Here is a 107,951-nt window from a genome sequence, read left to right as displayed (position 1 = left end):
TTGATCTACATATTTTATATATTTTTTACATTATTTACATTTGATCTTTTACATTGTATATAATGTCTATTGATTTTATTGTTTATTTTAATATTTGTGTACAGCGCTTTGTGATTGCCTGTCTGTGAAAAGCGCTTAATAAATAAAGTTTACTTACTTACTTACTATATGCGTGTGAAGGCAGATGAGCAAATACATTTGGCAATATAGTTCACATGGAAACACAGAATATTAGGTAAAACAGAGTTTGCACAATTCTAACAACCCTTAAAGTTAATATTTGGTGAGGTCATACCAAATATTAACTTTAAGGGTGTGTTTAAGGGTGTTTGTTCTTCAACAAATCCTGAACTCTCAAGTAAGCCGTCTTGTAATTTATTCAAGGAGTGGAGTGTTCGGGAATAGTTCTCCAGGGATCTTCAAGGACATTCAAAGCTCTTCTTTGGATGTTGGCTGCTTTTTGTTCTGTTTCTGTCAAGATGATCCCACACGGCTTCAATAATTGCAATACCAGTTTTAATGTTGAAGTCCAATCACTATCAGTCCATTGTGTTTTTTTCTATCCATGTATGCTTTTACTGCATTGGCTGTGTGCTTGGGCTTGAAAAATGATGCCAATCAGAAATTTACCAGATGGTATTGCATGGTTAATCTGATGTTCATAATTCCATCAAATTTGACAAGATTCCTCACACCACAGGCTGAAATGCAGAACCTTTGCCATGTTTTACAGATGGCTGTAGGCAGTCACTGTTGTAATTCTCTCCTGCATGACCTGTTCCACATATATTGACGAGAATCCAAAAAGCTCACATTTGGATTCATCACTCCATAAGACCTGTTGCCATTGATTTGTAGTCCAGGTTTTGTGTAATTTGGCATATACGGCCATTTCTCCCAGTTTCCCTTCCTTAGGAATAGCTTCTTGACAGCCACACTCTCACTGAGACCATTTCTGACGAGGCTTCAGAGAACAGCAGATGGATCAACTGAGGCACAGATGCGCCTTTTAGGACCTGTGTCAGGTGTTTGCTTGACTCATTCCATGTTTCTTAAGTGGATGACTTTCAGATACCATCCATGGTCTGTACATACATACATTATGGGAATCATCTTTTTGGTTCAAAAATGTGATTTTCTGCATGTCAAATAGTGTTGTCTTTGGCATTTTTCATAGATTGAACAAAAGAAATGAGAACAAAGTGGCCATAGAAACCATTTAAAATTGGTTCTTTGATAAGATGTAGACACAACACTGGTTAATCTCTTAAGTTAAGCGTCTTTTTATGTATGAGTAATTCATAGGCCAGTGTTAGGTTGCTTCACAAACAAACAAAGAGAACATTTCTCTGAAAATGCTCAGGTACAAGGCCTATAATGAAAACTGAACAAAAGAACACAAATGTCCAAAGCACGACTTTGATAGGTATCGAGAAAGTCTGGAACACTATTGCTCAAGTCTGCCTCTTTGGAAAGTGAAACTTTTCCACAGTATGCCTTGGGCTGATCAATTCATTTCATGAGTTCTGAAATGTTTTTCTAAAATTTCTGCAATACAGTGACATCAGACTCAGTGGAGCTCTTGAACACCGGAATAACAAACAACTTTTTTTCTGCTGAGTCTACATAGTGGTCAGACCACAGACTGCATATAAAATATGGATGTACCCATCTTGAGTTCACCCACCAGCTTGTGGACTCCTGCTTCAAAGCTTCAACTCTGGCAATTTTCCCCACTTCGCTATATTTGTAACACTGAGTAGCATGAGGACCTATCAGGTAAGCATAGCGTGGCAAGCTATTTTATTTGGAAAGGTGAAACTGTATTTCAGGAATTGCAGCTTTGGCATTTTGTTCTTATGGACAAAGATGATCAGAAATTAACAAGGGAATCAATACAGCCTTTCTCTACTGACTGTTAAGCAGCAAGACATCGACACGTTTTCCACTACTGCTGCTGTTTAATGATCACTTTGTTGTGTGTGAGGCGTGAATATGAGCCTGAATGTAAAGCATCCGTATGTCTCATCTTCATTCTGTCAACCTCTCATCAAACACTAACAGGCAGCAGTTCGTCGATTCAAGCGAGCCCATAAAGGCTTTCATGATTTTGTGACGCACATAATTTCCAAATCAGTTGAGATATTTCGATCAGGAGAAACAGATGGCGTGAAATGACCAGGATATGGCAGGCTTGAAACACCCTAGCACATCAGTGTATCACCATGGAAACCGTCACGCTCTTGCAGGTTCCTAATGTCCACAATTAGTTGAAAGGGACCACAAAGTGGGTTAGATTAGAGAGATGGGCAGATGTTCAGATATGAATTTAGCAGTGGCAGGAAGCTTTGACTGCACTCTGATTCATCTTAATCACAGTTATGAGTCTCGGCGATGATTACGCAGGTAGCGAAGATAAGCCTGGTGCTGGTGGCAAATGCATGCACAGAGACGAAAGCTGAAGAGATGGCAGTGCTCACTCTACCCGACTTCATGCATGTATTTTAGTGTTTTAACCTGAAACATTAGATTGAAGAGATAATACCATGTCTTTGTTAGTCTGTTGATTGTCCTTTTAAACACAATCAACAGTATAATGAATTAAAGGACTGTTTATCTAGTATTAAAATAAGCTTCGATTAACTAGATTGCAACTTACAATACTAACCTTGAAGAATCTTAGTAGCTCTTTTCCTTAATTTGGCGGTTTAGTGGTTATGTCAAAAGATCATCAGTTGTAACTCATATGCTGCAAAGGTGATTATAACCAGCATCAATGGACTGCAAACATATTCAGTGCATCACATTAGCTTTAGATAAGCATCTTGGAAAGAAGCTTTTTAAGTTTCATGAAGACTTTTCATGCCTTTTCATGCGAGGGTGGAAAGTCCCAGGTATTTAAACCTTAGTGGGGGTTTTGGTAAATACCTCGGACTCTCCACCATTTGGTTTCAGACCTGAAGAACCCTCTTGGATGAGAGGTGAAAAGTCTCCACAAACCTAAACATGTACAGCTTCTTTATTTCCAAGCTCCTTAGACTATAATGACCTGGATGACTATAGGAACCTATACAGACATTACATTTAAACTACTGCCCCGCTACTAACAATCTGTTAAACTTTATCAGAATTTTATATTTAGTCAAAGTTTGCTAACTAGCACTAGTATTGCATTGACAATCCAGAAGTACATCCAGTCTGTGGGCTACTTTTGCAATGATTCAGGGTGTTGATCATGGTGTAATGCTGTCGAGGAAATTTGTTTGAGATAATCTGATTTGTTTAAGATAATCTGATTTGTTTGAGATAATCTCAAATTATCTCAAACTGGTTTCTTGAACAGTGCACTCAAATGGTTTTCACTGTGAACAGATCTCAGTTTAGTAGAGCACCTTTCCAATGCGGTGGAATGGGAAATTTGCATCATGAATGTACAGCCAGTATTTTGCATCAGCTGTCAGATGTTATCATGTCAATATGGACTAAAGTTTATGAGGAGTGTTTCTAGCACCTTGGTGAAGACAAGTATTATGAACTTGGGAAGTTGCTGGTAAGTGTATAATAAAGTATTTCAGGTGTGAACCTCTACCAGGAATTTCAGTTTTCACCCCTGAGAAAATTAGCTATAGAGGCCACAACCATGTTTTGTAGTAGACTGCATAGAGAATTGTTTCTGATGCCATGTTAGCAGTTTTAACAGGAGGGAATCTGTGTTTTCAGCACTTCTGGGTTGGCTTTATTTATTTATCTATTTTTAGCCCCTGAGGCTGATGATTGGCTGTTAAGCAAGGTTCTCCTTTAAACTTATAATCTTAACTTTTTGTTTTCACACTGTGGCAGACTGGGTACTTTTTCTAGTCCCAGTTATTTACACAAATTCTACAGAACTTTTCAACTAGTGGTGATGCTGACATTGCAGCTGTGCAGAAAATAAACTAAATAAACAGTCATGCTTCTTCGGTCATGACGCAAATACCATCCCAGCTGGTTACTCGCATCCCTCACTCATTCCTCTCTGGTTCGCCACTACAAAGACTGTGGTGTTATGAACTGTTGCTGACTGACACACACCTGGAGGAACATGATAAGCACCTGAGTCAGGTTTCCAACAAAGAGCTGCTTACTGGCTGCGGAACTGTTGAGATGACTGTAAGGCAAGGCAAGGCAATTTCAACACTATAAAAGTAAAATAAAAGAAAGCATTTACAATAAAACAAGAATCAAGACAATAATTTCTATGAAAAAATTAAAACAAACAGGTAGCCATAATAGGATCAGTTACTCATAAGCAAGTCTAAATAAGTAAGTTTTAATTTTAGACTTAAAAGAGTTCAGTGTCTCTGCAGCTTTGCATTCTCCCGATAGTGTGTTCCAGATGTGAGGAGCATAGAAACTAAAAGCTGCTTCTCCATGTTTAGTTCTGGTTCTAGGGACGGTCAATAAACGAGAGCTGGAGGACCTGACTGATCTAGATGGTTTGTACCTTGATAGCAGATCCCTAATGTACTCTGGTGCTAACCCATTCAAAGATTTATAAACTAATAACAGCACTTTAAAGTCTATTCTCTGAGCTACAGGGAGCCAGTGTAATGACTTTAGAACTGGAGTAATGTGCTCTATTTTCTTGGTTCTAGTGAGAACACGAGCAGCAGCGCTCTGAATCAGCTGCAGTTGTCTAATTGATTTTTTTGGGTAAACCTGTGAAGATACTGTTACAGTAATCAAGAGATAAATGCATGGATGAGTTTTTCTAGGTCTCCTTGTGTCATCAGTCCTTTAATCCTAGAAATGTTCCTCAGGTGATAGAAGGCTGACTTTGTTATAACTTTTATGTGGCCCTGGAGGTTCAGGTCTGAGTCCATTAATACACCTAAATTTCTTTTTTTGGGTCCAAAGATAAGTACTTCAGTTTTGTTATTGTTCAGTTGAAGGAAATTATGAGACATCCAATTATTAATTTGCTCAATGCATTTATTAAGAGTTTGGATTGGTTCAACATCACCTGGTGACATTGAGATATAAAGTTGAGTATCGTCTGTATAATTGTGGTAGTTAATATTATTGGTGGTTATTGTCACGGCTGCAGGACCATGACAGTTATAATCTGGCTTAACGGGAGCATGTAAATGCTAAATAAGAGGGGCCCTAGGATGGAACCCTGGGGGACCCCGCATGTGATTTCTATATTTTGTGATGAAAATTGGCTAATTGACACATAGAAGTTCCTGTTCTTAAGGTAGGACTTGAACCAGTCGAGTGCTGTACCAGAGAGTCCGGCCCAGCTCTCTAGACGTTCCAGTAATATGATCAACGGTGTCAAACGTCCCGCTAAGGTCCAATAGTACCAATACTGTGAATTTCCCATGGTCAGTATTTATACGGATGTCATTAAACACTTTGACAAGGACTGTCTCGGTGCTGTGGTGCCTACGAAAACCAGACTGATGAATATCAAAGCGGTTGTTCATTGTGAGAAAGCTGTTTAACTGCTGGAAAACAGCTTTTTCAATAATTTTACCGATAAATGGAAGATTAGAGATTTTTCTTTTTCTTTAATATTGGTTTGATAACTGCTGTTTTTAAGGCTTTGGGAAAGACACCTGATAGGAGGAATGTGTTAACTATTTGGATCAGATCCTCCCTGATGGCTGGGAGGACCTTTTTAAGAAAACCTGTCGGTAATATATCCAAGCAGCAGGTGGCAGAGCTTAGATTCTCAATAATTTTATCGAGGCTTGATTGATTTATTGTTTGAAATTGAGTCATTTTCTCTGCATAAGTGCTAATTGGGCTTAACGTTCGTATTGGGGTTGAAACTAATGTGCCAATCGATCTTCTGATTTTCAAGATCTTTTCAATAAAGAAGCTGGCAAGTTCATTGCAGGCCCTGGTGGAGCTTAGTTCAGGGGCTATTGCCATTGGAGGAGTAGTTAATCTCTCCACTGTAGCAAATAATGTCCTAGCATTATTGTTGTTTCTATGAATAATCTCAGAAAAAAATGACTCCCTTGCATCCTTCAGGGCTAGTTGATACTTATTCAGCCTCTCTTTATATATCAGTGAACCTGCAGTCGAGTTTTCCGCCATTTTCTCTCAGCACGCCGGCACTCTCTTTTTTCATTACATACCAGTGGATCACTTCTCCACGGAGACTTCTTTTTACTAGAGACAGTTTTAACCTTGAATGGTGCAATCTTATCCATCATGTCTAAGATTTTGGATAGAAAATCATCTGTCAGTTTTTTTACTGAATGTGTGTTGGTGGATGTTGGTGATTTAAACAAGGTGGAAGTGTACATCAGTTTAAAATATTCAGCTGAGTTTTCTTTAAGGAATCGTTTTTTAACAGTGATCTTACTCTGATTAGGTATATTGGCTAAGATGTTGCTATCAAATGAAATGCAGAAATGATCAGGTAATGCAATATCTGTAACGGCAATGTTAGAGATATATAGATCTTTGCTAATACGTAGGTCCAGAGTGTGTCCTCGATTATGCGTTGGCTCACTAATGTGCTGGATTAGATCAAAGTTGTGGAGGACATCATTTAATGCTTTTGTTCCGCTATCTTGAGGCTTGTCAGTATGAATGTTAAAATCTCCCACAATTGCTATCTGGTCATAGTCTAGACCATAGGTGTCAAACTCTGGCCCTCGGGCCAAATTTGGCGAAGCCATACCAAATTATTATTAGAGCTGGCCTACTGGTATTACACAGCTAATATATATATTGTTTAGTATTAAGCTTTGCTTGTTCCATATTCAGTTTTTCAGCAAAACTCGTTTGAGTCCTTAAGAAAAGATTCATTCTTAAATCTGGAGGAAGATTTTTTTTTTTCAATAAATATTAATGTTTGCCCGCGACCTTGTTCCAGCTTTGAATTTTGGCCCACTGTGTATTTGAGTTTGACACCCCTGGTCTAGACATATTGCAGAGCAAAGGTCATTGAAATCATTAAAAAAGTTTGTATTAGATTTTGGTGGTCTATATATGTTTAGAAATAAAACTTTGTTTGGTTCATTTATTTCAGTAGCTAAATATTCAAAGGTGCTGAACTCACCTAGCGATACCTTTTTAAAGTTTAGTGATTGGTCAAAGATTACAGCAAGACCACCACCTCTTTTGTTTTTTTCTGGTCTCACTAATGAAGTGATAATCAGTTGGGCAAGTCTCTATTAATACAGCTTGTTCTCAATTTCCATCTAACCAAGTTTCTGAAAGAAAGAGAACATGTATATCATGTGAAATGATGTAATCATTGATTAGGAGAGACTTCCCTGATAGACATCTAATATTTAGTGCAGCTGCTTTAATATTTCTTTCAGTGATTGAGAGATTATTTTTGCACAGTATTATATTCAGATTCTGTACTGTTCGATTATAAGTACTTTTAGTGTGTAAGGATCTGTTGCCTATAATAAGTGGTATTTTGCTTTCAGTATATGAATGAGAGTGACCGGACACATTTTGGTGGGAATGATGCAATCTGGTAACGGCGTCCGGTCGGTATCAGATATCAGACTCGGTTAGGTGGAGTGGAGAACCATATTGTTTATAATTAGTAGGTGGGTGTGGTCCCACTTTTGGTGTCAGATGAATCCCTCTGTTTATTTGGGTTTGAAGGGGTTTGGGAAACGACTGAAATGGTGATATGATCACTGATGAGGATGAGGATGATGAAGGTGTACAGGCATCAGCTGGTGAGTTTCTGCACAGAGTTGAACCTGCATATTTGGCTGGAGTCGCTGTAATCTCTGCTGGAAGTGAAGTTGTTGGGGGCTGGCATAGTAACTCAGCTGTTTGAGCTATGCCAACTGATGTGTTTCTGCACAGCGTTGCTGAAAGTCGTCAGGTGCCGTTGTTTTTGGGTCGGCTGATACGTCTCTGGCAGGCTTATCACTGAAAGGTGCAAGTACGTCATGGTCTCTGTGTGATACAGCTGGTTGGCGTCCACTGTGTGTCTCAGCTGATACTGACGTCTTTATCTCAATTTGAGAACAGGGCGATGAGTTCACGTGAGACAACAAGTTCAGAAGATAAAGCCTCTGACCTTTCTTATTAATGTCTGTGAAGGTTCTCAGTCATCCAGGTCATCGTAGTCAAAGGAGCTTGCAAAGAAAGCCACCTCCACAGGACAAGACTCAGCAGTCCATCTGCATCTTAAGGATAAAGGACACAGCTGGGGGCCGGCGGAGCTCACGGGCGCGTCACTGCAACTCCCCCTGACTTCTGCTCCGCGGCTGATGGGCGAGCCCTCATCTGGGACTCTCCTCAGCTCTTACTGGAACAGTGGCGCGGCTGCCCCTCTGTTGGTCTTCCATGGTCTCTTGTGTTCTGAGGGCCTCTGGATGTCTGGAGTTTTGATCTCCTCCATACCCGCTTCACACCCTGGAGGACGGGGCTGTGGCCCCCCCACACTCCCTAGCAGATCATTACATGGAGAAACCTTTGGAATGCAAGCATGCTGATCCACACAGGTATGCACACATGGGTATTCACAGACGCAGACTAAAGCTTTCTTGGCTGCTGCCTCAAAGCACACTGTGCGCTGTCTATCTTGCGTGCTGCACAATATCGTTTATTATTTAGTAAATATTGATATCTATGACTAGCTAGTTTATTGTGATGGTGCTTTGTTTTCTCTATTATTATGTTACTCTTTGTTGTTTGCTGTCTCCTCTGTTTGTTTTTTTTGTTTGTTTGTTTTTTTTTTCTCCATACAGGTGACCCAGGAGTTCTTTTTTTTTTTCTCTCTCTCTTCCCCCCCCTTCTCACCGTCTCTTCTCCCCTTTGGTTTTCTTTCTTTCTCTCCCCCTCTTTCTCTCATTCATTCCCCCTGTCCTATTTATTAAAAAAAAAAAAAAAAATGACAAAGGATGAACTGAAGCTCTGCCATCACGTAATGTCGCATACTGCTGTTTCTGATGTCATTTAAAAAAAAAAAAAAAAAAAAAGGATAAAGGACACTCTTTCGAGGATGCCAATGTTCACATTTTGGACAGAGAGGACAGATGGTTTGAAAGAGGAGTGAAAGAAGCCATCTATGTCCACTGTGAGCGACCATCTTTGAACAGAGGTGGGGGTTTACGACACCAACTCTCTGCCATCTATAATCCAGTTTTGAGATCCCTTCCCAGACGCCTTAACGCCCACTCACATCCTGGGCCATCTGACCTCAGGAATTCGCATGATAAGGTGGGGCCAGGTTTCACAATGAACACACCCGAAACTCTGGCTGATTGGGACCCACACCCAGTTTCCCACCTTGGCTCAGGCGATTAGAGGATCCTCAGGGGGTCCTTTTGTCCCTCTGTGGGGGGTTACTCCCACTAGGTTTATATCTGGGACTCTCCACCATTTGACCTTAGAACTGAAGAAGCTTCTCGGATGAGAGGTGAAACGTCTTCAAGCAACTTAAAGAAGTCCAGACGCTTTTCTTTGCAAGCTCCTTTGACCCCTTTCTTATTAATGTTACGTTAATTTCTTGTAAACAGGCGCTTCCTTCCACAAAAAATCTTAAATTATTTAGATATCGAATTGACCTTTCAGCACAGACAGTTTTAACAAACCTGCTGGACGATTTCATCCTGCTATATTCTTCATCGTAGGGCGTTGCTGGAATCGGTCCAGATACGTGGAGTGGCACCTTGTGGTTGTCAAAGTTCTGAAGTAAATCCAAAAAGTCTTTCTTTAAAATTTCGGATTTTTTCAAAAGGATGTCAGCATCTCCAGCATGAACAACAACTGTCATTTGTGGACAATTAAAGACACTAGTATTGATGCATAGCTGTTCAATTCCTTTGATTGATCCGTCATGAATAATAGCAAGTGCTCTCGCTTATTGTTCTCTGTTCTCTTTGCCCATTTCGTGCGGCTTGTTTTATCTTTATTTACATTCCGGTGACCTCGCTCTGCAGCTGACAGTCTTTGCGGGCTGGACGGTGATGAGCTGAGAGGCGCAAATCTAGTTTTTAGAGGAATAATCGAAGTTGTTTCTTGTTGGAGTGTCTTTCGATGTTCCTTTATCTTCTTGGGAGTCTCCCATCTAAGTGGGGGCAAAAGGTCTGATGAATGGGGAGTTCCTCCCGAAAAAAACGTCCTCCGCTTGGAGGGGTCTAACTCTGTGTTGATGTTATTGATCCACCCGGTTGTTGCTTGCCGTAAGCCACCGGCAGAGTTTTATTGCTTTTGCTTTTGGCGTTCTCCTCAAGGCGTCGGATTTTCATTTCCATGTCGTGGATTCTTTGTAATAGTTCCTGAAAAGCCTCGTCCGAGCAGAGGGCCATCCTCTGATCCTTGATTCCGTGCGCGGCCTCCTCGCTGTCTCCCACGCGCACCCATGAACGCCACAGCTATTCGTCAGTAGCGCCAGCAGCAGGGCCGGTGTTCTGGGAATCCATCCTACCTGACAAACCAGCCTACCTGTTGTTTCTGCGCATGCGCACAACACGAAATTAAGTGGCGAACCATCCTACCTTTGTGAATGTGACCTACAACCATACTTTAAAAGCTAAATTTAGTGGAAAATTGTCCTACCTTTGTTAATCTGAGCTAGAAGCATACTTCAACAGCTAAAATTCAATGGGGAACCATCCTACCTTTGTGAATATGAGCCAGAAGCATACTTTAACGGCTAAAATTAAGTGGCAAATCATCCTACCTTTGTTAATAATAAATTTGTGCTGGAATTACTCTGTGACTGCAGAAATGTCCATAAACTCCTACTACTAGGACGTTTTGCCAAAGTAGGATGGTTGGTCAGAACACCGGCTCCACGGCCAAAAACGGAGACCGCAGGCAGCTGGACCGACCAGAACCGGGGGCCGTCCCGGTCCCGACAGGCGAAAGGACAAAGGGTCGTGGCACTCATAACCGGAGCGGCTAAACGACGGCGGTAAAATTGTTACCTTTTGTTGTTACCTCTTAGCCTCAGCCGGCCTCAGCAGATGACAGCCTGACAGCCTAAATCCTCCGTGGAGACTTATGGAAGCGTCACACAGTTCAGCCGATCTGTAGGAGCCATTTCAGCGCAGGGGTCTTAACATATTGCTCCGGGCCATAAACACACTTCCCACAACCGCCTCACATTCTCCGTGTTTTGCAGACTCTGAGTACACCAGTAAGTTCATGTGAGTCATCTGCCTCCAAATAGCCTGTTATTGAGCTTCACTTTGAACAGAACCGCACATGTGCAATGCGGCTATTACCTTTGGCTGAAAATTGTAAAGACATTTTGCATATCTGTGTTCATTCCCTGATGCATACGTAGGCATGTGTTTCTGATTCTTTGTGTATGTGTATTTGTCGTTGTTTGCAGGGAACATTTAACACCTTTTACACCACTTTATGTGTCCCTCCTCTATTTTACAAGAAGCCATCGCAGCACCCTTTCATTGTTAAGAGGATAGAGGAGCATAAACACCATCTACTACTGTGTTTACTTTCCAGTTAGTGTTACGGTTCACCGGCAGCTAGTTAGATTTCTTTGTGCTGTGATTTATTATTCATCGGCACATTTGGCCATGCAGCAATAATTGCAGCATGCAGCCGGAGCGCCTGCATCTGATGGGACACAAATGAATAAATAAATCTAGATGGTAGAGCCATTTGAACGTTTGACATTTACTGATGAGGCAATTAACAGAGCAGCACACAAAAGCACAACCTGCATTACACTAGCTCATCCCAGTGCTGCACAAGGGTGCCAAATACAAACTGTCTCTCTTTTTCTCACACACATACAACAGAAAATCATTCACACTTTGGCGAATATCTGTTAGACAGTTTCTCTGCTGAAGCCGAAGACCAATGAAGTGTTTAATCAAACAGTACAGAGTGGCAGCTCGTCAACAAAAGGCTACTCAAATGAGCTGCACTGTATCTAGCATATTTTGCCCTACCTTGTCTTACCGCTCAGTTGCACACACAAAGCTACAATTCACAAATATATTAAAGCCTCATCCATCTATTCACTTGCGCTTATCCTTTTCAGGGTCGCTGGATCCTATCCCAGCCCTCATAGGGTGAGAGGCAGGATCCACCCTGGACAGGTCACCAGTCTGTTGCAGGGCTAACATATAGACACAGACAACCATTCGCACTCACGGGCAATTTAGACTTTCCAATTGACTTAGCCACACTAACCTCATATCTTTGGACTGTGGGAAGAAAGTACCCACCCAAACACTGGGAGAACATGCAAACTCCACACAGAACGACTGATGGTGAAATTGAACTCAGGACCTTCTTGCTGTGAGGCAACAGTGCTAACCACCATGTTACCATAGTGCAATCTAAAAATATCAACAACAACAAGACTGCTCTCTCAAGAAGAGAGAGTCAGTGAGTGGCTTAAAACAATATATTGTGGAGGTAGGGGTGGATAGATGGGTCAAGAGAACGTCAGTATTTTGATCTCTTTTCTCTAAACTTTGTCATTTTGTCTTAAAGACCCACACCAATGATCTTTAGATGGGTTGATGCTAGTCCCCTTGAGTTCAGTTCAGTTCAGTTTAACTCAGTTTAGTTTTATTTATATAGCGCCAAATCACAACAACAGTCACCGCGAAGTGCTTTTTTATAAAGACCCTACAGTAATACAATATTGTAGGGTCAATACAATACCAAATAGTTAACAATATTAACACAGTCACACAAAGCTTTGCTAAACAAATGTTTCAGAGCTACTGAATTCACCTTGTTTAGTCAATTGTCATGAAATTTCTTGTGTTTCAATTTAAAATGTTCTGATCACAATAAAATAAATCCCTGACTTAAACACCTCAAAGTCAATTCACTCCTCTAATAAGCCTCTAAGACCAGTGTGAGAGGCCTTGTTTTGTCAGCTTCTATCTAGGGTATAAAAAAAGAGGTTGTAAAGGTTTGCTGCTGAAAATGTTTAGTTACGTTTTTCTAGGTTTGGTGTAAAATCACATTACTCAGTAGGATTAGTTATTAAAAACATAAGATGCTGTAGCTACAAAATAAGCTGCTCTTCAAAATAAATGCCCATTTGTAAATCATATTAGGGCATTTTTAGGAAATTGAGGCTATGCACACACATTATTCCATATGTCTAACTAATAAATGTTCTGGCTGATAAATAGTAGCTCAGCAGCGTAGTGGCTTACATGTTTGCCTAACAAGTGAAATGTTCACAGTTTGGTCCCAGGCCAAGATCCAATCTCTTTTGAGGTTGCATGAGGAACAATATGTAGTGTGAACGATCTGTAATCAAACATGTAGAGAACTGTACATGCTGAAGCAACCCTTTCTGAATAAGGGGGCAGGGGAAAGTATTTTTTTCTGGCAGATCATGTGGTTTAAAACAACATTTAACCACAGCACAGCCACCATATTACCTTGCTGTTCTCTCAGTTAGAGAGCCCACTATCAAAGAAATTTGCAGTTTTTCTGCTTTCATGTGACGCTGCAAGAGTCCTGAGATCCTCTGAAACTGGATCACTGTGTGGTGATGCATGGTTTGGTTTTAAACTAGATTCTGTGGAACTGTTATGCAATACACTCCATCTGTTTATTGTTCAGTGAAGTCATCTCACTGATGTCAGAAACAACACTAAAAACACATCTAGCACCAGATTTGTATTAATTTGGTTTAATTGCATTCATGTTGGGAGTGTGACAGTGGGTGTTTTGTGAGTAATGCTTCAGACTCTATTTTTGTTCATCAGTAGAGTCTGGGGAAGTAGTCATTGTTTAAAGCAAAAGCTCTTGCCAAAGAAGAAATAAAAGATTCCCTCAAAAGGATTACTGACTTTATTGTAAAACAACAGACTTTATATGCGTATTTATACACGTATAAACAAACATACAGGAAGAAATGTAATGATTTTGTCTTTGGTTCCTCCCCGGATACACCTAGCACTGAGTGAAATGGGAGAATCACTGTTTGAATTCAATTCAGTTCAATTCAGTTTCATCTATAAAGCGCAACAGTCAACTCAAGGTGGTTTATATCGTATCGTAGACCCTATGATAATTAGTGTTGGTCATGTTACTTGAAAAAAGTAATCAGTAACTAATTACTGATTACTTCCCCCCAAAAGTAATCCCATTACTTTACTGATGGCTTATTTTCAAAAGTAATTTGTTACTTACTTTTTAAAAAAAGGATTTACAACCTGAATAGGTTTTCAGCCCAATTCTATTTTTTCTGCCTAATCCATCATACAAAATGTAATCAAATGGAAAAGTCTCTTTTTGAAACTAGTTTTATTAGTTTTAATTTTTTAACTTTACGCATGAAACAAACATTAAATTATATGCAACATTCTCTGACTGGAAGAAATTTGTTTAACATTTAAACCTATTTTCTTCATATTCCAACACATAAAATAAATTAGGTTTTTTGTGTTTACACTCACTCTTTCAAATAAATGCAAGTAAAACACAGCAGAAAATAAATAAAATCAAAGACTCAGCGGTCCTGTTGCTCTATTTTCACCTGTATAGCAGGAGTGGGGCAGGCAGAGGTTTGCCCTGGTGCAGGTGTGTCGTAGCGGTCAGTGGAAGGATTCCCGTGGCAGCGTACTGTCGGTGCTTGCTTAGAAGTTTATGGGTTTTTTCGCTGTAAAAAGAAGTTTTCTTCCCACGCAGTGAAAAGTGGACACTAATGTTTTTATCACTTTTTACGGAATCAAATTCAAAGTAAGGTCAGTACTTCCACTCTTTAAACGCTGCACGGTCATACTCTCTGCCGCACTCCTTATATTATCCATTGTTGATCTGCACACAGCTGTTCCCACGAACGTTGCACTCGCTTACGTAATTGTCATGAGACACTCTCGCAAAAAAATCACCGTTTTAGTAACGCAGTAACGCAGCGTGCTTACGGGAAAGTAACGGTAATCTAATGACCTTTTTTGCAATACTAATCCCTTACTTTACTCGTTACTTGAAAAAAGGTAATCGGATTACAGTAACGCTCATCTCTGATGATAATACATACAGAGAAAATCCCAACAATCATATGACCCCCTATGAGGAAGCACTTTGGTGACAGTGGAAAGAAAAACTCCCTTTCAACAGGAAGAAACCTCCCCCTGAAGCAGCTGTGGTGAGAGGAGGAAGTTGGGACAAAGGACATGCTGTGTAAGAGAGCCAGAGATTAATAACAAGTGTGATTCAGTGCAGAGAGGTCTATTAACACATAGTGGTTGAGAAAGGTGACTGAAGAAGAAATACTCAATGCGTCACGGGTATCCCCCAGCAGCCCTACCTATTGCAGGGTGGATTCAGGGTCACATGATCCATTCCTAACTTAAAAAATCTTAAAAGTAGAGAGAGTGTCTAATCGAATCGAATTTGATGATCATATGGCCATAAACTCAATTATTGCTTTATTAGGTACATCTGTTCAATTTCTCTTTAACACAAATATCTAATTAGTCAATCATATGGCAGCCACATCCTACCCGAAGACAAAATCACACACTTCTTGGCCACATCAATAGGTATACCTGTTCATTTGCTGGTTACTGCAAATCACATGTGATCAGATCAATGCATTTAGGCATGTAGATATGGATTTTCTGAAATACAAGGTTCAAACATCAGAATTGGGGAAGAAAAATGTAATTTAGGTGACTTTGAATGTGGCATGGTTGTTGTGACAGATGGGCTGCTCTATGTATTTCAGAAACTACTGATCTGCTGGGATTTTCCCACACAACCAGCTTTCGGCTTTAACAGAGAATGGTGTGAAAAAGAGAAAATGTCCCGAAATGAGGAGGGCCAGAGATCAGAGGAGAATGGCCAGGTTGCTTCAAGGTGATAGGAAGACAAGTTGGCATGTTACAGCCAAGGTATACAGAAGAGCATCTCTGAGCACAAAGCCTGCTGATCCTTGAAAGAGAAAATCACACCTGGTGCCATTCCCATCAGGTGAAAACAGGAAACTCAGGCTACCATTCACACAGGATCACCAAAATCTTTACAACAATTCAGACTGGTGGGGGTGTATTGATGTGGGAGATATTTTCTTTGCATGTTGGGCCCCATAGTACTGTCTGTAGGATAGTTCCAGCTGAGCATTGTTTAAATGCCACAGCCTACATGAAGAAAAAACATACGCACTTGCCAGCCACATCATTAGGCATACCTCTTCAACTGCAGATTAATGCAAATCACAAGGCATCAAATCACATGGGAACAAATCAGTGCACTTAGGCACACGGATATGGCCAAGAAGGCCTGCTGAAGTTCAAACTGAGCATCAGACTGCAGCTGCAAACTAATGTGTGTGCCACTCCTGTGGGTTAAGAAACCAAGACTACAAGTTGTACTGGCTCACAAACGTTTGATAACAGAAGACTGGATAAATATTGCCTTGTCTCAAAAGTCTAGATTTCTGCTGTGACATTCTGATGATAAGGGTAGAATTTGGCATCATACGACCTCAAAGCATGGGCCCATCCTGCCTTTTATCAGTGGTTTAGGCTGGTGGTGGTGGTGGTAGGGGACAACTACTTCTTTTCTTGCCGCACTTTGGGCGCCATAGCACCAACTGACCCCACAGACACATTATTGCTGTTAACCATGCTCATCCTGTTGTGAGCACAGTCTACACATCTAATGATGTCAAACTGGTTTCTTGAACACGACATTGAGTTCTTTGTATTCATCTGGCTGACACAATCATTGGATCTCAATCCGGGGTTGAGAAAGTTGGGATATGGTGGAATGGGAGATTGGCATCATGGATGTGCAGCCGGTATTTTGTATCAACTCTGTGATGCTATCATGTCAATATAGACCAAAATCTCTGAGTAATGTTTCCAGCACCACAAAGAATTAAGCCTTCTTCAGGCAATGAACTTGCAACATAACAATGAAAAGAACTTCATATTTTCCAGTAACAGTCTGTTGTTGAAATTTTGAATTTCCAAGTCTCAGTATGAAGGGCTAACCTGACTGCATAGGTTTGGAATCACTGTATCAATATTAGCCTTATTGCCTTATTGCCATTTTTGCACACCATGACCCCTCATCCAACTCACAGTCAAAATCAAACTTAATTTTAATATCAGTTTCCTTCCTTTATCCCTTCTTTCCTTCCTTCTGGCCAGCAAGCCTTATCCGTGGCGCTCTAACAAAGGGAAGAAAAAAAAACCCAACTCGCTGGCCCCGCCCCCTTTAAAAACGCAAAAAAAAAAGAAGGGGGAAAAAAAAGGGCCAGCAACAATGTGATAGACAACACAGCCGCTCTGCTCTCTCAGCGTAGTAGTGGATATCTTCACAGTGACCAGAGAGCAGAGGCGAGCCAAAGCGAGCCGCATGCTCGCTGTGCAACAAGGGGGACGGGAGCAAAATGAACCACCGGAAAGCCGCAGCAGCAGCATCCACTGAGGACCCGTAACAGTATTTGGGTAAGGCTTTGTTTGCTCTCCCTAGGATTTCGATACAGTTCTGCATTTTCTGATTAAGAGCGCTTTGTGCACGAACGCGGAGCGGAACAAGGGGAGGATGTGTTCGCACGATGTTTGCTTAAAGCGCTGCAATACCGAGAATTTGAAATGGAAAAAAAAACCCTAAATAAAAAGAAAAAACATGCGGATGAGAATGTAGCCGACAGCGCTTTGTCTTCGTTACTTCTCCGGAGCAGCATAACCATCACAGGAAGCTCATTTTAACAGCGGCTCATTTTTTCTAACCATTTTTATTGGTTAGATTGTTAAGTAAAAACAGAGGCATTGTTGACACAGGCAGCAGAGTTCACCGTTTCTGACGCGATCCTGTTACCCGGCGCTGTTTAGTGTTTTTCTTTTTTTTCTGCTTCGCCCCACAATGGATTGATTTCATTCACATCTCACTGTGAAGCCAGTGCCCCACTCCGCTCTACAACTTGGGAAGAACATGCGGAGGTTTCTCGCTGCCTTAGCGCTCAGTTATTGATGCACATGCTGGAGCAGCTCCACACAAAACAGCAAACCAAGGCCAACTAAGGAGCTCCAGGTTAAATTAAATTAAAAACAGTTGTATAGTATTACATTAATAGCGCTTTGACGCAAACAGAAATCAGTGCCACTTTAGTTAAGGTGGAAATAACCTGCTTTGTATACCAAAAGTTACATTTGCTGCTTCCCTTCAGACTCAACTCAGTTCACTTCACTTCAGTTTTATTTATGTAGCACCAAAACACAACAACAGTTGCCTCAAGGTTCGTTATTGTAAGGTAAAGAGCTTACAATAAAACAAAAAGAATTCCCATTAATCAGACAACCACCTATGAGGAAGCGCTTGGGGAAAGTGGGGAGGAAGAACTCCCTCGTAACAGGAAGAAACTGCAGAACAGGCTCAGAGAGGGGGGAGACATCTGCCAAGACCTACTGGGGGTGATGGGAGGAAAAGAGGACAGAATACACACTGTTGAAGAGAGCCAGAGATGAATAATGACTAATGATTAAATGCAAGTGGTGTTTAAACACATTGTGACACAGTTGTAGCCGTTTGTTTTTAAAATTAGAAGCTAACCTATTCTACTTTACATTCACTCCCAGACTAACACCAGGTGATTGAAAGCAGTGAAAACAACAACAACAGGACCAACAACACACAGACACACACTGGTGTCAAGAGCAATTAAGCCTTTTATTTTTTGTGCATGCGGAGGGTTTGGAACGTGATGCCTTTTGAAGTAGTGCGAGTTGTCTTGATATCAGCAACAGGAAGTCTTATCACTGAGCTGTCGCCACTTTTAGCTGAATGTCACCGTAACACATTAAACCTGCCAAAGAAACGCACACAGCCTTCAAGAACCGCGGTGGAGTTTGGGAGTCGACTGAAACTCATTACAGTGAGAACACGTGCACAACCGCACTGTTCTCCGTAGTCCACCGGAATCAAAGGCACCGGCCTGTTCTTTTGTATTTTCTTTCTCTGTGCATCATAAACAGCTCAGGGAAGGAAATTCAAAGCTCCTCTCCAGGTTATAGTGACATTGCATCAGAAAAGTGTTATTACGTGTGCGCGTGTGTAGAGCTGCTGAATATTTATGTGCGCTGTGGTTTTCAAGGCTTCACGGAGTTTACAAGGACAAGGACAAAAGTTGAATTTAATGGTCACTGTTTAAACTGTAGAGGTAAAGTTATTTTTGTTAAGTTATTCATTTATATGTGATAAAATAAACCAGAGCAAAAACGCAGGATCGCTTTGTGTTCTACTTCTCAAACCATAGATGTTCCTACCCCCTCTCACAGTGCATTATAAATGTGCAAATGAATGCTTGATACACACAGATTTACACCCGCGCTGTGTGAAAGCGTTGTGACTGTCACACAACTTCTGTATTACTGCTATTACACACAACTAGCTAATCGCATCCACATGTTGGCTGGCACCTCTTTGTGTCTGCAGCTGGATGTTTATTGTCTCCAATGGGGCTCCCTCCCTCTGTGTGTGCAGACAAGGCAAAGGTGTTAAGGAGAGCTCCTTTCTTTGCACACACTAACACTAACACACCACATTTATTCCACCACAGCAAATACATCAAGCCATTTTTACACACAGAGTCTTTATTTCTTTATCAAACTGATAGATATTGACCAGCATGTAGTTCTTTGACACGCTGAGTGCAGCTCAAAGTCGTCATTGGAAAAATGTGTGTAAATATAAATCAGCAAGTCGCTGAAACTGCAGCATAGTAAGCATGTGGGTCAGTATCGTGTGTTCACGATTCTCACGATCTCTTTCCTTTTCAACCTTTCTGGTCATGTGACCCAAAGTTGCATTCTGCCATGAAGGTAGTAAACATGTAAAATGATAAGGGTGTAGAGGTTCTGTAAAACTAGTGAGAATTTACACTGCAAAGAAACACATTAGGTTGAAAGGAAGGTTTGGGAGGTTAATTACACACACGCGCGCACACTCACACACGCACACATGTAAAAGAGAGGGAGTGTTGTGTGTGTGTGTGTGTGTGTGCATTCATGAATATGACTCTAAAAATACTAGGAGGTGAAAAAAATGCTAACAGATGAAATGCATAATTGAAGTCGGCTATGACCCAGTAACAGTGTTGGAGTCAAAGACTGACTGTTCTTATTAGCATCAGATGAGAGGACGTCTGAGAGGGGAAGTGATTCATACCAGCTTTAGTCTGGATTAGGCTGTAAAGAGATAGATGTGCAGGAGTCGATCTGTTCACGAGCAGGGCCGTGAAGTGGATATTGCACCGCTGCAGCCTCGAAGGTGCTCGGAATAGTTGCATTGATTAAAGTATAAGATGGTACTGCTGATATTGAGGTTTTCAGAATGCTTTTTTTTTCCAAAACCAGTTCATATTGATTTCATTTTTTTATTGCATTAAACCTGCAGTAGCATGTTTTTCATCACCTGAGGGCTGTGCTATGAACAAAGTTCAACAGAGCCAGGCTTTCTTTGCGTTAGCCTGAGTTGGAGGTAATGGGCATCATGACAGTGTTTATCAGTTTTTTCTGTCAAGTTGGGCTTTCTGCCTCAAGCTCTGCACACTCACATAAAAATGGGCATTTTTGTAGGTAATGTGACACTTCCTCCACCAAAAAATGATCCCTGTGAGTGCCACCTAGTCTAGCCAGAGACGTTATCAGATGGTGATAATAAATAGTGATTAAAATTCTCCAAAGAACAGAAAAAGTATCTGAGTAAAATGCAACACAGTTGCAAATAAGACAAAATTAATGCTGCAGAAAATTAATAATCTGGTGATTTAATGCGCCGAGCGGTAAAATAAATATATTAATTCAAGTTATGCTGAGTGTACTTTCTGCGCTCAGGTTTTTTTCTAAGGTAACAGCTGCAGATTAGAAGCCCTGAAACTTTAAACCGGATTTATTGAACATTAAAGGTTTATTGGCAGATTAACTCAAATTAATGTTACTGAGTAAACAGGTGTTTCACATATAAAACATATTTTCCCAGCAGAGATTTTAAAAGATTAGCACTTTAAACGTGCTGTAAATGATAGATTTAAATCAGATTTTAGATTTTAAACCAAAACTCTAAATCTGTCCTCAGGTTATATGCTTAACATATAACCTGTTACCATGGGGATTTAGGGTACTTTAAGCTCAAAGAAGCTCACTAAGCCATTAATCTCGCTGAGCAGCACATGCCCCAAGTGAAAACAAGTAACCCAAACTTTTTAACTTGACATGCCAGCCTTTGTATGTATCTTTAATTTGCACTTGTGTTTCTATCTAGCTGTTAGATTTATCACAGTTTGTCAACAATGAAAGGAAGAAGTTAAGACTGTGCAACTAGTTGCACAGTCTTAAGTGTGTGAATGGGTGGATGACTGGATATGTAAAGCACTTTGGGGTCCTTAGGGACTAGTAAAGCGCTATATAAATACAGACCATTTACCATTACAACATGTAACTGTCAGAAAAGTTGATTTCGAAACTTGTTTGCTTTCACAGAATCTTTTAACGTGGACTCAAAAATTGCAGCACGTAAGAAATGTTAGGCTAATTTGTTTGTTTCATGTCTATGATAGAAAAAAACTATATGTCAGTGGAGTTTTAAAAAACCAAATATCAGTATCCGTCCTAAAAACAAAATCCGGCATTGATCAAGCTCTACTAGTGAATCTCTTGATGCATGCTTAATCATCCAGGTAAGTAAATGCTAAAAATTCTACATCCAGATGAACAGAATCAACGTGGTGAATGTTTCGATGCTTTCATCTGTGTGTGTACTAGATAGGGCTGCCACAAACGATTATTTTGATAGTCGACTAGTCACCGATTATTTTTGCGATTAGTCGACTAATCACATCATCATCCATTGGACATACAGCGTACAGCTTATTGCACCAGCAGCATCTGCTCTTATATAACTATCATTAGCTTACAGCTTTAAGTGTTTAAGTTAAGTGCTAATTAAAAATAAAGACAAGATGATAGTTTATTAAAGTTTAATGAAGTTTGCAGATTGTTTCGGTGAAGTTTAATAAACTCCTTGCTATCTAAAATATAACAGGACACCGGAGTAAATTCTGGAGCATCTCACACTTCTGATAATCAGCTGTCTGCTTGACGTTTATTCAGCTGTGTAAAAACTATAACTTTAATCTCAGCCAAACCGATTTACTCAGGAACAAATAAAATACTAAAAAAAAGCCAAACAATAACATTTTAAGCTAAGTGACGGCAGTGGGTTTGAAAACGATTTGCCGGGAGTCCGGTGTTCTCACGGCTCTAGTTAGCCTAGCCCCCGGCTAGCTATCGAGCTAGTGGGTAACAGACGTCTCCGAAAACGTCGGAGCGCTTTTGAAAATATGTGGTGTCTTGATAAACTGAGCAGATATTTGAGGTTTACACAGCTACATTCTCGCCTGAAAATATGTTAAACGTTTATTTTGTGACCCGGAAAGAATAATAAGAGTAATATAAAAACTAACTAGCTGCCGCCATTGTTGACAACAGAGCTGGGCTGCGCTATGAATTCTGGGACGGAGCTACTTCTTCTTCTTCGGGGTTTAACGGCAGCTGGCATCCTTGTACATGCAGTGCTGCCATCTTCTGTTTCAGTCCGTTATTACACTCTTAAATCCTGCTACTTATTCCTGCGTCTTTTGTGATCTTACAAAGCTTCAAACGACGCGTCGACTATTAAATCAGTCGTCGACGATTTTGATAGTCGACGTAATCGTGACTAGTCGACTAATCGTGGCAGCCCTAGTACTAGACTGTAAAAACAACTTTTGTAAGACTCATGTCACACAACGTGAGACAGGTCTCGGCTTCAGATTGTGTGATTAAAGAACATCATAAAGCTGATGAATATGAGGGCAGAGATAAATCATCTGCTTGCGTCATCTGGTTTGTGCTGCTCTTATCTGTGGAAATTACATAAAAGTACGCAAAACTTGTTTTGAAATATATATTTTTTCTTTTATGTTGCTTTCTGTTGCTTTTGCATGTGATGGTCCACTTATGGAGTCACCTCGAAGGGGAATCGGCATCATTTTTTGTTTTTTGTTTGGTTTTTTTGGATGTTGGTGGGAGCGTGAGTCACACAGTCAGAACCTGGTTATAAATTAGTGAAGGTGTGAATTTTGCCACAGGGCAGCTGTCTTTGATTGGTGCATTTGAGAGACGGCCACAGATTTTTGCCCTTTCCCAAAGGTGTCCAAAATGAAACAGTGTAAAGAGGCCTTTAGTCTCTGATTGTGTCCATCTGCTGTGCGGTGTTCAATAGGTTTTCGAAGGTGACTTTTGAAAGCTTTTTTTTCTTCTTTTTTGTGAGTAAAAGCAACCACAACAGTAATGTCACTGGCCGAAAGGCCCTGCAAAGCTGAGGGGAGCTGCAGAGTCAGGTAATAATTCTCCAAGCTTTGCTTTGAGTCGATACCCGAGCTCCTTTGTAATTGTTCCTAACATGCTTGCAATTTTACTGTCGGCGATGGCTAGAGGTAGGGTTTCAATTTTATCCGCACCAGACTGTAAATGTTGAGATACAGTGCAAAGGAGTGGAGGGACTTGACGGGCAGGCCACTCCGGGAAGGTGGAGGTGTAATTTCAGATGCCCACTAACCGACCAGACCAGCAGTTATCTGAGCTCAGGCTTCAAAAGCAAGAGAGCTGGAGTCATCAAGCCCAGCTGTGTCCCTCACTCCTGGCTGTAGTGCGTGAGGACTCGGAGGATGACCCCTCTGAACACAGCGGCATCTTTGGTAATTAGCTGTCTTCACAGGATTGTAAAATTCCTGAGGAGGCGTTATTCAAACTTAGCTCGTGTGCATCTCAATGTGCGATGCTGTAGTCCTTATGGTGTGTCTTCTTAAAAAGGGACACAGGATATTCAAGCAGCTTATTATGGCGTCACATTCTTATTTTTACTCTTAAGTCTCTAATCTCAGTTCGTGAGGGGAGGCAAGTGTCCGGAGTTCAGACAGATTATAAAAAGGTTAGCTTTCTGTAAATGGTTCTTGAGCTGTAGTTTAGTGGGGTTGGTCTCTGCACAGTTAAGTAAATAATATTTATTTAGAACTTTTTAAGCAAAGAATCTATTACAAAGTACTTTACAGGGAATTTAAAAATATATCGCACAAAAACAACATAATACGAAAGAACATCATCCAAATATCTGTCTAAAAAAAGTAGTTTTCAGCTGGTTTTTAAAAGAAAAACAGTGATCGTGGAGGCGCGGTGACGTGGAGAATGCTTACGGCCTTGCTCAGCATTCCTCTTCTCCGATTCTAAAATGCAGTGTTTCACGCTACCTGTCAACATTGATTGACAGATTGATTGACAGGCAGAAAGTCAACCAACAATACCACCTTTCAGTCCCAAAACACAGTTGCACACTGCGTGCACTGTGCGTAAGCATTCTCCGTGACACAGCGCGTCCACACGTCGCCCTTAAAACTGTCGCTCTCTTTGGTTGGAACTTCATCTCCCAACCACCCTATAGTTTGAACTTTACACCCAGTGAGATAATCCATCCACAATACGAGGTTAGTCATTAATATACTGATGCATGGGCTGGGCTGTAGTTACATCGTAAGGTTTTAAAAACTGATCCTTAAAATGATTAGCGGTAATAAAAACCGAAAGAGGCCGACAGTGATCAATGACTGTTTTTAGGGGCTTTTTGAGATTAAATAGAACAAGATACAAGGTTCAAGGTTCTTAATTTGTCACATGCATAGTTATACAAGTATAACACACAGTGAAATGTAGGCTGACACGCTCCTCGACATGTGCAAAAAAAAAAATGGGGGGGGGGGGGGTGTAGAGGAAGAACATATATATATATATATATATATATATATATATATATATATTAGGGGTGCAACGATACACAAAATTCACGGTTCGGTTCGGTTCGATACTTTGGTGTCACAGTTCGATATTTTTTCGATACAAAAAAAATGTTCATGCCTTTTTAATTTGTCATTTATTAAAATTATAAATATATATTTTAACTCAAAAGTACAGTTTTTAAATTTAACCCTAACCCTTGTGCGTGTTTTTTATTTTGACAGCAAATGCGCACCTGCGGACCACTTATGTGCAGCCCTGGTTATTTAGCTCGTCATATTGCAGCCACAGAAATTCTTTTGTCCATGAAACCATAAAGCTGCACTTTCTTTTTGCCTTAGTCTGATTTGTCATAACTTCTCCGTTTTGTGGTAAGCTTTTCTTTGGCTGTCACTTCTTCACCCTGACCTGTCTTATTTGGCTCAGCAGAACTAAAATATATATCCTGCTGCTTTTACACACGCACTCACATAAGCTCAGGGATTCTCTGTGCGATCAACCTCTCACATGTTTAAGCTGCGGGAGATTTCACTTGTCATGTTTGCATAGTAAGCTAACGATTAATAAGACGATGTCAGAGGAATTGGTGCACAAATTATCATCACTCACAGATCAGTGCTGTCGCTCTCTATACACAGTTCGCACGATTGCAAAGTGAAAGCAAAAAAACAAGCGCAAAATCAAACGCGATTTCAATATGTCACATATTGACAGTGGCTCACCGATGCCAATGACATAATTACCCAGCTACATTTCTGAAAGAATGCAAAAGCATTGACATATATTTTTCCTTCCTACAATAGCCCGACGGGCAGGGCAGAGATAGATTTTGGTAGCCCGACTGAAAAAATCGCTATCCCCAGGACGTCGGGCTAGCGATATTGCGAGCCCTGTATCTTATTGAGGAATCACTCATCTTTGGAAAAGAGAGTTTATTACAGAGAAATGGCTCTTTCCAAAATAAAAGCTATACTATCCGCTTCTTCTGGGCTATATTCTCAGCAGCATAAGGAGAATCATGTGCTAACAGCTGTCTAAATGACTCGGCTAAAGTTAGTAGCATGCTTGTTGTTTTTGTCTTTGCACTAGGATGATGTCGGTGTAAATGTGCAGTCATATTCGTTGTGTTCCCACTAGTGCTTTCAGGTTAATCTCGTTGAAATGACCTTAACGCCACAACACGGCAAATCTCCGTTAACGAGCTACCGCCGATCGCCCCGTGCATGGGGCTAGACGGCCAACACGTTAACGAGCTAACTGCGCTAACACACTAGTTCCCACCCATGTAATTGAGCATTGCATGGCACATCCAACATACTGTTTTACTTTAGTCCATGACTCGCTTACCTTCAGGGTCATACGTCTTCACATGAAAACCAAAATAATTCCAAACGCCAGATCTGAATGAGAGTGGGGGAGGTCCATGTTGCAAGGAGAGCTTAACTTCTGTCTTGCTAGCTTGCCCTGCTCTCTTCCTTCTGACTATGCTGTCTGTGTTGAGCGCTCAGTGGATCTGCGCTCGACAGTGCAGCCTAGGCGGAGTAGTCGAACGCAGATTCACTGAGCGCTCAACACAGACAGCATCGTCAGAAGGAAAGTTGATAAAATAAATTACAAATGTTGTATTGTTCGATACATATGCGTACCGAACCGAAAGCACTGTATCGAACGGTTCAATATCGATACAAATATTGTTGCACCCCTAATATATATATATACATTGTGCATGTGCAGTAGTAGCAGCAAGCAGCTGAATTCTGTACATTAATATGAATAGACATCTGACTATTTTACAGGATAGACAATATAAACATATTTAAAATTAAAGGAATTGAAATGTACATTGTGCCTTGGTTTAGTGTCTGGAAGAGTCCTGTCTCAGTCAATTATAGATGATGTGAGAGGACGTGTGTGTGTTTAGGGCCCGGATGGCTTGGGGATAGAAGCTCCTCTTGAGTCTCTCTGTCCTTGCCTGGATGATGCAGAACCTTCTACCAGATTGCAGAAGTTGGAACAGTTTGTTGCCAGGATGGGACGGGTCCTTCAGTATCTGCACTGCTCTAGTCCGGCATCTCCTGGTGTAGGTGTCCTGAAGCGGGGGGAGAGCAATCCTGCAGCAGCGTTCTGCTGTACGGACCACTCTCTGGAGAGCTTTTTAGTCCTTCACACAGCTGTTCCCAAACCACGATGTCATGTTCTGTGTGAGGATGCTCTCCACAGCGCCTGTATAGAAAATCCTGAGGATCTTTGGAGAGACCCTGAACTTCCTCAGTTGTCGTAGGTGATACAGGCGCTGCCTAGCCTTTTTGGTCTGGACCTGAATGTGGGCAGCCCATGTCAGGTCTGAGGAGATGTGGACACCAAGATACTTGAAGGACTGCACCCTCTCCACTGGAGCTCCATTGATGATAATGGGCCTGTAGTCTCTGTGCTGACCCCTTCTGAAGTCCACCACCAGCTCCTTGGTCTTGCTGACGTTCAGCTGGAGGTGATTGTCCTGGCACCATGATGCCAGATTCTTCACTTCATCCATGTAGGCCGTCTCATCGTTGTTGGAGATGGCACCCAACACCACTGTGTCGTCAGCAAACTTCACAATGGTGTTGGAGCCATGGGTGGCCACACAGTCTGAAGTATAGAGGGAGTAGAGCAGTGGCAAGAGGACACATCCCTGAGGTGCTCCTGTGTTGATGGTGATGCTGTTGGAGAAGCACCTGCCCACCCTCACCACCTGAGTTCTGCCAGTGAGGAAGTCCAACACCCATGCACACAGATGGCTGTTAAGTCCCAGATCCCTCAGCTTTGTGAACAGTCTGCAGGGCACTATTGTGTTAAACGTTGAACTGTAATCAACAAACAGCATTCGCACATAGTTACCCTGTTTCTTGTCCACATGGCTGAGAGTGGTGTGTAGGACGTGGGCGATGGCATCCTCTGTGGATCTGTTGGATCTGTAGGCGAACTGCAGCGGATCTGTGGTGTCTGGGATGGAGAAGGAGATGATGTTCTTCAGCAGCCTCTCAAACACCTTCATTACTACCGAGGTCAGTGCAACTGGCCGGTAATCGTTCAGGGATGAGGGTTTGCTGTTCTTGGGCACAGGGATGATGGTGGATCTTTTGAAGCATGTGGGGACCACAGACTTCGCCAGGGACTCGTTGAAGATGTAAGTGAACACACCTGCTAGCTGGTCAGCACAGCAGCGCAGCAGACGGCCGGTGATGCCGTCTGGCCCCGCCGCTTTCCTTGTGTTCACTCTCCTCAGTGCCGCTCGGACGTCATGCTCCGCGATGCTGGTCATCGGTCTCTCGCAAAGCATGTTAAAAACATAAAAGCCTTATTAAACGCAGGGTAGTTTGGGCCCGGAAGCAAGATTTGTCATGTCATCACTTAAAGACTGGATCCCTTTTCTGTGTGTGGACCAGAGAAATATCGATACTGGCAGCAGTTTTCTAAGCCTGTTTGTCTCGTTTCCTACTCACCGTCATCAGTAAGCGTGCGAGGTGACACGGTCTGGTACTACAAACATCGCCATGTACTTTCAGCCTACACAAGAAGGGCAACAGACAGCGAAAGAGGCTTTAAGTGGACTTTCTCTACTTTTTTTCCCCACGTCAAACGGCCGCCCGCTGTGGGCGTCAACACTCCCGGCTGTATTTATGGGCCATAATGTGAGGTGTGGAACTGCATTTCCTTCATAGGACCTTGCCGCTGGCAGACTGTATTCAAGCGAGTGCTATGCACCGTGAAAGCCTGTCATCAAGAAGCACTGCTCTGTGTGATTTATCAGAAGGGGATGTGGTTGGAAGGTCACAATGAGTCAACCCTTTCCAGCCATATAATTTCATCAGATTTGCCATTTTCTTCTGGTGAAGAGAACTTTGTAAACTAAGCACTAATTTCATTTCTCTTCCCCCCACTTTTTTGGAACCATGAATTGCCAAGTCCTCTAAGTATAGTGTCATTTTAGACTTTTTAAGTCTTCCACCTATTTAGACTCCAGTGGGGTGGGTGATGAATAATAATTTTCTCTTGACCGATGTCTGCTTTGAATAAGTCACAGGTTTGTTTTTTCCCATTGGCTGTGTCAGTAGCACTAGTCTCAAATAAAACACGTCCTCTCCTCTGGTAATTACAAGGTGCACAAACAGCTCTCCCAGAGTTCTGATAGAAAGGGGCTAATTGGCAGTGCAGTGACCTTGTCCACATATGTGTGTGTCCAGGTGTTGTCTCACTATTATGGTTTTTTCTCTCCTTTCTGCAGAGTGAAGACTCTGTTGTTTCCTCTGTGCTAAAAATCAGTTGTGGGTTTTCTGTAACAGATGGACTGTGACAGGTGTGCTTGTGTCTGTGTGTGTGTTTTGTGTGTGAGAGACTTCCGCTCCCCTGCACCTCTTAGCCATTATTAGGTGTAGCTGCTTCTTCGAAGCAAGATTAATGAGTTTCTGAGCATGCCTTTGCAAAAATAGACATTTTTGCTCAAGTGATGTAATCAGCGCTGTAGTTGAAGGAGGATAGAAGGGGACAGGACAGACCTAATCTCCCTCAGTGGGATCGGTCTTTAATGGAGTTGGTGCTTTTTGCTCTGACCTTGCTGGACCTGATATTACAGCAGCATGAAGCCATCTCTCATGAGTCTGATCCTGTTACCACCAAGTGGGAATCCAGATGAACGACGTCTCTTTCTCGGTATTTCCTATAATTGATGAGCCTGTCTGTAACTTCTTTGTTCTGTGGGTTGTGTCATTGTATCAACACAAAAACGGACGCGTTTTTACACGTAACTCATGATTACGTTTTCTTTTTACAGGAAAGTGGTGGTGCCAGGCATCACAGGAAAACAAAACGAGACACACTGTTGTTCTGGTTAAACCAGTAAGTCTATTAACTAGTCACATGGTGCTAACATTCACCCATAATTTAGATCTTGTCAGTGTTGTTTAGTAGGTGTGTGTTGCATCATTCACTTTGCTGTTTTGTTTTTATGGAAATTAATTGTAGTGTTTTGGTTCATCCCTAAGCCACAGTTTGGTTTGAAGGCCTAGATGTTACAGACAGATATTTGTTTGCGTTGAGACAGATGTGTACTTCAGGAGGTGAATGGAAATGTTGAACAGTCTGTGAACTAATGATACAAAAGTCTGGTGGGACATTATCGTGAGAGGCCCTTTTATGATCCAGTAGTTTTTGGAACTTGCCTCAACTGACCAATTATTTGAAGATTTGCATGTTTTTAGGAAATTAAGTCTAAAAGTATTTAGAAACTGTCTTTTTTTTTTTTTTTTTTTAACATGTGTTGACCAGTTTTGGGTCATAGTTTTTGAAAAGTTATTTGAGTTTTTTAAAATTAATTGTGTGCATTTAAAAAATAAAGACTACTAGGCGGGGGACTGTCTGTGCTGTTTCACTATCGTTGTTCTTGCATAAACTAGCCCTCTGTATACATAAAGGGCTGAGCAATGCAATTCAAGTAGTGCACCATAACTAATAAGTAAGGATTAATGACTCTGGTGTTTACTTTCTTAATGAATGGCTGACATTAAAGCAGTGATTCTCAATTGGGGTCTCTTGATTTTTCTCAGTCCAAAATCCAAAGCTGTTCACTTTTTAATTACTAGGAAGAAAAAGAAGACCAAAAACCAATCAGCATTTGAGAATCTGAATTTCATTTGCTGTTTTATTATCGGTTATTGTGCTGACTAAAAAATACCAAGAAGAAATGGACACAACTCGGAGTGAAAACAAAGAGGACTTGGACTCTAGTGTCAAAACAATACTCTTGCTGATACTCTTGCAGTTACTCTTGTAGTTACTCTTGTAGTTAGCCTTCTGTGTATCTGTTTACATATTTTTTCCACCCTTTTTGTTGTAGAGTCCTTATTTAGCTTCTGAGATTTAAATAATTTCATTGTTTGTGTAGCTGTTGGAAATGTTTTTTTAAAACCGTGCTTAGCTGCAGTCATGTGATTATTAGCGTATGTGACTGGCAGGCAGTTGATTGGCTGGAACTAGCTGTATTGTGCATGTGAAAGGTGTCATTTGTGCGGAGCCGGTTTCTCTAATGCCAGTACAAATTCACATTTCCACAAAAAGACTGACAGTCAAAACAAGATTACAATAACTACAAGCAAGCAACGAGGAATATTCAGTCAGTTCTCTGTATGTGTACAGTACAATATTAAAATGACCGACGTCAGAGCAAAGCCACGCAGATGTGATCACAGCCAGCCAAGCGGTGTCTGCGCTTACATCTGCATGCACAGCACCACAACTGAATGTAGGTCACAGATGAAGGCAGTGGTAGTGGTGGTGGGGGTGGGCATTGGAAGTGGAAGTGAAGGGAAGAGGAAGCCCTTCATTATGTCATTGTGTTGGAGTTTCAGTGACAGGACTAGAATAGGATGTACAGGGAGGTTTTAAGAATTAAAGTAATAATTCTTCTACATGTCCGCAAAAACAAAGATGCAATATGTCAGCAGGCCCGTCTTGTTCCTCTCTGACAGGGTCAGAAAACAACTACCTGCATTAGATAAATGACTTCTGCTCACTTGTTTTGCTCTTTTTTTGGAGGTTTTTTTCCCAGCACAAGAAAACATTTCAGCTTTGACATTATCCTGTCTCCACTTTCTCATTTATGTGGGCTTCAGTCTATTTGCTATTCTTATCAGCTGCTCTTTGAAGTTGGAAGATGTGATGAACTGTAGCAGGCCCTTTGGAGAGCTCAGATACTGCCAGTGTAATTACACAGGATGAAGTGTTCTGTACCACATGGTAATAACTCCATCGCCTCCTGAGGCTAAAAGTACGCTGGACTTTGCAGCAGGGCACTTATGAAGCGAGGAAGGAGAGACTCTCCTCATTTAATCTTTGCATGCGCTTCGTCTTTATGTTCAATTTCTCACTTCAGCTCACGTATTCAAGTGACCTCTGATGTCTTGCTTCTCATTTTCGGTGTCTCATTTGTTCCTTGTCAGATCCAGAACCACCCAAGTTTCCCCAGATTAGATGAGAAAGTGCAGCATGTACAGTACAGTGAAATGTTATGCACTGGACGGGCTAAGTTTGAATGATATCCATTAACTTTGGACGATTGGACAAATGCACCGCCCAACCCTGTTATTTAAAAAAAAGAAAAAGAAAAAAGAAGCCGTTCCAGTGATGGCCCCGGCTCTGGAAGTGTGTCTGTCTCAATGACACTTACAGCTTGAATCATGTCTGCAGACCAAAAACGTTGGACGCATTGATTCTGATTTCCAGAGTCTGTATTTGGTATGTTGCTAACATGGGTAATTTCCATCTCTGTCTCATATAGAGCAGTTTAATTGGTGAGATCAAAGGCTGTGTAGCTGTTTCATCACTTTTACACTTTATTCTTTTGCCTTTTGGAGTAATTTATTCAATCTCTTCTTCTGGAAAAGTTCTGCTCATGTGAAGGGGAGTGAAGCGTGAAATCTGAAATGCAGATTAGTTGGTGGAATTGCACCAAAACAACATTCTCCTTGACTTTGAACTAGGTGATGTGAATAAGCAATGAATAGGAAAGGGCTCTGTTCCAACAAGCTCTGACTTTAGCCATAAACATATCAGAGCAGATTAACTCAGAGATGTTCAACTCGAAGCTTTTAGTTCCGTGAAGGCTGATCAGAATAAGTTCAGTCTGCTCTGAGTGCGTTCACCCCGAGTTAAGTGTGTGCATGAGTAGAGGGGGAAAAAGCGATCATCAGCAGAGCTTCGGGATGCACCATGGCAACCGGTAAATAAAGAGCAAAGTTTCCATTTGAGTCCAGTTGACCGAGGAATATGAATGTGTGTCACCGTGGACCATGAGGTTGATCTCAAAGAACAGAACAGAGTCAGTTTAGTTAGCTTGAACCACGCTACCGGCATAATAAACACTGTTACATTTTTTAAAAGAGGATATCATTTTTTTGTAGTGTCTTTTTTATCTTTTGCTATGTGCTAACATGGCTAATTTCTTTTACCTAGTTTGAATTTTCAACAGGTAGAATCCACATCCTCTGTCATGTGACTGATTCAGGTGGTTTACATACATACATACATATTGCTGTCAAGCTTAAAGGTTAATATTTATTCCAAAGTGAAGAGATAAGTTGGGTTGAAATATTTCTTTTCTGTCAGAAGCTTATAAAAATGTGTTTTAAATAAATAACAAAGGTGTAGAAAATCCTAAATCTAATCAGTCAAAAGCTACTAGTCCTACAGAATAACACAAACAAAATGGAAAAGTTAATTCATTAGTCAGTTCCAAATAAATAATGTCCACAATAATACAAAATATAATCTCAAATTATATCAGTTCTTCTGTATAGACTTAAAGTGTTAAACAACAAAAACATGTACAGTGGCGCAAAAAAGTATTTAGTCAGCCACCGATTGTGCAAGTTCCCCCACCGAAAATGATGACAGAGGTCAGTAATTTGCACCAGAGGTACACTTCAACTGTGAGAGACAGAATGTGAAAAAAAAAAAATCCATGAATCCACATGGTAGGATTTGTAAAGATCCTTTGTTGGCAATAACAGAGGTCAAACGTTTACTATAGGTCTTTACCAGGTTTGCACACACAGTAGCTGGTATTTTGGCCCATTCCTCCATGCAGATCTTCTCGAGAGCAGTGATGTTTTGGGGCTGTCGCCGAGCAACACAGACTTTCAACTCCCGCCACAGATTTTCTATGGGGTTGAGGTCTGGAGACTGGCTAGGCCACTCCAGGACCTTCAAATGCTTCTTACGGAGCCACTCCTTTGTTGCCCGGGCGGTGTGTTTTGGATCATTGTCATGTTGGAAGACCCAGCCTCGTTTCATCTTCAAAGTTCTCACTGATGGAAGGAGGTTTTGGCTCAAAATCTCACGATACATGGCCCCATTCATTCTGTCCTTAACACGGATCAGTCGTCCTGTCCCCCTGGCAGAAAAACAGCCCCATAGCATGATGTTTCCACCCCCATGCTTCACAGTAGGTATGGTGTTCTTGGGATGCAACTCAGTATTCTTCTTCCTCCAAACACGACGAGTTGAGTTTATACCAAAAAGTTCTACTTTGGTTTCATCTGACCACATGACATTCTCCCAATCCTCTGCTGTATCATCCATGTGCTCTCTGGCAAACTTCAGACGGGCCTGGACATGCACTGGCTTCAGCAGCGGTACACGTCTGGCACTGCGGGATTTGATTCCCTGCCGTTGTAGTGTGTTACTGATGGTGACCTTTGTTACTTTGGTCCCAGCTCTCTGCAGGTCATTCACCAGGTCCCCCCGTGTGGTTCTGGGATCTTTGCTCACCGTTCTCATGATCATTTTGACCCCACGGGATGAGATCTTGCGTGGAGCCCCAGATCGAGGGAGATTATCAGTGGTCTTGTATGTCTTCCATTTTCTGATGATTGCTCCCACAGTTGATTTTTTCACACCAAGCTGCTTGCCTATTGTAGATTCACTCTTCCCAGTCTGGTGCAGGTCTACAATACTTTTCCCGGTGTCCTTCGAAAGCTCTTTGGTCTTGGCCATGGCGGAGTTTGGAGTCTGACTGTTTGAGGCTGTGGACAGGTGTCTTTTATACAGATGATGAGTTCAAACAGGTGCCATTCATACAGGTAACGAGTGGGGGACAGAAGAGCTTCTTACAGAAGACGTTACAGGTCTGTGAGAGCCAGAGATTTTCCTTGTTTGAGGTGACCAAATACTTATTTTCCACCCTGATTTACAAATAAATTCTTTACAAATCCTACCATGTGAATTCATGGATTTTTTTTTTCACATTCTGTCTCTCACAGTTGAAGTGTACCTCTGGTGCAAATTACTGACCTCTGTCATCATTTTAAGAGGGGGAACTTGCACAATCGGTGGCTGACTAAATACTTTTTTGCCCCACTGTATATGGAATTCAAGAAAAGAGGAAGATGAACAAAAAAGGAGAACATAAACAAAACCACTCAGTTCTTATTGTCTGCTTAAAAAACAAAACAAGAATCAGCCACTTAAAATCTGACATTTTGATGCAAAGTTCATTCAGTTTTTGTAAAATCCCTTGAATGAAAGCGGAAAGTCTGCACTTCAATCAAACTTAGATTGCTTGATTTGCGATCCACTATGGTGGTGTGCAAAAGGCAAAACTACAAGAATTGTGTCTTCGCCCCAAACATCGCAGCATCACCTGTATATAACAAACCCTTCTTTTCATCAGTGTTCATTGGGAGGTCTTGTTCTGAAGGCTTGTTAACATTTTCCATTGTCTTTTTGTCTCACTCACACTCCTAATAAACTTGTGTGTATAGGTACATTAGCACTAGAGGTGGGCAGATATGGGCAAATATTGATAGTATAATTACCAATGCTGGTATTTGCATTAGGTTGATACCAGCACATTAGCAATGCTTTGTTTCTGTCCGCTTCTGTGTGTAACCCACTGAATTGTGTTAAATAAATTTTATTTTCAATTTTATTAATTTTTTTCCTGTAACATGCACCGTGACAAATGTCTGAACCTTTTTGTGTTTGACTGTCACGATGTTTTATTTATAGCCTATTGCACATTTAAACAACAGAAGTTGACCCAAAGAGCTTTAGAGACGGGCACGTTTACACTCCAGGTCTCCAAAAACCCCAGTTTCAAAATGGAAAAGCCAAAAGGCGTGTTTGATCGTATTAAATCACTACTGTGAAAAGTAAAAGTGATTTATTGGTCATTAAAATGTATTCAGAATTTGCATATTGATGATGATTTACCTCATAAATCATGACACGCTGCTCTGCCCTATATAAGCTTTATGTGTATCTGTATATACAGAACAGACCCTGTATTTATTTCGTATCGACTCTATACCAAAATCTGCAGTATTGCACGTTCTAATTCAGCACGTGTTGCTGCTGCCAGCCCCTGCTTCTATGCTGTGTGCATTTACCTAATCTGACATGACTCTAACTCACCATGATATTTGGTTCGACGCTGTGCTTTTGTGTCGTCTCCCTTTTAGTTTTATTGACTTTATGTGACCATGTCTTTGTCTTTTTATTGCCAAGCCCCAACTGTAAATATAGTTAGGCATGTCAACATATTTGAAAATGTCCCACTGTCTCCAACTAGCTTTTAAAAACGTAGTTTAAACATTTAGTCATCTCAGGCTAATCTTTATTGGTATTACTCGCTTCATCTTCAGCTTCTCAAATGTCACAGCCAGCTTTTCTTCAGTGTGACTGACTGCAACGTGACAAATGATTGATTGTTGATGTGTTGTGTGTCTAAAGCTTTATGCAGATCAATTATATTTAAACAGCAATTGCAATCATGTCAAAGCAGTCATGTTACTAAAAAAATGAACTAATGTCTAACTGTAATTTCAGTGTTTGTAGAAACATAAACTCCTGGAACCTAATTCGCTCCACTTTGTATGATTGAAGAAGTTAAATTGAGTGAAAGAAGAACTGATTCAGATGCTGTCAGAAGAAACGAGTTGGAGAGAAACTCAGAGTTTGCAGCATGAATTAAAACCTGGCTTCTGAAACGGGGTCTGGGGCACCGGCAGGGTCTTCACCAGTCTCTGTTTCGCCTCACGCTGCTGCACATTACGCAGCTATTAAGGCTTTATTGTGGTTGAGCGTCGTAGTAGCTGGATGTGTCTAAAGATGTTTGTACCCGTTAGAATAGTCTAAGCTGAAGGCAGATTAAAACACCCTCCGTTCTTGCACGCCACTTCATGCAGCTCTCATCTGCCTCCAGAAAGACATTCGGTCACATCCCAATAGACACAAATTCCTGGGATAAGACAAGCTGCCATTTATTATGAATAAACTCTATTTATTTATAATAAATGGCAGTTCCAAATGCACAGTTTTTGAACTCTGGAAAATGAGTATATGGGGCAGACTTTGGAAGCTCCCATGCACGCTGACAGGCACTTCAGTGTTAGGGGCCAGTGCGTAGTTTCTCTGAACTAGCTCTTCAGATATGCTGTCCAACCAAGTCAGACATCAAATGCGTTCATAGCCATCCCCATCGGCCACACTCGGATTGGAATGCATCCCATCATCTTACACAAGCTTGTGAATGTGAAAAGGTCCACAGGAGAGGAGTACAATACCTCTCTGCTCGCTCACCTGTGGAGGGCCGGCCATTCACATGGTCAAGTGGGTGTGAATGTCAGATCTATTTTAAAAGATTATGGTTGGTGTTGGCATCAGATGTGGGGTGAGCAGCCTTGGGGCCAGCTAAAATAAATTTTGGATGGAGCATAAATCCAAAGCATGCTTGAGATCAAAATACAATGTGGGTGTGAAAACTTCTCCAAAAAACCCAAAATACACTCTTTAAGTTCAAGTTCATAAATAACTCTGGGTCCCAGCAGTGAGGGTGCATTCACCCATCCAGCAGCCCCTCCTGCTTCAGCCTATTTCTAACAGTCTCCCTCATGTAATACATCACTGGAAAATCTATTTCCCACACTATGTGGAGCACATACTGCATTTGCATTTATACTACACTATGCTCTCTTCCCATAATCCTGGGAGACTTGGCTTGGAAAATTCTAACCTGTTCATAAATGAATTCGAGTATCTACAATAGCTGACCACACGGTTCACTCTTCGATTTGTTGGTCCACAAATTCTTAGTGAACCTCATCTTGTTGCCTTTTCCTTTTTGTTTTTTTCTTTTTACCTCGCGGTGATGTATTAGTTTACAGCTACTAGAGGCAGTTCGAACCATTGCGAGGCAAATATTAAAGAAATTCAGCGTTATTTATTTTTTAAAAACTCTTTCACATGGAAAAGAACTCCGCTCTTGAGTGCTCAATATTTTATTAGGAACAAGTCCTTTGGTTCGTGTAGTAGTTCAGAAAATGTGCAGCCGTCTATTGTAATGCCGTGCGGAAAAATTGGGACCGAAAGAAAGCACTGCTTCAGAGCAAGCCTGCGATAATTACTCTGTGTGCTTTCGGTTCAACCGTATCTTTTATAGGACTCTTTTATTGCTTGTCTTTTGTTTTCTGATGATGTGTTAAACATCGAATATTAATCTTTGTCGGCCCACTCACTGAATAACTCTTAAATTCAGCGAGCCTCACAAACATGTTCCTATGATCCATCTTCAGAATTTCCATTTTTATTTTCTGTAAATGTTATGTGGCTCTTGCTTCATAAGCCAAAGCCAGAACCTCTTCAGAGACTTATGTTAACTTGCAGGAGAAATTTTTCAAGGCGTCCATGATAAAAGTATTCGTATCGTGGCTGCCCCTCACCAGTTCCTCAGCAGGGTGCTGTAAAGTGGATTCTCTGAGATGGTGTGCAGCTGGATCCCCCGAGGGCTCTTCTTACCTGGCAGCCAGATACTGGCTGGAGTTCAGCGTGCTGAGAATATTACAGCAGGGAGCTGCAAGGCATGCTCAAGGAATGTGGTTATGTAAAAGAAATGGAAAAGAAATGTAACTATAAATATATTCTCTATATTGTACTCTTTCTTGCCTCTCTTGTGGAGTCACATTGCAGTTTTATGGCTCGACTGTGGTTCAGTGTTGGTGCTATGCAGAGCTTTGCAGAGCTGTCTTTAACTACCCAGGTGACAGTTTTAATAATATGTATAACAACTGGACATGTCTGCTACTGTTGTTTATGCTTTGCCCCTGCCTTGGAAAAAATATGGTGCATGTGTAAGCAATGTGCTCCTGGCTTGTTGGAGGTATACATGCTACTATAGTCTCCCTGTAGGCAGAATTTCCATAATCATATCTAATTTGGCGAAGAGCTACACAAATCGACACCATCATCGGACCATATACAGACATTTAAACTGCTGTAGAGTCCCAGAGCAACTACATCATATTGATCTCAGCAGGTTTAAATGCAATTCATGCAGGAGGAAATGACGTTGGCCCCGCTGTTTGAAAAGTCATCCTGATTTTGTTTTTTTTAACTAAGTGAAGATAAAAGATTGGTGTATGAAAAGCAGCCCAGTGATTCTTATCAGAGTTTCCACCTACGTGCACGAGACCACAAACCAGGAACTCTTTGTCAAGGGAGACGTTAGGGGGCCTAACAGTGCTGCATTATGCTAATCACACAGTTGTAGCATAGTCGTTTTTTTTAAGGCAATCAGTGTGAATTAAAAAATAATAATTGTAAAACATAACCATGGGTGTGCGCAGCTTTTATAACACTATCAGCAAATTTCTGTCTCTTCAGGAACAATTACACCTATAACGCTTTGTCTGAACCACAACGTTAGTCATACAAGTGCCTTCTTGAACACTAATTTTCTCACAGTTCAGCTAATTTTAGGAGGGACTTCTTAAAAGTCTGTTAGTTTATGCAGGATTTGTGCACTTTGTTGCTTTTCAGTGTCATAGAGCATGTCATAAACTTTATAAACGTTATATAATAACGTGTAGTACAAATGAAACGTTAACCTTTTACATAATATCTTGAAGACAGCTGATATTAATGTTAAATGCCCAACTAAACACTATCACAACATAAGTGAATACTAAAAAAAATAACCTTCTTATCCTGATGTTATTATTTTATGGTATTTTGCCTCAAAAAACAAAACAAGGAAAGATGGCCCAAAGGTAACTATCTGGACACCCTGCTAAACGTCAGTTGCCATCTTCTTTTCCTTATCATAGATGATATACAGTTTATTTTGGTTTTGCAGTTTTTATATTGGTTGTTGAACCACTGTGTGCAGAGTAGTAGTTTTAATAAAAATGCTATATATATTTTTGTGATATTCTCTGTCAAGAAGACTAGAATGATAGACGTGGATGCTGGGCGTCTGAACGTGTACGGCATTCAGGAAAGCAGGTTCAGAATAAGTGACCTTTTGGAAAATAAAGCCTCACCTGGCATGCAAAGTAAAGAAGACTCTAGTGGAATACAGAATATTTAGAAAACGCCACATAAAATTTCAGAATAAGATCCAGGTCCTGGTCCTCATGTGTCCCCTATACCAGGATGCTCAGATGTACAAAAATGTGAGTTTGGATGGCAACGAAAAAGGCATTAAAAAAAAATCTATAACTAAGATTATAGAGCCAAGGTAGGTACAGCGACTTACTTCCATCATATTATTTTGATTTTAAAATGTTAAACAAAACATTGAAAAGATAAGAGAAGAAGATCGCACTGGTAATAAAGTGAAATATTCAGTTGTGATTTTTGTGAATAGTTGTCCATAGTTAGGTTATGAGTAAGAGAAGATGGAGTGTTTACTCTTGGTTGTTGTGGAAGTGTTGGGACTTGATACCAAAGTGTTGACATATGCATGTAATATCCTGTTGTTAGATGTCACAAATGTGAATGTTTCACGTGAATATGGCACTTACTTGTTCTTGTTCGGTCATTGTTTTTCACTCAAACTCTCTAACACAGGTAAATAATATTTTACTATAGCTATCAAGTCAACAGGCCAGTTTGACTGCAGTTATGTGATGGTGGTTACCTGCATTTACACTCACTGTTGCACATCTTAATCTGATAAGTAACTGAAGTTCAAGCTAATGGAAGATAAAGAGAGAAAGGATAAATGATTTTGTGAACTAAGGAGGAAGCAACACAAGGGCGTTCTCTGACTGCTTTAGGACAATCAATCACTCCTCCCAGAAAATTTAAACACGAACGCCTGGCAGAGGACCGGCAGACAAGCTACAAAAATACTTTTTTACTCCCTTATGAGGTACCTGCAAAAGCTGAGCACATCAGCTTTTGAGCTCATCTTTCATCCAGCCGTGCTTCAGAAAATCTCGGGGGGTACATGGGTAGAACAAAATAAAGTAAAAAAAATAAAAATAAGAAATGGTTGATTCGTTTTTGCGTTATTGCATTTAGAACTGTTTATAACTACAGGCGATATCTCTAACTGGGAAGCTGTGTATAACACTGAAACTGAAAATAGGATGTGATGATTTGCAAATGTCATAAACTCATTTTGTATTCGCAGTAGAGCAAAGCACACAAATCAAATATTTAAATCAAGAAAACGTAACATTTTAAGAAGGGCAAAAATGTCATTCTGAGAGTGATGGCAGCAACACATTTTTAAAAAGTCAGGACAGGGTCATGCTTACCTCTGTGTGTCATCCCCTCTTCTTTAAATAAGAGTCTGTAAATATCTGGGAAATAAGGAGACCAGCTTTTGACAGCTACATATAGGGTGGTGTGGACACGCAAGTTTTAAGAATGAGACAAAGTGGGATTTTAAAATTGGTAAAACAGGTTGTCCACTAAATATCTTGGCACACGTTCAAATCTCAGTGACCTTGACTTCGAGCTTAAGGTCAGAATAAGTTAGAACAAAGCATTGTAAGACTTTTAGACTGATGCTATGTGGTTCTCAGGCCAAATGTCCAGTAATTCTGAAGGTTCAGTGGACTTTCAGAGGAAATTAAAAACACATTGAGGAAAAGGCCATGGCTAAACAGAAACATCGCACATATCTGCAATAATATATAAACCACAGAATGCTAAATAACTAAAAACATATTTTAGCTCATTCAATGGCTGTTTGACAGCAACGTGACTCGGTTAACTTAAGTCAAACTGTAGCAACAGTGACAAGCCCTTTTCAGCATCCCTTGGGAGAACTCTTATCTGCTGTTGTCTGTGTTGCTTGAATGTTTGTTATTTTCATATTTGACTGTGTTAGATCTCTTAGAGACGTGCAGGTGTTTTCCCGTTTCTGAACATGTTTGCTTTGTCATTTGCATTCCATAACATTCAAGCAGCTAACCACTCTCCTCTTTCCTGCTGCACAAGCTTCAGCTGCTTCACTTTCATACACCCACTTTTGATTTCGGTCTTATTCTTTACAAGATCCGCGCTTTATATTCTGTTTGCCTCCTTTGTCCATCACAGCCTCCTGCCAAGTCATTTTGTCTTCTTTTGCTGTCTGGCAACGTCTCTCTTACATGTTTCCCGTTTTGTTGTTTCTTTGTGTATCCCTCAGAAGATAGCTCTCTACTCCGCCCCCGCCTCTCCATCTGTGCCACACACTTGTGTTGTTTCACAGTTACTGAAGCACACATCCTGATTGCTACCAGGTGAGGCAAACTACAAATGCACACACATGCTTGCATGACATGCGTTGGAGCACACACATACAGTCTGCAGTGGTTCAGTGGTGCATTTAGATGACATTTGCTTGGTGATAACATTGCCACTGGCTAGGTTTGTGTTTTGCACTTTGTCTTTGCTTTTTGTGTGTCGGGCATACTGCAGCTGTTGTTTTCAGGTGTTAAATGGCGCATTTTCCATTTAGGAACATTTGACCTCCAGTGTGGTAGACATGTCAAAACTCCTAGAAGGAAAATCCCACCTGACTGTGGTTTTAAATGTTCTCAGAGGAATCAGATGTGTGTTTCCACAGTGTATTTTCTTTCTCTCATGCCGTTTCTGCTCCCTCTAGCCTAGTTTCTCCCTGCTGCTTTCCTCCTGCTTGACTGGGGTCAGCAGATGAGCTTTGACCTCCTGTGTGGCCCCTGAGCGAACAGCTTGGAAGCTGCGTGAACGCATAGGGGCGGAAGGCCACAGGGGCACCCGAGATCAGTTGTGCTGTACTCTGCAGGACCCAGCAGCTGCAGAGACAGGAAGCTGTAATTAGGACTAGAAGAGGCTTAATACTCAGAGCCATTTTTTTCCCTTCCTGCCAGTCTTCCATTCTTGCTCTCTTTCTCTCTCTAGAGAGAGAAATGCTTCCACATTAGGAGACCAAAACTCGCAATTACATGTGATTGTAATCCTCTGATGTGAGGCAATTTAATGCTTCATTTATTCACCTTCATTGCTGTATATTTCATGCCTTAATCCATCAGTGAGCCCAACGTTTTGTACACCAGAGTATTATCAAAGCTGTAGGGGGGGGGGGGGGCGTGCAAAAAAGTGAAGTAAACAAAGGTGTTATGTTGTCAGATTTGCAAAGTAATGTAACAACGAATGCTTTTGAATATTATTGTTGAATATTATCACACAGGAAAAAACCCCCCAAAAAACCAACTACAAGTAAAAGAATTACACCGTGATGCCTTTGCCTTTGTAAATGGAGGAACAGTAACTGCGTGTAATACCTGCCAGTCAGATTAACAGTATTTCGTCTCTATCTGCCATTCTGCAATTCATCTCATGTAAACAACGTGGCGCACAGCGTGACGTGAAAAAGGCACATCCCTTTGACATTGCGTGAGGAACTCTGTATTCCTCGTCCACAGGAAAATCCAAAAAAGGAGGTTTAAAAAAATCACAGTTTTCGGTGATTCGAAACGCCGTTTACGTGTAGAGGAAACAGCAGCGTTTTCAAAAATACCCGTGTAGGTGCAGACATAGCGTAAAAGAGTTGGTAGTTTATTTTCTTACTATCTGTAATTTATTGCAGATTACTTGTATTTGCTTAATTGTTTACTAAATGTTTGAGGTGTGAAATAAACCACAACAGAGCAAAGTATGGGTGTGTGTGGTTGGAGGATGTGTTTGTGCGTGTGCCTGTGCGCGTGCACGCACGGGGGGCGAACATTTTTCTTGTAAAACAAAGGGGGCCCAGCAAAAAAGTTTTGAACCACTGACTTAAGGTGTGTGTGTGTGTGTGGACAGACAATTTGCACGCCACTATAGTTGTGAGGACCAACAGTCACTTATAGGGGCAAATTGCCCGACCCCACGAGTTTGAAGGCATTTTTGCGGCTCAAAATGTGATTGTAGTATCAGGGTTAGGATGAGGTTATGGTTACGTTTTAGGCTGAGAGTTAGATATTCATTTGTGATTGTTGGGGTAAGTGGCTAGGGAAAGCATTATATCAATTAGATGTCCTCACTAAGAAAAAAAAAAAGTGTGTGGGTGTGTCATAAAAAAACAAGACTATACCGCAATTTTTCTTTTTTTGAAAAGTAAAAAAGAAGGAAATTAATCAAAATTTAACTATCATTTTGAGTAAATAGTAGGATAATGGCAGATTCTTGATTATAGGAACCATTGTTTCATCAATGTTCAGGTACAAGAACTGGACTTAATAAGGAATGAAAAAATAGCCAATGCACAAAGACAAATTTCAAAGAAATTCAAAAACCCTGCTCAAGACCACTTTAGAAAAAATGCAAAAGTCACTCAGGACTTGTGCACAATAAGGTATTAATCTATTCCACTTCTAAAAATGTGTCAGTAAGTTGCTACATGTTTCTTTATGAATACACATAAAGAGTAAAAGCCATCATAATATGAAACAGATGCAAACTTCTTTAGAGGCAGAGTCATAAACTTTTAATGTCCTCATGCCTCCTTATGGGTTATATCATCTCATGAATCAATTAAATGTTCATTTAGCAGCAGGTAGCAGTGATGTAAAGCATTACTAATTGATCAGCCATTTGGTTCATCACTGTGTACATCTTGGGGAAAGTACTTTAAAGACAAAATCACGATATTCAACTGCCGTTCTGTGACACAGCAACAGAAAACCCCCACAACATTGCGGTTGCCGTTAAAGTCATTTTGAAAGCTACTATTTAAACAAAGCTTCCACGTGAAAGGCTTCCTTTGAAGCTTTTGTGTGGAGGCTTAAAGTTTCCTTCAAAACCTGTTGTTCAAACCTTCAAACCTCACGTTAACAAGCTTCCATGGGAAAACTTGGGTTGTTTTTGTTTATTAAATTGGGGAATTCATCCAATGATCCAAATTGTATTTCATCTTTGTCTGATGTTGCGTTTAAACACAGCCGGAGCAGCTTTAGTTTTAAAGTTGCGTCTGGAGCTTTCAGTCTTACATGAGGGAAGTTTGATTACAACTAATAAATGGGGCCAGTCTTTAAAAATTCTCTTTAGTTGCAAATGGAAAGCGGCCAAGTTCTTGTGCGCAGACAGTGGTTTCCTGTGTGAGCCGTATGGTTTCACGCTCACATCCCCTCATGCATGCATGTGCACGCTGCCTCAACTAATTAGTACCTCTCTTTTTCGCAGGGTCCTGTTATATCCTGGCAGACACATGGACAGGGAGAAATAAAACCGTCAGTTCAGGTGAGTATTTCAAACCTCTCGCTGCCTCTTTTGGGCTTCCTATCGGTTTTTAACTGTACTTCCTTTACAGGCCCTCCACCTGACCTCTGGGGTAAGTCCTAGCTGTGGGACTTGATGTTGGTGGGCCCACAGAGCTGGCGTGCATGTGAGAAAGAGGCAATGAAGTCCAGTATGAGGCACTGGCGGAGGCTGATGCTGGTGGGAATACTGGCCTGGGCTCTCTTCTTTCTCGCCCTCCTGTCATATTTCCTGGATGCTCGTGTGGATGAGCCCCTTACTTCTGCTGGTGCTTTACTCTCCCAGCACCCAGACACACGCCGTCTGACCTCCATACAGGCCTCCCATCAACAGCATGCCGTGGTAAAGCTGACTTTACCATTAACTACAACGTATCCCAGAGATAAACCGGAGCTGGAGCCTCTTGTCAAGTCCGGGACCCCAGAGACCAGCCTGGAGATGAGCCAGAACCCAAACAATCTTCCTTACGCTGTTTATGGCAGCCAGGAAGTAAGTCGCCAGGACTATCTTGACCCACAGAGCCTGGCAGCCTGGTCTTCCTTTGGTACAGAAAATGTGGGTTCTCACTCAGATCCTGTAGTCCAGAGTCGTGAGCGACAGTCACAGACTGCAGACTATCAGAACCACTTCAGCAACACTCAATACCAAGGTGGCAGGGAGGAAGGTGATGAAAAAGAAAATGAAGATCTGGGAAACAGAAGGAAGAACAGAGTACACAGTATGGCCGGCGATGACTTCTCTGATCTGGAGGAATTCTATTTCTCCAAATCCATCTCGCTAATAAAGCGGCTCTGGAAGGGTCGAGTGTCGGCAGGCATGCTGAGTCTTCGACTGCAGCGTGCCATGAAGGAATACGTCAACTCCAACAAACACCATGTTTCCTACAAGGGGAATCGCAAGCCCGCTCAGAGTGCCAAGGAGCTGCTTTGTGAATTGAAGAATCAGGCCCGGCTGAGGACAGTAGACGGGTTGGAGCAACCCTTCTCTTCACTTGGCTGGGCTCGTCTGGTGCCATCCCTTCCCCTGGAGCAGCTGTACAAAAAGGAGAACAGGAGAAGCTTCAAGACCTGTGCTGTGGTCACCTCTGCTGGGGCCATCCTTCGCTCACGATTAGGCAAAGAGATTGGTAAGCACCAAATAAGTCACTTTCTGGCATTTTCCAGAAAAAGTCTACTGCAAACGTGTATTCTGTTGAAACTTGTGCAATTACAGATACTTTTCCCCGAATGTCTTAAATACAGCACTATAATAATTATGTAATCTAAATAATTTCCATGAAATTCTTTATAACAAATTATGAGACAAAGTGGGGCCGGTGCTGCAATTAGAAGGCTTTGTGTGTCTCTGACAGTAAAGGCTAAAGTGGAATTCAATCCTATTCAACAGTAGTAAATTTCACAGAAATTAGTCTGTGAAGAAGTCTTAGTCTTAGTCTCAGTCTTGGTCTCAGTTGACTGCAGGTGAGTGCAGCTGACTGAAACTAGCATCAAGTCACAGGATGTAGAATTTCACTGAAGTGTTTTATGGAGAAACAGCAATACTCGGAATTAAGTAGGAACAATAACAGGTTGGACATGTTACTGCTGCCAAATAAAGGTGTCCCCTGTACCTAATAATAAATTACCATTAAATGATTCATTAGATTGTTTGATTGCTGCACAAAAGACTCGCCTGTTCTCTAAGTGTCCCACTCAGGAGTGGTAGTCTGAAGGTCAGCACATTTCCACTTTGTGCCTGCAGAGATTAGCATTTGCTCAGGTTTTTGTGTGGCTTTTGCTGATTAACTTGTCAAGCTGATTGTGCGCAGCGTTGAGTGCGTGCCTAGTAAGCTAGATATCTTTGCATTTGAATGTGTGCGTTCTTGGTTTAGAGACTTTTGGCAGCTCTCCGGTAAGTGGGGAGAGTGTGAATTCAGTGACAGATGGCTCCGCAGAAAAAACAGAACCCCCTCTGGTAACCAATCAGGCCTCTTCACATCACATATAGCTTCCTTGCATTTCTCTCTGAATTCAGCTGTTCAGGGCAAGCGCTAGAATTAATAAGAAGGTCTTCAGCTTTGTGGCTTGAATTTTTTTTTTTACATCTCTATAGACTGATACGGGTATACAGATGTCACTGCCACAGAACACGTTTTACAAGAAAGACAAGAAAGTACACCACACAGAGAAATGGGTACATGCGGGCAATGGAAACAGAACATCGATGCCACAAGCCTTCAGTCTTTAGCGCGCTACTCTGTTGTGTGCTACTTGGAAATCAGCAGCAACATCATTTCCTACAATTTGAAAAACATACAAGCCACCTCCCATTGTTAGTGCATGAACACGTGACTTGGTATACGAGAAACAGGTGACTGAGATGGGAATGAGTTTTCAGTTTCAGGCACCAAATCGAAATCTTTCTGTATCATCATCTCCCGTGTTTGATTTTGATGCCTGGCCAGTCATGTGTCCCATATGCATGTGCTCGCATACAAAAAATAATAATAATAAATTCTACCAGTGTTATACGGTACTTTAGTCACGAATTAAATAAAGAGCTGTTCTAAACAGTATCCTGAGTTGGTATGATTACACACAAACCTTCTTATAGAAAGCTGCTGTTGATGATTTCTGAGGTCACCCACATCTCAGTGTAAAAACAGCTGCAGGATACCCGTTCAGTGTGTAATCATCTACGTATTCAGTTAAGAGATGTTTAACTGATGTGCTGTAGTGTCTTGATAAATGGGACCGTTGTTATGAAGCTGATTATTTATTGAACAGCGTCACAGTGCTTTAAAAGAAACAGCATGTATTTGCTACATTAATTCTCAGGCTTAGCTTCAGCAGGAAATCAGATGGCATTGATCTCACTCTGTCTACTCATTCTCACCCTGTTGTACCCCCTGAAAGGCTTCTCTGTGCCAGAACCTGTATTTTGCAGGTATGAACAGTGAGTCATTCATTCATTCAGTTAACCTGTCCGGACTTGAATATGACGATCGCTCTAAATTTTGAGAATACCAGAGGCAGGTTGACTGACTTTTGGATTGTAATGTTCCTAAGTGTCTATACACCACTGAGGCCATGCTGTGAGAGTTTGTTGGTCAGGACTTGGTTCATAGTAAGTGTGGTGATGTGTGCCTGCCATCATGTGGTGAACACGGCAAACTGCATCCTCATTCCAAACACGGTATGGAGAAGATTCGTCTTTGGCAGGGTTATTCAGTTTGATGCAAACATGCTGCAGTAAAACACTCAATTCAGAGGTATGTTTTATTTATCAGTGTTTAGACACAACTCTAGTGTCATTTATGTTTCAAATTTACCATGCGAGATAAGTAAATATGCTTGAATATCGGTGCTCTCTAGAAACTGTCTCATTTTCCTTGCAACTCTTAAGTATGGATTGTCTTGATGCATGCTCTATTATCCAGGTGAATTATGAGAGAGAAATAAGAGTTATGAGAATTTGCATATTAAGGATCAAGGAACTGACTCCAGCCCGTTGTTCTTTCAGTGGGGCTGGTTTCAGTCATTATGCAAATGGACTTTTTAAAAGATTGGGGAAACCTGCAGTCAGCTGCAACAGAAGAAGTCACTCCCACTGAAAACGCTACGTCCAGATGAACAGAATCAACTTTTGGGGAAGTCTGGATTGGTACCGTCCAATGGCAGTATTAAATATGTTACTGAAATGCAAGGCGTTTTTCCTGAACTTGTTTTTCCAGAATAATACAGACAGTTTTTTAAACTTGAACCAAGTCATATATACCTGTCCCTGTTTGTGTAAGGGGGATATTGGCCATGATAGTAACAAGAGACAAAATAATAAGCAGTTATTCATGTAACTCCATTTTACTTTAGTGAATAGTTATGGCAAAAAACTTCTTTTTCTTCTACTACTACAGTACTACTAGTACTTTAATCTCAGAATTCTGACTTTTTTCTCAGAAGAAGAAGATTTTTTCTAAGAATTCTGAGTGAGTCAGGAGTGAGCAATGAATTTTTTCCAGGAACCCCATGAGAAACTGGGCCGCACCACTCAGTTAGACTCAGTTCTGCTCTCATTAATTTTATTATTATGTGCTACGCCTTTACTAAATAATCCTTTTTTTTTATCCTTTCTTTCTTCTGAAGGTGTTAAATAGGCGTTTGGCCTCCATCAAGACAGAGGCTGATCGCTGCTTGAAGGACTCTTCTTTAAAGCCATCCTTCAGCTTGAGCTCTGTAGAGAATGGACATGTTTACTGTGTTTTATTAGAGCCTTGTTTGCTGTTGTGAAGCTGCTCTGAGTTGTAAACCTGCTGGTGGCAGTGATGAAGGGGTATCAGATCACAAGCTGAGGGATCATCCATTTTGGTGTTAGTTCAATGCAGGAGGAGGACGCCTGAAACTGACAGATCGATCAGCAGACAGGCAGGAATTAATTTGTAATTGTTACAGCAGCCATCCATCAAGGTGAGGATTTCAAGTTGTTGAGGACCGTGAAGGACATGTGAACAAAAAAACCCAGTAAACTCCTTATGTGAGCCATGGCTCTTTGTTTACCTGAGCCAACCACCGGTTACATCCCCGAGCCTGTCGGATATTGTTGTCAACAATTAGTGCAAGTGTGATTTTCATCCCTGTAGTCAGTGTGTCGTCACTGACTTTGGTTGAGGTGCTTGGTTATTGAGATGTTTGCCTGTGTTTTCTCCTCTAAATAAATTTGGACTAAGTAGAAATTCTGAAAGATGATGGTAATTGCTTTAAGACCTTGAAAACATGAGCTGGTAACATTTGGAAGAGACATCTGATATTTGTTTGTACATCTTCAAAGCCTGGCTTCACCCTTTAAGTTTTTTTTTATATCGCTATGAAGAAGACTTTTTATGGAGGGAAATTGTCTGTATATTTCCATGATAACAGATGCAACTCAAGGCCAGTTTGTTACCTTGCTTTGAAAGACTCCATGGTTTCCCTTTCAGATGCTCATGATGCAGTTTTACGTTTCAATGCTGCACCTACAGAAGGCTACGAGAGAGACGTGGGAAACAAAACCACTATCCGCATCATCAACTCGCAGGTGAGTTAGGATGAGGCCTTAAATGACAGTGAATCCTTAAAAGAAACAGATTTAAAAAAAATACAGTCATTTATATTTTCAACTCACTATTTATGTAGCAAAGTAATGCCTTTAGAAGTGTATAAATGGTCAAGTGTTTCATCCAAATGACGATGAGTTCATTGTACTTAAATAATCTGAACTCAATGGTATGAACTGTCATTAGCAGATAGATTAGTTCTTTGGAAAAAAAACACCAACAGCTTCTTTAGTCTTTGTTTTGTGTAGTCTGTCTGGAGATGTTTAAACGTTTGCTTTGCCTGGCCAAAAAAACATATTTGTGTAATCATATTTACTGGACAGGCTTTATGTTGGTATCTGCCTCCTAGTCTAATTTATAGTAGGCACATAAAGAGGTTCTCTCTGTGTTTTTATTTGTATTTTGGCAAAATAGTGACCATGCATCTGAATGATTGTGCTTTACATTTGAAAGTAAGACTTACATTTCATGTGCTGTGTTACAGATTTTGGCAAATCCTAGGCATCGGTTCAATACGAGCTCTATCTACAAGAATATAACTCTGGTGGCCTGGGACCCCGCACCTTATGCTGTCAACTTACACAAGGTATATGTGTTTTCACTTTAGCAGTTTCAGCAGATCATTTTCACACTAAGGTCGCAGTGAACCGAGAGAAAAGGAGTATAGGAATATTAAAGCGGGTCGTCTTAGGAAAGTAAACACAGTTATTGTTGTGTATGTAGCCACAAACACATGTAGGAAAAGAAGCTTGTTGCCATGATGTCATCTCGTCTATCTCTGACTTCCACCTGCCCTTTAAAAGGTTTGGTTCATGTTAGCAAATGTGTCCAAAACAAGATTTTATTCCGAGGCTCCTTTCCCCTTATCCTCCTCTCCATGCTTCCCGTTAATTGTTATTCGGTGAATGGCCTGATTGTTTGAGGTTAAATTATATTTGCATGCAGCCTCTGCTTTCAGTGATTTCATTTATCTGGTGAATTACATGAAATTTCTTTTTTTCATCATCATTATTATTATTATTATTTATTTTTTTTAACGCTTTAATTAATTTTCTGAAGGACATCACCAAAACAAACAAGATCATTTATATTCCTGCATTAACCTTTAATCCTTTTAATCAGTGTTGTGCTGCTAGATTAGGTCCTTACGTCAGAATATATCAGATTAAGTAAAGATTTAAAAAATGGCTGATTTGTTAGTTTATTACTATCCATGCAAATAGAGTTCAAGCGTGCGTGCAGTGCATTGTTATATAGCTACAGTATTTGCCATACTGCTCACCCAACTGCTCACATAGCCAGTAGACAGCACGGTAAAGAACAGGATTACTGGATGTGGACTGATGGGGTTTTAATAAAGAACACGATGCTCCACTGACACTTGACCTTTGTCTCTACATCCGTGTTTTCAATTCTATCCTCGCTCATTGTCAGTAGTTAACCTTTGGAAATACTGGAAGGTGTTGTTGCTGTTGTCCAGTTTCTTGTAGCTTTTAGCACCTCGCAGTGTGTCTGTCATGTAGCTTTCCTTCTCGTATATAAGTTTGTTCAGTTTATTTTTACTTTGTATCCCATGACACTCGCCAAATGATTAAATGTGTTACATTTCTTAACTTTATTTAACTTAGATATAAGTAAACTGCTTGTTAATGCAAATATCTAACCAGCCAATCACATGGCAGCAGGTCAGTGCATTTATGCATGTAGACATGATCAACACGACCTACTTGAAGTTCAAACATAGTGTAAAAATGAAGAAGAAAGCTGGGGTTTTGAATATGTGGTTGTTGGTGGCAGATGGTCTGGTCTGACTATTTCAGAAATTGCTGAGCTACTGGGATTTCCGACACAACCAACAACCATCTCTAGGGTTTGCAGAGAATGGTCAGGAAAAGAGCAAATATCCAGTTTGGCAGTTCTCTGGGTGAAAATGCCTTCAAATAGAGACTGTTTATAATCAAGGTATGCAGAAGAACACACAACATGTCAAGCCTTGCCCAGATGGATTACATCTGGTTTTGTGAATGTTACAGTGAGTTCATTAGGGGTGCTAGTGGTGATATATATTTTCAGTGATATAGCAGGAAATTAACTAGGCATATAATTATTTTCTTTCTCCTTTCCCCCTTATTTTTCAACTAACCTGCAGTTCACAAGAGCATAATAAACCTGGACATTCTGTTTTTGGTGTGCCACCCCGATATTTTAGTGGCCCCCATATGGATGGCCACCCCTATGAAAAAAATCTGGAGGCTCCCCTGATAGTATACCAAAAAACAGCATGCATATATATATATATATATATATATATATATATATATATATATATATATATATATATATATATATATATATATATATATATATATATACACACACACATACATATTATAAGTGCAGTTACTAATTATTATCCAATGCATGGATGCAGTAACTTGCATTGTGTGTTATATAGTTTCTCAAAATATACATTCCCAGTAGTCGGGTCTTTATTTCAAAGCCCTTACAAAGATTTACATTAAAAGCCATTAATTCATAATATTCAGCTCTCATGAATTAGTGGAACAACTGTTATTTAATTTGGCTTTTAATGATAAACTACAAATTATGAACAATGATTTCATGCTCTCCTTTATTTCTGCGGTCAAACTGGAGATGGTACAACTGATGAAAATGGACATGCACACTCCCACGAATCCAATATGAGTACTTGGCACACCGATTACATCAGTTTTCTTATGATTTCATTTGTCCAACTGTGATGTATCCCTACAGTGCACTTGCTGTCTTCAATCACAGTATTGTTCTCTACACAGCTGTGCTGCACCGTTCGTCTAAGACACTTAACATTTTCTGGGATGTTTTGACAGCTTAAAATTTCAGTCAAACCACCTGATTGACTCCAGAGCCCTTCAATTTCCTGACCGGAAATAGTCTCTTACATAGTTTCAATGACTCTAAAGTTTTTAGCATAACAGCCACGCTACTATAAGACAGCAGCTCACTGACTTTTCTGTTGAGAGGCTGACTTGTTGGTGGGAAATTATCAGTATGCACTAGGCTTATATCTGCAAAAGGTCCTCACCTAAACCAGGATTTGTTCTGCACATGCACACACTTCCTGTCTGAGCATTTAGTGCAGCTACATCGATTTGTTCCTCCGCTATGATGTTATTTCAGGAAATTACATTTAATATGCTTTAGTTCTATTTTGTTAAATGCATACCCTGTAAGCCATACATTATTTATATCCCTGGGTAACAACACAAACCTCACATGAATAACACATAATCATCTAAACTGTGAAAGAAAGCATAAATACAATTCAAATGTATTCCAGAGCCACTCAACATGATACAGCATAAAACAGCAGTGACGGACGTTTATCTGTATGGGCGTTTTGTGTTTTTTTTGCAATGTTCGCAGTCTGAAGATACATTTGACTAAACTTCAGCATCCATTCAGAGGAGTTTTTGTCCAAACGTTAGAGACTGACAGATGTTTGCAAAGGGCTGCACTCTATCTTTAAACATCTTTTCCTTCTTATCTTTTGCTTAAGGGGGGCTTTTTTAGCCTTTGAGATAGGGTGGTGGAAAGAAGACAGGAAACACACAGCCATGAGTCGATTCAAACTCAGGCCTCTGCAATAGCCTTATGGCATTTGGGCCACCTGCTCAACCCAGTGAGCGATACTACTGTTGCTATTTTTGTATTGACTGCAGTCTTCATTGTTTTGAATAGTAGAAAATCCTCTAAATATCAGAAACATTTTTAATTATTGGAAAAAAAATCACGTTGTCTTATTCTTATCTGACTCATGATTTGAGATTAAATCTGTCTGCTGTGTTATCTCTCGTCAGTGGTACACTAGTCCGGACTACAACCTGTTCGGTCCATACATGGAGCACCGCAAGCTGCATCCTGACCAGCCCTTCTACATCCTTCACCCTAGCTATGTGTGGCAGCTCTGGGACGTGATTCAGGGCAACACAGAGGAGGACATCCAACCCAACCCCCCATCATCTGGCTTCATAGGTGAGTGCACACTCACGCATGTCTTGCATGCGTGCAGTGGTTGCACATGTGATGCACGTCTGTCCCTTCAGCTGCTTCTTTGTTCTTATCTTTGCAGATTGTTGCCCGCTCCTATAGCAGATATATATGCACACAAACACACGCACGCTTGTTTGCTGATGGTGTCACTGAATGCACAGTGACACCATCAGCAAGTGGCAGGATTATGCAAAATACCAACACACTCGAAACCAATATATTTAAACAGACAGGAATGAAGATATGCACTTCACCTTCCTGTCCTGTTGCACTGTGCATTCTTATACATGATGCTAGGAAAACGGGAAATTGGTTCGGTTTTCTTATTCTTGAAAAGCTGCACACATCCTGAACTTGCTAGGGAAAACTTTCCTGAAATTTCTTTAAGTAGTCTTCATTGAATTGTTGTCCAGGCTTCTTGAAAGATTTTCAAAGCTCTTTTTTGGATGTTGTATTTTTTTAGGCCTGCCAATTCTTGTTTTGTCCTCCACCTATCAAGTTTCCTCAAATATCTCAAGGAAACACCGCACACCATGCTGAGATATGGCTATTTTTCAGCTAAAAGCTCTTTGAGAATCACCTTAGTGGGAAACATACTATATTATGCTTGTCAAACTGGCATTTTCCAGATTCGTCTGAAAAGATTCTGCTAGAGAAAAAACCCCCACATTTTTTGAAACAGGAAAGCAACAAAGACTCCACAAGAACACGAAATCTAAGTAGCATTCACGCTAGTGAGCAGATATTTGGTGTACAAAGGGAAAAACTTGCAAAAGCATAAATAAAGCATCAGCTATAAAATATCTAAACAGCATATTAAAAAAAATAAGTCAATTCAAATTCAGCGGACTGCAGAGGGTTGCACATGAGCGCAGAGGAGAAACTGGTCACTCTTTAATCTAATTACACTTTTCTTTTAGCTTAATCCAGCAACTCTGCTGCATCACAACCCAGGAATCTGCGCTTTGGTTTGCCGTGCATCGGGCGACCCACGTTACAGCTGGTTTTCATTGTGACTGCACTTGATAATCTGTGAATCAGTCGCTGATTACACAGCTTAAATGGAAGGCAAAAGAGCTTTACACTGGAGAAACAAAACCCTGCTGAAGTGTTAGGCATGACTGCCTGTATTTAAAATGTCACAATGTTCCTTGGAGGACTCTGTTGTTTATATTTGTCATGTTACTTTAAATTAGACTGTTTTCCACTCAGCTGAGATTTTGACCTTCAGGGGAAAATGAAAAGCCGTCACCCATCTGTTGCTGTTACAGGATGTGTTTCCATTCTTTTTGGTTTTAGACATTGGCGTTTTGTCAAAAGTGATTAAGAAAAACGTATTATTTTCTGTTTTGTCCTCATTTGCACCTCTTTCATTTAGGAAATACAAGAAAAGGTTCCTTTTGCTTTTTATAATATTCACAATGTCACACCATCCTCCAACCTAATTTACGATGCATGATACGTTCCTTTTTCAGCAGCAGACATTTTTATTAAATCATTTGAATCCAGCAATAAAATACAATTAAACTGGTGACGATAATGTTATTTGTAATACCCAGCATTTCTGAACAGACTACTCTTAAAATTAATTTCATCTGAGTCACAATTACAAACACAATTTGACTTAACTAATAACACAGTGCTTTTCTTGTTTTTATTGAATACACTGAGCAGTCAGCTGCATCACAGACTGGAAAGAGTAAGCAAAGCTTTTGTTGTGGCTTATTTTTTTGCTTGCAGCCTCTTGAAGAAGCACCAACCTCAATCACACATTTTCTGAAGGTCCTGAATGGCACCGCACAAAAGTGAGGAGGAAAATGACTCATCAATATTTTCTGCAACTCTATGTCAGTGGGTTGAGGTCTGAGCACTCTGACCTCACTTATAACTCCCTTAATCTTGAGCAGGTCCTGGTCCATTATAGTTCTAGATCTACAAAAGCAGTAAAATACTGATATCTGCTTTATGTCTTGCAGTTGTCATTTAAGTAAGGCCAGCTAAATGTAATCAGTTTCCCTAAATTTGTGCATTGTGTTTCCCAGATATGCCCGTAATGTCCATCAGTCATCAGACTGGAATCCTTTTTCTGTGGCTGGCCATACTGGATAATCATTTTGAAACACTGGCCCTTTTATTCCGGAAAGAAGATGAAATCATACCTGCAAAAACTCCTGCAAAGAAACAACTTTGTAAGACCAACTAAATCATAACCAAAGAAAGCACAGCACAAACACAAAAACGAACACAATTCAAATAAACGCCTTCATGCAGAACAAAACTGAAGTACACGCATGATAAAGGTTCTGGGGGCTTAACCTTTCGAATTCTTCAACATTTAAAGCCAAAGCAGCAGGAGGGAAAGAGGAAAAGCAGAGTTAAATGATGCTTTAAATGATCCTTGCTGATCAAATCACAAGTCTGCGCAGTGACCTCCCCATTTACAGTGACACAGCGACTGAAAAGCAGCAAGGAACAGACGCTGTTTTACTGGGTTTTTTTTTAACTCTTTGTTTAAAATGTAAATTTAAAAAAAGATCCTGTAGTTCAAAAAATAAATTTGGCCTTTTTAAACTGTAGGATGAAAACTAAGAATATGTAATATACTGAAATATATATAATATATACTGAAATGAATGTAATGCATACACATCAGTTCGGAAACAGACTAAAACCTTGAACCCACCACAGTGACGGTGCCCTTTATTAAAAAATACATATTTTTAATAGACGCAAAAACGTAGAAATAAGTTTGAATGAAGTTCTTACCTTTTTTTTTTTGCATGTACTGAACAGGAGAAGGTGCGTGGTGGATGATAAAACTGATTGATACCAACATGTCTGGTTGCATCACACATGGGTGTACATGTATGTGTGCATTTGCATACTTTACATGCATTTCTGTGGTCGTTTAGCACTTTTGTGTTATGTATAGTAAAAGAAAAAAAGGTTTAAAAGGGCACATTTATGGTCTACAAATACAAGTTTACACATAACACGAAAAAGCACATCTACTTTCTGAAAGCTCTTGTCCACAGTCCACCGGAGTTCACATTCTGGGTTATTCGTGCTTCATTGTGATGGCGGTGATTCCTGTCTGATTAATGCTCATGTTCAGGGGGTGACCTCTGGAGGGTTTGTGTGCTTGGTGTCTGCGGTGCTGTAGCACTGGTTGAGAGCTTCGGTGGAGATCTGGGCGGTGCAGGCCACCGTGTTGCTGTAGACGCGCCGGTTAAGGTGGATTACCGTAGTCTTGGACGGCATCGAGGTGTCGCCTTTCTCCGATGACCAGCGATCGCAGTGAAACAGAATCAGGAAACACCTGTAAAACTGAGAGGGAGAGGAAAATAGTGGAATCACTGCACACTCACAAGCAGGTGAAGGTGTTTTACAAACAGTAAACTGAACTGAAGCATTTCTCACATATAGTAAAGAAAAAATTATTTGCATAGGGAAATGGTGCTGTCTGGATAAGTATGCAGGGTAGTGTATACAAAAGTTCACTTGGTGGCTGTAAATTTATTGGCCACAGTATTCTGTCAGGGGTGAAATCAAACATCGGACTTTTTTCTGCTTTGCACTCTGGGTCAGTTTCAGGTTAAAGAGCATTCAGCGTTTGCTCTCAGTCTGTTAGATATCTGTGTTCTCCATTGTTTTAAGGTCTTGAACAGTTCAAGACTGGAGTGCATATGCAAATGAAAATGGCCTAATGGTGTGTTCAGACTCACCAAAACTGTTGGTTTGCTTTTTGGAAACCGCAAATATTTTTTAGCCAACACCAGAAGCAAAACTGCAAATAGAAGAAGGCACTTTTAGCTGCTCTCTTATTTCCCAAAGAATCTCCATGGCGACTGGATCTGCATATTTTGATTTGGCAAAGATTTTATATCCTTTCATACTCTTCCTGACAACAACCGCCTTATTTATCCAGGCTGGGGACTGACAGCAGGAGTACACTAGTTGTAACCCCCTTTGGACTTTTTCTAAAACACTATACCAGAGAGCCACTAGAAGGAGAACTTCAGTATGATTGAGAACTCATTTATGATGTTGCCAAATTTTCTCCAAGCATTCTCCTTCTTTTTTTGCTGCACAAATATGCCTTTACATAAACTCTATGTGTAATCTAACTGTAAATAATTCCTTTAATGTTCCCAAATTGAAAACGAAGTGATGCTTGGGAAAAGAAAAGGATCTGTTGTCGTGGTAAAGCAGGTTACCTCCAGCACTTGGCGCTTCATTTCTTTGGAGGTCTATAGCACAGAACTTGTTAGGGTCTTATGACATCCTTAGGATCTTGTGGAAGTGACTCATCCATCCAAATTACAAATCTGTCATCAGTAACTCGTGTTTTTCAGCTTTGCCTTCATATTAGTGGAATACAGTTGTTAGGGGGAATATAGAATTCTAATAATGCCACAGACCACGGAGTCAAACTTAGCCCTCAGTCATGGTGGCAGCTCATCTGTTGGTACCTTACTGTTGGAGGTCTTGCTGCAGCTCTCCCCACTTCAGGTTTTGCACAATGGGGGAGTGGAGAGGTCTCAGAACATATCATCAGCCATACCAACAAATATAATTACTGTGGAAGGGATAATTATTCTCTCTGACTGAAGAGTCCTTGTTAAAATATATGTGTGAGGTCACTGTTTTTTGTTTTAGTTGCATTTCACAGAAAAATCCAGAACTTGCTGAAGCAGGCAAAGTCGAAGTCTTCATATATTATTCACAGTGTTATAGTTTTCTCCTCCCCTCTTTCAGCACAGTTGAGCTTCACATTTAGTCTCTTTGCACATTTTCAGATCTAATAGAAATTTGTCAAGTTTGTGCTAAATTCCTTTTCCGAAGACGTATCGAATGCCCGAAAGGCTCGCACACCTTTGATAATCAGATGTTTCCCACCAGGCCGTGTATTTATTATCGGCCCACGCTGATAGCGACCTTTACGAAAACTGAAAGGATTTACCTTATCTCCCGGCTTTAAGAGTTCCCGTTTTGTGAATGTCACGACGGGTTTGTAACGTCTCTACTTTGATCCCCGGAGCAGATAAAATAAAATGGATGTCATTAACTTCTCTTTGGCCATAAGTTTAGATTTTGGTTTTACCAGATTGCTTCCAGGTGTGAATGTGTGTTTTGACAGTGGTCCTGGGGGACTATTGCCTTGAAAAAAAAGAGAGAATAAAAGACAGGAACAGAAGGTTTTAGCGTTGTATTTTATAAGTATATGTGTTGTTTTTATGTTCTAATAATTTTGTAATGTTTGGACCTCAAATGTTTGGCTAAAAAGTTGAACTCTAATTTAGTTGGCAAGTGTTGTGTGAAAATATTTATTTTCTCCTGTATGCTGACATTGCAGGTATCCTCCTGATGATGGCGCTGTGCGAGCAGGTGCACGTGTACGAGTACATTCCCTCCATGAGGCAGACGGACCTGTGCCACTACCACGAGACCTACTATGACGCTGCGTGCACACTGGGTGCCTACCATCCTCTCCTCTATGAGAAAAGCCTGATCCAGCGAATCAACATGGGCCCCGTGAGTGACCTCGAGAGGAAAGGACGCGTCACTCTTCCAGGCTTCAGCACCGTGAACTGTGACATCTGATATATGAAGCCTGGCCTCATGAGCCCGGACGTCACACACACACTTCTGGCCTTTTCAGGCTGACCATGGGAGAGGTGCAATAATGCCCCTATGGACAAGGAGGTTGAAGCTTGCAAGTTTCAAATAAAACCCGTGAAGAGCATAAGCCATAGCCCTCCAGGGACGGATAAACATAGAGGTTTCTGAAAGACCTTGTCTTTATTACGATGGTATACTTGACCAGAGGCTGGAAATTAGAGTCTCCAGGGTGGAGCTGAAAAAAATAAAATATAATATCAAATTTCTCTCTGCTTTAGCTGAGCCACGTTAGCTGTGGAGCTGACTAGGGTAGCAACTGATCTTGTTTTAGGTAGGCAAGTGAGTTTTTAATAACTGGGTGTGTTTCCAGTGATGTAAAATCTGTGTTTCTCAGTACTATGGATGGTTTTCCACTTTAAGGAACTGTCACTCTTTATAACGGCGAATTGTATAATTATTTTTTATATATATATATATATATATATATATATACTGGTCCAAAGGGTTGTGAATAAACAAATCATCCATGTTGAATGTCATAGGTACACAAACTCGACACAAAAGTACATGCAGAAGAATGCAAACTAAAAGAAAGATGAGAGGAGCTGTCAAAGCTATCACGTTACTGTACATATTCCTGCAAAATCATCATAATGAGGGGTTGATTTCATACTACTGAGCTTATTACTGAATTATTGTTCTGTGCACGCTGACTGATAACCACCAGTTTGTCACGTTTTGTTTGGGGGGGGGGCATTTGTGTACTTAAATCAGAGTAAACGGGGCCAAAACAGAACAAACAGGTACTCAGAACAGCCGTGACCCTGTGCCTAGCAGTCAGCTGAACACTTTCCTCGGGTTGCCTTGTGACTGTTCAGACACATGCAGTACACACTCTAGCAGGACTGCAGTACCAATCAGTTCGATGTGTGGAGCAGTAGACTTTCCGAAGTGATGAACATCAGGGGATCCTCCGCTCTGCCTCAGCAATCACCAGCCCCTGTTTGTGACGGTCAGTTCACTCTCTATTGAATGTAATTTTAACACTGCGTGTTGTGGCCAAACCCTTGCTGGAGCTCATCTCTGTGGGGTTATTTCTTTATTGCGTAACAGCATGAAGTGCATTCCCTACAACTATAAATGTCTCATATTTTCTGAATCCTCTGGTATTAGTCTGTGCCTACCCGCAGCTCAGAGTAGAGACAATTATGAAAAAGGAATTTGGACCTGTACTAACCTCGGATTTACTTTGTCTCCAAGGTAGGGGGGATTTTATGTTTACAGAGTGCCGTGTCTTCAGCGAGCTCGAGGTATTCGGTCTGTGGGAATGAGAGCATCTTTTTTTCTTTGTAACAGATTGATCTTGTGCCATTCGTTGTGGTTTGTTGAAAGATATGAAAACACAATAGAAATGTTGCTTTAAATAGAATGATGTCGCTCTTCAGTAGAAACACTAGAGCATAGTATCATTTAGATAATAGCTGGTGTTAACAGGAGCTGGATAATATCTGGAATTTGTCAGTATTTACCAAAGGACATAAGCTTTTTTTAACCCCCTCCTGAAAAAAACATTTACAACTTAGACAGCTAAAGACATGAACATGGATCCTTATTTTAACCATGTTTAAGACCAGTTACTACCACTGGTGTTTTTTTTTAAAATTAAAGTATTTATGTACTGTAAATTTTGATATTATGCATTTATGTTTACCAGATTTAATAATCAGATGGCAATTCAGTAAATTACATGGATGACAAACGTACTGCTTCACATAAAGGGAAATCAAAAAATCAAGAATTTGCTCATTCTCACAAGAGCTTTTTCTTGCACTCGTGTAGCTGACTCAGTTGAAGTTTTATAAAAATATTTTGAAGTTTTGCTGTGGACACATTTCTTTTCCAAACCCCCATAAGTACTTGCTTTTTGTCCAGACAAGTCATTTGACTTTTCAATTAATTAAATTAGTAGCTGTAGCAGGTGTATGACAAATATTTGGATCATTTTGCAAAAATGTTATGTATTTTATTTTTTTCAAATCTCCCACTTTAATTTTGAGTTGATGCACAATATCCCCCTAATTTCTAGTTAACAATGTAACATAAAATCTTACGCCCACATACCTAACAACTACACGTGATTACTATATGGAGGATGTGATCTTTCTCTTAGAGCTCCGAAGCTGACAGAGTTGGTGAATATCAACCGAGCACAAATAAATGAGGCGCCAGTGATTGTTCTGTAGAAACAAGCAACATTTCTTTGTGCGATGCTACGAGTGTGTTCATCTGTGCCTGCTAGAAATCGAGTCTTAGTTGCTCCGCCCAGGTCGCCGTTTACACTCCGGAAGCACCGTTCACTGTTATCTTTGTGTTAGCATGTTTGCCTTTGCAGGTGCTTGTTGGGGTTTGATTCCGTGTTTGCAGCAGTGGATATCGGTCTCTAGCCTGGCCACAGTTTGCCCTTCACCATCACATCCATGTCCCTTTGTGCAATAATTTGGGAAATCTGCCCACACCTCTACACTCTGCCGTTTTTGTTCCCACACATGAGCACACGTGAAAAGGCATTTTTGTCGTTTTTGTTGGGTTTTTCCCCCTATTTGCTCAAAAAAATGAAGAACGTTTGTAATGTGATTAACAACTTGTTGTTTTATTTGTAATGTTATTACTGAATTAGCTCAGTAATGCCAAACATTACAGCAATAGTGACAAATGTAATGCGATTGCAGTAACGCATAACTTTGTACTCTGCAGTACACCCAATCTTGACTGTAACAGAGATTTTAATGTATAGAGGAGGTAGTTTAGATGCTTAATAAAGGACTTATGATTCATTTTAAACAATGCAGGTTTTTTCGCTCTGCTGTACGTCTTATAATTGCGATAAACGATAAAATGTGCTTGTGATTGTAGCACACTGAAGGTGTGAAAGCCCTGAACGTATTGTACGTGTGCATTGTAGTAACAGGTTACTTTCCAATGCACAGAGCATGCAATTCAGGAGCAGGGCTAGGTCTTAAACTGTCTGTGCTGTACTGTGATGCAAGTAGGCACCATTGTCTTTAATGTTGTGAAAGGCATTCGTGCTTGCAAGGTTTTCTTTTACTGAAGTGATGTTTTGCAGATTTTATTGCATGCTTGTGGATCACATTCATCTGCAGTGCGGCTATCAGCCGCTCCATGGAAGTGCTTGATCAGGTGCAATGCCTTCTGGCTACTTCATCTTTGCATCTTTAATATTGTGCCAAATCCCATCTTTAATTGTGTTCCAGTTTGGGTGGGTTATTCATGGGATGAGGACTCAGAGTAACAGTAGGACTTCTTAGGTGCTTCTTTCTGCAAAAGTCGAGCTTAACTGAATTTTGTATTCTTTTTAAGATGGGACATTGTAGTCAAACTTGACATTAACGTTCTTTGGTTGTGAAGTAGTGAGTTGAAAAATATGTTTGAAGACATGCGTGTAACATTTACCACTTCGAGCCTCTTTCTGTCTGCTCTTTACTCTCGAGGCCTATTTTTCATGTCGAGTTTTTAACAAGTGTTGTGGGGATTTCTGTACCACACTGCCTCTGAAGAATTGTTTAACATTTGTTCTTTCTATAACTACCTTTTTGCAGTATTCTTTAGATGAGGAAGAGGAAAGGAGTGAGTAATGAGAGTGATTGTTCTGTTTCCCTTTTAAGAGCCTTAGGGCATTGTTCTTGATTTTTTTTTTATTTCTCTTTGGTCAGTGAAATCTCTTGATATTACACTTGAATTGATATTTAAATCAAGCAGTTCTATGATTTCAGCTGTTGTTTGTCTTTTTCTACTGTGTAAATAAAGCTGTTGTACATGTTCAAATCTGTTTTTCAGAATTATAACTCTTGATTTTAGGTAAGACACGCACATGCACATAATAGCGACTTACCTGTTTGTTCATAAGTATATAGATGAGGGGGTTGATGACGGTACTGCTCTTGGCGAGCAGTGAGGGAACTACACTGGCCACGGGGCTAATGATGTTGGGTGGGCCAAATGTTGCCATCATTGCCACGACACCATAAGGCATCCAGCACAGCAGGTAGCAGGCTGCAGTGGTCAGCACCATGAACAGAATGTGGTACTCTCTCCTCCGGGCTGCAGTCTTTCGGATCTTACCCACCTGCGAATAACGGAACAGGAGAGAGAGGAAAAAAAATATTTCTGGAAAATTTTGATTTGAATTTCCTGAAGTGTGTCTTATATCTAAGAAACGTTAAAATTACTTCTTTTTCACTGCTCTCATGTAGTAATCACAAACAAAATGCAGCAGTAGCTCACCTGGCTCATGAGTCATCACAAATCTTACACTGAAAAAAAGTGACTGGCCATCTCTTGGGTTTATGTAAACATCTTGCGTGTATTTAACACAATTGCCTCATGCTCGGTATACCGAAAAAAGTAAATTGGGTGGTTGTTACATTAATAAAGTCTACCTTGTAATTTGAACACAAAAATTTCATGTTTCTATCTTGAACGTAATTAAATCGTGGATCTGTATGAAATTCAACAACTTAATTTGTTCTTGTTGAGATGACATGATACAATCTAGTAAGAGTGGTTAGTTGCTGGACTCATGAAATTCACAAGATCGCAGGAGATTTCAAACTGCAGGAAAATCACTGGAGTTATAAGAGGCAGACAACTACACACACACCCACGTGTATGCTTTTGCTATTTATTGTGGTTTAACCTGTCATGGACAAAAACATACAAAAAATTCTGCATCAAGCCTTAGAAATCATAGCTTTCCTAGTTTTGTTAGCCTTGGATTGGTGGCATGGTGATTAGTGCTGTTACCTCACAGCAAGAAGGTCCTGGGTTCAAATCCACAATCTGGGTATTCTCCCTCCCACAGTTAAAAGTCATGCAGTCATTAGAGTTTAGTTAGGTTAATTGGTGATTCTAAATTACCTGTGAATGTGAGTGCAAATGGTTGTTTGTCTCTATGTGATAGACTGGTGAATTATCCTGACATATTTTTAGATATATTGGCAAGTATTTGAAAATGTCTCTTTTATAATTATAGTTTTCTGGGTGCAACCATTTAATTTTCAATCCCATGAGAGCCCACTGATTAAAATTAATAGCAAGGGTGAGTACTCATATACCTCTTTTCCACCAACACAATGTCAGTACTGGTGTGGACCTAGTTCCTCCTTATTGAGTGGTGAGAACCATGCAAACTTTGACAGGTTTGACAACTGAGGATTATTTAGCTGTCTGCCAGTCGTTTTTTAGTGGAAATGCACAGAAGTCTAGATTGGGCACTGGCACAAGCACTGTGTAAGTGAAAAAGCCATATATCTCCTTATCACTCCAACGCTGCTGGTCGATTGTTAAAGGTGTAATGAAACATATTCTAATTTGAATTCGTGATTATGTGACTAGATTTATATGTGCTGAAATGTAGCTTCTCTTTGCAGGAAGTTAGCTAGAGCAAAGGGAGTGATGCACATGGTGTTTTTTTAACACTTGTGACTTGGACACATATTTCAGTAAGTAGTTCATTTATTATTTCTGTCTAGTTTTGAGTGTATTTTATAGTGTTTGGCAGTTTTCTGATGTTTTTATTTTTGTCTAATTTAACAAAGCTAATTTGAAGGTGCTATCCTTGGTAAGCTAGCCTGTTAACTGTTACTGAAAAAGTAGAGCACTCACAAGTTTTTATTAGTATCATTAACATTCTATTACAGTGTACATATAGTAATATGTGTTTTTTTTTTTCTGTATTCAGTTTTATTTTTGTGGTAATTCTTCATTAATAAACATTGTAAAGTTTCAAAGTAATCAAGGACTTATAGTTTTATTGAAATATCAAAGTGTTAGCTAGCTTTCTACCTCTGCCAGAAACCTGCTGTGAGGATTGCATACCAAACAGTTAACACAGTGAGGAAATTGTGTACTACTGAGCAGCAACTTTAGAAGAAACTATAGTTGGTATTGCCAAACTGCTTGGCCACCCCACTGTACACCATATGATGACTACTAGTTAGGAACATTTAGTATATGTTTGTGATTTTTTTCCTCTTATATAGAGAAACAGCTCTGGGGTCTGTCTAGTTTTACTGATCCAATGTTAACATCTGTCTTCTGGATGCGATTAGGAAATTATATCAACAAGGAGCTAGAGTGTCTTGTGCTTCCGCCTGATGCCCACCTGCTTTCCCCTCAGTATGTTTCAGCTTTTAACTGATTCCTTTGTCCAATATGTGTCATTTTAGCCTTGTGTTTTTTGCATGAAATCTTTAATATGCACAACAACACAAAAAAACAACATAGACTTTTCAACATCTTGAAACTTTGGCAGGACATAAGGACAATAAAAGCCTGGAGGAGTAAGTTTCATGACAGTACCCGACCTCCTTTTTTGATAACACTATTGATGAGTATTGATGTTTTTCCATAAAAAAAATCACATTTTAATTCATCTGACTACAGCTTCACTAAATGGGCTTTGTTTTTTGTTTGTTTGTTTTTTTCTTTGCATGGCAAAGCTTTCATTTGTGTTGAACTATGTTCAGTGACGATAGATTTCTGAAGTCTTCGTGAGCCTTCAAAAGAATTTAGAGATTCCAATTCCATTATCAATATCACTTATGGATTAGATTCCTTGTCAATTCTCAGTGAGTTCTCATTGGCTCCACTTTAAAACATTACTTTTGTGCAAATGAACTGCATGCTCTGTAGTCAAATATTTGTGCATGTTGGAGGTTTTTCAACATGCACTGATCACATCTTTGTTGTGATCAGTGTTGGGTCATTACTCCAAAAAAGTAATTTGTTACACATGTTACACAGAATATTTTTCATAAAGTAATGATGTATGTTTTACTTTTTAATGCAGTTAGTTACTGCTAGGAGAAAGTAATATGCTATAGTTAATAGTTATACTACTCATTGCATTACTTTTGTCTGTAAAATGACCTGAAAAAGAGTGTCTCATAATTACCATTTAACAATATAATCCTGAGATGGAGGCTGCAGCCTAACTGCTCCTCAGTTTGTTACCTGTTGAAGTTCACAGTCTGGTCACTGGACTGACACAGCTCACACAACTTTAATGTCACTCTGTGCTATTGGCTAGCTTAGCGTGCTGTCTGTGCTTGCCTGTCTTCAATGCGGTTTCCACTTTACCTTTGCGCTTTCATGCTTTGTTCAATAAAATATAAATAAAATGTCCATATCCACACTGCAGACTGCGGCACTGTTTCTACTCTGGCATACAAACTGAAATCAGCTGATCATACTACTGCTAGGGAGGAGAGTATGTCCAGTCATCAAACCTCACTCCAAGAGGAGCATTGGAGATTTGTCTCGAACACATAAACACTGGCTAACTGTGTTTTCTGAACTTGGGGAACTCATTTGATCAAGTCTCGTGGGAGTGCTCTGTGAGTATGGGGTATCAGACAATGCTGTGGGCCATCCAATCCCTGTTCATCTGTACTCTGAGCTTGGCTTGCACAGGTGGTTAGAAGTCAAAATTGCTGTCTGTGGGTGTTTGACTTTTTCATAGATTTTATCTGTATTTATGTACAGAATTTCCAGGTGCAGTCAAGGGACTTGGGGTGTCAGGTTGGTTTCAGGATCTCGTCTCTGCTTTTTGCAAATGATGTAGTTCTATTAGCTTTACTGAGTGGGGACCTACAGCTTGCGCTGGGCTACTTTGCAGTGTGAAGTGGCTGGAATGAGATCACTATTGATTTACCTGTAAGTCTACATCCCTACCTTCACCTATTACCACAAGCTGTAAGACAGAAACAAGTTTACATCTCTTAGCTTAGATGGATAGACAGAGGGGAGGTCTGGGCATCTCTTCTTAGACTGCTGTTCTCTTTACACAAACTCAGATAAGTGGCAGAAAATTAATGGATGGATATGTTACATGTCACAACTTTTTATGAGTATGTATTGTAAAACTAGATAATTTTATTTTTAAACCGTATGCATGGAGATCCCAGTGCATCACCTTATCAGCACCAACACAGAGTTGCCTGGTTTAGTTCAGCAATAAAGCATCAGCCAAACTGTATAAAGTTAGATGCACTCTTTGATTTAATGCAACCTGAACTTATTAGGCTGGAAACTGGTGTCCTGACAAAGGAAGGTCAGTGTGTAAAATGTTATGAACTTAACAGCTTATTTAAAGTTAAACAAAAGTAATGAAACTGAAATAAAACCAGTTTATCTCATATGATCCAAACATAGATAATTATACTTGGAGGGGATTTGAAAAAAAGCTGCTTATTGATACCAGGGGGTCAGTCTGAGTTCCTGAAGTGCTTTAAATCCACTATATTAAAGCAACCTAAAACAAACCCAAGAAGATGGTTGAGTAGCTTAGGCTTTGTCTGAGTCATAATGCTGTGATAATCCTCTGCTACCCTCCTGTTGCTCTCAGGAATAAATCTAAAGCAACGGGAGTGGAACATCTTTTATTTATTTACCCAAGACAAGTGAAGTCACTCACTTAAAAATAGAAAAAAAAATACCCATGAACCAATCACCAAAGAAACTGTGATTGGTTGACTGATTCCCCGCAAACCGTGTTACGTTTCTTTGCTTTTATTTTTATGTAAATGAGCAGAAGGCATGAATATATTGCAATTCATCAGTAAACTCATCATAAACATCTGTGTTCTATGAATATGACTGTGGTGGGAACGTATCTTCTAGCAGCACTGCTCTGTTCCATTAGCTGAGTGGAGTACGTAGCTTTAACTTTGATGGGATAGATATCGCCTTGATTTATAGACTGTCAACCAAATCTGACATGTACTGTTGATGTATTTAGCCAGAAACTTCTTCAATCAAACTTCATTGTAGCTTTGCAGAAAATCTCATTGATGTCAGATTATGTCATCTGTCAGATTTTATAACTTCTGTCTGAGAGATATCTCGGATGGATGTGGAACATGTCAGGATTTTAAATAGGACTGACAGAAAAACATTTACCTTTCCAATGTGATACCACATGAACAGAACAAATGGGAAAGGCTAAATGTTTTCAGGTGTATTCTAGATTTTCAGCAAGTTTCATGCAAATAGATCAGTGTGCAGTAAAAATCAGAAGACTTTTGTTTGCAGTGCTGCTCTATTTTAAATTTACTAGAAATTTATACTGTTCAGAAAAACTAAACAGTTTTGTTGACGGGTAAATACATCAGCTAGCTTTTATTTTTCTTTCTTTAAGTCAGCAAAAATAAAAGAATGGGCAGATCTGAATATTTGATGGTTGATTACAACAACTTTATTGACCTTACATGCATTTCACGCTGGGGACATTTATTTCTGAAAATAGCCCTGCTGGGACACGACAGATTAGATGACCCAGTGGGTCCTCGGAGAAAAGTTGATAACCCTACAAAGACTTATGATAATACAGTCAAAAGCTAAAAGTTCAAAATCTATCCAGTTGTCCAGTGCACAAAACCTACCCCTTCCTCTGTCTTACATGTTAGTTTTATCTTAGCAGAGATCTGTTCATATGAAGCTCTGAAGCTTTGTCACCTTTGTCAGTTATTAAAAAGCAAAAAAGCTCTTTTCGGCCATGTTTGACATCTGCAGTGTTTGGTGTTCAAAGGTGCAAAATCACTCTAAGCAACTTGTAGCTTTATTTTTGACACCTTATTCCTAAAAGAAAATACAGCATAGACATTCACATGTATGCAGTTAATGTGTGACTAAGTGTCAGTGTCTGACAGCTAGTGTGTGTACCTGTTTGACTGCCCAAAGCAATCTGCTGTAGCAGTAGATCATCACTATGACAGGCAGACCCAAGCAGAAAATGAAGAGGCAGATGATGTAGGCGTGCGATTGGGCACTGTTAGCAGTCCAGGACACAGAACAGCTTGTTCCTGCCCCCTCTATGCCATAGCTGCTCCAGCCCAGTAGGGGGGGCACTGTCCAGAACAAGGAGTACAGCCAAGAGCCCCCAACGGCTATTAGGGGCTTACGGTAGTCTGGCCCACGCTTGTTGTAAACAGTAAGGGTGCTGTAGCGGTCGTAGGAGAGGATCACCAGAGAGATCAGCGAAACTATACCTGAGAAAGACAGAGATGTGGAGGCGTGAGGCAGTGGGGGTAGGATGTAACTGGCTCAAGAGGGCAATAAACATTTATACAGTTTATAATACAATAAATTGCAACAACGGGCAGTCATAAAAGTACAGAAAACAATATTATATGATCTTAGTCTTTAATGCTGATTGTTCTTGAAAAAACACTCACTTAAAAGTGAGGAAATCTTAAAGGTGATTGCAAGGTACATGAAGTTTTGAGCCAATAAACTTCCACCAGAATCACAAAAGCCAACAGCATGGTACTCGTGGGAAATTCACGAGAGTACCAAATCAATAGCTTTAATCGATTTTGGGTCAGGTCTTTACAAAATATTGAGCTGCTGTATAAAAGAAATAAAGATTGGAAGATTTAATTAAAAACAAACAAAATGTTCACTACAATCAGTGAGAAACACTTGTTCACCTTAGCTTCAAAATGCACCTCAGTCAAACTGAAATATCTGTGAGAATGAATCTCAATCACAATGACTCATTGTGTCTGATCTTACCTGCAGTCAGTTAGGATTTAGACACTGTGCTAATGGATTGTCACAACAAGTGATTCAACAAACAGCCACCTTCATTGTGCTAATTAATTAAAAACATTTCTTTGAGGTGTACCAAAGACTGTGCACATCTTCATTTAATATCATTCACGAAGAAATTAATTACATTTGGATAATCACTGTCAAATATAAAGCTTTGTGTTCTTATAAACCTTGCCATTTTATAATAATCTTAATAATTATAATATTTTTTGTGACGACACAGACTTGTCTGTAGAGACAACGGAATTTTAAGAAGTGACTGCTTGGCCATTGAGTCTTCATCTGTCCGTGTGTACAGCACAGTATAATCAATGCTTAATTACTAAATAACTTTTGTTTCCTATGTATTATCTGCTTAGAATGGTTGTACCAGAAGGAGAGAGTAGCCTGAGGCTATGACTATACTGTGTACAAGTCCTATCTCTGCCCTACGCATGACCAGCACCCAGTGCTTCCAAGACACAAGAAAGAAAAACCCTCAAGAATCCATCGGAAATGCTACCAGGTCATTTAATTTGACCTTTATGAGAAAAACGCATAACCGAGAACACAAGAGGATCCAAAGCTGTCTGCAGCCACAGAGGAAAAAATATTTCATGTAGAGCTTGGTGGTAAAATTGGTGTCTTTCCCAAAAAGCCAAGCATTACACTGTATACAGAGAGATCACCCTCTGTATACAGTGTAATGCTTTCCAGCATCATGATGTTTTTTTTCTGTCTAGCAAAGTCACCATCCCATAACTATTCATTTCAGCTCAATCTGTCAGTGCTTTTTGTGGTGCAGCATTTTTCCTCTAAACTAATGCATCTACCTCCTTGAACTATGGCTGATTGGATTTACCCTGGTAAATGGCCTGTGTTTGTATAGCGCTTTACCAGTGCCTAAGGACCCCAAAGTGCACATCCAGTCATTCACCCATTCACACACACATTCACACACTGGTGATGGCAAGCTACATTGTAGCCACAGCCACCCTGGGGCGCACTGACAGAGGCGAGGCTGCTGGACACTGGCGCCACCGCGCCCTCTGACCACCACCAGTAGGCAACGGGTGAAGTGTCTTGCCCAAGGACGCAACGACCAAGACTGTCGGAGCCGGGGCTCTTTCCAATTACAAGACGAACTGCTAACTCTTGAGCCACAATCGCCCTGATCGCCCTACCATCCCACATACTGCATTTCACTGCTTTACACACAGTGCACACATGAAGCATCAGACATGAAAGAAATAGATATTTGCATGGGATGTTTGATGTGTTTGTAAATTACAAAGTAGTTAGATTAAGTGAATGTTACTGCATTTTGCAGAGCATCTATTTGCTTCAAACTGCTCTGACCATCAAATTGTCTCATTTTTTTCTCTGCAGTTTATTACCTTTCTCATTTACACAGTTTGCACAGTGTTACTATGTTATTAACACATGCCAAATTAAAGATACATCACGTGGCAGCAGTCAGAAGTGTATCATTGATGAGATTTCCCATGTTATTTCTCTAAACATACTGGTGAACCTAGATAGCTGATGGCAAAAACACAACAATAGAAGAAACCAAGTGTACTCAAAGCACACAGCTAATACATCTAATCTAATAACTCCTATTATATGCCAGCCACAGACTGTGTTAGGTAATGCTTCTACTAAACTAAATTTAGCTTTATTAAAGGTCCAGTCTGGCTGGCAAGCTCATCCTGTTTAATGATTTTATTTCCAAAAATTATCTTGATTTTATGTTCCTAAATAAAACCTCGTAAAACAAAAACAATGGTTATTATTGAAACAGCCCCTCCAAATTTCAGTTTTATAGACCCTCAAAATAAAGTGCAAAGGATTGACTAGATTGCCATTAGGCATGACTTTAACATTGTTAAGTTGGTGTTTTTAATATGCATATTGATCAACACAGCAATAGCATTACCAAAGAACTTTTGTGTATTCTGGATCATTTCAGACTCGTATCATATCCTACACCTAGTTATTTCCAAAGGCCTGTGGCCGATACTGCTCTCTTTGACAATAGGGTGTCTTTTTTGACCATCTCTGCGGACAGTAGAATCAGAAGGTGCTTTCTTAATAAAAAATTACATTACATTGTCTACCCATTTTTGTCTACCCATTTTTTAATGGGTAACGCTCTTTTTAATACCTTTCCCAATAAACACTGGGCATCTGATAGACATGCAGCTCATGTCTATATTGGGTCTGTCGGTCCAGGAGCTATTCTGGACATCTATTTGACATTCATGGTTGGGCATCCAAATTGTGGACCTAGTTTGAATGTCGACATGTAGATGTCTATGACAGCTACAGGAAATTTATATGATTAATATATGTAATATTATAAATTTTGGAATTCATACTACAACGTGTTTAATAAGATTCAAAGAGCATTTGCATTATATATGGTTCATTTTGTAAGTATCCTGTTTTATTATGAAGAGCTGATTGTAAGAGCAAATAAATGTGGTTGTGATCGGTAGCTGGACTGAGAGAGAAGTTGCAACAGAAAGTACGAATAGTTTGTACAAGTATGCATGTATGAACTGGACTACCTGCTTGACAGTCTTTGTTGATGCACACATTTTGCAAATTAGCTGTGAGAAGCTGGGGACATCCACTGATCAAATCAAATCAAATCAAATCACTTTTTATTGTCACATCACATGTGCAGGCACACTGGCACAGCACATGCGAGTGAAATTCTTGTGTGCGAGCCCCACAAGCAACAGAGATGTGCAAACACAACAACACAAACGAGCAAAATACAAGAATGGCCAACCTGAAACTAATAAATATATGTACAATATATAATAGTGTATGCATTTCTGGATGTGTATACTAAATATTTTCCTACGTATGTGTGTGTGTGTGTGTGTGTGTGTGTGTGTGTGTGTGTGTGTGTGTGTGTGTGTGTGTGTGTGTGTGTATACACATTTTTACAAATTAAATAGTAAAAAAATAAAATAAAATAATAATAATAATAATAATAATAATAAAATATATAAAATATACAGAGTTGAATATGTGCATTCCCTCGTGCATTACTGTTACTGTACAGAAAACATGCCCTCCAGCCTCTTAAAAAATGGGACTACAGAGCCTCCAGAAGCAGTATTAAATTGATGTCAAAAATTAGTAGGTTTGACATTGAAAAGACATCGACAACGACCGCATTTGGACTATAAATAGCCTGTACACAGAGGGACGGATATCAACACTAGATGTTAAGCAGACGTCAGAAAAAGACGTAACCTGGCGTTACAAAACAACCTCTTCATTGGACCAAAATTGTACACCGGAAAAACGACACCCCAACAACAACACATCATTCCGATGTCACTTTGTGCAGTATGTTCAGTTTAGATGTCTTTAAAGTAATAAACAATATTCATCTAAATAGTGACAGGTCAAAAAGTCCTAACACCCAATGACACACAACTATCGGTGCTACCTCAGGACTATGGTCCCCTACACTTTCACAAAAGTTGCAGTAAACAAATTATTGAGTAGATATGCCAAAAATTCCTGAAAATGAACTCAGAAAAGACTGAAATTGTTTTTATTGAAAAAGAAAAAAAAAGAACGAAAGTCTATAAAAGCCTGTCTATAAAAGATGCTTAAGTCTTAAATCCAGACCAGAAATCTTAGCATAATTCTGGACTATGGCCTAGATTTTCATAGCTAGATAAAAAAATTAAAAAATATTTTTTAAAAATGGATGCATGTTTGAAGTAGATACAGATGAGAATATTATAAGAGTATCTTTATTGATCTTGAGCACATTACTCTATTTTCAAATCTCTGCACTGGTTTTTTTTGTGTGTCAAAGGACAGATCCTAAAAATACTGGTACAAGTTTACGAAGCATTTAATCTACTCGTGCCTCACAAAACACCCAGAACGCTCAGGTTAAAGGGAACGTACCATTTATGTACATTCCCATATTTAGAACGAAACAAAAGTGAAGCAGTTTTTATGGTACTCACCTGTGGAACAAGCTTCCTGGACAGCTGTGCCAAGATGAGACACATCTGTTATTTCCTTTAAATTACAGTGCCTAAAACTTTTTATTATCAACAAACAATGTCTGCAGGATCCTCTTAACCTTTTGTTTATTTATATTTCAAGTGGGTTGTTCCCTGGTTTAACATATTGTCTAAAGATTAGTCATTGCAGAACAGAATAAAAGAGTTCACTCCCACAGTTTTACCTCTGTTTTGACAAAGTCTGGTCCATGAATCAATTTTATTGGAATTTCACGTGAAAGACCAACACAAAGTGGTGTACACGTGAGAAGTGGAACGAAAATCATACATGTTTCCAAACATTTTTTACAAATAAATAACTAAAAAGTGGGGTGTGCGTAATTATTCAGCCCCCTGAGTCAATACTTTGCTGCAATTAAAGCTTGCCAGTTCAAGGGGGTCGAATACTTTTGCAATTATTCAGCCCCCTGAGTCAATACTTTGCTGCAATTAAAGCTTGCCAGTTCAAGGGGGTCGAATACTTTTGCAAGCCACTGTATGTAACAACACAGCTGTGAACATGGGAAACAACTCTTCTCTTGTTTGTTTTTTGCTTCTAATTGTTGTTTGTTCCATTTCCATAATAATTATGTGTAAATGCCATACACAATGATATGTATTCATATGTTTTACATGTTCTATCTCTCTCCATCTTTCTATCCCTCTGCATAGCTTCGGCTTATGTATTTGTATAGTGCTCTACAAATACATAAACACATTTTGGTTGAATTTTAAAAGCAAGCAACATCAGGGAAGTAACGCAACTACATCCACTTAATAAAGTTTATGTAGCTAGCTGAATAAAGCTACCATGCAAGACCTCATTGCTCAAACAAACCTGGCATTTAAGAAATGAACTGTTAGGAGACATTTTCTCTTGAAATTCCAGAGATGCAAAATATGCAGCACTGAAACCAGAAAGACATACCAGCTGATAAATCAAATATTTGAAACCTTTTTTTCAGTCAAACCATTCCATTTTTGAATAAATGGTGCAGATGCTTACCAATCTACCATTACAGATTTAAACGTGGTCAACAAAGCTTCAGTCTGGCAGATTTGGTTATCACATATAATGATTTTCTTGAGTTTCTCAACTGCCACTTTATCTCAGTACCTTCTACTATTGTGTGTGCCAAAAATTATAGAGTGGCACGTTTGTGGAAATTCCTTTTTAAAGTACAATATGTTAATATCTTCTATTCATATCAGTCCTTTAATGCTTAAACCATTATGAAGCTGCAAGTTACAGGACTGCTACTGAAGTCTCCAACATTCACCCCAAGGCTGTGTTTATGTCATGTCAGAGATAATGTAATTATAAGTGTCTGGTGTAATTAGAATTCATGTCAGCCTCTTACTTGTATATTGAACATGACACTTAATATTAACACTTAATCGAGCCCCCAAAAACTGAACAAATTAGGAGATGTCATCTCATCCTCTGCCTGGGCAAACTATTTTCTGTAATTACACTTATAAACCCATATTAAATGCATGTGTTATATTTTCAGTACACTGTATTTTAATCCTAACACATCCAAATTTATACTTATGCAATTGCAACACTTGCAAGTCGGTGACATGGGAAATGCTTTTCTGACTGTTTTTTTTTTCACCAGTTTTTGCAATTGTGAAAGAGCACAGGTGAAAGATGTCAAAGGGTCTAGAACAGGGGTGTCAAACTCAAATACACAGTGGGCCAAAATTCAAAACTGGAACAAAGTCGCGGGTTAACGCTAATATTTATTGAAAAAAATTTTTTTCCTCTATATATAAGAATTAATCTTTTCTTATGGACTCAAACAAGTTTTGCTGAAAAACTGAACATGGAACAAGCAAAGCTTAATACTAAACAATATATATATTAGCTGTATAATACCAGTAGGCCAGCGCTAATAGTAATTTGGTATGGCTTCGCGGGCCAAATGTAATTAGGCTGCGGGCCAAATTTGGCCCGCGGGCCAGAGTTTGACACCTATGGTCTAGAACAGGGGTGCCCAATCCCGGTCCTCGAGAGCTACCGTCATGCAGCTTTTAGATGCATCCTTGTTCCCACACACCCGAATCAAATGAATGGCTTGTTATCAGCCCTTTGCCAAACATGATGGCATGCTGAAGAGGTAATCAAACCATTTGATTCAGCTGTGTTGGATAGGGATGCATCTAAAAGCTGCAGGATAGTAGCTCTTGAGGACTGGGATTGGGCAGCCCTGGTCTAGAAGAACCGTGGAGAACATTATGCTGCCTCTAACAGCATTCAACATGTTTAGTGGCAAACCATGGAGGCATATCCATGGATGGTCCTCTACAGGCTAGGCAACGACACCCTTACTGCCATTAGGTAAGGGGATAAGATCCTTGCCAGACCTTATGCTTAAAAACCAATGAAGTCCTGCTCCACTTATTAGTACCAGACTGACAAAATGAGCTTCTGTAATCTCATATTAAAGAAATGGGATAGGACTTTACATTGCTTGCACAGAAACACAATTAGTTCCACTTTCTTTACCTGAATATATGAAAAAATGCCAAAGATAACACGGCTTGAAAGGCATAAAATAGCATTTCTGCAACAACAAGGCGATTCCCAAAGGAGTATAGCTCAGCATTTTGTGCAGCGTATCGTTCAAAAACTGGCAAAAGTGAACAAGTGGAGGACAAAAGAAGTGTAAGGACTATGAATTTATAGCTGTTGAACAATATCTGAAAGTCCTGTCCTTAAACAGGAAAACAACTAGCAAAGACCTGACATAGGACCTGGGGGATGCATATGGCTTTTCAATTATCCACTGAAGCCTCAACAGATATGTTCTGGTAGAAAGATGGATGTCAAGATGCCATTATTAAGGAAGGGAAACAGCCTGATTTATGGCAAATTACACAAGAATTGCACTGAAATTCAGTGGCAAGGGGTCTTGTGGAATGATGAATCCAAACCATTAGTGTGTTTGGAGGAACAGTGAACATGTATAGACATCAGTAAAAAACGGTGGAGGCTCTTCATGATTTGGGACGTCATTTCAGCCAGTGACGTTTGGGATCTTGTCAAAATTAAGGGAATTGTAAACACAGAAAAGTACTGTAAGATTTTGATTATTATCCTTTATTCATCTATTGAGATTTAAATCTCATTTCCCAGAGAGACCTGCAATTATCTGTCATAGACTCACCTCCCCACACCTCAGTGAAGTCAGATCATCTTGGCAGAAAACAGAACAAAAGGCAGTCAAAATCTAAAGAACAGCTTTGAGATTTGTCCTTGGATAAAGTCTCTCTGAAGGCTAAGAAGAAGAAGACGAAATCAGTCAGCTTGCCTAAGAGGTTTCAGGCTGTGTTGAAGAATAAGTGTCATATCAAATATTGACATCCAAGCTTGTACAATTGAATTCAATTTGATTAACATAGTGCCAAATCACAATTAGAGTTGCCTCAAGGCGCATAAGGTACTGACCCTACAATAATACAGTTGCACTCTTTCTGCCTTATATACTGTATTCCATGTATATTTGGATGTCTCATTTTCCTGGGAAAATACAAATATTTTCAATTGCCAGTGCAATTAAAACAACGTTAAGACATCCATTAAGCAACCCCTCATTCTATCGTGTTGTTTTTAGCTTTTTTTGTGGCTGAACCATCACCTTCAGATGAAAAACCCAAATATAACAGATGCACTGCCACCCTCCAACTGTGGCTTTTTTCCCTGCCTTTTTGTGTCACTCTTGCTAAGGCTAAGTAAAAAAGAAATACAACAGACATGCAATCAATCTGTTGTTCTGACCTCATCCTCACTGATATCTTCTGTTATTAAGGTTCTGCAGCTTACAGGCTTTAGCTACTATAAAGTATAAGACAGCCATAGCCCCTTCTGTTATGAGGACATCAAATAATGTTTGGGTCAGTGTCAGTCCCTGTAAAACTTGCTAACATCCACAAAAGTAACACAGAAAGACAGCGCTGCGGTGGTTAAGTGTCTCCTTTAGGCATAGTAGATGGTTGCAAAAAATAAATACCATATTTAATGATTAATATTTCAGGTTTATTTGATTCTTTTTGGAATAAAAATCATGTGTGGTGGCAGATTTCTTTTCTCATGTATTAATCACATATTTTAATCATATCACATAGTAATAGTAATATCACTTTCTCTCTTTAGTATAGTAAGAGTACTGTCGACAGTTTGCATGCATGTAGAATGTTATCACAAGGCCCCAAGTTTTATTGCACCTTCACAGAGGACCCATTGTAGACTGGAAGATCTCCAGACATCTTGCTTTAAGGGAGGTGATGGGTGGTCGTAACTTTTCTTAGGGTGGGAAAGGGTCCAGGTTGAGCTGGACTGAAGCTATAGGGAGACGTGATGTGCTGTGGAATGTTCTTTGGTTGAGAATGTCTGTGATGGTGTATATAAGACGTCAAATTTCAGAGATGATGCTAGTGTTTTGGCTGGGAGGTTTCTCTCCATATTGCAATATGTTATTAAACCGTTTCAAAACGCTCACTGGCTGTGTTGCAGGTTACTGTTAAAATTTCCGTAACATATGTCAACTTAGTTCCTGCCAGTCACTGTTTTCAATGTGAATGTTAACCAAACATATACAGAAAAACTAATAGAATCCAATCAGTGGTACAGTGTTTGCACATTTTAGCATTTTAGAGTTTCAACAGTTTGCAGGATAATTAATCAAATCTGATATTCAGATATTCAAAAGTACATATTGCCCTTAGGTATTAACATTTATTTTAAAATGAATTCTTTTTAGTATTTCATGAATATTAACAGTGCAATGTGTTATTGCTGGAATCCAAGAAAACACTTTTAAACTGAAAAAATGTACTTAAGCTGTTAAATATTTCATTAGAGAATGCAAGTGAGGCATAACTTTCTCAAGTATGGAATTTCATAAATTCCAGTTGTTGGCTTTTGTTTAATTAAAAAGGATTACAAAGGTGAACGATAAATTGTGAGTTTTGCTAAACTGAAAATGTGATTTTGTTGTAAGTTATATCAGTTTATTCCCAAGAAAGACATAATTGGAAAGTAACAGAGAATGTTTTTATTTAAGTATCAGACATGTTGGTTTTTATTGTAGGAAAAAGTTAAATGTCAAATATAATCAGAATATTAAAGTTCTAATGAACTTTTAAGTTCAGCTAACTTTTATGTGTTTACCGTGATTAGTACGGTGGCCCTGAGAAGCCAAACAGACTGCAACTTAAGAAAACACCAGCAATAAGAAAAACGCTGCAAAAGCACACAAAACACAACGGAAATAGGAAAAACAAAAACAGAAATGGGAAAAAACAGATTTCCAAAAGCACAAGGGAAGTGTTTCTGAGGAGACAATAACCCGACGGACCAGTTGCAGAAACCAAAATATGCTAAGAATTGCACTGGGAGACACTTAAAAGTGGAGGATTTATCGGTTTTGTGAGGAAAGAAAAGATGAGAAGTGTGTTAGTCTAACTATTAGCCTTAAAATCCGTCATCAGTAATATATGAATCATGATAAAAACACACCTACCATGTTTTGGGTTCCTGCAACTGGTCCGTCAGGTTATTGTCTCCCCAGAAACACTTTCCTTGTGCTTTAGGAAATCTGTTTCTTCCTATTTCCGTTGTTGTTTTTCCCATTTCTGTTTTTTCCTATTTCTGTTCCCTCCCTGGCATCTACAAGGATATCTACCACCAGGTTTTTGAGATAATAGTCTTGTTTTAAAAAAAGAATCTTCCTTTCATTAGTCATGAAAGAAAGGTCATGAAATTAATAGAGCTACTTTCAGCTGCTCTCTTATTGACGGCAGGTCACCACATGTTTAATTTGGCAGATTTGTACACTGGATGCTCTTCCCGAAAGGGATTTGTGTCTCCTCTTTATATCAGAGCAGAGATCTTTCACTTGATAAACCAATATGTAAATCCCAGTTAATAATTCATTAATGATCCTCCCAAACATGCTGTTTTCTGTCATAAATGTATTTATTTTTCCGGAAAATTCTGTTCACATGTGATTAAAATCAAAGAAAATGCAGTAGTTTTGAGGTAAAACTGTTAGTAAGTTATATGACTTTGTTAGCTACTTTACAATGTGTAGAGAGAAGGAAACATCAATCCCCACTTACTGCTTTTAAGCTAAAAAGAAAACAATGATTACGAAAAGCAAAACTCCTTTAACTCTTGATTTAACTCTAAAACTCAGAATAAAACTTTTATTCTCTGGCTTTTAAATCCAAATTAGTTTTGACTATTTTTCTTAGTGCTACTTCTTCTTCGGGTTTTCTCTTTTTTTTTTCCTTCATTAAATTCTGTCATTTTGTTCTACATTTTTGTGTCATTTGATTATTTTATATATAGAGCTTGTCTTTAAATGTGCCATAGAAATAAATTTGACTTTGACTATCAAAATCTTTATGTTTGGGTGTCTCTTGACACAAGTTGCTTTATCTTCATTCTGGGATGTAGATCGTTGATCTTCATTACAGCCATTGTTTTCTTAAACACACTGCCTCATTTACTCCCATGTGATGCATTTGCACACACACACACACACACATGCAGCATATACCTAATCATGATATACAGCACTTACAGCTTGCAACAAAAGCATCAGTAACATCATTATTCTTACAAGGTTCTTACTCAAGTGGTGTAAGCCAGTGATTTGTAGGGTCGCTTAAAAGCTTTAAGAAGTCAGGTTAAGTGAATGTCAGGCCCTTGAACAATAAACAGACTACACCCTGTGTATTGTCCTTTCTTCTTATCAGCTGTTTACTTGAGTGTGTGCAGATCACCGGACTTTTAAAAGTAAAACATTCTTCCTGCTCTTTGTTGTCACCCACCTTCCCACTCGTGTAGCGTAAGTACAAGACAGGAGTCAGAACACCGAAACAACTATACTTCAAAAGTCTTTAGGAATACTGTAAGTTCTTGTAATGTGGTCATAATGATGCTTTGGAAAAAATAATAAAATGTATTATTTCAACATTTCTGTTTTCTTTATACTTTCTGTACAAAAAGACAGCATGACTGTCTATGTCTTGATTGCTTTCTCTATCTGTATATGATGGTTTGCCTAGCCCTGTTTTTAATTTTACCCGTGTTTGAAACTAGCCTCAGGCCAAGAAAAACTGTGATCTGTTATGTTGTGCGACTCTCTGGCAGTTATATATATTGAATCAGCCCTTATGCTGCCTCATATGATGAAGGAATAACAGGGAGATGATAATGGCAACGATATATATAGAAAGAGAGAAATGAACAATCAGTGTATTATGGTTGCTGACACTCAAAGCGTTCTGCCATCTTCAAGCGCACACTATGTGACACTGACGGTAATGGTCTTTTAACAAAACAGCGACTTGGGAGAACAGGATGTACTGGACGAGGTAAGAGTGTTTGATCATTGGTACAAACATATTAACATCCGGCACACATGTCATATAAGTATAGGAACAATGTATGGTGTGAAAGAGCATACAGGTTGCTTGTGAATACGATTTCTTACAACAACATATTAAGAAATGTTTAACAAAGAAGCATAAGACCCACATCAGAGACTTTATTAGGTACAACTTGTACCAGGTTGGACCTAATTTTGCCTTCACAACTACCCTATTTATTTGTGGCATAGATTTTAACAAGGTGTTGGAAACATTCCTGAGATGTTGGTTCATTGTGACATGACTGCATCACACAGTTGCTGCAGATTTGCTAGCTGCACCTTCATGATATGAATCTTCTGTTACACCTCATCCCAGAGGGGCTCTATTGGATTGGGATCTGATGACTGTGGAGGCCATTTGAGTATAGTGAACTCGCTGTTATGTTCAAGAAACCTGTTGGAGATAACTTGAACTTTGTGACATGGTGCATTAACCTGCTGGAAGCAGCCATCAGAAGATGGATACACTTTAGTCATAAAGGGATGACCACGGTCAGCAACAATGCTCAGGCAGACTGTGGGGTTTAAACCATCAGTTGGTATTAAGGGACCCAAGTGTGCTAAGAAAATAGCATTACCCTACCAGGCTGAACCACTGATAGAAGTCAGGATGGATCCATGCTTTGATATTGTTTATACAAATTTTTGGCCCCACTATCCGAACGCTGCAGCAGAAATGCTTAGAACAGGCAGTGTTTTTCAATCATCTATTGCCCCCTTTTGCTGAATCCATGTGAACTGTAGCCTCAGTTTCCTGTTCTTAGCTGACAGGAGTGAGACGCGTGTTTTCACTGGACATCTTCTTTGTCTCAGTTCATCTCTGCATAGAAATGGTTTTGTGGGAAACTCCCAGTAGATCAGAAATACTCCGAGTCATCTCGAACAAACAACCACGCCATGTTTAAAGTCATTTAAACCAACTTTCTCTATGCTCCCCGTGTTAAAATGTGTTTACAAAATTGTAATTCCTCTATCTGTGCGTGCTTGCATGCATGCATGTGTCTGTGTAGAGGTGAGTGGGTGGGTAGGTGGGGTGGGGGGTGCTGGGAGTTTGACTAACAGTATGGCTGCTCTTTGCATTCATATTGGCAAACTTTATGTGGCAAATATTTTGTATCTACCGACTTCTGTCAGCTTTCCAGCATCTTCTCTCTTGACACCAGTAAAATAAGCAGTGAGCTGTTACCATGCTGGTTCAAGTTTTAAAAATGCAGAAGCCCAGGGGAGAATAAAGTCAAAGCACGCTGCTGACTTTAAAACATAGCATGAAGACAAATGAAAATTCACCGCCTCAACATATCCTGCTGACATATCCGGTTTTACAATACACAGAAGGTAAATGAACAGATGTAAACCAGCACACAAGCACCGGCAGAAGGAAAACACCACCGTCAGAGGATATGGAAACAGAGATAAGTTAAAATAATACATATTTCTGTATTCATGATAAGAGTCTAAATATCATTTGTGAGGTCAGATGAAAATCTGTAAAAGTATAATAAAAAAAATGCAACTGAAATGAAAAGTAATTTTACTAGCATGAGAACAACTCGGTGTATATAATTTTATTAATTCAACTGTGAATGTGTAATGAAATCACAAAGCAGGAAGTCAACACTTGAGGGAAGATGAACAACTTTAATAATTGATCAACGCGTTTCAGCTTGTGGCCTTCATCAGGGTCAAGAATGTGTAATGACAAAAGTTTGAATATCAACAAGCATAAAGTAAACGCATAAAAGCACTAGATCATCTAAAAAGCCACAACAAGAATGAAAATGAGACCTACACTGTACAAGGTCTCGGCAGCTACTGAGTGTGTACTGAAGTCTGATCATTTATGAGACTCCTATAACTCAACCTGAGTTATAGGAGTCTCATAAATGATCATTTCCTTTTTCCTACACACAGCTATAGTAGCATGAGAGTCCAGTGACATTTATAGGCTTTGTGTTTCCATTGTGATAAACAGGAAACGAATCACATACAATGGATCATGCTTATTAGCATAGCACAAGCAGTTTGCACTTTGATTTGAGTTTATTAACCACACTGTAAAAGACTAAAGTGGGTGAGTTACGTTCCAGCAATTGTGTCAGAATTAACTTTCCTTACCAAACTGTGGCAAAGACATGAGCCTGACCCCAAAAAGCAATCAACACTGGGCAAGCCAAATGTAGGAAAAACGTTTCCCCTCCTAACATGAAAACACGAGATTGCCCTAAATCTGTCAGACAGAAATAAATACAAATGGCTACAGTTCCAGAGTTCATATCCTCTGATAAATGCGATGAGGGTCAGTGCATCCAGGTTGTGACACTGCCACCTCCTGGTGGATGAACTACACAGTAAAAGTGCAAAAAATAAAAAATAAGTCCGTGTGGGGGCACGGACTTAAACGTCATTAAATAAATCAGTATGCAATGCATTGTGTGACAAACTGTAAAATACAAACTCGTTTTTTCACTCTTCCTTGAGCTCAAACCAGCCAGATGTTAAGAAACGCTGGAAAGCTCATGATGTTTTAGTTTAATACGAGAGGGGATGGAGGGCTCATGAACAATGTAGTACAATAATACTCAAATCTGACTGCAATCCCCGTTCCCTCTGGAGACAGAGGAAGAGAAGGTCAGAGTGCAGCGCTGGACCAACTGGCCAGTGTGATTGGAGATACGCTCCGGGCAGTGTCTGTCGATAAGCAGACTTAAAAAGAAACGCGATGGGCTGTACAGACATGAAACCCGCAGATCTGAGGTCAGAACCAGTGTCACCGTTACATAATTTGTTTACCGAAAGACATCAACCGTCAAATGTACTTCTCTTTGTTCAGTGGACAGACTTTGGGTCACAATTCTTTGATAAAAAAAAAAAAAAGAAGAAGAATCTGGATCCATCCAAAGAGCGCTTGTTTGATTATCTATCAGGCTCAGCTATCATTATATGTACAGATTCTTATTATTATGCATTATTATTGTGAAAGCTGCTACTTGGAATAATGACAGAAACTAACCATTGTGCAAACAATCCAAGTTAATGAATACCAATGGCTTTATTAAAGCGAAGTAATTTAAAGAGGGAGTATCATGGTCTACTGAAAATATTATTAATCCATCCCCATCAGCCCCGATGACTCTTACGCAGACAAACACAACAGAGCGAACTAATAACTAATTAAATTTGACGATGTGAAATAAAGCATATTTGCCACAACTTTGACTTCAGTGTCTCAGTGACTTATAATACATTTTGCAAAAACAGCAGATATTTCGCACAGTTTTATTTCCAGAAATGTAAAACGGTGCATGAGTTGACAAATACCACAACATCCCAAACTTTGAGCTGTTCAAAAAAGCAGAACTTACCAAAGCAAGAGTTGATGAAGCCGTACCAGCTGCAGCCGCTGCGCCCCAGCAGCCACTTTCCGCGGATGCTGGAGGCGAAGCTGAGAGTGGTGCCGAACAAACACACCAGCATGTCGCTCACGCTGATGTTCAGCAGCAGCATGTTCACCGGTGTCCGCAGCTTTTTGAATTTGCAAAACAGCAGCAACACAATGAAGTTGTTCAGGAAGCCGAAAGTCATGATGAAGCCCAGCACCACGGACAGCACCACAAAGCCCGCCGGGGAGAGCTTCGCCGAGCCCGCCGGCGCGTCCAGCAAATCTCGGTCATCGCTCAGGTTGAAGCTGTAATTCAGACCAACCTGACCAGAAAACATGCCGCCGTCCATTCAGTCCATCAGTTTCTCTTCACTCTGGAGCTTGCTTCACTCGGCAGCGCTGGTCACATCGCGCATCTGTAAAGTTTGCGCGTGTAGCTTCCATCTTACTCCATGCTCATGTGCAACAAACGCGTATTCCTCCGCTGATCCTGAGAGCGATCACCTGGCTGCCGACTCTTAGAGAACTGGCAGGAATGTTAAAAAATACATTGTAACCAAAAAGTGTCACCTTAACGTGACTTTAACACAACGCCTCCTCCGCTTTCACCGCGTCTCTCCGCGAACCAGCTTGACAGTACGCGCTATTACATATAATTTGGGCAATCTAACAAAATTCATCCCAGTTATCAAGTTACTTTCCACAGCAGTTTATTTCTCTCGTCTTCAAGTTACCACTTTTAGACTGGCTGTAATCCGCGCTCGTAGCGGAGACTCTTGTGCCACCAGTGGTGTTATGCGATTTGGGCTCTGCGCCAGGACTTTTAAAGGCAGGGCGAGTCTTACATCACAGGGTAGTGGGATGCTTGGATCCACGGGTGGTGGTGGGGGGTGAGGGGGGCTTTATATGCGTGTCTGTTTGTACATATATCTTTCTGAGGACCTATTTAAGTTTAAATAGGGTGTGCGGAAATTTAACGCAGCTGCTGCTTTTCCGCTGTGGGGCTTAATGTTGAAATTAGGTCTGGGGGTAGTATAAGGCTTTTATTTATGTCTGTGATGGTCACGTTGAGGGCAAGGGTCTTGGGCAGGGATGTCAAACTCATTTTACATCGTGGGCCACATACAGCCCCCTATCTTAAGTGGCCCTGGCTTGTGGAAGACCCCTAGCTGCACATTTTACCCCTGAGATATCTCAATATAAGAAGAGCAATTTCAACATTACATCTCAGTTTTCCTACATCATAAAGATTTTGCTGTAGTAAATGAGCTACAGCTGTCGGTGTGATTCTTTGGGTTTAAATGATAAGAAATGTGTAAACTTACAGAAAAAGATTTAGTGGTTCATTGCTTACACTGTAGTTATAAAGTGGAAAGTTTGTGTTAATTCATGAAAAATCCCCCTTTTTATTTATTACGTTTTTAATTTATTTTTATCCTGGACATTTTATAAACAGAAAAACACACATTTATATAGTAGATAGTGGGGGGGGGGGGGGGGGGGGGGGGGGGGGGGGGGACAGGAACCACTCTGCCATTTAATTGTTTATCTTTGACTTTATTACTATACTATGAACAACTGTGGGGGAAGGGTTAATCAGTAGGACATGGGACCTGTTTGAGACCCCTGATCTAGGGAATTTTTTTACATTTTATTTTATTTTACAATTAAATCTCATCTTTGGATGGACAACAACTAAGATGTTGCCCTTCATAATTAGGGCAGCAGGCTATTTAAGGGAGGACATAGTTTAGGGATCCAGTTTTTGTAGCTAAGCCTGAGACCACTGCCAAGTGAAGTGCTCTAAATGTTTGTGTTTGATTTTATGAGGGGCATTTGAAGGTTGTGCTGACAAAGAAAAGAAAAAATGAAGCAAAATTTTCTGTTTGGTTCTCACAGTATCTCACAGAATGAAATGCACAGAGTCAGGCAGCAGTTCGGGTGATGAACATCTGTATTTTGGAACTTGAATACATGTATTTAAAGGGGACAGAGCTATGTCTCAATGTAAATATGCTAGATTTAGCCAGAAGGCTACTTTTCATCTGAAGCCCGTGACAGGTCAGACAAAAATGATAAATAAGCAATTTAGCACACAATGTACAACAATGTAGTCCAAACAACAAATACATACAATTACAACACATAATAATACAATAACAAACAACAACATTAAACATTAATAATAATATTCCTGTAAGCCTATGTACAGTGTTTAATCCCAGGATAATGTGCTGATGATCAATATGAGAGCTAGAAGCTAAATGCTGTAACTCACTTTCTACAGAATCCTTTGCATAGATTGAAGATTTGCTGATTTGGACCCAGAATAAGGTTTTAAAAAAGCTGTTCCCCCCCACTGAAAGTTAGACTTCCATCTCCATCTTTGCTCATGTGGAACTCTCAGAATTATTAATTCATGGCTGTCTGAAACAACAACGACAACAACAAAAAGGGGGAAAAAAACATCAAAGGTAGAAAGAAAAGCATCTTTGTTGTTGTTTTTTGTGTGTGCTTAGAATGTAAAAGGGACACACACTCGAAAAGGCCAACAGGAAAATTTTATTTTTCATCCAGTGTTTTCCCCATAAGACTTTCAAGTGGGTTGGTAGACAATGGTCAATGAGGTGTTCACTTCAGGACCTGGGCAAACAGATTATCCTAAGCTGAGGGCTCATATTCTACCCAGTATTCAAGCACGACCAGGATATGAACTGTCTCAGTCTATATTTATCATAGCTTCCTCCTCCAGCAAGCCCTACACCCAGCCTTCATAAGTGGATCTAGATTGCCCATGAGTTAATATATAGTTAAATCAGCCATCAAGCGGGATGAAGTGTGTTATTTTGATGTCACTGTTGAAAATTTGCCTGCAAATCAAATGAATAAGAGTAAAGTAAATCCTCTAAAGTTTTAAGGACATGATAAAAAAAAAAGAAAAGAAAAAAGATCTGGTCATTTATTTGACAAAACTTCAGCCAAAATGCATGTAAGAAATTGAGGTATTACCCTTGCTGTTTCCATATGAATTAAGAGGTTAAGTAGCAGCAAGATATTGCTAACAAAATGCACTTGATTTACCTGTATGAAAGCATAAGTTTTGACAGTTTGCAGGTCTGGAGCATTCAGGTGTTCGTGAACACAATGCCAAGGAAGGAGCAGTAATCTTAGAGTAATCCTTCTCGCAACTGTTTTTTTCCTCATCAGTATGGGAAAGGTTATAAGGTTGCTTCCAAACAATTTGAAGACAATTTTTAAGAGAATTAACAAGAGGAAAATGTTCAAGACAATGTCACAATCACGCTATGATTGGACCTTTCAGCAAATTTACCCTAAGGTCAGACCATGCAATATTCAGAGAAACTGCAAAAAACTCAAAAGCTATAGGTCTGAGACTCATGAAAGCACAATCAAGACAAGAGCAAACCACAAGATTTTTGGAACAATGTCTGTTGGATAAACAAGGCCAAAGTGAAGCTGGACACAAAGCACAGCACCACATTTGGAGAAAACCATATACAGCATATCATCACAAACATCTTATGTGAAGCACAGTGGTAGAGGGGGGTTGATTTGGGTTTGTGTGCAGCCACAGGACCTGGGCACCTTGTACTCTTTGAGTTGACCATAAACTCCTCTCCATACCAGTATACATAGTATTCTAGAGTCAAATGTGAAGCCATCTGTCGGACAGCTAAAGTTTTGTTGAAACTTCTTCATGCATCAGGACAATGAACCCAAGAACAGCAGCAATGTTACAATGTTGCCATAACCCAGCCAAAGTCCAGACTTCCACTTGACTGAAATGCTGTGCTGGGAGAGCTGTAGATAAACGAAATCCCACAAACCACAAAGAATTGAGGGAACACTGGAAAGAAGAGTGAGACAAAATTCATCATGTGAGAGACCGATGAAACCACACCGAAAAAGCTGCACGGGGAGCATTTTGGCTTAATTTTCATTAAATAAGTAATGACAGTGTTTTGTTGTTCATAATGAGACATTTAATCTGAAACAGCAAATGTCAGCTTCTTTGTAGTGGTAATGGAAATCAAAATAATAACTGTTGGGATATGAAGATATATCACAGACTAGACAATTTATGCCATATATATATATATATATATATATATATAAAAAACACCCAGGACGCCCCTGCGGGCGGTTTATCCTTCAAGCTCGGGTCCTCTACCAGAGGCCTGGGAGCTTGAGGGTCCTGCGCAGTATCTTAGCTGTTCCCAGGACTGCGCTCTTCTGGACAGAGATCTCCGATGTTGTTCCTGGGATCTGCTGGAGCCACTCGCCTAGCTTGGGAGTCACCGCACCTAGTGCTCCGATTACCACGGGGACCACCGTTACCTTCACCCTCCACATCCTCTCGAGCTCTTCTCTGAGCCCTTGGTATTTCTCCAGCTTCTCGTGTTCCTTCTTCCTGATATTGCTGTCATTCGGAACCGCTACATCGATCACTACGGCCATCTTCTTCTGTTTGTCTACCACCACTATGTCCGGTTGGTTAGCCACCACCATTTTGTCCGTCTGTATCTGGAAGTCCCACAGGATCTTAGCTCGGTCATTCTCCACCACCCTTGGGGGCATCTCCCATTTTGACCTCGGGACTTCCAGGTTATACTCGGCACAGATGTTCCTGTACACTATGGTTATGGCGTTCCATGTATGCCTTGCCTGCTAGCATCTTGCACCCTGCTGTTATGTGCTGGATTGTCTCTGGGGCATCTTTACACAGCCTGCACCTGGGGTCTTGCCTGGTGTGATAGACCCCAGCCTCTATGGATCTTGTGCTCAGAGCTTGTTCTTGTGCTGCCATGATTAGTGCCTCTGTGCTGTCTTTCAGTCCAGCTTTGTCCAGCCACTGGTAGGATTTCTGGATATCAGCCACCTCCTCTATCTGCCGGTGGTACATACCGTGCAGGGGCCTGTCCTTCCATGATGGTTCCTCGTCTCCCTCCTCTTTCTTGGGTTTCTGCTGCCTGAGGTATTCACTGATCACTCGGTCAGTTGGGGCCATCTTCCTAATGTATTCTTGGATGTTCGTTGTCTCATCCTGGACTGTGGTGCTGACACTCACCAGTCCCCGGCCCCCTTCCTTCCGCTTAGCGTACAGCCTCAGGGTGCTGGATTTGGGGTGAAACCCTCCATGCATGGTAAGGAGCTTTCTTGTCTTTATGTCAGTGGCTTCTATCTCCTCCTTTGGCCAGCCTATTACCCCAGCAGGGTACCTGATCACGGGCAGGGCGTACGTGTTGATGGCCCGGATCTTGTTCTTACCATTCAGCTGACTCCTCAGGACTTGCCTGACCCTCTGCAGGTACTTGGTGGTTGCAGCTTTTCTAGCGGCCTCTTCATGGTTCCCATTCGCCTGTGGGATCCCCAAGTACTTGTAACTGTCCTCTATGTCTGCAATGTTGCCTTCTGGTAGTTCAATCCCCTCAGTTCTGACTACCTTCCCTCTCTTTGTTACCATCCGACTACACTTCTCCAGTCTGAACGACATTCCAATGTCATTGCTGTATAGCCTGGTAGTGTGGATCAGTGAATCGATGTCTCGTTCACTCTTGGCATACAGCTTGATGTCATCCATGTACAGGAGGTGGCTGACAACTGCTCCGTTCCGTAGTCGGTATCCGTAGCCAGTCTTGTTAATGATCTCACTGAGGGGGTTCAGGCCTATGCAGAACAGCAGTGGGGACAGAGCATCTCCTTGGTAGATCCCGCACTTGATGGTGACTTGTGCTATGGGCTTGGAGTTGGCCTCTAGTGTTGTACGCCACATCCCCATTGAGTTCCTGATGAAGGCTCTTAGGGTCCCATTGATCTTGTACAATTCTAGGCATTCCAGTATCCAGCTGTGGGGCATTGAGTCATAGGCCTTCTTGTAATCAATCCAGGCAGTGCACAGGTTGGTCAGTCTGGTCTTGCAGTCTCGGCTGATTGTTCTGTCTACCAGTAGCTGGTGTTTTGCGCCTCTGGTATTCTTGCCAATTCCTTTCTGTGTCCCGCTCATGTATTGACCCATGTGCCTGTTCATCTTAGCCGATATGATGCCTGACAGGAGCTTCCATGTAGTACTGAGGCAGGTTATTGGTCGGTAGTTGGAGGGGACCGGTCCCTTCTTGGGGTCCTTGGGGATCAGGACCGCCCGGCCTTCAGTTAGCCATTCCGGGTGTCTCTCGTTAACTAGCAGCTGGTTCATTTGTGCTGCCAGACGCCACTGAGAGTACACCTTTGCTGGTTCTGTGGAGAACAGCTGGTTTATTCTCCTGCCTTCTATCTCTCTGGTGTACCTCCTCAAGCGGCTGGCCAAGGCTGTGAGTCTTTGCTTGGCAGTTTCCAAGGCCTCAGGTATGGACAGCTTGCTGTATTTCTTAGGCACCTTATTTGTCGCACCTTTCTGCAACTCCGTTAGTTGGCTAACCTCCCTCCGTGCTACTTTGATCTTGCCCTCTAGCCTCCTTCTCCATGGAGGGTACTGCCCCTTGTCGCTGTTCAACTTGTAGCCAAGCATCTCACTGATCACTGTTGCCGTATTGTAGATCAGCTTGTTAGTGTCGGTAATCGTGGTTGTAGGTATTGCCCGTAGTGCTGCATTAACATCATCTAGCAGACCTTCTGAGGGAACTTCACGTAATCTTGGTAACCGGCTACGCGGGATCCAGGTTTCAAGCTTGGCCATGATCCTATTTTTCAGGTCAGTTCCTCTTGCACTCAACGATCCTTCTCCTATCGCACTTGGGGCTATGTACCCAATCTCGGGTGGGGGTGATGATATCTCCCCCCTGACCTGGCGTCCTGACTCCTCCTTGCCGTAGCATTTGTGTTGTACCTCGTCAATCTCTAGCTGTGAGAGCAGTCCCTTCTTTCGAATGTTGGAACCAGGGGCGGAGCGGGGGGGTGGCTTACGGGGCTTAAGCCCGGGTTGTTTTGTCAGAAGCCCGGGGTATTTTGGAGTGTAATTTTTTCATAGTTAGATGCCTGGCTGACAACTGTATAAAACAAAAAGTACACACAATATTCGAAGCACATAGTGCACACTGTGGGAATTTACGACTGTGCGTGAATCCCCCCCTGATATTGGTATGATCCAAGCTCAGGCACTAAGCGACTGAGCGAGGGGGCGGGGCAGCTGCTGCCCGTGAGTGCGCTGTTGGAGAGACGGAGCCAGCCATACTAAGGAGAGCTTAAGTTTGACCAGGTACCAAAGCAAATCATTCGTACCGTACAAATAATGTAAATATGACGGTGCATCACGAAAGATTGATATGAAACTGATCACTTGACCAATATTACGTTACTCGCTCTTCAAGTGAATCAACAAATGGTGAAATGAAAAGCCGAACAAATGCTATTTTTTTTTAGAGTCTTAGCTTACATGTGTTTATTTCATATTCTCAGTTCTTACCCTCCCCGACTAAATCGGTTTCAGTTATGTACTGAAACATAAGAATGGACATTAGAGGGTTCTTTCAAAGAAAAAACTCAGGTAAATGTTATTTTATATATTATGCTTTGTATGTTGTTCAGTATATTTCTATGCAAAACAAGAGGGATTTCAGTACACAGCAGGATATTCACATTTGTAACCAGATATTTACATACACTTTAGGGAGAAAACATAAAACATTTTTACTGTACAACATCAATTTAGAGTAAATTTTTGTTTTAGATAAATATTGAAATATCTTTTGAATTAGTTAAATTTCAGAATAAAGAGAGACAGAGCTATTTTTATCACTTTCATCAAATTTAGGAGTACATGTACACTAAATTTATTGTTAATTAATAAGAAAACTCCAGACGATTCCATTCTGAGCTGAAGAAGCTTCTGATAGGTTAGTAGAGTCCATGTGAGTAAACTGGTGGCACAGCTGTGGATGCATATAAGGCAAAACACAGAGCCTGTTTCTGTGACATGGGAAAATCAAGAGATATCAACCAAAACACCAGGAAAAGAACTGTGGAGCTCCATAAGTGTGGCTCAAGTTTGAATACAATTTGGTGCCATTTGCAATTAAGAAATACAGATAGTTTCTCTCTTTACTCTTAAAGTTAACAAATATGTTTTTATATTTATCAATCTAAAGAAATAAACATTTAGTCTGATTTGATGTTACAATTAAAAAAGTGTTTTTATCTGAAGAGTAAATATCTGGTTTCAACTGTATATTTGATGATTGTCAGCACAAAGAGGGAGAGAGAGAACGAGGACAGACAGGTCCTCATGTATCTCGTACCTAGTGTTTCTTTTTAGGTTTGTTATTTTTCAAATTCTGTATTTATTAAGTTCTGCAGGCTTGTTTGCACAACAAGGCTAAATAATTATATAAACTTTTCTCAATCTAAATAGTGGACTTTGGTAGAATTAAAAAAATAAGTGTAGTGCAGGTCTATGATGATTTTTAGTGCTATCATCTAGTTCTGATTCTGGTTCTGTCTTGGTTAAGTCCTCAGTAGTCCTGATTTTGAACTGTTGTAGTCCTGTTTTAATTCTGGATCAGTTCTGGGTCTGGTTGAATTGGGGTTTAGTCCTCGTGTCTTGATGCAGCCCTGACCTTGTTCTGCCTTGCTGCTTAATTAAAAAACTAGTTTAAGGTGTCCTGCACATGTGATATATATTTTTCCCTATATGAAGTCATTCTTTTTTGAACAGAGCCTATTAATCTTTCAGTCATTTCTACACCCCCCCCCCCCCCCCCCAAAAAAAAAAAAAAAAAAATCCCACATGCATACTACTCTTTGGGCTAAGCCCCGGGTGTTTCAAATGTCTGGCTCCGCCTCTGACTGAGATTACTCTAGTTTCACTGTAACTTTGGATGATGTTATGTACTCTAGATGACAAGGCGATAGCAATTTTATGAGAACACGAGTCACTGTTTTTAGCAGATACCAGGCGAACCTCTGCTCATCTTCTGAGAAACTCTGTAACATGTTCTTTTGATTCTCAGTAATCTTACTAACCTGGGAATCAACCGTATTATGTTCCTCCAGCTGTTTTTCTTTATTTTCTTTTTTTCTTTTTTTGTATTGCCAACGTCTACAGTTAGGTATTATGACATGAATATTCATTTCTTTTTGTTTGCTTTTCCTTGCTTGACTACAGTTACATTTCTGCAGTCTTCAAATAATCATTGGAGCTTTTAAAAATGTTCTGTCTAAAAAAAAAAAAAAGCAGCAAACATTTGACAGCACTTGACCCAGGAGACAAACAAAAAGAAAACAGGATGCTGTTGAAAACAATGGGCAGGTAATCTAACACAAGCCATTTTTTAAAATCCAACAACAGGAAAAGGAATCAATGAAAGAAAGCAAAAAATCAATTCAAGGAACCCAGGATGGATGGAGCAAACACAAAAGGTGGGAAGCAAACAAAGACAGGAAATGAATTCATCCGAGAGATACACCAGGTAAGCGAAACAAACCTGACACCATGACACATCAGAGGTGCAGTTAAACATTTAATTCTGCAAAATGCTGGTCAAAAATCAATGTTTGTGTAAGAATGAACTTATCCAGGTGTAGAAGTTTATACAGTGTAAATGTAACTTGTGATTACTACAACAGTCAGCCTTGTTGTTCCTGGGAGATGACAGAACTGGTACCTCTTTCATGTCTGTATGATAAATAAGAAACTGCAGATGGGAGCTGGTTTGGTGTGTATGTAAACATTTTTGTATTTGTGTTTTTTCCCCTAAGGAATCATATTAATGTGGCTCTAACACCATCATTCCAGCTGATCAGCCATGTCACTGTGATGTATATAGCTTTCCAATACCAGATACAAAACATCTCATGTGGTAGTGGTAGATGTTTCCCTTCACAACATTTCTTTTTTCAGAATGCAAGGAGTTTGTTTTGGAAGACTTAAAAGCTTTTCTGACAGAAAGGCTTCCTTCTGCCAGAGAGGGCTGTCATCCTGCGGAGGGAAAGATTGTTCACAAATGGAAAACATTCAAGACAGTTGCCAAACTTTCCAGGATTGGACGTCCCAACAAATTCAACTCAAGGTCACATTGTGCAGTGCTCAGAGAAACTGCAGTTAACTCAAGAGCTACATCTCTGACTCTGTTAGCATGCTAAATGTGAAAGTTCATGAGAGTGCAGTTAGAAACGCACTCAACAAGTACTGCACGACTTGTCTGGATGGAAGCCTCTTTTCTCTTTAACAAGAACATGACAGCACGGATTAGGTTTGCAAAGTTGCACCTGAATAAAACAAAAAAGACTTCTGGAACAATGTCCTTAGGATACATGAGACCAGAGTGGAACTGTTTGGGTATATCACACAGCACTGCATTTAGAGAAAACCCGAACACAGCATATCAGCAGAAACACCTCATACCAGCTGTTAAGCATGGTTGTAGAATGGTGATGAATAGTGCTGGCTGTGCAACCACAGGGGATTATTAAACTATTCTGATTCTGCTTTTTATTCCAGAAACACGTGTGAGAGCTAATTTTAATATCCAGCCATTAACTATCTGTAACTCTCTGCAATCCACTAACCAGCTTTCATACCCTCTTCAAACCAGCCTTTTCCACCAGGGGCGGAGCGGGGGGGTGGCTTACGGGGCTTAAGCCCGGGTTGTTTTGTCAGAAGCCCGGGGTATTTTGGAGTGTAATTTTTTCATAGTTAGATGCCTGGCTGACAACTGTATAAAACAAAAAGTACACACAATATTCGAAGCACATAGTGCACACTGTGGGAATTTACGACTGTGCGTGAATCCCCCCCTGATATTGGTATGATCCAAGCTCAGGCACTAAGCGACTGAGCGAGGGGGCGGGGCAGCTGCTGCCCGTGAGTGCGCTGTTGGAGAGACGGAGCCAGCCATACTAAGGAGAGCTTAAGTTTGACCAGGTACCAAAGCAAATCATTCGTACCGTACAAATAATGTAAATATGACGGTGCATCACGAAAGATTGATATGAAACTGATCACTTGACCAATATTACGTTACTCGCTCTTCAAGTGAATCAACAAATGGTGAAATGAAAAGCCGAACAAATGCTATTTTTTTTTAGAGTCTTAGCTTACATGTGTTTATTTCATATTCTCAGTTCTTACCCTCCCCGACTAAATCGGTTTCAGTTATGTACTGAAACATAAGAATGGACATTAGAGGGTTCTTTCAAAGAAAAAACTCAGGTAAATGTTATTTTATATATTATGCTTTGTATGTTGTTCAGTATATTTCTATGCAAAACAAGAGGGATTTCAGTACACAGCAGGATATTCACATTTGTAACCAGATATTTACATACACTTTAGGGAGAAAACATAAAACATTTTTACTGTACAACATCAATTTAGAGTAAATTTTTGTTTTAGATAAATATTGAAATATCTTTTGAATTAGTTAAATTTCAGAATAAAGAGAGACAGAGCTATTTTTATCACTTTCATCAAATTTAGGAGTACATGTACACTAAATTTATTGTTAATTAATAAGAAAACTCCAGACGATTCCATTCTGAGCTGAAGAAGCTTCTGATAGGTTAGTAGAGTCCATGTGAGTAAACTGGTGGCACAGCTGTGGATGCATATAAGGCAAAACACAGAGCCTGTTTCTTTGACATGGGAAAATCAAGAGATGTCAACCAAAACACCAGGAAAAGAACTGTGGAGCTCCATAAGTGTGGCTCAAGTTTGAATACAATTTGGTGCCATTTGCAATTAAGAAATACAGATAGTTTCTCTCTTTACTCTTAAAGTTAACAAATATGTTTTTATATTTATCAATCTAAAGAAATAAACATTTAGTCTGATTTGATGTTACAATTAAAAAAGTGTTTTTATCTGAAGAGTAAATATCTGGTTTCAACTGTATATTTGATGATTGTCAGCACAAAGAGGGAGAGAGAGAACGAGGACAGACAGGTCCTCATGTATCTCGTACCTAGTGTTTCTTTTTAGGTTTGTTATTTTTCAAATTCTGTATTTATTAAGTTCTGCAGGCTTGTTTGCACAACAAGGCTAAATAATTATATAAACTTTTCTCAATCTAAATAGTGGACTTTGGTAGAATTAAAAAAATAAGTGTAGTGCAGGTCTATGATGATTTTTAGTGCTATCATCTAGTTCTGATTCTGGTTCTGTCTTGGTTAAGTCCTCAGTAGTCCTGATTTTGAACTGTTGTAGTCCTGTTTTAATTCTGGATCAGTTCTGGGTCTGGTTGAATTGGGGTTTAGTCCTCGTGTCTTGATGCAGCCCTGACCTTGTTCTGCCTTGCTGCTTAATTAAAAAACTAGTTTAAGGTGTCCTGCACATGTGATATATATTTTTCCCTATATGAAGTCATTCTTTTTTGAACAGAGCCTATTAATCTTTCAGTCATTTCTACACCCCCCCCCCCCCCCCCCCCCCAAAAAAAAAAAAAAAAAAAATCCCACATGCATACTACTCTTTGGGCTAAGCCCCGGGTGTTTCAAATGTCTGGCTCCGCCTCTGACTGAGATTACTCTAGTTTCACTGTAACTTTGGATGATGTTATGTACTCTAGATGACAAGGCGATAGCAATTTTATGAGAACACGAGTCACTGTTTTTAGCAGATACCAGGCGAACCTCTGCTCATCTTCTGAGAAACTCTGTAACATGTTCTTTTGATTCTCAGTAATCTTACTAACCTGGGAATCAACCGTATTATGTTCCTCCAGCTGTTTTTCTTTATTTTCTTTTTTTCTTTTTTTGTATTGCCAACGTCTACAGTTAGGTATTATGACATGAATATTCATTTCTTTTTGTTTGCTTTTCCTTGCTTGACTACAGTTACATTTCTGCAGTCTTCAAATAATCATTGGAGCTTTTAAAAATGTTCTGTCTAAAAAAAAAAAAAAGCAGCAAACATTTGACAGCACTTGACCCAGGAGACAAACAAAAAGAAAACAGGATGCTGTTGAAAACAATGGGCAGGTAATCTAACACAAGCCATTTTTTAAAATCCAACAACAGGAAAAGGAATCAATGAAAGAAAGCAAAAAATCAATTCAAGGAACCCAGGATGGATGGAGCAAACACAAAAGGTGGGAAGCAAACAAAGACAGGAAATGAATTCATCCGAGAGATACACCAGGTAAGCGAAACAAACCTGACACCATGACACATCAGAGGTGCAGTTAAACATTTAATTCTGCAAAATGCTGGTCAAAAATCAATGTTTGTGTAAGAATGAACTTATCCAGGTGTAGAAGTTTATACAGTGTAAATGTAACTTGTGATTACTACAACAGTCAGCCTTGTTGTTCCTGGGAGATGACAGAACTGGTACCTCTTTCATGTCTGTATGATAAATAAGAAACTGCAGATGGGAGCTGGTTTGGTGTGTATGTAAACATTTTTGTATTTGTGTTTTTTCCCCTAAGGAATCATATTAATGTGGCTCTAACACCATCATTCCAGCTGATCAGCCATGTCACTGTGATGTATATAGCTTTCCAATACCAGATACAAAACATCTCATGTGGTAGTGGTAGATGTTTCCCTTCACAACATTTCTTTTTTCAGAATGCAAGGAGTTTGTTTTGGAAGACTTAAAAGCTTTTCTGACAGAAAGGCTTCCTTCTGCCAGAGAGGGCTGTCATCCTGCGGAGGGAAAGATTGTTCACAAATGGAAAACATTCAAGACAGTTGCCAAACTTTCCAGGATTGGACGTCCCAACAAATTCAACTCAAGGTCACATTGTGCAGTGCTCAGAGAAACTGCAGTTAACTCAAGAGCTACATCTCTGACTCTGTTAGCATGCTAAATGTGAAAGTTCATGAGAGTGCAGTTAGAAACGCACTCAACAAGTACTGCACGACTTGTCTGGATGGAAGCCTCTTTTCTCTTTAACAAGAACATGACAGCACGGATTAGGTTTGCAAAGTTGCACCTGAATAAAACAAAAAAGACTTCTGGAACAATGTCCTTAGGATACATGAGACCAGAGTGGAACTGTTTGGGTATATCACACAGCACTGCATTTAGAGAAAACCCGAACACAGCATATCAGCAGAAACACCTCATACCAGCTGTTAAGCATGGTTGTAGAATGGTGATGAATAGTGCTGGCTGTGCAACCACAGGGGATTATTAAACTATTCTGATTCTGCTTTTTATTCCAGAAACACGTGTGAGAGCTAATTTTAATATCCAGCCATTAACTATCTGTAACTCTCTGCAATCCACTAACCAGCTTTCATACCCTCTTCAAACCAGCCTTTTCCACCAGGGGCGGAGCGGGGGGGTGGCTTACGGGGCTTAAGCCCGGGTTGTTTTGTCAGAAGCCCGGGGTATTTTGGAGTGTAATTTTTTCATAGTTAGATGCCTGGCTGACAACTGTATAAAACAAAAAGTACACACAATATTCGAAGCACATAGTGCACACTGTGGGAATTTACGACTGTGCGTGAATCCCCCCCTGATATTGGTATGATCCAAGCTCAGGCACTAAGCGACTGAGCGAGGGGGCGGGGCAGCTGCTGCCCGTGAGTGCGCTGTTGGAGAGACGGAGCCAGCCATACTAAGGAGAGCTTAAGTTTGACCAGGTACCAAAGCAAATCATTCGTACCGTACAAATAATGTAAATATGACGGTGCATCACGAAAGATTGATATGAAACTGATCACTTGACCAATATTACGTTACTCGCTCTTCAAGTGAATCAACAAATGGTGAAATGAAAAGCCGAACAAATGCTATTTTTTTTTAGAGTCTTAGCTTACATGTGTTTATTTCATATTCTCAGTTCTTACCCTCCCCGACTAAATCGGTTTCAGTTATGTACTGAAACATAAGAATGGACATTAGAGGGTTCTTTCAAAGAAAAAACTCAGGTAAATGTTATTTTATATATTATGCTTTGTATGTTGTTCAGTATATTTCTATGCAAAACAAGAGGGATTTCAGTACACAGCAGGATATTCACATTTGTAACCAGATATTTACATACACTTTAGGGAGAAAACATAAAACATTTTTACTGTACAACATCAATTTAGAGTAAATTTTTGTTTTAGATAAATATTGAAATATCTTTTGAATTAGTTAAATTTCAGAATAAAGAGAGACAGAGCTATTTTTATCACTTTCATCAAATTTAGGAGTACATGTACACTAAATTTATTGTTAATTAATAAGAAAACTCCAGACGATTCCATTCTGAGCTGAAGAAGCTTCTGATAGGTTAGTAGAGTCCATGTGAGTAAACTGGTGGCACAGCTGTGGATGCATATAAGGCAAAACACAGAGCCTGTTTCTGTGACATGGGAAAATCAAGAGATATCAACCAAAACACCAGGAAAAGAACTGTGGAGCTCCATAAGTGTGGCTCAAGTTTGAATACAATTTGGTGCCATTTGCAATTAAGAAATACAGATAGTTTCTCTCTTTACTCTTAAAGTTAACAAATATGTTTTTATATTTATCAATCTAAAGAAATAAACATTTAGTCTGATTTGATGTTACAATTAAAAAAGTGTTTTTATCTGAAGAGTAAATATCTGGTTTCAACTGTATATTTGATGATTGTCAGCACAAAGAGGGAGAGAGAGAACGAGGACAGACAGGTCCTCATGTATCTCGTACCTAGTGTTTCTTTTTAGGTTTGTTATTTTTCAAATTCTGTATTTATTAAGTTCTGCAGGCTTGTTTGCACAACAAGGCTAAATAATTATATAAACTTTTCTCAATCTAAATAGTGGACTTTGGTAGAATTAAAAAAATAAGTGTAGTGCAGGTCTATGATGATTTTTAGTGCTATCATCTAGTTCTGATTCTGGTTCTGTCTTGGTTAAGTCCTCAGTAGTCCTGATTTTGAACTGTTGTAGTCCTGTTTTAATTCTGGATCAGTTCTGGGTCTGGTTGAATTGGGGTTTAGTCCTCGTGTCTTGATGCAGCCCTGACCTTGTTCTGCCTTGCTGCTTAATTAAAAAACTAGTTTAAGGTGTCCTGCACATGTGATATATATTTTTCCCTATATGAAGTCATTCTTTTTTGAACAGAGCCTATTAATCTTTCAGTCATTTCTACACCCCCCCCCCCCCCCCCCCCCCAAAAAAAAATCCCACATGCATACTACTCTTTGGGCTAAGCCCCGGGTGTTTCAAATGTCTGGCTCCGCCTCTGACTGAGATTACTCTAGTTTCACTGTAACTTTGGATGATGTTATGTACTCTAGATGACAAGGCGATAGCAATTTTATGAGAACACGAGTCACTGTTTTTAGCAGATACCAGGCGAACCTCTGCTCATCTTCTGAGAAACTCTGTAACATGTTCTTTTGATTCTCAGTAATCTTACTAACCTGGGAATCAACCGTATTATGTTCCTCCAGCTGTTTTTCTTTATTTTCTTTTTTTCTTTTTTTGTATTGCCAACGTCTACAGTTAGGTATTATGACATGAATATTCATTTCTTTTTGTTTGCTTTTCCTTGCTTGACTACAGTTACATTTCTGCAGTCTTCAAATAATCATTGGAGCTTTTAAAAATGTTCTGTCTAAAAAAAAAAAAAAGCAGCAAACATTTGACAGCACTTGACCCAGGAGACAAACAAAAAGAAAACAGGATGCTGTTGAAAACAATGGGCAGGTAATCTAACACAAGCCATTTTTTAAAATCCAACAACAGGAAAAGGAATCAATGAAAGAAAGCAAAAAATCAATTCAAGGAACCCAGGATGGATGGAGCAAACACAAAAGGTGGGAAGCAAACAAAGACAGGAAATGAATTCATCCGAGAGATACACCAGGTAAGCGAAACAAACCTGACACCATGACACATCAGAGGTGCAGTTAAACATTTAATTCTGCAAAATGCTGGTCAAAAATCAATGTTTGTGTAAGAATGAACTTATCCAGGTGTAGAAGTTTATACAGTGTAAATGTAACTTGTGATTACTACAACAGTCAGCCTTGTTGTTCCTGGGAGATGACAGAACTGGTACCTCTTTCATGTCTGTATGATAAATAAGAAACTGCAGATGGGAGCTGGTTTGGTGTGTATGTAAACATTTTTGTATTTGTGTTTTTTCCCCTAAGGAATCATATTAATGTGGCTCTAACACCATCATTCCAGCTGATCAGCCATGTCACTGTGATGTATATAGCTTTCCAATACCAGATACAAAACATCTCATGTGGTAGTGGTAGATGTTTCCCTTCACAACATTTCTTTTTTCAGAATGCAAGGAGTTTGTTTTGGAAGACTTAAAAGCTTTTCTGACAGAAAGGCTTCCTTCTGCCAGAGAGGGCTGTCATCCTGCGGAGGGAAAGATTGTTCACAAATGGAAAACATTCAAGACAGTTGCCAAACTTTCCAGGATTGGACGTCCCAACAAATTCAACTCAAGGTCACATTGTGCAGTGCTCAGAGAAACTGCAGTTAACTCAAGAGCTACATCTCTGACTCTGTTAGCATGCTAAATGTGAAAGTTCATGAGAGTGCAGTTAGAAACGCACTCAACAAGTACTGCACGACTTGTCTGGATGGAAGCCTCTTTTCTCTTTAACAAGAACATGACAGCACGGATTAGGTTTGCAAAGTTGCACCTGAATAAAACAAAAAAGACTTCTGGAACAATGTCCTTAGGATACATGAGACCAGAGTGGAACTGTTTGGGTATATCACACAGCACTGCATTTAGAGAAAACCCGAACACAGCATATCAGCAGAAACACCTCATACCAGCTGTTAAGCATGGTTGTAGAATGGTGATGAATAGTGCTGGCTGTGCAACCACAGGGGATTATTAAACTATTCTGATTCTGCTTTTTATTCCAGAAACACGTGTGAGAGCTAATTTTAATATCCAGCCATTAACTATCTGTAACTCTCTGCAATCCACTAACCAGCTTTCATACCCTCTTCAAACCAGCCTTTTCCACCAGGGGCGGAGCGGGGGGGTGGCTTACGGGGCTTAAGCCCGGGTTGTTTTGTCAGAAGCCCGGGGTATTTTGGAGTGTAATTTTTTCATAGTTAGATGCCTGGCTGACAACTGTATAAAACAAAAAGTACACACAATATTCGAAGCACATAGTGCACACTGTGGGAATTTACGACTGTGCGTGAATCCCCCCCTGATATTGGTATGATCCAAGCTCAGGCACTAAGCGACTGAGCGAGGGGGCGGGGCAGCTGCTGCCCGTGAGTGCGCTGTTGGAGAGACGGAGCCAGCCATACTAAGGAGAGCTTAAGTTTGACCAGGTACCAAAGCAAATCATTCGTACCGTACAAATAATGTAAATATGACGGTGCATCACGAAAGATTGATATGAAACTGATCACTTGACCAATATTACGTTACTCGCTCTTCAAGTGAATCAACAAATGGTGAAATGAAAAGCCGAACAAATGCTATTTTTTTTTAGAGTCTTAGCTTACATGTGTTTATTTCATATTCTCAGTTCTTACCCTCCCCGACTAAATCGGTTTCAGTTATGTACTGAAACATAAGAATGGACATTAGAGGGTTCTTTCAAAGAAAAAACTCAGGTAAATGTTATTTTATATATTATGCTTTGTATGTTGTTCAGTATATTTCTATGCAAAACAAGAGGGATTTCAGTACACAGCAGGATATTCACATTTGTAACCAGATATTTACATACACTTTAGGGAGAAAACATAAAACATTTTTACTGTACAACATCAATTTAGAGTAAATTTTTGTTTTAGATAAATATTGAAATATCTTTTGAATTAGTTAAATTTCAGAATAAAGAGAGACAGAGCTATTTTTATCACTTTCATCAAATTTAGGAGTACATGTACACTAAATTTATTGTTAATTAATAAGAAAACTCCAGACGATTCCATTCTGAGCTGAAGAAGCTTCTGATAGGTTAGTAGAGTCCATGTGAGTAAACTGGTGGCACAGCTGTGGATGCATATAAGGCAAAACACAGAGCCTGTTTCTGTGACATGGGAAAATCAAGAGATATCAACCAAAACACCAGGAAAAGAACTGTGGAGCTCCATAAGTGTGGCTCAAGTTTGAATACAATTTGGTGCCATTTGCAATTAAGAAATACAGATAGTTTCTCTCTTTACTCTTAAAGTTAACAAATATGTTTTTATATTTATCAATCTAAAGAAATAAACATTTAGTCTGATTTGATGTTACAATTAAAAAAGTGTTTTTATCTGAAGAGTAAATATCTGGTTTCAACTGTATATTTGATGATTGTCAGCACAAAGAGGGAGAGAGAGAACGAGGACAGACAGGTCCTCATGTATCTCGTACCTAGTGTTTCTTTTTAGGTTTGTTATTTTTCAAATTCTGTATTTATTAAGTTCTGCAGGCTTGTTTGCACAACAAGGCTAAATAATTATATAAACTTTTCTCAATCTAAATAGTGGACTTTGGTAGAATTAAAAAAATAAGTGTAGTGCAGGTCTATGATGATTTTTAGTGCTATCATCTAGTTCTGATTCTGGTTCTGTCTTGGTTAAGTCCTCAGTAGTCCTGATTTTGAACTGTTGTAGTCCTGTTTTAATTCTGGATCAGTTCTGGGTCTGGTTGAATTGGGGTTTAGTCCTCGTGTCTTGATGCAGCCCTGACCTTGTTCTGCCTTGCTGCTTAATTAAAAAACTAGTTTAAGGTGTCCTGCACATGTGATATATATTTTTCCCTATATGAAGTCATTCTTTTTTGAACAGAGCCTATTAATCTTTCAGTCATTTCTACACCCCCCCCCCCCCCCCCCCCCCAAAAAAAAATCCCACATGCATACTACTCTTTGGGCTAAGCCCCGGGTGTTTCAAATGTCTGGCTCCGCCTCTGGTTGGAACACTGAGCTACTAGTTGTTTCGCCGTCATTGTGGATGTTGGGTATCGAAGAATCCATAGGTCCCTCATCCTATTCATGTAGCCCCTTCCGCCGGGGTTACTTGCATAGTAGCATTCCAACAACGCCCTGTTTTCGTCTCTTGCCCACCGATGCCTTCTTGTTCCAGTAGCCCACTTTTCGTCAGGGTGCCCTGGTTCCTCAACACCTGACGCGGACCTTGTTGATCCGGGCGACGTCCGAGCCGGCATGCCTTCATATTTATCTGTCTCGCTCATGTCTGCGGTAGGCTTGCTTAGCATAGGGGGTCTAGCCTTAGGACCCTTACTGGATACAGACGCCCCAGGCAGGAATCGAACTTGCGATCCTCTGTTCCAAAGGCATGTAGTCTAACCACTACGCTATCCAGCATATATATATGTGAAGGTAACGGTGGTCCCCGTGGTAATCGGAGCACTAGGTGCGGTGACTCCCAAGCTAGGCGAGTGGCTCCAGCAGATCCCGGGAACAACATCGGAGATCTATGTCCAGAAGAGCGCAGTCCTGGGAACCAGAGGTGTGGACTCGAGTCACATGACTTGGACTCGAGTCAGACTCGAGTCATTAATTTTATGACTTTAGACTTGACTTGAAAAAATGTTCTAAGACTTGTGGCTTGACTTGGACTTTTACACCAATGACTTGGGACTTGAATTGGACTTGAACCGGTTTACTTGAAAAGACTTGATATTTTACCCCAAATATAAAATTTAACATGCATATTATATAGAGATTGAAAATGTGACGTCATTCACGGGTAGAACTGCAAAGGATTCTGGGAACTCGTGGCAAGCGGTACTAGCTCACGCAGGCTTTCAATTAAAATCAGTTATACAGCGATAAAAAGAAACACAAAAATGTCAAGAAGCTGTTGTATTATTAACTGCAATAGCCGGTCGCATGACAGCCACGGGAAGCCGACGGGTAAAGAGATCGGTTGTTATCGGATTATGTCGTTGAAGAGAAATTGTTCGAGCCATGTTTCCGAAGTAACAAAGAGGCGAGGATGGCCTGGATTGCAGCCATTCAAAGACCAATTATAACGTCCCAGAACACTCCAGCTCACAGGTTAGTCTGCTCCAAGCATTTACACGAAGGTCAGTGTTTTTTAGTAGTTAATACGTCATTTTCATAACATAATTAGTGATATAGGTTACAAGCAAGTCTGGCGCTGAACAGAAATGGTCGCGCTATGCTCCTTTATTTATTGTGCATAAATAGTGAATTGTCCTGACACAATATTGCGTTTCGCTTCTGTTATTATGGTACATTGACAAAAACATATACTTTTATTCACAGGATAAAACAGGTTTTTTGTATCACTAATTGCCCAGTACGATTACAGCATACAATATTATTGTCACTGCTACATTTCTGTGATGGGTACCAGAAATTATTTCCACTGCTAATTAATTACCGTTGAGCTCAAAGGTCCTATTAATAAACGGTTAAGGAATGTGTATTTATGAAGACGATTTGTGAGACTGGTAAACTTATGATACGTACGATGGTCTTTCGTTCTACACGGTGCATTTCATGGTCCCTGTACCCATCCGTCGGTAAACTGTACCTGGGCTTGTTGCAGTGACCTGAAGTTACTAAACTTCATGAGTGTATGCACTCACTCCAAGAAGCGTATGATTATAAATATGCATATAAATATGCTACAATGAGATAGCTGACTTCATCTAACTAGCAAATGTTGTCCAGGCTACGTTGGTGATGCAGTTTTTTTTAATGTGTATGATATTTTTGTCATGCGATTTTAAAGCTGGTCCTACAACCGCATCCAAGAATAACATGCAGCTTATCTCAGAACTGTCGGTGAAAATTATTCTTGGAGCTAAGTTTAATTGAGCTGCATTTTAAAGAGGTGCAATTTCACAATTTGTGTATATTTTCTAAGTTCACTATTTTGTCATGTGTTGAGAAAAACACAGATTTTAAAATTACATGGTCTAATATTTACATTTAGCATAACTGCAACATTATTTTTTCGTTTTTTTTTTTTTAAAGACTCGAAAGGACTTGAAATTCAAAGTTTCAGACTTGTGACTTGACTCGGACTTTTACACCAGTGACTTGAGACTCGACTCTGACTTGCCTGACATTACTTGAGACTTGACTTGAGACTTGAGGATAAAGACTTGAGACTTACTTGAGACTTGCAAAACAATGACTTGGTCCCACCTCTGCTGGGAACAGCTAAGATACTGCGCAGGACCCTCAAGCTCCCAGGCCTCTGGTAGAGGACCCGAGCTTGAAGGATAAACCGCCCGCAGGGGCGTGCTGGGTGTTTTTTTTTTTATTTTTTATATATATATATATATATATATATATATATATATATATATATATATATATATATATATATATATATATATATATATATATATATATATATATATATATATATACATATATATATATGTATATATATATATATATATATATATATATATATATATATATATATATATATATGTATTAGGGCTGCGAAAAACGTCTATGTTTCATTTTACATTATCGTTTGTTCCGTGGTGTCGCAAAATAAACTGTTTATGGCAATATTTTTTCATCGTTTTGATGGTCACTGTAGTGGCTATATTAATTTCTTAAAGTTCTCCCTTTCTCTTATATTTAATATTACCACACTACAGATGGACAAGCACCTAATCACAACGACGGTAAAATCACCGCGTGTCCGCTCGTTTATTTTCCACATAAACCTTTCACAATAAAGCTCAAGATCCTGTTGAGACTTTTCAAAATAAACTGAATCACGTGGAAGACGCAGAGTATTTACGGAAGAAAAGCAAAAAAGAGCCTCAGGTGCTAAAAAATAAACCTTAGACTCAAACGTTAGAACAGGCTTATCCCGCAGCACGCTGTGTAATAAATGGCTCCAGGTTCCATTTCAGATCTTCTTAGCCTGCACTTACCCACTTGATCTCTGCGCTCCTCCAGTCAGATGGTTTTATCAGTTCCACGCTCCCAGCTCAAATCTAGAGGTGACAGGGCTTTCTCCATTGCTGCCCCGAGACTCTGGAATAGTCTTCTCCCCTTCATAAAATCCTCTTCATCCTTGGAAGTCTTTAAATCGAATCTCAAG

At 40.0% G+C, this 107,951-nt stretch overlaps 2 protein-coding genes across 5 annotated transcripts; one reads left to right on the top strand and one right to left on the bottom strand.

Annotated features, from left to right (window-relative positions):
* Positions 1-17,183: 17,183 nt before the first annotated feature.
* On the top strand, positions 17,184-63,368 carry st6gal2a (ST6 beta-galactosamide alpha-2,6-sialyltranferase 2a). Of its 3 annotated transcripts, none has more exons than XM_080902269.1 (8): positions 17,185-17,387; positions 41,725-41,815; positions 44,718-44,774; positions 44,845-45,918; positions 49,744-49,841; positions 50,345-50,446; positions 53,721-53,895; positions 59,270-63,368. In XM_080902269.1, exons 4-8 carry the CDS (start codon positions 44,889-44,891, stop codon positions 59,515-59,517), a joined length of 1,653 nt encoding a protein of 550 aa, XP_080758395.1. In that variant the 5' UTR covers positions 17,185-17,387; positions 41,725-41,815; positions 44,718-44,774; positions 44,845-44,888; the 3' UTR covers positions 59,518-63,368. The 3 variants fall into 3 exon arrangements, with proteins under 3 accessions (XP_080758396.1, XP_080758395.1, XP_080758394.1); XM_080902268.1 differs by having other exon boundaries at positions 41,722-41,815; XM_080902270.1 differs by lacking the exon at positions 41,725-41,815 and having other exon boundaries at positions 17,184-17,387.
* On the bottom strand, positions 53,907-85,807 carry tmtops2b (teleost multiple tissue opsin 2b). 2 transcript variants are annotated; one of them, XR_013974016.1, is made up of 5 exons: positions 85,000-85,807; positions 69,277-69,602; positions 63,446-63,679; positions 56,680-57,240; positions 53,907-56,084 (listed from the first exon to the last, which is right to left on the bottom strand). XR_013974016.1 is itself a non-coding variant. In XM_080902271.1 (4 exons), exons 1-4 carry the CDS (start codon positions 85,364-85,366, stop codon positions 57,025-57,027), a joined length of 1,143 nt encoding a protein of 380 aa, XP_080758397.1. In that variant the 5' UTR covers positions 85,367-85,807; the 3' UTR covers positions 53,907-57,024. The 2 variants fall into 2 exon arrangements, 1 of the variants encoding a protein (XP_080758397.1); XM_080902271.1 differs by having other exon boundaries at positions 53,907-57,240.
* Between the last annotated feature and the right edge of the window lie 22,144 nt (positions 85,808-107,951).

The sequence above is a fragment of the Rhamphochromis sp. 'chilingali' genome, assembly GCF_963969265.1.
Source record: "Rhamphochromis sp. 'chilingali' genome assembly, chromosome: 14".
Classification (NCBI taxonomy): domain Eukaryota; kingdom Metazoa; phylum Chordata; class Actinopteri; order Cichliformes; family Cichlidae; genus Rhamphochromis; species Rhamphochromis sp. 'chilingali'.
This window is presented reverse-complemented; position numbering and strand designations above follow the sequence as displayed.

What these genes read in the sequence shown, in the direction of transcription:
- st6gal2a (XM_080902270.1), top strand. Translation starts at nt 44,889, where the DNA reads ATGTTGGTGGGCCCACAGAGCTGGCGTGCATGTGAGAAAGAGGCAATG. An exon ending in ACGATTAGGCAAAGAGATTG is followed by an intron (nt 45,919 to 49,743) that starts GTAAGCACCAAA and finishes TTTCCCTTTCAG; the next exon opens with ATGCTCATGATGCAGTTTTA. An exon ending in TCCGCATCATCAACTCGCAG is followed by an intron (nt 49,842 to 50,344) that starts GTGAGTTAGGAT and finishes GCTGTGTTACAG; the next exon opens with ATTTTGGCAAATCCTAGGCA.
- tmtops2b (XM_080902271.1), bottom strand. Translation starts at nt 85,366, where the DNA reads ATGGACGGCGGCATGTTTTCTGGTCAGGTTGGTCTGAATTACAGCTTC. An exon ending in CTTCATCAACTCTTGCTTTG is followed by an intron (nt 69,603 to 84,999) that starts GTAAGTTCTGCT and finishes TGTCTTTCTCAG; the next exon opens with GTATAGTTTCGCTGATCTCT. An exon ending in ATATACTTATGAACAAACAG is followed by an intron (nt 57,241 to 63,445) that starts GTAAGTCGCTAT and finishes TCTCCCTCTCAG; the next exon opens with TTTTACAGGTGTTTCCTGAT.